Source organism: Capra hircus, chromosome 7 (assembly GCF_001704415.2).
Source record: "Capra hircus breed San Clemente chromosome 7, ASM170441v1, whole genome shotgun sequence".
Classification (NCBI taxonomy): domain Eukaryota; kingdom Metazoa; phylum Chordata; class Mammalia; order Artiodactyla; family Bovidae; genus Capra; species Capra hircus.
In genome coordinates this window covers 12,438,246-12,582,424 of record NC_030814.1, presented here as the reverse complement: position 1 = coordinate 12,582,424, position 144,179 = coordinate 12,438,246, and the positions used below count along the sequence as shown (strand labels likewise).

Below are 144,179 nucleotides of genomic sequence, written 5' to 3'. Positions count from 1 at the left end.
AGTTATGGAATGCATCATCTGCCAAGGAGAGAAAAGCCATTGTTTTGAGCAATGTTTCGTTTCAAGTTGCTGTAACCAACCATTAAAACTTTCAAATGCAGTAAATCATCATATCTATCTGGCAAGCAAGGTTATTCCCGTCTGCACTTTCCTAAGGGAAAGAAGGAAATGCCACATTTGGGGAAAGAATGCCACTCTAACGCTGAGTCGAGTACTAGTTCGGCTCTAACAGACACACCAGACACCCCCCACACCCCATGTAGCACAGAAACACGTGTTTAATATCCAGGGCAAGGTAATAAATCCAGACAGTCTTCAGTGATAATAGATCGAAACGCTTATCTATGAGTGTCATGTCCTTTCAGCTCTTCATCAATTCAAGCAGACAATCTAGTGAAATTATCTATATGATACTGTTAAGGGTTTTAGGCTGCGTAAAAGCTTATAACCCAGAAACCATGTCTTCCTGGAATTTACAACTTGTGCCAAAGGGCAGGAAAATATTGTCCCTTCTTCATGATTAGTCTCAGCAGCAGTTGGTGTGTCCTTTGTTATTGTGTGTTTTTCTCTTTTGGTTCTTTTCCCCCCACAAATGGCTACCAGAATAAATTGCACAAAATTCAGAATTCATTTTTCATCAGCTGCCTTTTAACCTACATTAATTAGAAATGATTTCAAGCATCTCTTATTTACCCATCAGTGGAGATTGTTGTAAAAGTCTCAGCATGATTCTGTAGCACTGCATGTGAAAGAGAAATATGAATAATTTCCACCAAAAAATTAACATAAATTCATTTTTTAAACTGTCAGCAACTCTTCATGTTTGAATATGGTCATTAGATAGACTTGGGAAACTCCAAAATATTCTCCCAATGCTTAAAAATGTCTGTGCCTCTGCGTGTTTAAGTCTTCTTAAAAAGACAGTTTACCTAAGTGGGGTCTCAGCAAATCCCAGATGGTAAATACACAGGTTCTGGCATGCCAGGAAGAGCAACAAAGGTACTCAGTTCAGTTCAGTTGCTCAGTCGTGTCCGACTCTTCATGACCCCATGGATGCAGCATGCCAGGCCTCCCTGTCCATCACCAACTCCCAGAACTTACTCAAACTCATGTCCATCAAGTCGGTGATGCCATCCAACCATCTCATTCTCTGTCATCCCCTTCTCCTCCCACCTTCAATCTTTCTCAGCATCAGGGTCTTTTCCAATGAGTCAGTTCTTCGCCTCAGGTGGCCAAAGCATTGGAGTTTCAGCTTCAGCATCAGTCCTTCCAATGAATATTCAGGACTGATCTCCTTTAAAAGGGACTAGTTGGATCTCCTTGCAGTCCAAGGGATTCTCAAGAGTCTTCTCCAACACCACAGATCAAAAGCATCAATTCTTTGGCGGTCACCTTTCTTCCTAGTCCAACTCTCAGATCCATACATGACTACTGGAAAAACCATAGCCTTGACTAGACGGACATTTGTTGGCAAAGTGATGTCTCTGCTTTTCCATATGCTGTCTAGGTTGATCATAACTTTTCTTCCAAGGAGTGTCTTTTAATTTCATGGCTGCAGTCACCATCTGCAGTGACAAAGGTATTAGAAAGCTGCAATTTTTCCTGACAAGATCTTCCTCCTGTCTCACTTTCTGGTTCAGTGGAGAGGCAGGTTTCCTTCATATCACATTCTCCATGAGCAAAGATACAGTCCTTTCCAGCTCCCAACCCCAGTGTGCACCTTGCTGGCACTCATCAATAGGGACAGTCCCGATGGTCCCCAGCTTCTCTGAATGATGAGGCTACAGAGTCACAGGAGGCTGGTTCACTGGAGAGCACTTTGACTTGACTGTGGACACGTGTTGTGAGGGTAGGTCAGTGAATTCTGCGAGTGGGCTCAGGTGGCTCAGTGAAGGTTTACTTCCCTGAGCTGCCTTTGACCTCAATTTAAGCAATTTATTTATAGTTGGAACCATGTCAGTTTAACCTGAACTTAAAGTGAATTGAACAAGCCAATTGACAATGCAGTGATCACCAACTATGAAACCCATTGTTTTACAGGAAAAAAGATGCATTAAGTCTTTGGGAAGAACTGGATAGGGACCAAGGTGGTGGTGGATGTGTGGGAAGAAATTTTCAGAAACAAAGATAAATGGTTTGTGTTTTAGAGGAATAAATAGGTCAATGTTCCAGACACTCCATTTCATTAATCAAGTTGGCAATAGTATCAACAAACTCAATTGCTAGTAAATGATTATCTGATTAAAATGGCAAGAAGAATATGCCCAAGTAGGTAGAATAAAGATTTAAAATACTCCCAAGGCATTCTTTTCTGATGGTATCAGTAGTATGTTGGGGAACATTTTGCCAGAAAAAAAAAAAAAAATCTCAAGGATGTGCTTATTCTTCACAGATTATACACTCCCTTGTTCTCTTGTAAATTATACTGATCTACTAAAAAAAATAAAAATAAACTATATGTTCAGGGGTCATTTCTATAGTTCATCACTGGAGAAGTTTCTCTGAACGTGTAGAGCACCAGAAACCACAAGAAGGATATGCAGCGTCCTCTCCCGAGTGTGATGCCGGCTCGGTGTTGCTTCTGCAGCTGCCGTCAGCCACCGATGATCATTCTTCTCTTCCTTTTGGAGAGTAAGAGGGAGAGAGTATAGTCTGAGTGGTTAAAAAAAAAATACTAAACAGACCTCCGATATCCTTGTTCATGCTACTAAAAATAGACTTCCTAAGATTGTATGGTTTTTCAGTAGTCACATATGTATGAGAGAATTGGACTATAAAGAAAGCTGAGTGCTGAAGAATTGATGGTTTTGAACTGTGGTGTTGGAGAAGACTTTTGAGAATCCCTTGGACTGCAAGGCAATCCAACCAGTCCATCCTGAAGGAAATCAGTCCTGAATATTCATTAGAATGACTGATGTTGAAGCTGAAACTCCAATACTTTGGCCACCTGATGAGAAGAACTGACTCATTGAAAAAGACCCTGATGATGGGAAAGATTGAGGGCAGGAGGAGAAGGGGACAACAGAGGATGAGATGGTTGGATGGCATCACCAACGCGATGGACATGGGTTTGGGTGGACTCTGGGAGCTGGTGATATACAGGGAGGCCTGGCCTGCTGCGGTTCATGGGATTGAAAAGAGTCGGACACGACTGAGTGACTGAAGATTGTATTGTGTTACATTATCGATGTATCTTGTTGTACCATTCCCAAATGTTTAGGGTAGATAATAAAATCACTAAATGAAAATTAGATGCAACTTGCTCAAATCTCGGATAAGAAAGAAGTGTTCTTTTACTCTACCCAGGGAGTAAGAAAGTGACCAAGAGAGGCATTGACTAAGCCCACCCTCTCGCTCCAGGGACAGGCACTTGAAGTTGCAGATGGACACAGATGAGAGTCTGGGACATGCAAGCTCCAAGCCCTGGGCCTTCAACACCTCTGTCTCCTGCACTTGACTGACTCACTGCTACAGTCTGGTTCGTCTGGTCTCTGTTCATCTGCTGCTCTTGCTTAACTAATCTATTATGTATCAGCAGATGGCTTTCCCAGCAACACTTCTGCAATCTCTTTCTCGTGAAGGTATTTGCAAGTCAGCTCTCCCTCTGACACCTTAGTCAGCGTAATATTGTTTCCTGTATAGATGAATGTTGCGTCTGTCCCAAGATCAGTGATCTGGCAAACTCAACTATCCTGAACACAGGCCAGAATAAATAGGAAGATAAAAAGTCAATGAGCCACTAAGGGAAACTTACAGAATATCTACACAAAATCTTGCTCATTTTGCTCAGAGAAGAATCTCCAACTCAGGGCTTAGTTACTTCCATTTTACATACAAGTCGGACATGCCATTCAACCAACTTCCTGTGTAGCATCACAAGAAAAGCAGCAAATATGCAGAGCAGAGAAAGATGGCTGGTGAAACAGGTACACTGGCAATAACCAAAAAAAAAAAAAAAAAACCTGACAACTGCTTTGGATGCAAAAGTGAGAACTTCAAAAATGTACAACAGAATGCAGGAGCCATCACTGTACATCAGAGTGTGAGACTCACAACATCCCCTGAGGCAGCACTGATGTGCTTCCCAGTGGAACTGAGTCATCTGGAAAAGGTTACACTATTATTTTGAATTCCAGATAAGAAGGCAGAATGTATATTGCCCATCACATAAAATTTTCCAATGAAAATGGCTGAAATAAAGGATTTCACTCATTCCTTTATGAAATAGACATCAACTGTTCACCATGTGCCAAGGAGGCTTTCATCCCCTGCTGCTGCTTCTTTTTTTTTCAATTTAGATAACTGCAGCCTGGAAGATAAGCAATCTGCTCAATCCTAATGACCTTCTCAAAGTTACTCCTGGACTAAGCCAGGCCATAAAGACAGGGAGTCACAGCCCAGTGCTCTTCCTCCTGCAGGCTTGCTGCAGCCTCAGACAGCTCTCAGGGGCTCTCTGTCTGAAACCTGTGGCTTCATTCACTGTCAGACACTTAGTGGAAACAACAGATATTCACACCTGGGGACGCATTGTCTCTGTTCTTAATATAAAGAATAAGGCTGTCTCTTGATAAGTTCTGGGCTTTGTGAGTCATAGAACTGACTGCCTTTGCCTTAGTACCAGAAGGCATGAGCTAAGACTGTGATCCACTTGTCATCATTGAAGGGACTTAAAGGGGGTTATTTTGCACACTGTGTTCTGATTCCATACCATTTGTTTTCCACTTGCCTCATCCATCTCACTTATTTTGAATGTATATCTTCTTGCTCTATAAGTGAAAGTGAAAGTTGCTCAGTCGTGTCTGACTCTTTGCGACCCCATAGACTATACAGTCCATGGAATTCTCCAGGCCAGAGTACTGGAGTGGGTAGCCTTTCCCTCTCCAGGGGAGCTTCCCAACCCATGGATTGAACCCAGGTCTCCCTCATTGCAGGCGGATTCTTCCCAGCTGAGCTTATAGTTTGCTTTATTTTTTATTTTTTTTTTAAGCTTGTACAGAAGTCAGTGTGTGCTGGATGCTATACTAAGCCCTCATTTTACAAATATTAGCTCATTTCTTTCTCATAATTATGCATGCACTATCCATTTACAGATCATTAAAAGCTGGCACTGAGAGATTCCCTATCATGCTGCTGCTGCTGCTAAGTCGCTTCCGTCGTGTCCGACTCTGTGCAACCCCATAGATGGCAGCCCACCAGGCTCCACCATCCCTGGGATTCTCCAGGCAAGAACACTGGAGTGGGTTGCCATTGCCTTCTCCAATGCATGAAAGTGAAAAGTGAAAGTGAAGTCGCTCAGTCGTGTCCAACTCTTAGTGACCCCACAGACTGCAGTCTACCAGGCTCCTCTGCCCATGGGATTTTCCAGCCAAGAGTACTGGAGTGGGGTGCCATCGCCTTCTCCAGATTGTTTATGGATTGCAATATATTTTCGTATTTTCCATAAAGACTTTCTGTAGATTAAGAGATAAGAAAATATATTGCAATCCATAAACAATTAGCTCGTAAAGTTAACTGGAACATTTACTTAAATGCTCATCTTTATTTCCCAGCAGGGTCAGATATACCAGACATAGAAATGTATATACTTACATTCAAGTAATTTGAAAGTTTTTATGGGATTATTCAGGTTCTTAAGACACACTGTGATCTAACCGGGCCACTGACAGCTAAACCTGGGTGGGAAATCGCTGGTGATCTGATGCTCCCTGGCACACCTTCCTCCTGGCCTTCTGAGGGGCGTGTTTCCCACCTCTTTATTTAGCAGGCTGCAGTTCATGCCAACCCTGGTGAATGGCCTCAGTCATACATCTTATTGGTTAACAGTGCTGTGCGCTGCCTGAGAATAAGTAACCCAAGTCTCCAAGGGTCCTGAGAACTGAGGAAGGGCTTTTCCATGATTGTTTCAGGGATTCTTTTTGAGGTGTTTAGTGCAGTGTGTTGTAAATTGTTTCTTGAATTATTAAAAATCATGGGCATCCGGGTTGACTAGCTGAATAAACCCGAGTGAGTCCTTTACTCCCCAAGGGCAGTGCTGGGTTGATACACACCCCTGCTTTGGCTCTGGACAGTGTAGAGGCTGAAAGAGGTTTTATCGTCTCAGACAAGATTAACCTCATTCCCAGGTACAAAATGGCAAAAAACAACAACAACAACAAAAAAAACCAGTTATCCACTTTAAAATCACTGTAAGATCCACTTTTTTTTTTTAATTTTTTTTAATTTTTTAAATTTTAAAATCTTTAATTCTTACATGCGTTCCCAAACATGAACCCACCTCCCTCCCCACAACATCTCTCTGGGTCATCCCCATGTACCAGCCCCAAGCATGCTGCACCCTACGTCAGACATGGACTGGCGATTCAATTCTTACATGACAGTATACATGTTAGAATTCCCATTCGCCCAAATCATCCCACCCTCTCCCTCTCCCTCTGAGTCCAAAAGAAAGCCCAAAAATGAGAACAGAACAGAAACAGAAGCTCAGTTCTTGATGATACTAAGATAAACGTATTTCTCCTAAACCTAGCAAACCCAGGTCTCCTGTCTCTTCTGCATTGCAGGCACATTCTTTACCGCTGAGCCATCTGGGAAGCCCAGGTCATCAGTGAATAGAGGCACTGTCACCTACCAGAGTGAAGAGACGCCCAGGGAAGATAAAGATAAAGGCGGATACCAGTGGGGAGCTCCTTGGTTAGACCAGCAGCACGTCTGAAAGGTTCAGGAATAGAGAAACCAGGTACCAAGAAAGGCCTGGGGGATCCTAAGCCATCCCTCTGAGCCAGTTTTTGAGTGGAGACCTGGGATCTTATTGGTATCTGGGTTCATTATCTTCAGATTGTTAAGGTTCCACTTCTCCAAAACACAGTCCAACTGTTTACATATATTTTATAAATTTGAAATGTAATATTATCATAATTGTTGCTAAAATCTCATTATGTTCTAATGATTTCTAAACTTTTAGAGGTTGTACGTATGCTATTTGAACTCTTTGATCAAAAACTCTTGCTTGACATTCAGAGAAACTGAAATGTTATCTCAGTGCTCACAGCGGTTTCAAGTCAATTAAGTAACACTACTTAAATTTGTTAAATTTGCATTTTTCATTGCTGTTACTCTAATTCAAAAAAAGTATATCCATAGCTTAAAAACAGATCATTAAAAAAGAGCGATAAAAATGTAGTGTGCACACTGCAACCAAGAATGAAAGTGGAAATATAGACAGGGAGCCGAACTCCAGGGTAAATATAGGATGTGAATCTGCATGGGTTAGAGTAAGGGAAATTAAACGTGTGATGATTCTGCACAAGCAGCCAATTAAGGAGAGTGTGATTAAGTATGATGATGAATATAAGATAAATGAACTTTATTGGAAAATTGATCCCCTGCCTCCAGCCCCAGTGCATTATCTGTTAAAACACTTGTCTATAGTGACATATAGCCCTAGAGGTTTTCTGGCACAGTGACTGTGCTTGTAAAATCAATCACTGTTTTACAGAGCTATGCAAAAGAATACTATTCATTACATAAACTGCTGGATTTTTTTTCCTAAGGGCAGATAAATGACCGATGTGATAGACCGATATTTGTTCATGTTTTACATCTCCTTCCCTTTATTGATACGAAGACTTTAAAACCAAAAAAGGTCAATGTTGTGTGCTTTATTGGAGAGAAAGCAGAATAATTTTGAAGAAAAATATGTTCAAACAGCCTGATCACTAGGTATCTGTAACTATATAATACTAAACAAAACAGTGTGAAACTGCCTCAGAATGAGAAAAATAAGCTAGGAAAGCAGAATAGAGGCCAGAAATTGACCCAAGCATAAACAGGAAGGTAAAATATAGTGGACTTAATCGTTCAAATCAGTGGGAAAGGAATGAACTATTTAATAAAGTGTGTTTGAACTACTGCTTAAAAAAAGAAAAGTCGCTCAGTCGTGTCTGACTGTGACCCCATGGACTGTAGCCTACCAGGGTCTTCCATCCATGGGATTCTCCAGGCAAAAATACTGGAGTGGGTTGTCATTTCCTTCTCCAGGGGATCTTCCCGACCCAGGGATCGAACCCAGGTCTCCCGAATTGTGGCCAGACACTTTACCATCTGAGCCACCAGGGAAGTCCAGAGAACTACTGCTTATTCATATGCAAAAGAAGACACTGTAATCTTACCTAATTCTTTGTTATTATTTACTGCTAAATCGTGTCTGACTCTCTTGTAGCTCCATGGACTGCAGCCCACCAGGCTCTTCTGCCCATGGAATTTCCCAGGCAAGAGCGCTGGGGTAGGTTGCCCTTGGCTTCCCTAGGGGATTGACCCATGTCTCCTGTGTTGGCAGGCAGATTCTTTACCACTGCCACCAGAAAAGCCCTCGTTCTGGAATTTATTTTCATCTACCTCATTCTAGATGAAAATAAATTCCAGATGATTTAAAGACATAAATGTCAAAAGAAAAACCTTTTTAAATTTGAGAAGAAAATATAGATAGATTGATTCATGACCTTAAGTTAAGAATTTCTTAAACCAAATACTAAAAGCACAAGAAACAAACTACACGAAAAAAAGATGGATACATCTGAAATATTTAATTTTGATAGAAAATTTTAGAACATATTTGTGTACAAAAATATTAAAAAATGAATCATTATTAACTTGGGAGAGGAATGAAGGGAAAGATTCTGGGAAAGTATTCAGGAGATTTTAATTATAGCTATAATATTTTATCTTTGAATATATATAACTTAAGCATGTATGGCAAAATGCTGTGGTCTGACAAAATTGACTTACTGGTGTAAGTTATATTGTTTTCTATAATTTCTCTATTTTATGCTTAAAATAGTTTATATTAAAAAAAAAATAGAGTAAAGAATGCTCAAGAGGCATGGCTGATAGACTGAGGGCCATCATATGTAAAACCCAGCTCCAGAGGAAATGTTTGATATATTCAAAGAGATAATGGCTGAAGATTTTCTAATACTGACGAAAGAAGTGAATCGACTTAAATCAAGACACACCCTCTCTTGAATTCTCACGAATACACACTTTTCTTAAAGAGCAGTTATGTTTGAGCTGAGATCTTTTTGGCTATAATTTGTTCCAAAAGAATAGAAGTGTGTGTGCTGAGGTAGAATAAATGTATCATGAAACCTGAATATGAACAACTGAATGTTTTTATGTGTCCGCCGGTGAACAAATGGTTACTGGTAAAATTCCTTACTCAGATGATGCTGGTAGATGTTCTGAAATATAAATGGCATATAATGCGGGAGAGCAATCATTTTCTTCTTGTGCTAGCTGATCATTTGCTTCATTGTTAATCGCCAGTTGTCAAAATATGGTTCAGATTTTGCATCTATGCAGAACTTATAAGGTAGAAGTATTTGATGGTTTACTGTTTATTTGCTTTTTACTGAAAACCCAGGCTACGGAAACCTGACTTTTTGTTTTGTTAATTGGTTTCTCTTTGAGCTGTGATATGGGCCAGGGGTTAGCATACTATCAGGCCAAGTCTGACTCATCTTCACCTGTTAGCCTCCAGCCAACAGTAGCTTTTATATTTTTACATGGGAAAATAAAAACTTAAGAGTAATTTCCTGATATGAAAATTATGTGAAATTAAATTTTCAATTTTCATAAATAGAACTTTTTTTTTTAACACGGGCACTTTCATCTTTATATTGTGAATGTTACTTTGATGCTATATTTAGGCCTGCAAAACCCAGAATATTTTCTCTCTGGACATTTATAGGAAAAGGTTGCCATACATTGACTATAAATGTATCTCAGAATACTCTAACTGATATGCAGGAGGGAAGACACATAAATCACAAATAATGTATACATTAATGCCAATTTACACACCACTCTATTTATAGAGGGCAGTTATGTAGAAAATACGACATGCAGTCATGATTCAGCACTAAATGAAGTTGTGAAAATTGTTAATGTAATTAAATTGTGATAATGAGTATAACCCAGAAAAGGCAATGGCACCCCACTCTAGTACTCTTGCCTGGAAAATCCCATGGATGGAGGAACCTGGTGGGCTGCAGTCCATGGGGTCGCTGAGAGTTGGACATGACTGAGTGACTTCACTTTCACTTTTCACTTTCCTGCATTGGAAAAGACAATGGCAACCCACTCCAGTGTTCTTGCCTGGAGAATCCCAGGGACGGGGAAGCCTGGTGGGCTGCTGTCTATGGGGTCGCACAGAGTCGGACACGACTGAAGCGACTTAGCAGCAGCAGCAATGAGTATAACTGCTTTCCTCGTGTTATGTGACGAAATAATAAGTAGATGACTCAGCTTTTACATATCACATTAAACTGGCTTTTGAAAGAAAAGTTGCTCTCATGAGTTTTTTTTAAAGAAGAGATGAAGTAAGACACTTCATCGTGACCATGAAAATACCAATAATGGTAGTATTTTTATTTTCATGTTGTATTTTTAATCTAGTGAATAGCCAGAATTTAATAAATCAAGACCAAAATTGCACAAGTTTTAAAGTCGAAATAAGCATTTGAATGAAAATAATGTTGAAGATAAATTTTCCTAAGACAAAATTTTTGTTGAAATCACTGCTTTGCTAAATTTGACTCTTTGCAAGCACTTGCTTTTTTTTTCATCCTTCAGAGAATGAAAATTAATGAGCTATTATAATGTAAACCTTGTCTCCACCTAAATGCCAAGACAGAGCTTGAAGAAATGTCCCAGAGCTAAATGAAACCTATGAGTTCACCTTCTTATGTTGAAGCAGTCAACTTTACAGGTTTCCATTGTTGCTGTTGTTGTTTTCTGTGTAATAACTCACTTACAGTGTCCAGCAAAGTGATGAAAGTCATTTTCAGTGAGCAATCTCTCTAACTTCAGTGTTATATACAAACACAAACATGGAAAACTGATTATTATCAAACAGTTTCTCCCATTCTTAATGATACATGAAGGTGGTTATCTAATTCAATTAAAATAGAGATCAAGAGAAGAAACACCATGGATATGGAGCCTCATTGTGCTACTTTGTGAAGACGGCACATACTGTCATTGTCCTCCATGGTTTGAAGCAACGATAATTAATGTTTTCAGTATTGTTCCCCTTTTATAAAGGGTGACAAATTCTTGTCTTTTGATCTGCCTGAAAATTAGTGGCTAAACTTTGCATATAAAGTGGCCCACCGCCACTGTTAGGTTGCATAAAATGTTCGAAATGGAATAAGTTTTTTTTTTAAGAAGTAAATGGTGAAAATGTCACAAAGAAAATCAGAAATAAAGTGAGAACTGAAGGACAAGTAAGGCTGCTAATAAATATATTTCAAGGCCCAGAAAATATACATGCAAAGGTATGGAAAATGATGTAAGTTCGGGGGGGGGTGAGTAGACCAGTTTCTGAGAGTGAAAAATTAGTATACGGGAGATGGAAAATGACTGCAAAGGTGATTCACAGCGAAATTCTTTGTCTTCTCAGTGATGACTTAGAAAATTCCATTTATTTTTGAAGTTTTTGAGCTTTTTCTCATTCCAAAGGTAGAAGCATATATGACCTTAAAGATTTTACAGGTCAGATTGTAAGTGTCTGGCACAAGAAGATGTTCCAGATATGGATAAGGATTGGAAAGCAACATGTTTTACTAAACCGCTGGTTTGAAAAAAGAAAAAATAAGTTGTAACCTAAATTTTGAAAGCCTTCTCTAGTATCAATTACATTGCAGATTTGGAAAAAGAATTAAAAAATTTTTAGAAATACATTCTCAAAAACTTAATTCTTCTTCTTATTATTTTTTCTCAGCATGCAACTGGAGAAAATGCTCCACCCGAATAAGGGGATTGATCCAGGAGGAACTCGGGGTTCCAGGAGCCAGGGGATCTATCGCAGGAAAGAAGCCAGCAGGATTCATAAATGAGGCCACGGCTGTGCAGCAGGCTAGAGGCAGCCCCACCCCAAACAGGAAAGGTGAGAAGGCTTTGGAAGAGACTTCTTCAAGATGATGAAATTGTTTCAAACCTAACACGTCTGAACATATTAACTGAGGATTTATATAATTCAGGGAGTTTGGAACTGAATTGAGTGGGTAGAAAGCTATTAAAAATTCTGAGGAAAATAAAATGTTGTGCAGGCCAGAGTCATCACAGCATACTGCTGATGTGACTCAGACTGTTCACGTGATTCTCATAACATGGGAACTGAACACGTTTCCCTTTAAAGCTATATCTACTCAGGAACGGTTGGGAACTCTGCGGGGCACAGATGGAAGCAAAATCGAACTGAATTCTCATTTTTCATAATGGAAAATTATGATAGTTAATGCCTACAACTGTAAGATTGAGCAGTAGCAATACCCATGGTGTATTTCAGTATATGTCAGTTTCAATCGTAAAATGGACCAAGAGTTTAAACAGGGAGCTAAACGATGCTGGAGGGAAGTGGGTAAGACCCAGACTGTTCTTCATAAAAGCTTTGTGGAGGTGTCTCTGTGTTTTTATTTTAATAAAAAACTATCTTTCAAGCAGTTAAAATACAGAATGCAAAGTCATATCTATGATGACAGGAACAAGAGTTAGAAGAAGGTATAGACTAATAAAACACTTTGATTTGGAGAAAAAAGTTTCTTCATTGGGCTTTAAAAGAATATGTTTATTTAGATAAAAATCAGATTTTGTGTGTGCTTCTCAGTTTTCATCATATTCTCTCAACTGATTGCAAATATCCAGAGGTGAGAAAAGTTCTGTTTTTATTTTGCCTTAAGTTAGTAAGGGCAATAATCTTCCAGCTAATGTATGTGCAGACTTTCTAAGACATACACACACATGATTTCCAGGCCCTCTTGTTTCATAGGTAATATTTCTTGGAACTGTTCTGGCTGAAACCCTCCCTTAAGCTGGAGATCATGTTGGTTTTTCCTGCCCACTGCCTCTTTGTAATCAGTCTTCTCCCAATTAACATGTGAAATGCATATCCCTCAACTATTCTCTGTCTTACCATGGAACAATGCCCTGATTTGAAAAACTCTGGAGCGTCAAGCTCGGGCATAATTCAAAATATTACTTAAGCAAGTGAATGACTCTAATGAATAGGTAACAGTGATTGATTTTGCAAATCAAACAGTTTATTTTTGTTATGGAACTTAGTTTAATATTTTAATCTGATTGGAGTATAGTTGATTTACAATGTTATATTAGTTCCAGGTATACAACAAAGTGATTCAGTTACACTTATACTCATTCTTTTTTTTTGATTCTTTTCGTGTATAGGTTACCGCAGAACATGGATAGATTACTGTGTGCTCTGCAGCGGGTCCTTGTTGGTCTCTGTCTTACATACGGAGTGTATGTGTGTTCATCCCACGCTCCTGATTTACTCCTCTCACCACCTTTCCCCTTTGGTAACCATGAGTTTTGTTTGGGGTATTTATAAGTCTGCTTCTGTTTTGTAAATAAGTTCATGTGTATCTTTTCATTCAAATTAGAGTCCACATATGAGTGTATACGCCATGCGTCTGACTTACTTTACCTAGTCTAATAATCTCTGGGTCCACCCATGTGGCTGCAAATGGCGTGATTTCATCCTTTTCTATGGCTAAGAATTAGTCCACTACACACATACCTACCTCATCTTCCTTGTCTATTGCTCTGTCGATGGACTGCTTCCCTGTCTTGGCCCTTGCAGTTAGTGCTGCTGCATTCACCATCAGGGTGCACGTATCCTTTTAGATTATGGTTTTCTCTAGGTATGGCCCAGGAGTGGGATCGCTGCATCATCTGGTAGTTATATTTTAAGGTTTTTAAGGAACTGCCATACTGTTCTTAACAGCGGCTATTCCAATTTACATCTCCACCAACAGTGTAGGAATGTTCTCTTTTCTCCACACCTTCTCTAATATTTATTCTGTGTAGACTTTTTGTAACAATTCTGACTGGTGTGAGGTAATACCGTATTGTAGTTTTGATTTGCATTTGAACTGTGGTGTTGGAGAAGACTCTTGAGAGTCCCTTGGACTGCAAGGAGGTCCACCCAGTCCATCCTAAAGATCAGTCCTGGGTGTTCATTGGAAGGACTGATGTTGAATTTGAAACTCCAATACTTTGACCACCTGATGCGAAGAGTTGACTCATTGGAAAAGACCCTGATGCTGGGAGGGATTGGGGACAGGAGAAGAAAGGGACGACAGAGGATGAGATGGCTGGATGGCATCACCAATTCGATGGACGTGAGTTTGAGTAAACTCCGGGAGTCAGTGATGGACAGGGAGGCCTGGCGTGCTGCAATTCATGGGGTCACAAAGAGTCAGACACAACTGAGCAACTGAACTGAACTGAATAATTAGGCTGAGAATCTTTTCATGTACTTTTTGGCCATCTGTATGTCTTCCGTGAAGAACTGTCTCTTTAGATCTTCTGTCCATCTGGTGATTGAGTTGTTTGCTTTTTTGACATAGAGCTGCACCAGCTATTTGTACATTTTGGAGATTAATCCCTTGTTAGTTGCATCATTTGCAAAAAGCAAATAAAATAATTTTCAATTCTTTCTTACCACAAATTAGGAAGATCTAAATCAGTCATCAACTATTAGATCATTAAAACATTTCTGATGATCAGTAACTATGTGACTTTCCTCACATTACCTGGGGGGATTCAAATAACTTTGTGACATTACCAAAGCAAAAATCCTTCCTTTTCCATCTACTACTTAATGATGTGATTGAGTTTGTCAGCATAATAAAAATAAAACTGATGCTGAATTCATTTTATTCTAAAATGGATATATCCTCATCCTTCTCATTAATATCTACATTTAAAATACATTTTTACTTTTTAGTTTTAATAGTTATCAACATTTATAATATATATACACTATTGTGATCAATTGTATGTTAGTAATAACTATAATTATGGTCACTTAAAATTTTTAAAAACTATATTTCAATCTATTTATGATTTTTGTTACAGAGGAGTGTGAGGATGATGAAAATCCTACAAGTATATATATATTCTGATGGAAGTGGAATTTATATACAAGTTAAGAAGAAAATAGAAAAATACATATTTTCTAATTGCTTAAGAAAGCATTTTCCATGTAAACTTTTTAGGGGTTAAAAAGAAATTGTTTAATTAATTAAATAAAAGAATAAGACCAGGTTGGGCAGGGGTACAGAAGAACCACCTGGAGTCTTCCCTCCCCTCCACTCACTATTTTTAAATGGATGATGATGTGTATCAAATTGCCATGGTATTTTATTGCCTTTGGATATATGCAAAAGGTGATATAAATTGTTCTTGATATTTCAAATATACCTGAAATTATATCCTGTATTATAACATACAAAAATTATGTCCTTATTTTGAAATTTATTAAATATAACTTAAACTTTTTGAAGAGACTCTTAATTAAAAAAATTTTTTTTAAAAATCTCCAAGCAAAATTTTTCAGAACGCTTGTCGAGTCTTTAGTTCCCTTTGGTTCCGTTTATTGGGTGGATTCATACTGCCCTCTGGTGGCTAATGGTTGGAACACATGAAGTACATATTTGGACATATGGCATTTTAGAAACAGAATTCCATTTACTTTTTACTGAACGAATAGCCATTCGTTGTAGAGATGACTACGTCTCACATATTCTCACAATTTTTTTTAATGAAATGTGGCTCTCGTGACAGGATTCTGAAAATTAGGATTTGACAACCCAGTGAATCAAAAAAAATCAGCTTACCCACCAAGCAAGATATTTTGCTTTCCAGAGACATCCAGATAATATTCAAGGGTCCCTAGATGTAATACAGACACTCTATCAGCTGAATGTAAAATCAGCCCGTAAGTTTGGGGTTAAAAAAGAAATATTGTTTAACTAATTCAATGCAAATGGGGAGTTTTACCTTTAAGTCTCCCTGCGGCTTCCTCTCTGCTTGACAGTCTGTGCCCCGGGGAGACTCCATACCCTGAGGCCGTCAGTAGATGACATGCACATTATCCAGAAAGTGTGGCATGGTGGAAAGAGCAGGGCACAGTGAAATAGGAAAGAACTGTATCTGGATTTTATCCCCCGCCATCCCTAGCCGTGATCTTGAGAGAATTAACTTCTCTCGGTCAGTTTCTACAACAAAAAAATGGCTAAACTACTGGCCTCATAGGTGCCATGAAAAACTAAAAGCATATATGTAAAGTGCTCAATAAGAGCGATCAACTGTTCTTATTCCTGTTTTATACATTTGAAAGGTAAGCAGGTCTGTCCATTTCAGGGATAAAAAATAAATCTTGGTCATTTAGTTAGTTAACAGCAGTGCCATTACATGTCTCTTCCTTACCTGTTTTCTTTCCCTTTAAGAGAAACATTTCACCATTTTTCATCGTTACTAAACTTCTCTCTTCTCCATTTCTTAGGTGACTGAACTTGGTTTGTAGTAGTGAGAAAATAAATGCAGCCTCCAGAATTACCAGCCTGTGAGCAACCCCAGCCACACATGGCTTCTTTTGCTGTGGAAAGTAACTCTTAGGGACCACCTCCTTCCCCTGTGCTATGAACTCTCACCTCTATAAAGCCATGATCTTTGCAGTTATCCCCTCTCCTCTGCGTCATATTTTGGGTCATTTCCATAAATGAAAAATATCCTTAAGTATCTGCCTCCCTTTTAAGCAACCTCTGCTCCTAGGAAAAAAATCTTGCTCACATTTCATATAACCCTGTAAGTAGTGGCCTATTTCTCTGTTCCCCTTCACCATTGAATTTCTTGAAAATATCTGTGCACCACAGTTTCTGTTTCCACACCTCACATGCTTTCTTCATTTGCATTAACATTCTTCTCCATCTGCATTAATATCCTTCCACTTGGCTGAGATTTGTCAACGTCATGAATTTAATTCTCTATTACCAAATCAAATAAAAACTTCTCTAAACTTAACAGCTATTGACAGTTGACCACAGAAATGAGAAAAAACATGGTATGTAAAAATGGTATCTTAGTTTTGGATGAAAGCTTCCCTGGTGGCTCAGAGGTTGAAGCATCTGCCTCCAATGCGGGAGACCCGGGTTTGATCCCTGGGTTGGGAAGACCCCCTGCAGAAGGAAATGGCACCCCACTCCAGTATTCTTGCCTGGAGAATCCCATGGACGGAGGAGCCTGGTAGGCTACAGTCCACGGGGTCGCAAAGAGTGGGACACGACTGAGCGACTTCATTTAGGGATGACTTTGTGGTAAAAAATGTAAACTCAGTCAAACTTAATAAAAATAGATTTGTTTGGAAAAAGACCTAACATTATCTTACAAAATAAGAGCAATAAATACAGCCGAAGCCCCATAAGATAATACACTAGGCTGCTCTAGTGTCCCGTCTTTGCTGCTCTCTGCATGTCTGTTTCATTCTTTAAAAAAAAAAATTTTTTTTTTTTTTTTTTTACTTTACAATACTGTATTGGTTTTGCCATACATTTACATGAATCTGCCACGGGTGTACATGAGTTCCCAATCCTGAACCCCGCTCCCACCTCCCACCCCATATCATGGCTCTGGGTCATCCCAGTGCACCAGCCCCAGGCATCCTGTATCCTGTATCGAACCTAGACTGGCAATTCGTTTCTTTTGCTCCTTTGAAGGCAACCAGTGTATACCTTTCTAGGTCAAGGGATCAACAAAGACCCACAAGAGTCCCTAAGTCCCTCATAAAGAATTCCCAAGAGAGAAACTTGATCAGTCCTGCTTAAAATGTCCTGCATCTTTTCTCAGTTAGCTATGGCCAAGGAGTGGCAGGATCATGGCCATGGTTAATTTTATGTGTCAGCTGTGCTAGGCTACCATACTCAGTTGTTTGGTCAAACACCAGTCTAGATGTTGCTGTGAAGGTATTTTTCAGATGTGGTGGTGATGGTGGTTTAGTCGCTAAGTCATGTATGACTTGTGCAATCCCATGGACTGTAGCCCGCCAGGCTCCTCTGTCCATGGGATTTTCCAGGCAAGAATACTGGAGTGGGGTTACCATTTCCTTCTCCAGGGGATCTTCCTGACCCAGGGATTAAACCTACATCTCCTGCATTACAGGCAGCTTCTTTACCAACTGAGCCATCAGGGAAGCCATACTTTTAGATGCGATTAACATTTGAATCAAGAGACTTTGAGGAGAGCCGATGATCCTCCCTCCACCAACCCCATAATGTGGGTGGGCCTCTTCAGTCTGCTGTAGGCCTTAAGAGCAAAGACTGAGGCTTCAGAAATCAGAAAGAATTTCACCTCCAGACTGCAACAGAGAAACCCAAACTCATTTCCGGGCTGTGGGCCTGCCATAGGGATTTTAGACTTGCCAGCCCCACAATCATGTAAAACAATGCCTTAAAATAAACCAATCTCTGAGAGAGAGGAAGAGAGACAGAGAAGATATATCTTTTTTTCCTCTGGAGAACCCTAACAATCACAAAGTACAAACTTGGTCTCTGCTATGGTTGGAGAGCAGGTTTAGAACACAAGATAAAGGCAGAGTAACCCAGCTGTATAATATTTAGGATTACCATATCATCTCAGATTTATTTGTAACCACTTATGTTTGCTCAAGTAGAAACGGACCAACAATAATGTTAAAATGGGGCTTCCTTGGTAGCTCATCTGGTAAAGAATCCACCTGCAATGTGGGAGACCTGGGCTTGATCCCTGGGTTGGGAAGATCCCTGGAGGAGGGCGTGGCAACCCACTCCAGTATTCTTGCCTGGAGAATTCCATGGACAGAGGAGCCTGGTGGCCTACAGTCCATGGGGTCAAGGAGTCAGACATGACTGAGCAACTAAGCAGCAACAGCAGCAATGTTAAATACTAGTATGTGTTCTTTTTTTTTTTTTTTTTTGAAAATTAATTTCCTTTATTTTCTTTTTTTTTTTTTATTAATTTATTTTTTTTTTTTTAATTTTAAAATCTTAAATTCTTACATGCGTTCCCAAACATGAACCCCCCTCCCACCTCCCTCCCCACAACATCTCTCTGGGTCATCCCCATGCACCTGCCCCAAGCAAGCTGCACCCTACGTCAGACATGGACTGGCGATTCAATTCTTACATGACAGTATACATGTTAGAATTCCCATTCTCCCAAATCGTCCCACCCTCTCCCTCTCCCTCTGAGTCCAAAAGTATGTGTTCTTTACTATTAATTGTGTCATCAACTCAAATAAATACAATTATTAGTTACATAATTTAATTTCAATCTCTAAAGAATTTGCCTATCAGTGTTGACATGTTGTCAGTTCAGTTCAGTTCAGTCGCTCAGTAGTGTCCAACTCTTTGTGAACCCATGACATGTTATAGCTAGAAATAAAATGGGAAAAATACTTCAGAACCCTCTGCATTCTTGGAGCAGGGAAGAAGGGACAGTTTCAAAAGATAGTCTATGTGTAAGAAAAGTTCATTTTAATGGAGCAAAGAGGTGAGAAGCTCAATGAAAGGAATAGGAAGGAATCCGACCTAACTTTCTGACAGCAACTAGTCACTAGTAAACCATTTCCTTGCTCTCTTCCTTCCAGAATGGGAAAAGACTATCTTGAATTCCATACTAAATGTAAAATACTTATATAGAAGCTAAAATGGCTGAAAAAATATAGGTGAGGTGGTGTTTTGTTTTTGTCTGTCTTATTTTCACATCATTTACAATTAGAGTAAAACTTTTGTTAACTAGAGTTCTACTGACCAGAAAATAAGTTAGGCAGGAGCTGAGGTATGGAGAAACAGTGTGAGGAAGGAACTCAGGTTGTTAAATTAAAGAGAGTCCAGGGTGCTAGACGACAACTGCTCAGTTCAGTCCAGTCGCTCAGTCGTGTCTTACTCTTTGCGACCCCATGGACTGCAGCACTCCAGGCCTCCCTGTCCTTCACTGACTCCCGGAGTTTACTCAAACTCATGTCCATTGAGTCGGTGATGCCATCCAGCCATCTCATCCTCTGTCATCCACTTCTCCTCCTGCCCTCAATCTTTCCCAGCATAAGGGTCTTTTCCAGTGAGTCAGTTCTTCCCATCAGGGGGCCAAAGTATTAGAGTTTCAGCTTCAACATTAGTCCTTTCAATGAACACTCAGAAGTGATCTCCTCTAGGATGGACTGGTTGGATCTCCTTGCAGTCCAAGGGACTTTCAAGAGTCTTATCCAATACCATAGTTCAAAAGCATCAATTCTTCAGCGCTCAGCTTTCTTTATCCAACTCTCACATCCATACCTGACTATTGGAAAAACCATAGCCTTGACCAGATGGACCCTTTGTTGACAAAGTAATGTCTCTGCTTTTTAATGTTGTCCAGGTTGGTCATAACTTTCCTTCCAAGGAGTAAGCGTCTTTTAATTTCATGGCTGCAGTCACCATCTGCAGTGATTTTGGAGCCCAGAAAATTAAAGTCAGCCACTGTTTCCACTGTTTCTCCATCTATTTGCCATGAAGTGATGGGACCAGATGCCATGATCTTCATTTTCTGAATGTTGAGCTTTAAGCCAACTTTTTCACTCTCCTCTTTCACTTTCATCAAGCGGCTTTTTAGTTCCTCTTCACTTTCTGCCATAAGGGTGGTGTCATCTGCATATCTGAGGTTATTGATATTTCTCCTGGCAATCTAGATTCCAGCTTGTGCTTCCTCCAGCCCAACGTGTCTCATGATGTGCTCTGCATATAAGTTAAATAAGCAGGGTGGCAATATACAGCCTTGACGGACTCCTTTTCCTATTTGGAACCAGTCTGTTCCATGTATTAGCCAAACACTGGAAACTCACTTGTGAGCTGATCAATACAGCCATACAGCAGAATTTTACAAAGCAGTAAGAAGGAACTGCAGATACATACAACATGAGTTAATCTCAAAAAAACTATGTGGAACAGACAAAAGAGACAAAAGTCAGACAAAAAAGAGTGGGTTAAATAAATAAAAATATAATCACCACTGCGTGATTTTATTCATTTTAAGCATTAAACTCTAGCTGTTTCTTAGTTTCTAACTTGTGTCCAGCTCTTTGTAACCCCATGGACTTCAGCATGCTAGGCTTCTCTCTCCTCCATCATCTCTCTGAGTTTGCTCAAATTCATGTCCATTGCATCAGTGCTGCCATCCCGCCATCTCATCCTCTGTCACCCACTTCTTCTGCCTTCAATCTTTCGCGGCATCAGCATCTTTTCCATTGAGTCAGCTCTTCACATCAGCTGGCCAAAGTATTGGAGTTTCAGCATCAGTCCTTCCAATGAATATCCACAGTCTATTTCCTTTAGGATGGACTGGTTGGATCTCCTTGCTGTCCAGGGGATTCTCAAGTCTTCTCCAGCACCACAGTTTGAAAGGATCAGTTCTTTGGCTCTCAGCCTTTATGGCCAACTCTCACAGCTGTACATGACCACTGGAAAAACCATATCTTTGACTATAGAGACCTTTGTCAGCAAAGTGATGTCTCTGCTTTCTGATATGCTGTCTAGTTTTGTCATAGCTTTCCTTCCAAGGAGCAAGCAACTTTTAATTTCACAGCTGCAGTCACCCTCCACAATGATTTTGGAGCTCAAGAAAATAAAATCTATCACCGCTCCCACTTTTTCCAATCTATTTTCAGTGAAGTGATGGGAGCAGATACCATGATCTTAGCTTTTTGCTTTTTTTGGTTAATCTTAGTTTTTTGAATGTAGAGTTTCAAGCTAGCTTTTTCAGTCTCCTCTTTCACCGCCATCAAGAGGTTCTTTAGTTCCTCTTCACTTTTTGCCACTAGAGTGGTATCATCTACATATCTAAGGTTGTAGATATTTCTCCTGGTAATCTTGATTCCAGCTTGTGATTAACCCAGCCCGGCATTTCATATGAGGTACTTTGCATACAGAGGGCTTCCCTGGTGGCTCAGAGGTTAAAGCATCTGCCTCCAATGCGGGAGACCTGGGTTTGATCCCTGGGTCGGGAAGATCCCCTGGAGAAGGAAATGGTAACCTACTCCAGTATTCTTGCCTGGAGAATCCCATGGACAGAGAAACCTGGTAGGCTACAGTCCATGGGGTCGCAAAGAGTCAGACACTACTGAGCGACTTCACTCACTCACTCATGCTGCATATAAGTTAAATAAGCAGTGTGACAATATACAACCTTGTTATATTCCTTTCCCAATTTTGAACCAGTCAGTTGTTCCATGTCGGGATCTGGCTGTTGCTTCTTGACCAACCTACAGGTTTCTCAGAGGGCAGGTAAGGTGGTCTGATAGTCCCATCTCTTTAAGAATTTTCCACAGTTTGCTGTGATCCCCACAGTCAAAGATGCAGAAGCAGATGCTTTTCTGGCATTCCCTTGCTTTCTCCATGATCCAGATAATGTTGGAAATTTGATCTCTAGTTCCTCTGCCTTTTCTAAACCCATCTTGCACATCTGGAGTTCTCAGTTCACATACTGTTGAAGTCTCGCTTAAAGGATTTTCAGCATAACCTTCCTAGCATGTGAAATGAGCACAATTGTACAGTAGTTTGAGCATTCTTTGGGCATTGTCCTTCTGTGGGATTGGAATGAAAACTGACCTTTTCCAATCCTTTGGCTGATGCTGAGTTTTCCAAATTTGTTGACATATTGAGTGCAGCATCGTCTTTTAGTATTTGAAATAGCTCAGCTGGAATTCCATCAGCTCCACTGGCTTTGTTCATAGTAATGCTTCCTAAGGTCCACTTGACCTCGCATTCTAGGATGTCTTGCTATAGGTGAGTGACTATATATCCTGGTTTTCTGGGTCATGAAGATTTTTTTTGTATAGTTCTGTGTATTCTTGCCATCTCTTCTTAATCTGCTTCTGTTAGATCCTTACCATTTCTCTCCTTTATCATGCCCATCATTGCATGAAATATTTCCTTGGTATCTCCAATTTTCTTGAAGTGATCTCGAGTCTTTCCCATTCTATTGTTTTCCTCTATTTATTTGTATTGTCCATTTAAGAAGGCCTTTTTAGCTCTCCTTGCTGTTCTCTGGAACTCTGCATCTGGGTGGGTATGCTTGCATGTGTGCTAAGCTCCTTTAGTCGTGTCCGACTCTGCAGCCCTATGGGCTGTAGTCCATCAGGCTCCTCTGTTCACGGAGTCCTTCAGACAAGAATACTGGAGTGAGTTGCCATTTCCTCCTCCAGGGGATCTTCCCGACCCAGGGATCAAACCACCATCTCTTAGGTCTCCTGAATAGGCAGGCAGATCTTTACCAGTAGCACCTCCTGGGAAGCCCTCAGTTGCATACATCTTTTCCTTTCCCCCTTGCCTTTCATTTCTCTTCTTTCCTTAGCTGTTTGTAAAGCCACCTCAGATAACCACTTTGCCTTCTTGCATTTCTTTTTCTTTGTGACGGTTTTGGTCCTTCCTCCTGTACAATGTTACACACCTCTGCTCATAATTCTTCAGGCACTCTATCTAATCCCTTGAATCTGTTTGTAACCTCCACTGTATAATCACAGGGATTTGATTAGGTCATACCTGAATGGCTTCATGGCTTTCCCTGCTTTCTTCAATTTAAGTCTGAATTTTGCAATATGGAGCTTATGATCTGAGCCACAGTTGGCTCCTGGTCATCATTTTGCTGACTGTATAGAACTTATCCATCTTAGACTGCAAAGAACATAATCAGTCTGATTTGGAATTGGCCATCAGGTGATGTCCATGTGTGGAGTCGTCTCATGGGTTGTTGGAAAACGGGTTTGCTCTGATTAGCATGTTCACTTGACTAAACTCTTAGCCTTTGCTCTGTTCTATTTGTATTCGTAGGCCAAACTTTCCTGTTATTCCAGGTATCTCCTGATTTCCTACTTCTGCATTCCAATCCTCTATGATGAAAAGGCCTTCTCTTTTTTGGTGTTAGTTCTAGGTGTTGTAGGTCTTCCTAGAACTAGTCAGCTTCAGCTTCTTCAGTGTCAGTGGCTGGAGCATAGACTTGGATTACTGTGATGTTGAATAATTTGCCCTGGAAATGAACCAAGATCATTCTGTTGTTTCCGAGGTTGCACCCAAGTACTGCATTTCAGACTTTCTTGTTGACTATGAAGGCTGTTGCTGCTGCTGCTAAGTCGCTTCAGTCGTGTCTGACTCTGTGCGACCCCAGAGATGGCAGCCCATGAGGCTCCCCCATCCCTGGGACAAGAACACTGGAGTGGGTTGCCATTTCCTTCTCCAATGCATGAAAGTGAAAAGTGAAAGCGAAGTCACTCAGTCATGTCCGACTCTTCGTGACCCCATGGACTGCAGCCTACCAGGCTCCTCCATCCATGGGATTTTCCAGGCAAGAGTACTGGAGTGGGGTGCCATCGCCTTCTCCGATGAAGGCTACTCCATTTCTTTTAAGAGATTATTGCCTATAGTAGTAGATACAATGGTCATCTGAATTAAATTCTCCTATTCCCATCCATTTTAGTTCACTGATTTCTCAAATGTCAGTGTTCAATCTTACTATCTCTTGCTTGACCACTTCCAATTTACCTTAATTCATGGACCCAACATTCCAGGTTCCTATGCAATATTGTTCTTTACAGCATCGGACTTTACTTTCACCACCAGACACATCACAACTGAGCATTGTTTCTGCTTTGGCTCAGCCACTTCATTTTTTCTGGAGCTATTAGTAATTGCCCCCTGCTCTTTCTCAGTAGCATGTGAAAGTGAAATTGAAGTTGCTCAGTTGGGTTCAACTCTTTGTGACCACCCCCCTGGACTGTAGCCCACCAGGCTCCTCTGTCCATGGGATTTTCCAGGCAAGAATACTAGAGTGGGCTGCCATTTCCTTCTCCAGGGAATCTTCCTGACCCAGAGATTGAACTCAGGTCTCACGCACTGCAGCCAGACTCTGTACTGTCTGAGCTACCAGGGAAGCCCCCTCAGTAGCATACTGGACATCTTCCAACCTCTGGGGCTCATCTTCCAGTGTCATATCTTTCTGCCTTTTCATGCTGTTCATGGGGTTGTTGTGGCAAGAATACTGGACTGCTTTGCTGTTCCCTCCTCCAGCGGACTACATTTTGTCCGAACTCTTCACTATGACTTGTCTGTCTTGGGTGGCCCTGCAAGGCATGGCTACATTGCTTCAGTAAGTTATGCAAACCCCTTCCCCGTGACTAGGCTGTGATTCATGGAGAGCAAGGTCACAGAGTAAAGGTTAAATCCCCCAAACAATGAACACTTAAAAACTGAAATTAAAATAAAACATAATTGCAGAAAAATGAGTTGCTAAGGGGTAAATTTAACTATATAATATTTCTCCACTGAAAAATCACAGCACCTGATGAAATTCAAACCTAACAAAGGAAATACATCAAGTGTAAATAAGTTAGAAGTCTCGATTATTGTTAAATGGTCAGTATTCTCCAAATTGATTATAGATTCAATATAATCTCAATAAAGACCCTAGCAGGCTTCCTGGTAGAAACTGACAAGTTAATCCTAAAATATACATAAAAAAGCAAAGGAATTTAGAATGTCAAAATGATTTTGAAACAGAACAAAATTTAAGTTCATACTACTTGATTTCATGATTTTGCTATAAAGTCATCAAGGTAGTATGTTGTTAGCATAGATATATGAACTAATAGACCAGTATAGGGAACCCAGAAACAGACCCACACATAGAGGGCAGTCTTTTTAACAGGTGGTATTAGAAAAATGGGATATACATATTACAAAAACAAAGAATGAGAAAACTTACCCCACACACAATTTTGATCCATACTCATAATACATATAAAAATCAACTTGAAATGAATCATAGACTTAAAAGTATAATCCTCCTAGAAGAAAACATAAAAAAATCTTTGTGACCTCGAGTTAGGCAAAGATTTCTATACACAATTAATGAACCATAAAAGAAAAAAAAGTGGATAGACTGGACTTTATGAGAATTTTTTTTAAAGTCTGCATTTCAAAAGAGATCATTAAGAAATGAAAACACGTCATACACTTGGAGAAAACCTTTGCAACTTATTCTATAGATGACTTGTATCAACAGTTGTTTTATAAAATTAGGACAAAAACATGAACAGATACTTTACCGAAGAGATAAGGATGGCAAATAAAGACACTAAAAGCTGTTACCACTCATCATTAGGGAAATGCAAATTATCACTGCACACTTGTCAGAATGGCTAAAATGAAAAAAAAAAAAACAAAACCTACACTACAAAATACTAACATGAATAGAGTAATAAGAACTCTCATCTGGTGGGAATATACAACGGTATATCCACTTTGAAAAATGATTCGGCTGTTTTTTATAAAGTAAAACATATGTTTTACCATACCACTGAGCAATCCCACTCCAAGGTATTTACCAAGGAAAGAAAAGAATATGTCTACCAGAAACCCTTACATGAAATGTTTATAGCACCGTAATTCATAATAACCCAAGGACTGAAAAACCAGTTGGTGAATGGATAGAAACAAACTGTGGTACATCCAAGAAATGTTACACAGTAATAAAAAGGGGATTTTTGTATTTCACTTTAAAAATACTGCAAATGCAACCTATTTCTCTTGCATTATAGTGTCTTTACAAGTTGTTCTTTACTTGTCAGTAGGAAAAGATAGTGGCATGCCATGTAAACACATTTCCTTTCAGAAGTATACATTAAAATGTCTTATAATTTCCTATTACATACCACATCTCTAAACATTTCTTCACAAAGTATCATTAGATTTCCTAAGGAGCCATAAGTTACAGAAACCAGTTTTTCATTTATTTGTAAGCATATGCATATTTATTAGTAACAGTGGGATTAACCTGTTATTCACATCAATAAAATAAATATTAAAATCCCTATAAATATTACTTGGGCCCTTCACTACCAACTTTAATTCATAGAAAATGAGACTTAGTTGTTTCTATATTTCTCAAGTGTCTCAGATGCTTTTTATTAGACTTAAAAACTGAAACATAGTAAACAGACTAGTAAGAGAGATGCTGGTAACACACAAGTTACCATTAATAGTAACCTATTGGGTAACAGTGGCAAGAAAGAAAAGTTTGATAAGGCTGGCATTTATGGAACAGCATTTCTGGGAGACATCAAAATAATGAAGAAAAAGTAGAACTGATATCTGAGGCACTGTTTCAGGTGCTGTGGATACAGCAGTGAACAAAATAAAGTAAAACTACATTTTAGTGAAGGGACAGCCAATAACCAAAAAAAAAAAAAAAAGTCAAATAATAGTTCAGCATTAGAAGAGAAAGCAAGATAAGGAATGTAAAAATAAGGGCAAGGAACTTATATTGAGACCTGAGATGATACTTAAGCTGAGACTTCAATTAGGTGAGGGAATATGTTTCTTGCAAATTAGGGAGGGATGAAAACACTCTTGATCCAAAGACCCAAGATTATTCTTGGGTGTATTCGGAAAAACAATGGGAGTAACATGAGTGAGGCAAAACAAACAGAAGTAGCTAGAGGGAAAGTGTCATAGATTAGAGAACTGTGAATGCTGAGTATATTCATCAAAAATTATAGAACATTTGGAAGTTTTTTAAACTGTCATTGGTATAGAATTGAATCAAGTTTTACTATTTTAAAATTAGGTATCTTTGGAATTCGCCTGCCAATGCAGGACACACAGGTTCTATCCTAGAGTTGGGAACATCCTCTTGAAGGGGAAATGGCAATCCACTCTAGTATTCTTGCCTGGAAAATTCCATCGACAGGGGCACCTGGTAGGTTTCAGTCCATAAGGTCGCAAAAAGTTGGATATGACGGAGTACACACACATTAGATATCTAAGTGGAGATGACTTCATGGGGAGTGGTTAAGTTGAAGATACTTAGCACAAAAATGGAAAGAGAAGGAAACACAGTAAAGCTGTTGAGACAGGGAACTGAAGTTCAAAAGTCACAGGCTAGAATACCATAGGAATTCCAGAAAGTAAAACTAACTGGGCAGAGGCCAAGACCTGAGCAAATAAATTTAAAGAAAACCACACCTAGACTTAGCAGTGAAACTACACCACCAGAGGCAAAGTTCAACTCCACAGCTCATTCTACAGACTGGAAATCACAAGGCAATGCACATTTTTGCATGTGAAGTGTTAATATGAATGTCATCAATGCAGGCAATGATCATTTAATAGAATCATTATAAGCTAGGGAATTCCTTGAGACTGTTTATACCTCTTCAATTTAATATTTAGATCAAAACTCAAATGTAGAGAACATGAAATTAAAATTAAACATTTCATTCATTTGGGAGTTTGACTTACCAATCCCATTTCAAGTAAAGGTTGGGTAAATATTTTTAACTGAAGGACAGGGTGGCTAATGGTCTTTAACAATAGAAAATCTGGCACATGAAGCCCCCCTGGAGACCTTGTATAGGGACTTGAAAACAATCTGAAAACTATTTTTTAAATTCTACTTTACCAAGTAATCTCATCTTTCATTATTTAACATAAGTACTATTTCCTAAATCTAGGTCTTTCTTTATAAGGAATCCAAAGATTATGTGTAATAAAATCAACCTATTGCTGCTAAGTCGCTTCAGTCGTGTCCAACACTGTGCGACCCCATAGACGGCAGCCCACCAGGCTCCCTCATCCTTGGGATTCTCCGGGCAAGAACACTGGAGTGGGTTGCCATTTCCTTCTCCAGTGCATGAAAGCGAAAAGTGAAAGTGAAGTCGCTTAGTTGTGTCCGACTCTTAGCGACCCCATGGACTGCAGCCTACCAGGCTCCTCCATCCATGGGATTCTCCAGGCAAGAGTACTGGAGTGGGGTGCCACTGCCCCATTAGGTAGGTGCTAAAATAAGTAAAAAATTAGCATAAAGCATCTCGCAAAATCACTATCAACATAGAGTCTTTTCCAGGATAAAATAGAATTTTAATTGAACTTTAAATATGTCTAAAAGTAAATGTCTTAAGAATTTTAACACAGAAGCTTTGCCATTTTCTCCAGATATTTTGTTGGTGAACTACTACCTAGCTGCTTCCTTTTAAATGTGTCCCATCCATCAGGCTTGCATAAAGTGCCACAATAATATGTAATAGTTTGCATTTTTAAATTGAGCCTTGAATGTAAATAATCTGTTTAATAGAAGTATCTATGTTAATATACTTAAGTCAGTTCAGAAACTTTTAACAGTACAGTCACATTTACCAATTCACACAGTTTCAGATGAGGCTGGGAAAGTCAGGGAAAAAAACCCTTTTTAGGATTAGTTTTTTTTTCAAATCCCATCTTAAAAACGCTCAAAGTTATTGATAGTCCAATGATCATTTTCTAGTCGGAAACAGTATGTGGTGCATAGCATTATGCCATCTACCTCTTGTGTATATTCTGGATAAAGCTCAAGGAAATGAAATCTGGGTAAACCAAGATATAATCTACACAAACCTTCCATTAGTTAACCTCAAAGACAGAGCTCAAGAGAAATTACATGTGTAGTCTACATTTATGCAACTTCAAGGTTCTCATTTTATTAACCCACTCACTCTGAAATTAACAAACGAATCATTCTCACTCGTTTTTCACAGCTTTCCAGTCTGAAAATTATTTTCTAACATACCCTAAACAAAGAATATTTTCTTTATACGCAAACAGACCATTGCTTTTAATAAGAATCATTTATTGTATATTTTTAAGGTGGAGGGTTAATTAGTACAGTACTATGCATAACCTCATTCTTAAAAAATTAAACACAAATGGATAAAAATGGCAAATCAGAATGAGCATGTAAAAAGACAAAAACTAGGCGTATTTTTATAGAGAATGTTTCCTGTCATACCTATGTACTGATGTTTTTCTCCATTTTGTCTTTGAAAATGTATGGCTTGTTCCTTTTCTACATAACTGCTGATTCTTACAAAAAATGAACATATTTGCCATCAACTAATAAATGTTACATACAGTTGTAGATTTTTCATTCAACTCAGCTGATTAGTTGCCTGAAATACTCAACTAAACATAGCACTGTTAAGAAAGTTAAGAGTCCATTCCATTTGTCTCAAAAATGTAGTACTGAGTTATTAAATTTTCACAATAGGATATAATGCGAATGTCCCAGCTACAAAGTGATGAATGGAAAATGTCAACCCTGATCTGTTAGCTGTATTATGATTTTAATAAGCATTACAAATTTTTTATTAAATGATATATTGTGGAATAAAGTAATCATTTATACTAATAGTGGAAAAAATAACTCTTACAAAAACGTATACCAGATTAAATTATCACTTTTATAAAAATTGAGTTATTCCACAAGTTATCTGACATACCAGGAAATGACATTCAAGATAACTATCTAAACAGAAACCACTGCTGTTAAAAAAGGGTTGGGGGGATATAGAAGCTCTGTTTAGTACACATAGTGTAAATTTTAGACCTAACTGGATAAAAGGAAAATATTAAAAATATATCTATAGACAAATATCTGTACATCACTCCCATAGCTAATCTATAGACACATTTAAGAATATTATAGGAATATATCAATATACTTATATTTGTCAAAGTTAAGGTTCAAATGTGTTATATCACAGCACACATCCAAGAGTGTATGCCACAAGATTAAAAAATTCCCACTGAATATAACAAAATAAAAAAAAATCTGTAAATAAATATAAGGCATTCTAAAATAATATCTGCAGAAAATCAAGAGTCCAGCAAAGATTTCTATTATCTAAATTTTACTTCATATATTCTTCAAAATAGATTTAATTGTAGTGCCACAAATTAACAATGTTCAACTGCTTACCAAAATACTCTTTTCTGGAAACTAAATGTTACTATTAAAAAAAAAAAAGTGAGGGAATAAGAATGCAGCAGAAAATTACAGGAGCCCACATATCCTTTTTCTTAAATTTAATTTGTCATATATAAGGTTTTTATATACAATCAGTGTGCATTTTAACAGTTTTTATTAAAAGTCAATCAAGTTTATCTAAAATGTTACCTGGCTGCATAGCACGTTTGACATTATTGCCCACATGAAAAGGAAAACAAATGGATTTACAATAACTTTTGGCCTTTTGGATCCTGGAAGTGTTCATAGACCTACCCTTTTAAACCCAATGCATCTGAAAAAAATGTTTCCAGAGCATGCAGTTCAGATTTTACAGATCATCTCACCATTCTGTTACACAATACTGACTAAAAAAGGGAAAAGGAAAGAAATAACATGTATCTAATAAAATAGTCAATATAAAAAGGACTATAATGGAATTAAGTGGCCCCTTTCCCCGTTTTTTTTACATTCTAAACAATGATTCCATCAAGACAAATCATTAAAAAGTGTTATTACACTGATATATATATATATATATATTTAAACAATAAGAAGGCCTGAGTTGGTAGGGAAAGGAACAGTCAAAAAAAGCCTGAGAAGGGGAAGGAAGTAAGGAAAGCTCATTTAATTCATTTACAATAATTTACAGCCATTGTTTGTGTGTGTGTAAAAAGGCATAATAATAGATCACAAACAGGAAATTCCTGGCTATTTTACAGATATAGGTACAGAATTTAAATATTCAAGCTTGTGATGAAAAGCGGCAAGGTGGTCGCAGTGTACAATGTAAACAAGTAGCTTTGGAAAGTGAATAAAGTCCTTGAGTGTGTTTTCTTTATTAAGAAAAGAACTCTCTTTCATTCCTTCCTGAAACATGATCACAGGTAAGAGTAAAGTTCATATACAAACATAATTTAAATGGACGTCAGTCTAAAATCACTGACTTAAAAACAGTTTTATCCAGCCTACATGGAAGGGCAGTGTTGAGGTCCCTGTAATAGTAAACATTTTCCATTTCTTTAAAAAAGAAAAAAAATAGTACTACAATATTTGTAGTACAGTGCAGCATAATCCTTAAATATAAAAATATTTTCTCTTCTGTTGGGATAATAGACCTTGCATCCTGGAAAGAAGTAACAATACTGCTACTGACAGAAGATCTGTTTATATCTTTCAAGTCATGTAAGGCAATTACTGTGTTGGTTTATGATATATGGCTAAAAGAAAAGTCCAGAAAGACAGTATCAGTTTTCGTTATGTTTTCCGACTACTCCAGGTATGCTCAGGTGTACTTTTGTTTTCAATTGAGTGTTCAAATGGAGATCTGGAGCCATAAGGAGACCTCTGGTCTAGTGGAGATCTGGGACCACTACTGGAAGCTCTATGGTCCATCTGCCAATCTGAGTGATACCTATAATCCCTGGAAGATTTATGGTGTGCATATTCAGAACTTGATCGATGGTCTGAATGTAACCGATGATCTGAATGAGAACGATGATCAGAATGAGTTCTGTCTTTTAAACTTCCTTCCAGATTTGATCTGTGGTCTCTACTCCTGTGATCATCGAGTTTTCTGTGTTTCTCTCTATCATTGTAATATCTAATAAAAGAGAAATTAGGAATTTTAAATTAGCAATGCCAATTAAATGTTTCCAAATAAATCTTATTAAAAATAAAACAAAAATAATGCATACTTCTAATTCTATACAAATTCAGTGTTTCAACACAAAATTTCATAAGTGAGTTCATTAAAAATCACTGAAAAATTATCTCTGCATGTCTCTGGAAAAACTATTCCATTCATAAAACTAAAGTGAAACCATACCAAGCACTTGAGATGGCATCTAACTTGACAAGGCCATTTAAGATTGGTTGCTACTTTCTCTTCCATGCACTATTTGTATTAATGCCTCTTTACTGGAATTAATTAATTAGAATTAAGACAACTATATCCATCTAAAATACCCTTGAAATCAGAGCCTTTTGAGTCTGCAGCAGGAAAAATAAATAAAAATCTCTAAAACAGTCTATGAAATGAGAACCTTTATTGGTTGGTGATACCTACTGAAAGCTTCCTTAATCTGATTATTTATATAGGAAGATTTGATATACAAATCACTGTGAAATTTAATCCACACATAAGTGTGTGGCAGTCTGCTAAAAATTTATGGGAGTTTAATGAAAAGTAATTTCTAAGATGTTTGCCTTTTCAAAAATACATCAAACATAATTTAATGTTTTTTTGTTCACAAAAGGTCCTTATTATAAGCAATCTAAACTGTTATGCAAGTCTGTGAAATTATAAACATTTATCACTACAAATATGGCTTTTCTTTCTCACTGTGTGCTTTCCTAACTTTATAATGTGGCTGTGCATCTCAGAAGAAATTTCAGTGAGCACAACTAAAATACAAACAAACCTATTAATTTCTTAATTTCTGATCTTTTACTCTTCTCGGTATTTTTATTTGGCTTATTAAATGAAAATATCCCCTTATCAACAGGAGTAAAATGTATTCTGTTATTATATTCCAGTTGTTACTACTTAGACTTAAAAAAACAATAAGTGGAGAAAACTTCGTGATTTCAAGACTATCTTCATATTGCTTTAAATTTAACCTCAATGAGTTGTTTTCACATAAATTAATTATTCAAACAAAAATCAGGTTTTTTTAATGCAGTGGAACGTAGAATTCACCATCACACCTCAGCCACAGTCCATCAATCTTTTATTTTACCTCACTATATTGTGATAAGTATTTTAGCCCATATTCTCCAAACCAACAACGAATCCCATGACTAATTATAGAACTCCCTACACTAAATATTTTTTTATTGTATATTCTGACCTTAAATTTATAATTAAAAACCCACTTTTATAGAGAAATTTATTTTTTCTTATTTAACCTTTATTTTACATAAGACGTGTTTTGATTACCTGAAAACTGAATTGGTCAATGAAGTCAAACACAACAAATAAAGACATCAATATGCAAAATTTTAAAATTGTCAAGTTTACCTGCTGTCTTGCTTGTAGTGATCCCAATCACGATGATCTTTACCATTACTAAAAGAAGAGTAAGGTCTCTTCCTAGAGTCACTCTTCTTGTACGAATCTCCCTGATGTCGGTCTTTATGATGATCATGATACTGAGATAAGTGTCTGTCAGATGAATAACTGTCCCTGCTGCTGTCATCATGATTTGTATTCTCTTTTAATCTTTCCACATCTGTTAAGATAAGTGTCCAACTTCTGTTAATGACTTTAAAAAACATGGTAAACAAAATAATTTAACTGCTAGATTATAAGAACTCCTGTTTCAGCTCCAACCAACATAAGTGAGAAAGTCGAAGTGTTAGTCACTCACTCCTATCCTCTTTGAGACCCCATGGACTGCAGCCAACCAGGATCCTCTATCCATGGGATTCTCCAGGCCAGAATACTGGAGTGGGTAGCCATTCCCTTCTCCAGGGGATTGTCCCAACACAGAGACTGAACCTGAGTCTCCTGTAATGCAGGTGGATTCTTGACTGTCCAGTTCCCAAATACAAGCAATTAAAGCATTTAGAAAATAGTTTATAAAAAGTCATACTAAGGCTTATGAATAGGTTTAATCTGAAATGTGGAGAATTACAACGAAAAATTTAAGGTCCATTTTCTTCTCAGACTATACTTTTATGACTCTTGCATAGAGCAATTAATCACTTAATTAATTAGATTAATATAATTAGTCTATTAATATTAACTAATCTGTTAATATTCCAAATAATTTTTTGAAAATATGTTCAACAATTCTATATTTTCTAGAAACTGGTAATAGTGATTTATGAAAAGTTAATAAGCTAAAAAGGATTATTAAGACACTAGATTTAACATGGGCATGTATCATCTAAAACACCTCACCCTCCCAGCAAAAAAAAAAAAAAAAAGCCAGTTTTTAAACTGACTTTCCAAAACAATTAACAAGACTGACTTACCTGGATTTCTAATCACTTGTGTATTCAAGCTGCTGTTCTGGTCATTATTTTGCTAAAATAAACACACATATGTAAGAATCTTTGAAGTGTCGTCAAACAACATTGTAAAACATGAAAAAGAAAATTCTGATGCTAAAAGAAGTTCTCCTCTATTAGAATGTATAAATGTAACACTGCTGCTGCTGCTGCTAAGTCGCTTCAGTCGTGTGGGACTCTGTGTGACCCAACAGACGGCAGCCCACCAGGCTCCCCTGTCCCTGGGATTCTCCAGGCAAGAACACTGGAGTGGGTTGCCACTGCCTTCTCCAATGCATGAAAGTGAAAAGTGAAAGTGAAGTCTCTCAGTCGTGTCCGACTCTTAGCAACCTCATGGACCGCAGTCTACCAGACTCCTCCATCCAGGGGATCTTATATTTTTTAAATGCAGAAACTATGGGTCTTATGACTTAAAAAAAAACAAAAACTGAAATAATTTTAGACTTAGAGAAAAGCCACAGAAATAATACTGAGAGTTCCCATATGCTTTTCACCAGTTTCTCCTAATTTTAATGTTTCTTATATAACCATAGTATAATAATCAAACCTAAAAAATTTATACTTTAGTACAATACTCTTAACTGAACTACAGACTTTATTCAGATTTCACATTTTTCCACTAAAGTTTTTTCTCCAGAACTCAATCTGGGACTCAGGTCCTCTGTTTCCTCCAATCTGAGACAGTTTTGTTGTCTTCTAAGATCTTGACACTTGATGAGTACTAGACAATTACAGAGTATTTCTCAACTGGGGTTTATTTGATATTTTCTTATGATTTGACTCATGAGATTCCTTTTTGCCAAGAATTCCACAAAGTGATGTACCTTTTTCATTACACAATACAGGGGGTTCATGATGTCAATATGTCTTATCACTGGTGACATTAATCTTAACTGCTTGTTTAAGGCAGCTAAGGCAGAGTTCTCCTCTACAAAGCTATGATTTTTCTCTTTGTAATCAATAAAGATCTTGGAGAAGATACTTTCAGACTATGCTAGTGTCTCGTTTTCTTGCCCACTAATTTTAGCTTTCTTTGGAAGCTCTCACCTGCAACAATTTTTACTGTGGTATTAATACTAATGGAGATTTTCTATTTCCCTTATTCCTTTTACATTTATTAGCTGAATTCTTGTATAAGGAAGAATATCTGTTTTAATTACATAAAGAAAAATGATGCATTTACTTACCTGGGATTCCTGCCGTTTTTTAATAGCATGCTTATATAATTTATGTAATTTTCTTGCATCGAACTCAGTAAACTTAGATACAAAAATCCACAGGTTTCTAGAAGAATAAAAGGCAAATTAGTCTGATCAAAAATACTTAGTTTTTAATGAAATCCCTTTAGTATACACAGAAACACACACATCTTAGCCCTCTCCGGAAAAAAGTCTCAGGATGTTTTTTCTAGCATTAAAAAAAAGAAACCAACAAAAAAACCTTCGTAAGTGGGTAAAATTCCCCAAAAAACCTAGACAGTGTTAACTTTTACTTCTCTTCCAAATTCCTTCATTTTATAGTCTTTGGATTTGAAGATTTAAAACTAAAGAGAAGTAAACTTACAAATCAGGAAAGGATTCATATTATGGTTCAGATTAGATATAAAAGGAATAAACTATGTTAGTAGTTCAAGTAAAATATCATCAGAAAACATGGATTAAGCTTGTGAAAGAGAAGTCCTAAATAATGCATTAAAAGGTACTGTCATTTTTAATTGTGATGTAATGGTCAGAAGAGTAACATGATCAGACACTGTAAGCCCAGGACAGTATTCCATGTTTATGCCTCTCTTCCCATCCCAATGCTGGGATTAGGATTAGTAATTGACCATGGTATTCCTTCACAAATTCAGATGCAGTCTTTGGATTAGTCTCAACACAGCTTCTTCAGAGCCACTACAAATCAGTGACATGTGAGTTGAAGTCTGTCTGCCATCAATAGTAATAATTTCATATATTTACAATTTTTCTCGACCCTCTAGCTTTCCAGTAGGTATGTTAAAGATTTTGAATCTTGCTTACATAAACAGAGTAAAGAAATTACTAAAGAGCCAATGATGGAGGTTTAGTGGACTAACATCAATATCTTTACTGAGCTCAAGCAACAGATTTTAAGTGATTTTTTTTTTTTTTTTTTTTTTTGGCCATGCTGGGTCTTCGTTGCTAAGTGGGCTATTCTCTAGTTACGGTGAATGGGACTAGTCTTTAGTTGTGACGTGTGGACTTCCCACTGCAGTGGGTTCTCTTGTTGCAGAGCCACGGGCCCTAGGTGTGCAGGCTTCAGCAGTTGTGGCACACGGGCTCGGCAGATGCGGTTCTCGGGCTCTAGAGCATGGGCTCAACAGCTGTGGTGCACGGGCTTAGTTGTGCCAAGGCATGTTGGATCTTCCTGGATCAGGGATTGAACTCATGTCTCCTGCACTGGCTGTGGATTCTTTACCACTGAGGCACAAGTCCACACTTATGTGATTTTTTAAAAAATAAAACCCTGTATGTATGAATAATGACTTCCCCAAAGAAAGTCATCTCTCAGTGATAGTAACAGAAGTAAGAAAGTCTAAACAAGCAAAAATCCTGAGCTAGAAAATAACTTTTCTCATTCCTTTCTATGGGAGAAATAAAATTATATAACAACAGCACTTAATTTGGGGATTTCTTAATACCCAAGACGTATTTCTCTCAACTACCAAGCATCAGTTGCCCAGGACTACAAAATACACACTGTCAGGAAGTCCTGAATGAGATAACTGTGTAAAGTACCTAACCTGTACCATCCTTCAGGTAGGCACAGTCAGATGTAGCAGAGAATTTTTAAAATAAACAAATGGGGTAATAAGACTAAGTGACTAGGTAAGGCCAGAAGACAGGGTTCCTAATTCTTTTTCCACTAAGATCAAACATTCCCAGCCTTTTGATTTTGAACACAGATATGTGTGAAGAGCTGCTTGCTTGTAAACTACTAAATCACTAAGCGTTAATAAATTCTAGAAATCAGAAATCTGTGTCATGCAATAACTACAAAATTATCCCAGCATATGTGCATACAGAGATGGATAACTGGTGATTTCTAAAAGAATTCTTAGCAGTGTTGTTAAGTCAGATGTGGCTTTCTCAAGTGTTTCCTTTTCTTTTTTTAATTTAGTTTGGGACAGCTGTTTGCTTAACTGCACTAAAAGATGATACCACTTCATCAATATTTGGGTCTATAATTTTACAAAAACTATAAAATATATTGCAATTTAAAGAGCAGTCATTCAAACCCTGTATTTAATGTGCATATATATGTGTAATATTCTCAAAATTTGTTTCTCTAGTAATACTTCATATAGCCTGTAAATTTTGGCTACTTAAGTAAAATATGCAGCATATTAACAAGGCTTATCAAGACTAATATTAGCAGGCTAATTTAAACTAATGGAACATTTTCATAATACACATGCATAACTATTTTGTTAATTTTTCAACATGAAAATTTTCATACATCAAAGATACAAAAGAACTTTACAATGATCACCCATATACTTAACACCTAGATTCTCTTATTAGCATTTTACTGTGCCTGCTTCATCACATATCATTCCATATAGCCATCCCTCTCAATCGCTCTAATTTCTGTTTGCATTTCAAAGAAAAGGTATAGGTATCAGTGTATCTCCCCCTAAACACTTCATGCATATTATTAAGTAGAGTCAATATTACTTAGCTTTTTTATTTGAAACATTCTTTAGACAATACTATTCTCTGTAATCACTTATCAATGAAATGAAAGAAAGAAAAAAGAGCTAATATCAAGTCATGAAAAATTTCAGATAGCGGCTGGGGAAATCAAATCATTCAACAACTTCAATATTAAATATATTAAAATTTTTCTAATTTACATACTAATTAGCCAAATCCTATTATTATCCATTGTTTGACATTAAACTAAAACAGCTTATTTTGAAATTAAAATTTTAAAAAAAGCAACTGAGAAAAAAATGGGTGAAGAACCTGAGTATTTTTCTAAAGAAGACATACAGATGGCTGACAGGTACATGAAAAGATGCTCAATATCACTAATCTTCAGGGAAAAGCAAATCAGAGCCAAAATGAGATATATCACTTCACACCTAACAGCTATTGTAAAAAAGGAAAAACAAGTGTTGGCAAAAATGTGGAGGAAATGGGCTCCTCATGCACTGTTGCTGGGAATATAAATTGGTATGGTCACTATGGAAAACAGCATGTAGGTTCCTCAAAAAATTAAAAATAAAACTACTATATGATCCAACAATTCCACTCCTCTGTACTTCTTTGAAGGAAATGAAAACACTAATTCAGAAAGATATATGCACCCCCAAGTTCACTGTGGCATTATTTTACAAAAGCCAAGACAAAGAAGCAACCTAAGTGTCCATCCATAGATGGATGACTAGATGAAGTAGAATTCTCTTGCTCTCTCTCTCACACACACACACACACACACACACACACACACACACACGCGCAAACAAAGAAATATTACGCAGACATAAAAAGGAATACAACCTTGACATTCGGGACAACATGGATGGACTCCAGCTGGGGAGAACATGTAACAGAGACAGACTCACAGAGGGCGGCTGCCAGAGGGCACATGTGCGAGCGCGTGAGTGAGACGGGTGAAGGGCATTAAGAGCACAAACTGCCAGTTACGAAATAAATGCGTCTCGGGGAGGTGACATGCAGCACAAGCAAGAGAGTCAACAGCATGAAACTGTATGGTACTTAATCTATAAAACTATCGAATCGTGATGTTGTATACCTGAAACTAACAGTGGAAATTAACTACACTTTAATAAAGTAAAATGCAAGTTTTGTCTTGTTTAAAAATAAATGAAATTAAAATTGTGACTAATGTTATTGGGTTCTATTAATGTATAATGTACTTGAGTTATTCGTTAAAGATAATATGCACATTCTAGTTTTCATTTTGTTGTTTATTACAACAAAAGGCTAAAAAGAATCAGCATGTCTTTATGTCCCCCCTCCCCACAGCATGTCTTTAAATTTTTAAGAATATTGTGTTAGGGAAATGGTCATCAGAAAATGTTAAAATGTTCACTATAGGTATGACATTAACCTTGAAATAAAATTTATAAGCAAACTTCAGTTCAGTTCAGTTTGGTCGCTCAGTAGTTTCTGACTCTTTGCAACCCCACAGACTGCAGCACACCAGCCTTCCCTGTCCACCACAGGGACAAACTTGAAGTGAAGTGAAATCCACAGCAGCTGAGAAAATTCAACTAGCCCTGAAATGAATTTATCAACTATCGCCATTCTAGAGTTAAAAGAGTAAAGAGATAGGGAATTAATAAACTGTGTTTTTGTTAGTAATTTCTCTTTAAAAATTGGTTTTGTAGAAAACAATCTAGTTGAAATTAGATTCCGATCCTAATTATATCACCTGCTAAATTGTGTGATCTTGGGCAAAACTCCAGACCTGGAACTAGTGCAAGAGTGAGTGCCTTGCTAAAGCTCATGTGCTACACGCCTCCTTTGCCATACCCCAGGTCCTAGCCCTTCAAGGTTTACCTGAGTCCATTTTTTTTCCTTGTGTAAAATTGAACTAGTAACGGTTAAGACTTCCTAAACAGAGGATTTTTAAAGGGATCTTAGAACAAAGCATAGGAAAGTACAAGTGAAACACAAATATGCATTATGGTTATCACAAGATTACAAGTGATTTTTAAATAAAAAACTAGTGTCGCATTTCCTCATCAACTATTCATGTTTATATACAAGCCAAAATATTTGTATATAAACATCCATAAGAAATAAAGCAGGTTATAAAATTATGGTTATTACAAAAATTTGCTTAAAGTATAATCATGGATCAAGTCTCTATCTTTACAATTGCAGGTAAGGTCTTGATAGTTCTTCCTTTTGTAGAATCAGTAACTGTAGCTGTGTTCTGTGGGGTGGAGTCAGGGCAGGGTCAGGTGATCAGAAGTTCAACCTTTAATACAAGGGACTCTTTCCCTTGCTTCTACATTTTCCCCCCATTTTTCTCCAAGACAGCAGAATAAAAACTAATTTGCTCTTGAAAGATTTCTCAGTTAGGGTCTTTCTGTTCTCCTTTACCATTTAAGGGAATCTGGTATAATCAGACACAGTGGCAGCAGGAATAAGTACCAAGGAATATGAAATCAAGGTAGATGAGAGTGGGAGGAAAAACAAAAGGTAAGTTGCCCAGCGGTGCAGAAAGAGGAATAAAGCCTTGGAAGTTAAGGGTGAACACAATAGTCTCTTGGCTACTTGGTCTCTCCTTCTTTTAGAGGTTTTTTCCTCCCCCTTTAAATCTGAAGTAGATGAGAGTGGGAGGAAAAATAAAAGGTAAGTTGCCCAGCTGTGCAGAAAGAGGAATACAGCCTTGGAAGTTAAGGGCGAACACAAAAGTCTCTTGGCTGTTTGGTCTCTCTTCTTTTAGAGGTTTTTTCCTCCCCCTTTCCTACTAACTAAATCTGAAGTAACTATTTTTATTAGTCAACATGTAATTTCAACAAGATGCTGCTCATTTCTAATCTAAAAAGCCAGTAAGATTGATACTCTGCCTTCTTCATAAACTCAAAAATCTAAAGTCTAATTACACGAAAGTTTAAAAACTGGTATGTAGTACACAAGTATTTTCAGAGAGAAACTAAACTCCTGTTACACTAAAGGCAGGAAATAATTTAATATAATCCTTTAATTAAATTCAGCTTTAAAGATAACTCACTGCATTTCTTTTATTTTCCAATTTTATCTCAGACAAACAACAATCAAGATATCAATATGTTCAGGAGTCAATGACACAGAAAATTTAACTTTGGCTCAAATATGAAAAGACAGAGAATGTGGCTATATTCTCACTTAATCCTGGTATATATAGTTGAACTCCTACTGTATTCCTATCCTGTAGTTCTGTACTTTAGAGGTTACTGTATGAGTAGATAAGAGTTTGAGAAAAATGGAATAATCTCTTTTATGGTATTTAGGAAAGTATTAAGCTCCAGTATATATACTTCAACCATAAATAAAATATTACACTAGACACTATAAATATAGTACTTGAGAATTACTGCCTCTCATTCCTCATAAAAGGGCTTCCCTGGTAGCTCACGTGGTAAAGAATCTGCCTGAAATGCAGAAGACCTGGGTTCGATACCTCGGTTGGGAAGACCTGTAGGCAGAGGAGCCTGGAAGGACACAGTCCATGGGGTCGCCAAGAGTCAGACATGACTGAGTGACTAACAACACACACACACTTCATAAAAATCTTTCATTATTCTTCAGTAACTGAAAAATATGCAGTCTTAGCATTTTACAGGTGATAATACTGGGGGGCTCATACATAGTGGTAACTGTTCAAGGTCATAAAGTCAAAAATTAGGCAAGTTGCAACTAAGTATGCATGTCTTGTGATCCAACCTCAGTGACCACTCCACGTCATTACAGGCACATGACTTTAGACTCTTCTTACGTCCACGCAAGGCTTCAGTTTTTTAGACATAAGCTCAGCTTCACTTGTTTACAAAAGCCTAGTGATCACAATCAACTTCCTATCTCCTCTTTCTAAAATGAGTCCTGGTTGAGTTTAAGAAGGGGATAAGGATAGTTTTCTTTTTTTGTAAATTTAGTGAAATCATGTCTCCTGCAGAAATGTGTCATGAAAATGGTTTTTTTTTTTGATATGCAAATGCACTGCATATAGCAAAAAAAATCAGTAGGTTAATAAATAGTTGTCAATAACTAGTTTATGCTCATTTTATTGTTTTCCTAGCCTGTCTAGTAGTCTGGCTTAACAGTGACCTGGATTTGGTAATCATTAAGTGATTAATACCACTTATCACATTATAATATCACTTATCACATCATATCATAGTTCAGGTTTACAATTTTAAGATCAAATGTGTTGCTGCTAGTTCTAAAATGAAGGGGAAAATACAGTCTGCATTTTACACTGCTTGAAGACATTTATTTTTACAAGGCTTTACAGTTTGAGGTATTACTGAGAATAATTTGGTAAATTGCGAAAATTTTTAAGAATAAAGTGCAATCTGAATGTTAACGAAACACCTTTCACTATTTATTTAAAGGCAGAGATGCCACCTGTGGTTTTTTCATTATGCATAATTAAGGAATCACTTATTTATAAAACATTTTAAAGGAAAAAAATGAAAACAACCAGCCTCACTCTGTAAACATTCTGTGACCTAAACTTCAGGAGGTGAAAAAGAAACTGAAATACAAGAGACAAACAGTGAAGTGAAGCTGCTCAGTCATGTCTGACTCTGGAATTCTCCAGTCCAAAATACTGGAGTGGGCAGCCTTTCCCTTCTCTAGGGTGTCTTCCTGACCCAGGGATCGAACCCAGGCCTCCCACATTACAGGAGGACTCTTAACCAGCTGAGTCACAAGGGAAGCCCAAGAATACTGAAGTGGGTAGCCTATCCTAGCAGATCTTCCTGACCCAGGAATTGAACCAGGGTCTCCTGCACTGCAGGCAGATTCCTTACCAGCTGAGCAATCAGGGAAGCCCTAGACACAAGAAAGAGACAAACAGACAGTTACACAATTACAAATTTAACACGTCCTCAAAAATACGTCACTTACTTTCTCCACTGCTTGATTTGTTCAGGATTTGTATACTCTTTCAGACATTCTGTGATATGGTCTCCGATTTTTATCAAGCACTGTCTAGTATGTTCCAGTTGTTCTCTTTCCGAAAGGCCTCTCTCAGGCCTATCAAGCTGCTTCAATGCTGCTTTGACAGGCCTCATCCTCTCTTTACACTTAAATAGGAAAAGAAGACCAGAACTACATATTAAAGGCATGAATTCAACACAGAGCTACTTCTTCCAGTGATACTTACATGAGTAAATGTAACATGAAATGAGCATTAAACCTCACCTCACAGCTCTTAAATGTCAAGAGTTTTCCCCTCAGACTTTATTCAAAAAGCAAGGTTTTCCATTGTCATTTAAAAATCAATCTTTGTGTAAGTAAAAGCCTTGGATTTTACTTACTTTTTACAAAAACAGTTACTTTCTACACTGTAGCACACCATTCTAAACAGTTTTAATGTTAAAAGATAAAATATTTCAGAGTATAACTTAATATTCTATATTGGCTCTAATACAGAATAAAATGTAAAAGAAACTTTATATAATAAACTGGCAAAGCTATAACTTCAACCTAGCTACAAGTATAAACTGTTCTTCTAATTCCTTAGGACAAAACAAAGTAGCTAATGATGATTTTGCTGCTATCCTACTGCAGGCAGTCAGGGAGTAAGGGTGTTTGATAGAAGCCCATCTTTTCCTTGGCCTACATATCACTAGAATGCTAGTAAAAGGACAACATACCCAAAACTGTACCATTCAATGAAGTCCAATTGATGTAATAAAAACCATCAACCTTATACCAACACCAGACTAAAAATATTGCTAGAAAATCAAACTACAGATAAATTTTATTATATATAAATGCAAAACCAACTTTAAATTTTACAGTAATTATATCCATGAGTAGCAAGTAGGGTTACTTCTGGGTATGCAAGGATGGGTCAACTACAGACGGTATATTTGGTTGACTTAATGCCACCATTTATTTGAAAACCAGAAATCCTCACATCCCTGCTGTGAAGGGCCTTTCTTATAATCAGGTGTCCACCTTATATGTGAAAATCTGTTTCTGAGTACTTTATTGTTTTATTGACCTATTTCTTCACATCAGTTGGGAAACTTTCCATCTTTTGTCAGGCATAATTTAAATAACACTGGAAACACTGGGAATTGTGTATTCTTCAGTTAAAATTAGAACTCAGCCAAGCCTGACTTTTTTAAAAAGGGAAAACACTTGTTTTCTAATTTTTATGTTATTCATATTTGTTCTCTACATTTTCTATTTCTTGTTCAATTTTGGTAGTTTATATTCTGCTGTTCAGACTCAGTTGGATGCATGCTCAGTTGCATCCAATTCTGCAATGCTGCAGACTGTAGCCAGCCAGGCTCCTCTGTCCCTGGGATCCAGGTAAGAATACTGGAGTGGGTTGCCATTTCCTTCTTCAGGGGATCTTCCCAACTCAGGGATTGAACCTGCATCTTTTGTGTCTCCTGCATTGGCAGGCAGATTCTTTACCACTGCACCATCTGGGAAGCCCCTTGTAGGTTGAACACATACTATATTCTAGGCATTGTTCTAGACCCAGAAAATAGAGCAGTAAATAAAATGAAGACCCTGCTTTTATGGAGCTTGTACTCCAGTAGGAGAATAGAGCCAACAAATAAACAAGACAGTGTTTAAAATGGTGACAACTATGATTAAAAAAAAAAGTAAGACACAGCAGGGAGCTTTCTACCTTATATAAGATTTCAGACAATGGTAATGCTTGAGCAGATATTTGAAGAAAACGAAGGAGTAAGCCATTTCAAGCAAAGGGAAGAGCAAGTAAAATCGTCCTGTAACTTGTCTGACATGTTCAAGGGAACAGTAAGAACTCCCAGTACTATGAACTGCAGTACTATCAAATTCAAATGCATCTCTAAATTTAAAGTTTTAAAAGATGAATATAAATTCAAATGTTATAGGTATTTTTCCAATAACCAGAAACTTTACTACTTACAATACTGAATGTCTTCTGATCCAGCTCTTCAGATTCTTCCGCTATGGGCACTGGTTCACCACTTGCGGTGATGTGAACTGGAGCATCCAACACTGAAGATTTCTTAGGTCTTTCCTTGCTTTCAGACTTGGATTCACTCAGCTAGTGAAAGGAGAAAACAAAAACACAACAACAAAGGCAAAAATGATTAACATCTCCAGAAGACAATTTAATCTCATTGTAGTCTATAAGGTTGATTCACATTTAACATTCTTAGGTATTTTATCTTTTCCCCACTTGGGAAAACCAAAAGTAAAGCTATCCTATGATGTCACTTATTCGGTAAGGCATCTAAAAAAGGATTTAAACCTGTTTTCTACTCTACTAGATATGCATGTGTATTTTTAAAGAACTCAGTTATTGAGATTAACTGGGCTAAAAGGCAGTTTATTCTCCTAAAATGTAAATATGCTGATTGTGTCACTTTCTAAATTTTATATTATGATTTGCATACCTTTTCTTCTTTTATGTCTTTTTCTTTCTGTATAGCTTCTTTTACTTTGTTTTCTCTTTTCTCTTTAAAATCTTTTTCCTTTATATCTTTCTTATCCTCTTTTTCTTTTATCTCCCTTTTAAGTTCTCTTTTATTTTCCTTTTCTTTTGCTTCCCTCTTTTCTTCTGGTTCCTTCTTTATACAAACATCTGGCTCAGTTTTTTCTTCACTGTCTCTTTCTGTTTTAATTTTTTTGTTTGGATGTTTCACAGAAGTGATTTCATCCTGAAAAGTGCAAGTATGGCCAATGTATTACTAACCAAATCTTGACAAAGACTAATTTCTTTTCTTTGCATGACTACTGATTGCATGTATGTGGATTCTGAGAGAAATAATCCAGAATCCCGTTAGTAATGATACATGCAAGAAAAACTAAGATAAGCCAATCCCATTCAAAATTCGTAACAAAATGAGACAATGTCTTTAAATGGCAAATGTTTGAAAAGGAAGGACCTTTGCTCTCTCCCTTTAGTGACATATGATATTCTACTGGATGGCAGAATTCTATTCTATAAATGAGACTACACAACAAACTATAAAAAAGGACTTCAGTATTTAAAAGTAAAATTTTAAGCCTAAGTTCAAATTTCAAATGTAAAGCACACTGAAAACATGCCATGTGCCCTTTTCTATATATAATACGTTGCTTTTCTAAAACACATTCTTACCTTATCATCATCTTCATCAGACTTCTCTGAGGGCAAGGGAGAAGAATCACTCTTTATTTCCTCTTTCACTTTTATAGACTTCATTGCTTTATTCTTCTTAGCTCTTGCTTTTCGCCTTTTTGAACCTCCCTAAAAATAATTATTTTTATTCTCACCAATCCCACAGATTCCATTAAAAAATCTTAAATACTAAATCTATGAAGCTAAAAGAATAGACACTCCTACCCAATCCTTAGTCTGTTGGTACAACAATCTTAGAAATTATCAACAAAAGTGATATAGCTTAATCAAATGCAAATTAATCTGAATAAATGCTAACCAACTGTAACTATTCCTTAAAAAAAAAAAAGAATAGAGAGAAGTAGGAGGGCTGTTCACAATCCTAAATTATTATCTTCAGAAACAATGCCACCAGAGATAGCATTAGAAATTATTTTATATAGTACAGAGGTAGTTATTAACACTGTGGTCACAGGTAAACTTTCAAAGGTTGCTTTAGTTTCCAATCACCTCTCTTTTACTGCCTTTTTCCTTCTTTTGTGGAGCACAATCAGTAAGCTTGGTGTTCTTCAATACTTCCTATTCCTTAAGCTGCCCAATGTCTCCAAATCCAATTACTGCCCTGTCTCCAGTAATGGAGGCTAGACCTCTCAAAAAACACCCCATTTTACTCCAAAAGTTGCTCCCATACTAAATACTAGGAAAAGAGCTTCTTCTTCTGAAAGACATGACTTACTAGAGTTTGAACATGAATGCTGAGATCAGTTAAGGCAAAATACCACCATATTCAAACAAAGCTACTAAATTATAGATAAACACACTGATGAGTCCATGTTAACCACAGGGTGATGGGGTAAACTAGGTTTATCTTATCCAAAAGTAAAGTGCTCTTAAGCATCATATTTTAACTTACTGCACCAGAAAGCCTCTGAGCTTCTTTTTTTGCAAGATCTCTACTAAGTAATTTGATGAGGTAGTCCGCACGTGTCTGTAATTGTTTTGCTTGTGGTTTTTTATCAGGATCATCTGGAAGAATCTGAAAAGCAATTAATTTTTTCATCCTGTCTTTAATAAATAACATGAGAAATAATAATCACTTAAAAATGCCTTCTCAAAACAAACAAACAAAAAAACACGTATAATGTCCTGGCAAGTCACAAATCTTCTTAAAAGAATAAACAAAATTGAATGCAAAATACATTTTTTATACCTATGCCACAAAGATTTCTTTCTCTGGAAATGAATTCCAAATACACAAGAAAACTATCCCTCTATTCATAAAGAGACTACACAGTATGAGGTTAGAAATTTCTTTCAAATACATACTGGTATGTTAGCAGTCAGTGTCATTAAAATCATAGTATTTAGATTTCCTTCCTTCTAGACAGTGTATTTAACTATGAAGTATACAAAAATCCCTAGAATATAAAGTATTGTCCATCTAGAAGAGGATCCAAAGCAGGCACTGTGAGAAACCTTTTACAATGAAAATATAAACTAATTTTGCTTCAAAGTAGCAAATGACAAATAGCTGAAGGTTCCCACTTGTCCATGAAGAAGTAAAATATAAAAAGATAAACTATAAGAATTGGGCAAGCCTTCAGTGTTTCCAGGCAAAGAAAGGATTCTAATGAGTGTGTGCTGTGCTGTGCTGAGTCATGTCCGACTCTTTGTGACCCCATGGACTGTAGCCCGCTAGGCTCCTCTGTCCATGGGGATTCTCCAGGCGAGAATACTGGAGTAGGTTACCACGCCCTCCTCCAGGGATCTTCCCAACCCAGGGATTGAACCCAGGCCTCCCGTATTGCAGGCAGATTCTTTACCATCTGAGCCACCAAGGAAGCCCAAGAATATTGGAGTTTGTAGACTATCTCTTCTAGGGGAACTTCCCAACTGAAGAATTGAACTGGAATCTCCTCCGGTTGGATTCTTTACTAGCTGAGCTACCAGGGAAGCCCATAACAAGTGTGGTAGCATCAAATCACCAAAAATCCTAAACACTGGTATTTAAATACACACACACACACTCACAAAACAATCCTTTTCTGCTCTTGATTAATATAGATGGCTAATGATTAAATGAAAGGCTTACTTTTTAACCTGATACTGTGAAGATAGCAGAAAAGAAATTTCAGAGGTAAAGCAGAATCTAGACATCATTTAAATTTAATCCTTTCATGAAAACCAGATTTCAAAGAAGCCAAGATCACAAAGCTAACTTTCCTGACCCTGAGTTGACTTTATTTCTAACATAATTTAAAAGCAAAAATTCAATTTAACAAGAATGGTCAACAGAATCAAGTACTGCAGTACCTTGTGTGTCAGACTGAGGTCAGGATCCATTTTAATCATTTCCCAGCTTCCATATCCATATTCGTAGATACCAATTAACAAATTGGAATCATCTTCTTTGCCCCAGTCTATATCAAAATGAGCTGCCTTCGTGTGGCATGGGATGATATACCTATCATTAAAGTTAACAAACACTGTCAAGTTTATAATTGCCTCATTAAAAATTTTGAAAACCATGTTTGATCATTAGAACTTCAAAATACTGTGCTTTATTTTTAAAAACATTTCATTCAAACTGGCCATAGAATAAAAACCACTTCTAACATACACTCATGTCCAAATTATTGAGTAACAAGTATTTTACAACAGAAAAAAATAACTCACTGCTTTCTTTCTTCTGGATCTGAAGGAATGGATTTGTGCAGCGGTATTAATTCTTCTTCATGGGAGATGACCAGCTTGGCATTCACCTGTACACCTGATATTCGGAATGTTGGGCCCTTTACTTTTCCAAGTCTACCACCTATATTTGAAAAGAATATTAAAAAGTATAAAACATATAATTCTACAAAATACAAAGCAATGTATGTTATTACTTATATAAAAAAGTAGTAGTATTCATTTACCTATATTTTTAAGTATTACTTATTTGCATTAAGGGGAGAGGCTTGCTGGCAAACCTTAAATTTCCCTCCAAGTCGTTTCACTACATACTAGTGATTATAATATAGCACAAGAGGATTCACAAAAAGCATTTCATGTACTACAGCAAACACATGTACTGTGCTGTGCTCAGTTGATCAGTCATGCCCAACTCTTGGACTGTAGCCCCCCATGGACTGTAGCCTGCCAGGCTCCTTTGTGCATGAGATTTTTCAGGCAAGAACACTGGAGTGGGTTGCCACTTCCTCTTCCAGGGGATCTTTCTGACCCAGGAATCTAACCTGCACCTCCTCAGTCTCCTGCATTGGCAGGCGGGTTCTTTACCACTGCACCACCTGGGATTAATATGTCAGTCATTCTAAATAAGAGTTCCAGTATGATTTTTTTTCAGTACATCTAATTATTGAATCTTATCTAATTATTTTCATTTACAAAGATGAATTACAAAGTATAATGAAGTAACTATGTTAAAACCAATATCACATGTGTATACTTATAATATCTCATCTATACTATAGTAAAAATACAGTAAAGAATCCACCTGCCAATGCAGGAGACATAAGAGACATCAGTTTGACTTCTGGGTCAAGAAGATCCCCTGAGGAGGGCATGGCAACCCACTCCAGTATTGCCTACAGAATCCCATGGACAGAGAAACCTGGCGGGCTACAGTCCACAGCATTGCAAAGAGTCGGACACAACTGAAGTGACTTTGCATATATACTGAAAATATAGTAGAACTAACGATTTCTGATGTTACCTCCCAGCAAGAAAATATACCAGGCAGGTAAGTTTCTATTGCCTTCAATAATATAATTCTGTTCCCCATTTTCTATTAACTGGAAATGGCCTTACTTTGTTTTATAAAGCATCTTTTAAGACTAATATATAGGTAACTTAAGACATACTATCAACCAAGCTCAATAAAAGCAGATTTCAACAATTCCATTTCTCTTTCTCTAAATCACTTTCATTTTAATATCACCTGTTCGTTCTGTTCCTGAAGAGTTGTCCTTTAAAGCTTTAATGCAACCATTATGTACCAATTCTCCTAGTCGTCTGAGGTCTGTCTCTGACTTATCAACTAATTCAGCATCTCGAGCAATTGCATCTAATCTGTAATAAAATAATACAATTTTCAGGTAAATGCAGAAAAAAATGAAGCCATTTAACATACATAAAAGTAAAGTTCTATAATTTTTTTATTACTAGACACTAAGCAGATAATACAAATAATGGTAAATGTTCAAAACATTTTTTTCATCTAAAATAGTTATGTAAGTATTCCATTATAACCTCATACAGGTCCTCTCAAAATAAAATAGAAAATATCCCTATTTTAAGGTGGAGTTTGGGAAAGAAAAATAGAATTCAACCAATTTGAGTCTCTTCCACTCTATACTTGAGATAGTAGTTACAGCAGTTATTGAGAATAACTGATAAATCTGGTCTCTGAAGTCAGAGGCTACAACTTAGCCTCTCTATGGATGAATCTGCTATTTTTATAAGATTGTAAGGAAAAGGTAAGAAAAAGCATTTGAAAAGTACAATTATAAAAATGCAAATGTTTTATAATCCATGTATTTTATAGAAAACATTTGTAGATAAAATTTTAGATACTAGAAAGAATCAAGGATAGTACTAAAACACTTTTAAAAAATCTATTTGAAATTTGCTTTCTACAGGCTAATTTTGTAAAAACCTGTTGCAGGAAATTTAAGAATAGTATAAATAAAACTGACAGCAAGTGACACATTCTGTAATTCTATTTAGAATGACAAATGTACTTACCTTTCCAGAGGGCCACCAAATTTCTTGTAACTCTTGATAAACCTAACAGAAAATAATTGGTTTAAATGTGGGCTTCACTATTTGTTACAAAATAGATATACAGAAATAATACTTGTTAGTGTAAATATTATCAATAATTCAAGGCACTATTACTAACAAAAATGAATAAGCTATGCTAGAATAAAAATGTTAAAAGGTTAGATATCAATAAACATAAGACATATTTTAACACCCAGGATGATATTTAGAAACCAATATAAATAAAACAATAGAAGCTAAATTTTATTTTAGAAATTACTTTATTATTTTCACAAGACAAAAAAGGTTCAAGGCTATTAGAGGAAGTGTCTCCAGAATTCTCAATCATATTACACCACCTCACATTTCAAGTGTTGATAAAAATTTACTGAATATAGTTTTAAATCAGATATATGGCATTGTACCAACAATGGAAAAATAAGTATTACTTAGGAACAAAGCTACCCAAGTGGTTGATGGATGAGGGAAAATATCCAGGAAAAGTAGAAGTTGCATTGTCTCTTCAACTAAAGACAGAAAGTCCAGCAAATCAGGTGGCCATAAAAGTACCCTAAATAAAATCTAACAATATATTTAGTTTTCTGGTAGAAAAAAAATGAGGAAGAACTTTATCAGACAGGTCTATGATTTAAAAGAAATGAGTTAACAATAGTTTGAAAGAAACAACAAACTCTGAAAATACAATAATGAACAACCTTTCACAAATTTCATACATAAAAATATTACATAGTCAACAAAATAAGCTGTTATCCCATCCTCCATAAATAAAGCTGTGTGTATATATATATATGTATATATATATATAAATAAATATATTTTGAAAGAAAACTACAATTTATCTGTAAGGCCAATCTTACCTCAGTTCCTATTTGGACATATCACTTTTAACATGGTTATTTTCAAAAAACCAATCACCCCACCGTAAAAAAATTAGAAAAATATGGAACTAAATTATTCCCACATAAAGAGTAATGTTGGGAGTCATATACAGTGAGAATTTTTAATAAATAATGTATTGAAGTACACATTCATCACTCAAAAGGACCACTATTCTGAACCACATTAATAAAACCAAAATAATTTAGCAGTCCAAACAGAGTAACAATAAATAACACAGCGTAGATGCCAAACTCATCTTTTACTCATAAAGACCAACCAAAATCAGAACCACCTAATCCCCACACAATTATATTTGCCTCTTCTAAAACTTTGTATTTTGTGGAATTTCTGTTTTAATTTCACCCCCTACTAAAACCAAGCTGAAGTAAAAATGGTCTTATGTCATCTTACCGCCGAATTTCTGCATCACTAAATCCTTTAATATTTTCCCGAGGGATAGTTCGTGGTCTTCCACGTTTCTTTGGCCTTTTTCTTTCTGATATTGAATCACTATCAGATCCAGAGTATCTCCTACTTCTACTGCGCCTCCCTTCACTTCCATTGAAACTAATCTGGAATTTGAAAACAAAATTTTGCCCACGTTTAGGTAAAGCTTCTGTTTTAAGAGCGACGAAAGCATTATGATTGACAAAATTAACATGTACATATAAAAAATAGTCCATAAACAAAATTAAAAAGCAAAAAAACTCCAAAAAATACAGCAGGTTAACATCAAAGAGTTATATTAATAGTCTTAATGCTTAAAATATTCTCGTAAACCAGCAGGAAAATATCCATCGTCCTTTTGTAAAAATATGTGAAAGGTTATTAACAGTGATTAATCATATAACAAACAGAATTATACAACTTCCTGGTATATTTTTAAAAACTTGAATTAAAGTAACAATGCAGTGTAATTAAAGTTACTCCATCAACTTGACCAATACTAACTAACTAATACTAGCCAATACTGGTACTGGTAACGAAAACCAGATAGTCAAACACCTCTGACGGGTATTTATACAACAGAGAGCAATTTGATATTGCACCAAAGTCTTAAAAATGATCATTCTGCTAACCCAGCAATATCATTCCTAGATATTTTTCCTGACAGCAGAAATGAAAAGGAACACTTGCCAATAAAGTCATTTTTATCATAAAAGTAAAAAAATCTAATCTACAAAACATTAACTTCTATTACACACATCAAATCACAAGGCAATCTAATAGGATAAAAGTACGGAAATACAGATTATAAGAGGTGGAACTCGAACACTGGCTTACTTGTGAAGAGGATGAATGTTAGACATCAAGTACCATACAAGAAGATAAGAGAAAAGTTAGCTAACATTTGCTAACGACTGAGCTGCCATGAGAAGAGAGGATTCCTGGGGACAAAAGACACAGGGAGAACCTGCACCCACCCACTCGCAGGCACTTCACAAACCTCCACCAACTTACACCAGGTGCTCGAGAGAAAGACTGGAAATGGGGCTGGAGATTACAGAAAACTTTCCTTCACGGTGAAGGCCTGGAGAAAGAGAGTCACCTTTGAGGGGACAGTCAGGAAGCCTGGCCAGATCTTTCTCACCTACAGACCTGAGGACACAGAAGACCTAATATGCTTGTAGGAAAAGAAAAACCAAACCTGGCAGGGCACAGTCTGGGGTGTGTTCATTTGCCTCAGACTCAAAATTTAAGGAGATAACAAAAAATTCAACAATCAAGACATAATCTTGAAATACAACAGTATTCTAAAAAATCGGAAGCTAATGCAAAGACTCTAAAGACAGGACCCAATATAGCTTGGCATGGCACTGCTACCATTATTTAAAAATCTAACATTCTGTTCATTTGAGCCATAAAACAAACACCAACAAATTTCTAAAAATTCATATCATACAGGGTATGTTCTCTGACCATAACAGAATTAAACTAGAAATCAACAATGAAGATACCTGGAAAAATCCCCCAAATATCTAAACAACACACTTCTTAAAAAACCTATGGGTCACAGAGGAAGTCACAAAAGATATTAGAAAGTACTTTGAAATAAATGAAAATGAGATCACAACAAATTAAAAATTTAGGAAATTCAGAAAAGGCAGTGGTCAACGGAAGTTTGCAGCATCAAATGCTAATGTCGGGACTTTTGGTGGTCCAGAGTTTATGTCTACCAATGCAGGGGGCACAGGTTCAATTCCTGGTCCATGAAGAGTTCACATGCAATGGGCCAAGTGGCACAACTCCTGAAGCCCAAGCACCCTAGAGCCTGTGGTCCACAACAAGAGAAGCCACCACAATGAGAAGCCCATGCACTGCAACAAAGGGGGAAAAAAAGCCCGAGCAGCAACAAAGACCCAGCAGAGCCATAAATAAATACATAAACTCACGAGGTACAGAAAAAGCAGGACCTTAAAAAAAAAAGCTATTAGAAAAGGAAAGTCTTAATGATCTAAGCTTTTATCTTTAGACACTTAAAAGGAGAGCAAAAGAAGGAAGAAAGGAAAGAAAAACACACACAGAAATCAATGAACTTAAAACAGAAAAATACAAAATAAAACCAAAAGGTGGCTCTTTGGAAAGATGAATAAAATTAACCTCTAGCTAGAATGATCAAGAAAAAAAATGCCAATCAGTTCAGTTCATTTGCTCAGTTGTGTCCGACTCTTTGCGACACATGGACCACAGCACACCAGGCCTCCCTGTCCATCACCAACTCCCGGAGTTCACTCAAACTCATGCCCATCGAGTCGGTGATGCCAACCAGCCATCTCATCCTCTGTCATCCCCTTCTCCTCCCGCCTTCAATCTTTCCCAGCACTGGGGTCTTTTCAAATGCGTTAGCTCTTTGCATCAGGTGGCCAAAGTACTGGAGTTTCAGCTTTAACGTCAGTCCTTCCAATGAACACTCAGAACTAATCTTCTTTAGGATGGACTGGTTGGATCTCCTTGCAGTCCAAGGGACTTTCAAGAGTCTTCTCCAACACTACAGTTCAAAACCATCAATTCTTCAGCACTCAGGTTTCTTCACAGCCCAACTCTCACATCCATACATGATTACTGGAAAAACCATAGCCTTGACTAGACAGACCTTTGTTGGCAAAGTAATGTCTCTGCTTTTTAATATGCTGTCTAGGTTGCTCATAACTTTTCTTCCGAGGAGTAAGTGTCTTTTAATTTCGTTAACAGAATGAAAAAAAGGGAAATCACTAAATACCCTATAAACACTAAAAGGATAGTAAGGGGGTATTATTATGAATAACTTTATGCTCATGAACTCAACAATTTGGATAAAATGAACACATTTCTAGAAACAACCAACCACATTCATTCAAAAAATATATTGATAGTTGTATATTTATAAAATTTAGGTTATAGTTAAGATCGAATACTTTCCAACTAATTTTATGAGACAAGCATTATTAAATCCGATGAAGTCATTACAATAAAAGCACCAATATTTCTCATTAAAAAGATAGTCCTAGAGTAAATACTCTTTATAATACAGAAACAGCTTTTAAATTAAAAAGTCACCTGTTTTGCACAGTTTCTCATTCTGGGGAGCATATAAATTTCTTCAAGTTCCTTTTGTCTTTCCTCTTCTTCTAATCGTCGTCTTTGATCTTCAGGAATGATTTCTTCCCAGTTCTTTGAATTTCTTTCAGGCTCCAACTCAATATCATCCTCATCCATATTTGAAAAGTTGGCAACCTGATAAATTCCAGAATTTTAGCAGAATAAAATTAAAGAACTATTCATCCTTACATTTTTTCTTTCTTAGCAGGGAGGACAAAACATATCAGAATAAGATAACAAATAGCCCTAGGATAATGAATATGACTATGGGTTAAACCAAATATGATTGCTAAGCTAAGTTTATTTCTTTATGAGGTCAAAGTAGATCAAACCATATGACTTCTAAGAATTATCTTCCAGGAATGATTCTCTTTTGCTCTGCTGATGAACAAAATTATTACTATAAGTGAACCAGAGGAAGTTAACAGAGTAACAACAAATTTATAGAGTATCACACTAAATCACCTTCTGTAGTAATTACCACACCCGTCCATTAAACACGAAGTGTTGTAAAACAACCCAATATTCTTATTTTTATGATTAATAAAGTACTTGAAGAGTTGATGACAAGACACAAGGAGCTCAGAGACCATAGATAAATTTATTTAGGTTCCCTAAGCGCTAGTTTCTTCATTTCTAAAAAAGAAAAGCTAGTAACAGCATACTAACTTTTGTGAGGATTAAATAACAATACATTTAAAGAAGTGTGCAGAGTTTGATATACAGAGAGCACTCTTTAAGGTTAACTGCCAATACTGGGACATTAAAGCTTACAGGTAATTGGAAAGACAAGAAAACTATGCTGTGTGTGTGTGGCACATTGCAGGTACTCAGTAAGTATTTGCTGAATGAAGGAATGACATTAATTGATCCTTAAAAACCTCAGCTCGTGGAAAATGGCTAGGATGCAGAGAAATCTGCTTTTTTACGCTAAACAACTGGCACACACCTTACTCTGGGGCTGGTTGACTTATGTTGCTTTAGGACTCCCTGCAATCTTTTAGGCTGCACCTAACCTGGTGTGGGCTTCACTGGTGACTCAGTTGGTAAAGAAGCTGCCTGCAATGCAGGAGACCCACATTCAATCCTGGGGTTGGGAAGATCTCCTGAAGAACGGAATGGAATGAATACCCACTCTAGTCGTCTTGCCAGTATAATCCATAGACAGAGGAGCCTGCTGGGCTATAGTCCATGCGGTTGCAACAGTCAGATATGAGTTAGCAACTAAACCACCTAACCCAGGGGTATCTATCAGTACTACTGCTTACTCTGTCTGATTTACTTGCGTTTTCTTAGTTGGGATAATGCTTAAATTAATCTAATGTCAAAAACTGCTGCAATAAAAATCAGCTAAAACTCTTCAGTTATGAAAATGATTTGGTACCTTTCAAATCATGTCACTCACTGCTGGTTTGTCAGAAGAAGAAAGAAAAACTTTTATACATCATTGCAAATTTTAAGACAAAGATGTTTTTAGCATTTTTTAAGATTACCCTGCTGATCCTGCCTAAAAAAAGATGAATAAAATACTAAATGACAAAAGACAAATCCCACCTTCTCCAATTTATATAATTATGAAGAAAAATTCAAAAAGAAAATCTACCTTGAACTGAGAAAGTAATTCATCTCCTACAGTTAAAGGTCCTGCTTCGTTTTCATGAGTTTCAGCCCTCTTCAAGATTTCATCTATATCCATTTCCTAGAAAAAGAAACCTTTACTTTAAATATGCTTTATTATGTTTTAAGATATATACATTTTATATTTATAGTTTTAAAAATGACACATTTTGAGACAAGCTTTTTTTTTTTTTTTAACCTGGGGCTCTTGTTCTTCTCCTTCAGGCTCCTTAAAAAGTTCCTCAGCACCAAACTTTAAAATGGCTGATAACTCTTCTTTATTGAAAGGAGTAGAACTAAAATTAGAAAAAGCAAAGATTACTTAATACTAACAGTCACAAATTTAACATTTACATAGCACTTTAATGAATTATTGGCATAGTCACCTTTATAACAGTTAATATGACACAGTTAGAAAAGTGAAGGATTACTAGTATACATACTAAAGAACTCGAAGCCTAGGGCTTTCCCCCAAGATTACTAAATTAGAATGGCAAAACCATGCACTCACTGAATGTATGCCACTGACCAGGAATTAGCTCAGTACTTTGAAACGTAAAACAACAACACTAAATACAGTGCTTCAGTGGCCTGCTTACATTAGGTAACATTTTGGAAAAATGAACATAGTATGATTATGTAACAACTTTTTTTTTTTAGAGAAAAGTAACTACCTTGAAGGGGCAGAACCTGTGTGTAGTACTGTCTTCCCAGTTGTGTCCATTCTTTGAATCACAAGATGATCTAAAACCATCTTCTTTTTGGCCCTTTCAAGAATATCCTCTTCAACTGATCCCTTTGTAACCAGACGATAAATATTCACCTGTAAAGATACACACAATGGAATTTGAAGCACAGTAATGATTCATTCTGCTAATGTTAAATGCCCAAATACTGGTTACAGCCTGGAATTCATCCAACGTGAAATTTTCACTGGTCAAAAGCAAAAAAGCTTCCTCAATTTAAAGATTATTTGAGACTTCCTTCCTTATACTTTGGTCAGTTTGCTTTTTCTTTTTTTAAAGAAATGACAGTAATTTTTAAAATTATATTTCAGCTGGGAAAGGGGGTGGTGGTAAACTTATGACAAGCTTATACCCGTTCCTTTAATTTTGATTGTTTCATCATTCCATACAATCTAAAACCCCACAAATTATTTAAGTTAATGATGAAGCTCTGCCATTAACAACAACAAAAAAAGCTTTGCAAAAGACAAAACTCAATGTGTAGTGATTTTGCCCCACTTCTCAAAGTCAGTGGTTCTATATCACACAATACCCCCATTCAGGGACCACTGTTAGTTTTCACAGTGATTGGGCTCACCAGCATGTAGAGCACTGGGACCTGGAATATCAGGCATTCTTCATTAAAATGGACATTTTGGCACAATGACAAATTATCCTGTGCCCTTTAAGCCTTCCAAATGATTTTTTAAAACTGTTTTAAATTATCCTGAGTCTAAATAGTTCCAAATAGGAAGAGGTATTGCCACCCTGCTTATTTAACTTCTATGCAGAGTACATCCTGAGAAACGCTGGGCTGGAGTAAGCACAAGCTGGAATCAAGATTGCCGGGAGAAATATCAATAACCTCAGATATGCAGATGACACCACCCTTATGGCAGAAAGTGAAGAGGAACTAAAAAGCCTCCTGATGAAAGTAAAAGAGGAGAGTGAAAAAGTTGGCTTAAAGTTCAACACTCAGAAAACTAAGATCATGGCATCTGGTCCCATCACTTCATGGGAAATAGATGGGCAAACAGTGGAAACAGTGTCAGACTTTATTTTCTTGGGCTCCAAAATCAACTGCCAATGGTGACTGCAGCCATGAAAAGACACTTATTCCTTGGAAGGAAAGTTATGACCGACCTAGACAGCATATTGAAAAGCAGAGACACTACTTTGCCAACAAAGGTCCGTCTAGTCAAGTCTATGGTTTTTCTAGTGGTCATGTATGGATGTGAGGGTTGGACTGTGAAGAAAGCTGAGCGCCAAAGAATTGATGCTTTTGAAAACTGTGGTGTTGGAGAAGACTCTTGAGAGTCCCTTGGACTGCAAGGAGATCCAACTAGTCCAAGGGAGATCAGCCCTGGGTGTTCATTGGAAGGACTGATGCTGAAGCTGAAACTCCAGGACTTTGGCCACCTCATGCGAAGAGTTGACTCACTGGAAGACTCTGATGCTGGGAGGGATTGGGGGCAGGAGGAAAAGGAAAAGGGGATGACCGAGGATGAGATGGCTGGATGGCATCACCGACTTCATGGACATGAATCTGAGTGAACTCCGGGAGTTGGTGATAGACAGGGAGGCCTGGCGCGCTGCAATTCATGGGGTCGCAAAGAGTCAAACATGACTGAGTGACTGAACTGACTGACTATTAAAATAGCAAGTACATGAGCCACAGGAATCTTATACGTCATCAATAATGAAATAATCTATCTCATTAATAATGAAACATACTTCACACATATACTTACATTAAAAAAAGAATTTTAACACAATGAAAAGAAAGTTGATTTCATTATTTTGTGATTGTATTCAGGTATTCATCCCAGAGGTCTACCACACAGCTTTCTATAGTATTTTGTCTTAGTGGTTTTTTTCCTAATATTTCCTCTTTCTTCTACCCTGTATTAGAGGATGTGGTGGCCAAAGTCTTTAAGTAGCATAAGTGGAATGTTTTGTCTAGCCATGTGTTGAGAATTTCAACGTAGGAGATATCTATCAGTGCAATTAATCACTTTTCCCCATTTCATTCATAACACAGAAATGTTGTCTCTTCACAAATACATTAGGCCCAGTTCACCTGTAAGAATATCCTGTCTCTTCACTTTCTCGTTTTTAACAGTCTATAATTTGTCTTGGCTTGTTGTCATCCCTGTTTCAAGTTTCCCTCTCTTTTATGAGAATTATTTGTGTAAAACATTTTTTTCGTTTTATATTATGGATTTATTTCTCAGTAGAAAATATGAATGTTTACAAAGTAAATAAAATGTACTAAGCCTTTCTGTGCTACTTGTTCATCACCTCCTGCTTTGAAGAAGTTTCAGGCACTATCCCAGATGGAGGTAAATGCAATTAAAACACAAGGATCAAGATATCAAAAAGATGTCAGATGGTTTTTTTCAAGGGCTATTACAACTGTTTCAGAGAGTTATACAAAAATTATGAGAATGGCTATTTTGCAAGGAGAGTCCTATGGGTACACGGCTAACAAAAAAGGAACAATGTACGAAGCAAAATCCCTTTCAATAGTTAAGTATATGAAGATATTTTTAAATATATATATTTATATACTGATTGAAACACATTATATTCTACAGCTGTGAACAGAATTATGATCTAAAAAAGAGTACATGATCCTATTCAGGCATAGTTTTCTCAGTTCTGTCAATTTCCAGGTGATTCTGATAAATTAAAGCTCCTCGGCACTCTGTTCAATAACAATATGCATGTTTCAACAAGAAGGATAAACCAAAATAAATTCTAAACACTGATGATAAAAAAGACTCTGAAACAGTAAAATAAGAAGGATAAAAAATACCTGTTTCTTTTGCCCAATTCGATGAGCTCTAGCCTGTGCCTGAAGATCATTTTGTGGATTCCAATCAGAATCAAATATAACAACAGTGTCAGCTGAGGCTAAGTTAATTCCTAAACCTCCAGCTCTTGTGGAAAGCAAAAAGCAGAAATCCTATAAGGAAATATAAAAGGCACAATTTTAAATTCTTAACTGTGACTGTGAATAATCAATGTGAGAATTTTATAACTGAATTTCTGAATTTAAAAGTATTTTACCAGGCTCCCCTGTTGACTCAGTAGTAAAAAAAAAAATCCACCTGCCAATGCAGGAGAGATGGGTTTGATCCCTGGAGAGGGAAGATCCCTCATGCTGTGGGACCACTAATCCTGTGTGCTGCAACCACTGAGCCAGCTCGAGAGCCTGTGAGCCACAACCCCTGAGCTCTTGTGCTGCGGCTACTGAACCCTGCGCACCTAGAGCCCCAGTTCCACAAAGAGAAACCACTGCAAGGAGAAGCCTGCGGGCTGCTCAGAGCAGCCCGTGCTTCCTGCAATTGAAGAAAGCCCGTGTGGAACAAGGAAGGCCCAGCACTGCAGTAGATTAACACAGTTCTTTAAAAGGTATTTTACCAATAAAAGTGAAACATAGTTTTAAAATTACTAACAAAATGTATCTAGCAAAGCCAGTAAACAAGACTCCCCAATATAAATATATATGGGAATAATAAACAACAATTCATAAAGAATTCTAAATCAAAATGGGCTAGTTTATTTAGAAGCAAATTAACTGTCCTATATTGAAACAGTGTTGATACAAAAGGGTAAAATTCCTCATATTTAACAGATAATATGGATTTTAAAACCTCACTTGTAAATCAAAACTGGCTACCACCAATAACACTTTTCTTAAAAAACTGTAACTAACGACTGAAACAATTTATTTACAATTTTGAAAGCATTCATACCTCTGATCCTTCAGCATTAAAATGATCTAGAGCTTGTTTCCTCAGCTCCCCTTTGATTGATCCATCTAATCTCTGGAATAGAACATTAAAATACTACATTGTAACAGAATCAAAACTTTAAAAAGCAATTAAAACCAAGTAGGAAAAAGCAGTCCTGCTTTTGATAAGACCAGAAGGTACTTATAGGTAGGAAAGCAATGCCTAAGCAATCTGTCTCCAAAGTCTATGTTCTTAACCACAGGAACTACTTTTGCTAATAGTAAATAATAGCACTGGCCGTCATTTTACCTGAGACCCACTATAAGAGTATGTTTTACATGTGAATGAGTACACAGTATACACTCAAAGCAAGTTTCATGACACAGTGTACTGTGAAATACCCTCATTATTTTATTATCTGTTTCATTAAAAAAAAGTTAGTACAATATTTGAACAACCCATTAAACTGATCCTCAGATCCATTAATGGGTTAGAGCCCATAGTTTAAAAAAAAAAAAAAAAGCGCTGATTGATTCAAGTCCAGTGTGGTTATGGACCCACACATCACTGCCACCTAAGAACTTAGAAATGCAAATTACTGAGACCCATTTCAGACTTACTGAGTCAGAAACTGCAAGAGGAATTCAGCAAAAGCCCTCTGTTTTAATGAGAATCACTGACTCAGGGCCCCACAGGCTCTAGCTGAACAGCCCACGTCTGAGCATCTCTACTGCTCACCAGTGCCTTGAGCAAGTGATTTGCCTTTTTCCCTTGTCAGTTTCCTCCTCAGTAAATGAACACAGGAAGTACTACTTCCTTCAGACAGCAACAGAACAGAGTAAAACACTTTGCACAGTGTCTGACATATTCTATGTTGAGTGTTTACTAAACATTAGCTAAGCAAGAGACGTCCAAAATCAAAAGCTTTTTTAAAGTACCAAGCTTGTTTTTCATGAAAAATTACAACTAGTAAAACCTTTCATTCTTTTTACTTTTCCCCCTAAATGACTAGATGTATCTCAATCATGTTGATATCACCCAACATCTGTTCTTCATAGCACTTACCAGAGTCATAACATTACATTTATTTCTCATTACCTGCTTAATGTCTGTCTCCCACATGGGACTGTAAGCTCCAACAGAGCAGGGATTATGTGTGATGAGGTTCATCATTGTAATACTACTTCTACTTTACTGTCTGCACTAAATACACATCATTTATTAGCTGCATATGCTAGTTGCTATGTTTCAGGTATTATTCATAAAATTGCTCTAAGGATTAAATAAATTAGATGTAAACTACTAAGACTGACTCTAATAAACATTCATCATATTTGCTGTTGTTTAGTCAGTCATGTGCAAGTCTTTGCGACCCCATGGACTGCAGCCTGCCAGGTTCCTCTGTCCATGGATTTCCCTGGCAAGAATACTGAAGTGACTTGCCATCTCCTTCTCTAGGGGATCTTCCCAACCCAGGGATTGAATCAGCATCTCCTGCACTGACAGGAGGATTCTTTACCACTGAGCCACCAAGGAAGCTCAAACATTCTTATTAGCTGTAATTATATTGAATGAATTTCAAAATATTGAATAGATGGAATATAAGCCTTTTTTGCTCTTTGGTATATCCTCTAAAGTCATGTATTTTTATTCAGCAAACTATGCACTAGAATAACTATGAGCATACAATCTTCAGAATCTGCAACAGTTCAGGTAACACCAGAAGTACTGCTCTCTCCTATCCTTCCTCAGACTAAAGCCTAATACATAAGGCTGCCCCTTTAATTTGAACATAGAAGAGAAACACAAAGAAAAACTGTTTTGCTGTTAAATGTAAAGTCAAGAAGAAAAAGAAAAGGAATAATGACAAAACTTTTTGAACAGATCTATTTTCTTAAAAAGAGTATAGGTTATATAAAATCTACTCTTCATGTACAAAAGAATTTCAAACATGCCCAGGGATTAGACAAAATTTAAATCAACAAAAAAGACAAAATGAAATGCTTACTTGAAAGGGGAACTGACGATACTTCAAATATTCTGCAAGTATATCTAACATCCGCACCATTTGAGAAAAAATAAGAACTCTATTGCCTCGCTCTCTTAGGCGAATTAACAGTTTGTCAAGAAGAATTAGTTTTCCGCTACTACGGATTAAGTGCTATAAGGAAACAATAAATTTTAATTGTTATAACATGTTAAAAGAACTGTATCGAATGAAACAAATGTCTCACAACACTTCAGTTTTTTCATTTTAAATTAAAATTTTTAATTTTCATATTGATGAAATAGTTTATGTTTTCAAAATTTTCAGAACCTTGATCAATTAGTTCGACAACTTAAGCTAAATTTTCCTTGCCATTTAGGACCTAGGTTTTGCTGCATTTTCTGGAGACCAAAAAAAAAAAAAGCACCGTTTCACTCTATTTGTTAGATATCACACCATTTCTCCAAAAAATCTTAGCTGAAACAACTAAGTAACAACTAATACACTGAAAGAAGAAACAACTAGTAATCAAAGGTTTTGAAAGACTGAGAAATGTCTTCTAATTTATATGTCACTGGCAGCACTTCAAAGCAATACTACAGCTGGATGACAACTGCGCCTTCTTCACACTCTTCACTTGTCTTCCAGAAGTGATAGGAAGAGGAAGATCTAAGGTCCAGATGCCCTTAAGACTACCATTTGCCATGTCACAAATTCAGCACAATCACTATTAGTGAAATTTTTTTCACCACAAAAATACACTAAGGGGTTTTTGCTGGATAAAAGTGTAACAGACCATGGTTAGATCAGCTTTTTAAAAGAATTATCAAAATGACTAAACGGATAAATTATAACTTTAAAATAAAAAACACTAAAAAATAAGCAGCACCATTATTTAAATACACCTTTAACCAAAAGGAACATCTAAGCAATATATTAAAGCACTGTGGCATTTTCACTTAAAGCTGAAATAAACATTTTTAGAATTCTGCTTTACCATTAAGTAATAAAATTTTAAAATTCTTACTTGTAAGGCCTCCTGTTTATTATAGAATTCATTATTATCTGGTGGTTTAATGAGGTAGCAATGGTTACAACATTTCTTTAGCTCCATCATAATATTCAAAAAGCCTGAGGTACTGCCCTTGGAACCTTTGCTGAGGGCTTTGTAATTCCTAGTTAATATCCACCTGTTTAAAAAAAAAGATTATGAAAATGATGTAGCAGAATTACCAGGATGAATTCTAAAATCACTAAAAAAATTAAGTACCGAAGTAAAACTGCACCATTATGAAGTTCAACTCCAAAGACAAAGGACTAAACTTTGTTCACAAAATTAAATGAACCTCATTCATAAGACCATGACAACACATAGTTATTTGAACCATTAACTATACACAGTAAAGGCTTAGCATAACATAGTGAATTAACAGTGCACAGTGCATTAATCCTTTACCCCAAAATTTATTTTTAAAATGGTCAACTTTATAATCTATGTTAACTTTCCAACAAATTTTGCTATGCTGGACAACTAATGCAGATACTTCACATCTCATGAGGATACCTGGTTTAGCCAAACTGCCTTCTCTAAAATAGTTACACAATACACATGCAACTTAAGAGATAAATCGTAAGTGGCTATTACTGCAAATTATGCATAACATTTCCTCTCACCATGATTTACCTTGTCTAACATCTTTTATTTCCTTCCTTTTTACAAGGTTAGTTTTCCAAGGAACTTGAAACAATTTTATCTGATTTGTCTCAAAACGACAGGATAGGGGAAGTGAAGGCAGCTGGCTATGAGCTGAAGACCAAGCTTGAGTGATGGAGTTTATTATACTATCCTATTTTGTATATGGTCTGAAGTTTTCCATAAGAAAAATGTAAAATTTATGTAGTAAATGTATTTTTTAAGTGAATGGCACTTATGCATTTATCATAAAATATGTTTCTGAGAGTTCAAATGCATGAAGCAGAGCTTTATGCAACTAAATGTCTAAACAGAAACTAGGCTGGATACTTCTTTTTGATTCTAAGTGTTACCATACAGATCCAACATACATAAATTATACAAAATATGATTTACTAACATTTTTCAAAAAGCAGAGGGGCCTAAAATTTTGTTCTAAGTTTGTTTCTCTGGTTTCCACTTCCACCTGTCAATAACATAATTATCAGAATTACATAATACCTTGGTATCATGGCAATCCTAAAACTTAAAAAGAAACCTTCTATAATGTAACATAGTACAAAATAAAGAAACACAATTAATGATGTGCTATAAGATGAATTAGTCTTATATCACCTGTGATCTTAGACATGCCATTAAATCTCTCTCTGCCTCACTATGCCATACAATAAACCTATTTTAAAATTCAAGAATTGTAACTGCTCTCTAAGACTCAATCGGGGCTAGGGGGCACCTCAGAACATGTGCTCTGTTTACAGCTTACTTGTAATATTGTTTCTGTAAAGCACTCATTTCCATTCTTAAAATCTGTTCAACCTTGGCAGGAAGAGATTTTTCCACATCTTTCTTAACCCTCCGCAACAGAAATGGCTCAAGCTCTTTGTGGAGGCTTGCATAACCATATTCTCTGCCTTTGCCATGTTCTTCTTCAAAATCTTCCCAGGAAGAAAACCTTAAAAATGTAAGCAAATGGAATAATCAGTAAAAGAAGTCAAATTGCATTTGATATTTTACAGGATAGTCAGATATAAACAAAATACAGATTTTTAGGGGGGAAAAATTAGTTAAAATTAATCACTTCTAATAACTATCCTTCCAAGAAATCTATTGTATATCTACAGATGTAAAATAAAAGCTATTTTATGAAAAATTGTTTACTTTCCTTGAGTTAAATAAAGATGAAATATTTTCAAGTATGGGAGTAATTATCACTAAACTATTTCTCAAAGTTATACATCTATTGAAAGAAAATATGTATATGACCTTGGACAACTTATTTATCTTAGTCTGCTTTTCCTAAAATTATTAGAAAATGGAATTTTCTAACAATACCTTGTTATTGTTATTACTACTGCTTAAGAATGATACTATTTCCATTTTTAAGAAATGGATATTCTGAACAACATGCAAAATCAACTGTTATAATTTATTCTCCATGGCTCAAGCTTATTTATTTACAAAATTAAATAAAAATATTATTTCAAATTCTATTCCATCCCATTTCTTTTTCTTAATAATCTCTGATCTAATGTTTGAGACAATAAAACCTCCTTCTGACCTTATTATCTAATTACTTTTCCTGCTAAACTTAGCAAATGAAACCAACATTAAAATTGTATTTTAATTTATCTTACTTTTCTGGCATAATGAAATGTAGCAAAGACCAGAGCTCTTTGAGGGAGTTTTGCAGAGGAGTTCCAGTGATAAGGAGACGGTGATTGGACTTAAAATCTATTAAAGTTTTATACAGAAGAGAGTCATCATTCTTTAATCGATGTGCTTCGTCCACACCTATAAATGCCCAATTCAGACCTCCAAGGAATGCCTTAAAATGAACAGAAGAATGTAGTTAATATTTCAAGAGAAAAATGGAATTCAAATCATTAAAATAAGGCAAATTTAAAAATAAACCTATGTCCAATATTTCAAATAAAAATTACGTACTATTCTAAAATTTATTGGAATCTTCATATCAAGTAACTCAGAATGAAAAACAAAGTTCCTTCCATGACTAACTCAGCCATTAGAAAAACAGTATAATCATCAAGTGAAAGTTTTTACTAGCTTACATACTGAAAATAAAAACTACAGTGTCATTAAAATATTTCACAAACAATGTTTACAGACTAAGTCCAGTAGAAACCTCATTAATGTTAATTTGGAGAAAATAAATTTGGAATAGTGTCTAACTCCAAGTGTAGTTACAATTTACTGCTATGATTTTTATGAATTATTTATTTACAATATATACACAAAGGTCTCTGCCTTATGGAGACGGGCCTGATTCTGCTACTTAAAAGTTGCATGACTTGAGGCAAGTTCATCAACTTCTTTGAGACCTGACTTTTCTTCACAAAAGGGACAGAAGTGTATTTTAAAGTAATTATGAAGAATTAAAGAAGATAATAGCTATAAAGCATTTCCCAGTGGTAGTGTGATCCGTCCTCCTCTTTAGAGACCTTACACATCAACAGACACTATACCAAGCTGGTTTCATATCCTTTGGTTTATATTTACAACACTGAAAAATGTAAAAATCAACCTTACTTCAAGGATCATAAAAAAACAAACAGAGAAGCCAGACTTGACCCACAGACTTTGAATCTGGTGGCCACTGATTTATGTTTATCTTTTCATCCTATCCACAATATAAAGGAAAAACTGATATACACCAAACAGAAAAACAGATTAATACATACCTTATCCTTCAGCAAGATTTCATAAGTTGTTAACAGTATATTAAATTTTAACCGTTTGGTCTGGGGATGCATCCATTCATGAGTTCTTATCTATCAAGAAATTTCAAAACAAACATTTTTTCAGAAGTATAATTTTACTTGAGTATCTGAAGTAAAATCCATTCAAAATACAAAAAATGTGTCTATATGTTTATGCATAAAAACTTTAACAATTCTTTATACAGTATAAGCTACACTGATCTTATAAGCAAAACGTAAATACTCCAGCTATCAAAATCTTCTGTAAAAAAAATAGCCACATTTTTTTAACAGGCAAATTTTTAATATATGCTTTTCACTGAAGGAACTTCTCATTTGACCAAACAAAAGTGATTTCTTTTTTGTAGATAAAATATGTCTGGGGTTTGCTTGACAATAATAATTGGGAGGAAAGTATCATGTAGAGGGACAGATGAAACAAAACAGGTTAAGAGTTAAAACTGTGCAGCTGGACATAGGACATAGAGATTTTATTACATTCTTCTGTAGGCTTTCATGTATATTAATTTTTATTAAGCCAATCAAACATGTGATGAATCTTACTGTGTAACAAGTTTAATGCTGGAAACTAAGACTTTATAAAGACCAATCAAAGACTTGTCCTCAAAGATGAGTTTGTCTAAATTTCTAAATTTGTGGTGAAACAACTTACCATGTTTCTGCTGTTGATGTCACCTAAATAAACCACAGCATTCATTTGAGAAGCCCACGTCTGAATCTCCCTTTGCCAGGAAGTGAGAGTGGAGAGTGGTACTACTAACAGAAAAGGTCCATATAATTGGTGTTCATGAAACAAATAGTTCAGAAATGAGATCGTCTGTATTGTTTTTCCAAGGCCCATTTCATCAGCAAGTATGCAACTATTACCTCTGCAAAATGAAAAACAAAAATCATGTATGCAATAAAGACTCAAATTTATAAGTAACCTTTATATATAATTCATGTAAAAATTTATATGAAGTTAAATCAGATTAATCTGATAGGTATTATTTACAATATGCATTTTTATTAACTATAATAGTATAAGAGAGTTTATGATTTTAGAACATAAAAGCAGCTTAAAAATTATCAGAATTATTTACAGTCAGTTATGGAGATAAGGATACAATCCATCTACAAGTGGTAGAGTCCAGATAAAACTACAGCTATGTTAAAGTTTAAAAAACAAAAAAACTGCACCCTAGTCACCAACACTGCCAAAAAGAGAGTAGGAGACACAGGAGAGAGGAAGAGAAAAACAGAAGCCAAACTGGCTATTAGAAATAACTGGAAGAGAGACAGTCCAGGACACTGTGAAACAATGTATACATATTCTGATTTCAATTAAAACATATTTAAATATTGCAACAATCAAAAAGTTCTTTTTCTTCTTAATATAAGAAGTACTGTCTATATAGGGCTTCCCTGGTGGCTCAATGCTAAAGAACCCGCTTGCCAAGACAGTAATAGAGACAGGTTTGATCCCTGGGCAGAGACGATCCCCTGGAGAAGCAAATGGCAACCCATCCCAGTATTCCTGCCTGGGATATCTCATGGACAGAGGAGCCTGGCAGGCTATATAGTCCATGGGGTCAAAGAATTAGACACGACTGAGCAACTAAACAACTGTTTATATAATAGGAAATTCAAAGACCTATATATAAATACCAGAGGGTCTTGTCTTATCCTTTATGCTGGTGGAAATCTTTTCCAAACCCCACATTTGTAAAAATTTTATCATTTTAAATAAACAATTCAAAATATACATACTTGCACCAAGAGTGAGCAAGCCAATTTAAACCATTCAGTTGATAATCTCTTAATTCTAATCCTTCATGTCCTCCAATATAGGATGGCTGTTTCTTTAGGGCTACAAATCTTGGCCTTTGTTTTAATACCTTTTGTAGAAAAAAATATTAACATGAATTATTAAACATAAGAAATCATATTAAAAGATGAAGATATCAGCTTTTACCATAAATTTTAAAATTTCATCTCAAATCATCATGCTCAGAAATTCCATGACAAAATATACATGAGGACTGAAAGAAGTCTGTTTTCTATAACAATGTACAGTGAAATATTCTGGTCTCTTTTCAGAACAAAAAATGACAGAGGTCACTGCTGAAATGAAAGTGAGTTCTTGCTGAAATACTTGGATCTCACATGTTTCACAAGTAAAAGCTATGTTAAATTCATTCATTTAACCACAGTTCCAGCCCTGACCTAGAAATGAAACATAAAACTGGTTTAACTTTCCATTTGATTTCTCATTTCTAAATTACCCTTATGAATTTAATTAAATCTTGTAATAAGAAAACAAATTCTAATAGTACACAGACCCCAAACTATCACCAGTAGTAACTTTTAAGTATTAGGCAAGGCAGTCCTTGACACTTTCTTATGGGGACATCCCTCTCTTCCTTTCCTATCATCAATGATAATATTCACTACCTTTTAAATCAAGCATATACATCTAGTTTCCAAGAAATTTTCCCCTTTTGACCTCCCTGACCCAGTCCCCACAACTGCCACCAACCAATTTATTATCTTTCTGACACAAGTTTCAGTCACCAAGGCTAGAAGACAGTGCCACATCTAAAATGGCACAGCAATTACAGGAATATCATTTCCTGTAGGACCTACCATCCAAATAGTTCTCTCCTGTAGCCTGTATGAAATCAGGCTCCAACTCTCTATGTGGGCTTGTAATATTTATGATGCATAAATACAGTTTCAATAATTTAAAATGGCAAACAATACTCACTTTGCAGTCTTTAAAAGGAGTGGTTTTTGATTGATTCCTGCTGAAATACTCATCTATGCATGCTTGAAACTTTTTGGAAATAAGAGCGCCATCTTCCCAGCTGCACTCTGAGTATGGAAGACCCTGCCATTTGCAATAATAATCAGGATAGCCAGCAGCTGACTTCTGATTGGAATGAGCTGTGAGATAAATCAGATATATTTTACACTGAATTTTATCCAAGGAATAATTCTTGGTAAAAACTATACAAGTAAAAATAAGCCATCTGGTTTCACTATTATAAGAGCAAGCTACTGTATTTGATATGCAAGCAAAACTTTTAACTTTTCAGATGACTTCAAGCATGGAAAAATAAATGTTTAATTAGAATCATTTATTACTAACCAATTATTCGTTCCACTATTTGATACTGCTTATGGAGATCATCTGTAAGTTCTTGCTGGCAATTATAATATTCCACATCTTCTGGAGAAGCATTTTTCAACCTGAAAGATTATTAACCCAAGAACAAAGTTAAAAATCTCCACTAAATGCCATCTGTAGCACAAAATCTCCCATCTTGTCACTCAAATGTGAATCAGTTTGAATAATGAAGAAGCTGAAACAAATGAATTTAAGCATCACTAATTTTTAACTCCAACATAAAACATACCATCTTTTTGTTTCCTGATCTTTTTTCTTATAATTATCTAATTTTTTCATTCCTCTAACATTTTGCTGCTTAAGGGTTTCCTCTGTCTCCCAAGTATTGTGGATATGTGACCATCCTTTCCATTTAATTAAATACTGGATCTCTCCTGGTTCCTTGTTTTTTTCAAATCCTGCATTCGGGTCACCATCTGCTTCAACTGCATAGATGGTTGTAGTAGCACCAGTAGCTGAAAAAAAAAAGTACAATACTTCCATGTGATTCTGTTATTGAAGTATTTCAATTCAAAATTTCAAGAATATAAACAGAAAAATATATGCTCTTTTATTAAGTAACAAACAGGTATGAGTTTATAGGAAACTATATTACACATTCATAGAAGAAACTGAATTCTAGAATAGAAAGGTTAACTAAAAATCATCTTTAAAAACTACATGCTTGAAATCACTATGTAGAAGTGATTTCACACTCCCATGTTCACCGGTACATCACTTATAACAGATAATACATGGAAAGACCCTAAGCGTCCACCAACAAATGACTGGATTAAAAAAACACTGTATGTACATATACAATGGAATACTATTTGGCCATAAAAAGGAGGAAATCTGCTATCTGTAACAACATGGATGGACCTCAGTAGCATCATGTTAAGTAAAATAAGTCAAGAGAAAGATAAACTGTATGTTCACACATATATGGAAAAAGGAAGGAGGGAGGGGGGAATTCACTGACTGAGAGATCAGATTCAAACTTACCAGAGGTAGGACAAGTATGATGAAGTGTTCAAAATAGATTCTTTACCACTGAGCCACCAGGGAAACCCCAAGCAGGGAGTGTGTGTGTGTATGTGTGTGTCTATGTGTTGGTCACTCAGTCGTGTGCGACTGTGCAACCCCATGAACTGTAGCCTGCTAGGGACCTCTGCCCATGGGATTCTCCAGGCAAGAATACTGGAATGGGTTGCCATTCCCTTCTCCAGAAGCAAGGTCTATTTTACAGCAAATAAGTATAAAAGTAAAAACTCTACCCTCAGCTTTCAAAGTTGAAAAGTGTCTTCAGGAAAAAAGTCACTCTAGTAAAATTACTGAAAAACAAAACCAAAAACGAAGGTTTCTTTTTCTTTAAATACCTCCTTTTCTTCCAATCCGACAATCCATAAACCGTTCTATTGTTTCAAATTCCTCTTCCTCAGGTTGAGGAACATCCTCTCCACAGACTTCCAGGAGGTCATCAGAATCTGTTTTCATTTCTTCATCTTCCTTATAGCTAACATTGACAGTTGCTTGGCGACGAGAGCTTCTTTTATCATTATCATATTCTTCTTCATCCTCCTCCTCCTCCTCAGATGAATCAATCTGTCTCTTTTTTTGTCCAATAATCTTTTTTCCATTTTTCGACTTAGATCTAGGGAAAAGTAAAGGAAAGAGGTATTTTACAGAAATACTGGCATAAAACAAGCCTTGAGAAACTCTAAGAAAAAGAACGAATACCTTCTATAACCAACAATTTTCAGAATCAAACCAAGAACATACTATACATACCGATTTTGAGGTTTTCTACTTTTAACTTTATTTTTTGGCTCATAATCTGATTCTGTTTCATCACAACTGCTTTTATCTCTTTCTTCTTCAGATTCCGAATCCGAACCAGACTGAGAGGGTGACCCCGATCCAGACATCTGCCAATCTTCACTGTATATAAAATATATATTTACTTATAGATATATAGCAAATTTTGTCTGACAAAATATAAAAATAATCAAGCTAAATTACATTTCAGCTAATATAAAAAATATCATTTTCACTCATAAAAATACTCAAATATCTGTAGAATAAGAAAATGCTGGAAAATATTCTTCATAGATTTCTCCAGCTCCAGAAGTTTTTTGTTAATCATTTAATCATACCTCAAAATGTAACGTAAGTGGAGTTTAGGTGAAAACACAGTATGCTAATTTAGAGTCACAGTGCTTAATTTTGAAAATTCTGTCTAATTATACTTGCCATTTCAAAATAGATTCTATAATAATTCCTTTCATTGTAATTTTGTGGAGATTGTGATTTTTAAAAACATACCCTTTAAAAAATGATTTTTAAAATATTATACATCAAGAAACTTAAAATAAGGTATCAAAAAATTGAAGAAAAAATAATAACATTCCATCTTAACCAACATTCAATAACTACCTTAACTCTTATTACTATTTTTAGTCTAATTAATTTCAAATAACATGGAAAGAAAAAAATGTTGGATTCACTGTTAATATTCTACTATAGTATTAACTTTAAATGAAAGATATACATTAAGTTATTACATATACACTACATTCTGTATCAAAGGCACTATTTCTACTCCAGTGCTCTGCACAGCTTATACCAATTACTACTATGTCATGTTAAGCGCTGCATAAGCAAGCCACATGATAAAATCTGGTTTATGATATTAAAAGAAAAAACATAATGGGAGAAGCTAATTTTTTATCTTGAGATTTTTTTTCCAGAGTTTGCACATTAGACATAGCAATAGGCAGGATCTATGAAAAAAATCTCCATTTTATATTTTTATAGCAAGTATTATAATGATTTTTATATCCAACAAAATCTATCCATCATCCTAAATTACTCATATTTTAAAAATATTCTTTGCTTAAGTTTAGAAATTACTATTTCAGAGGAAAAGTTGAACAGCTGATAAGACACAGTAGCTGAAAACACACTTAGTAAAACAAAAGACAGATCTAAAGAAATCAACCAGAATATAGCACAGCAATAAAAGGCTAAAACACATGGTAAAGTAAGACTCATGGAGGACCGGAAGGATGATCCAACAGATATATAATAGGTATGATCCAAGACAGATAAAATATATATCTGTTAACTATAGTAACAGAAACTGATAGAATGAAAAAGAGAAAATGCCAAGAGATGCAGTGATTGAATTTTTAGAAATTAGTAAAACTCATGAATCTTCACATTAAAGATGCATAAAATAAAGTGCATAAAGTGGGATAAATAAATAACAAATCCAAAGCTGGATGTACCAGTGTGAAAGTGCAGAATATCCAAGACAGAGAGACCAGACAATGGAACAATGTTTTTGAAGAAATGAGAGAAAAAACAACTCAGACTATCTAAAATATCAGAACTGAGACTTGAAGTATTTTTTAACACTTCCTGGGTCAAGATCTTTGGGAAATTACAGTGAATTGCTAAATGAGTTCTAAAGAGGAAGTAAATTTCATGTGCAGACAAATTAAGGATAGCTATTAACATCAGAACTATCTGAAATCCATCATCTTTGGTCCCAACATTCCTATATAAGTTTTTCAAGTTATTAAGATCTTCTGATATTGTGACTAAGAAGATCTCTGAAGTTTAAAAAATATACGGGAGAGGTGTTATAGGAGATAAGTGGCACAAAAAAAAACCCCCATGTTGTCACAGAAACATGAAAGAATTCACGGTTTAAATTAACCTAATAAAATGCCATGAACCAGGAAGTTCACTTCTGGCAACAATTGGTCATAAAGGAAGAAATATAAATCATTAGGATTTTCTTGATATAAAAGTAATCAGTTGAACAAAATGGCACATACTCTTTATGCTTTTTCCTTTTGACCTCACTGGATGAGTCATCGGAATCTTCACTGCTAGAGGAATCCTGTACAGAAAAATATAAAAAGTTAAGGCTGTTAATGATTAGAATTCAACTACAGTAACATTTTTCCTTGTCATACTATTAAACATTCACTTTACTAATAAAACTGTAAAGTTTTTCCATGTTATATTTATACCATACATTAGCATATAAAGTAACTACATTTTTACTGCAAATATGTAACAGCCAGTGCAATTAAGTAAACATTACAATGTCAGCATTTTGTATAAAATCTTATAATCTACCATTTCTGGATACTACTACTGTTGCCTAGTAAGACCCCAAAAAGGAATCTTAACTGTTGGTATGTCAAATTCTCATTTAGTATTTTTCTTCAATAGGCAGTTTTTGATATACAGATACCCCCCCAATCTTTGAAAGTTCAATTTATATCACTAAACTTTTACAAAAGAACCTACACTAGTAACTTTTTTCACTAACTAAAACAAATCTGAAGAGAATTTTCACTTTTACAAAACCCAGCTCTGAGCACTCAGCATTTGTTTCGCAGCAAGCTGTTACTGAGGCGGCAAGCATGCGGAGCGGCACCTTCAAGCTCCTCCCCTGGGACCATCCTCAGCACTGAGCTGCCAGGATTCTGAACTGTGCCTGTGAGCATCTGTGCTTTCCTCACTTTTCCCATGACAATTACACCAAGATGTGGCCTAAGGGAATAGCCTCTTTGCTTTTTTATACCACTTGGCTCAGGAAAAAGGATACTCCATTTTCGGATAGGTGGGGAAACCTATAGTTCTTCCTGAATGTTTTTGTGCAAACATACACACATGCGTGCTCATGTGTACACACAGGAACTACACTGCTTACAATAAAAGTATGTCTACATTTCAAGACTACTGATGCACATTTAAATGTAGCTATTTTCCTATCCTTCTAATACCCTTACTGGTTCTCATAATTTCATAAATAGCCCCCAGTTAAATAATTAGGCATCAAGTCTACTTTTCAAATAATAGCTTTCACAACAAAGAGTCACCTCCTCTGATCCACTATTAGATGAAGCTTGACGTTGCTGCTGCTGCTGCTGCTGCTTCTTAAGCATTGCAGATCTCTGAACGGCCAAAATACTAGGGCTAGATTTCCAGAACTGTAATAGAGAGATACACAAGTGAAGAACAAAGTTTTGAGAAAACTAGAAAAAAGATAATCTATTGAAAACCAATATCAACATTTTCACTGCCTCCAAATAATAAATAATAGTAAGACTATTTTCCTTACTCACATAGATGTAAAACAATATTGCTGCAATATAATTAAAATAAATGCTGAGCCTTAGATGTATATAAATAATTTATGGTGTGTTGAGTTTCACAGATAAGACAGCCTTAATCAATATATTCTTTGGTGTTAGGACTATTGTCAAAAACAACAGGATAATATATGCCACCAGTGCTATTCCAAGTGTGGCTACCTATCTTTTTAACTGGTGTGAGGTGAAGACGAGGAGCTTGAGTCAGAATGCAAATTAACTAAGCACAGTTTTAGTTCAACAGACTTTTTTGTTTCTGGTAGCAAAACTTCCCGCATGAAGGAAACTACGTGTATATTCTGGCCCAAGCATCTTATCTTGACTGGTACTCTAAGTGACACTCTATACACCATTCTGATGTATAGACAAGTTTTACTAAATTTTATAATTGCTTTTTTAAAACAGAATGGCCCTTGGCATATTCTACCACGTATCTTCAAGGAAGCAGAATTCTATTAAATACTCCTATTGGCAATACATTATATCCTTTGAAGATCTTGAAAGTAGAGATAACACTAAAATTAACAAAAAGACCTCAAAAGCCTCAAATTTTTATCCACGAGACACTGATTATTTATGCAACAATTTCTGCTTTTTTCAAAAAGAGAAAGTTTCATGTGTGTTCATTTTATACTTATCTTATACATCAATAGTTATAGACTTAGTACACAGATGACACCAAGTTCGAGAACAATTTAAAGTGCATTTTAATACTTAAAAACAACGTTTCCTAAAAGCTAGATCAAGAATGCTCTAAACCAATGCTATACATTTTCCCAAAGTAATACAGGAAATCTACCTGTCATTGAATACGTTATTCATTACCTCAGCTCCATCAACTTTCGGTGGTTTTGCTTGAACTTTATTTTCTCGGGAATTGTCTGACTCAGACTCCGACTGACTGCCCGATTCGGATCCAGAGTCTGAGTCGCTGCTACCTGACTGGCTACTGCTTCCGTCACTACTGCTTCCAGAACTCGAACCAGATCCAGAGCCGGAAGCTGACCCAGAATCATCATCCGACTGGCTACAATTTAAAAATAAATAGATTTCAAACAAAATTAATTCAAAATTTAGCTTTTCTTAACTCAGCAAAAAGCTCCACATCATTAAGCCTTGTTTGTTTAGTATGTCAACCTTGTATAGCCAAACAAACAGAAAAAGGAATTAATGTTAACCTACAACAATAACTGACTTGATAAATTTAGTAGCCTGGGCTAAAACATAAGCAATTATATCGCAATCTTCCTCCAAGGGTAATGAACAAAACCTGCCAAGTACAGAATCCTGGGCTAGAAACTTAGAACAACAAAATGTTTAAGACACAGTCCCTACTCTTAAAAGGCTATCTGATATAGTAAACATAAAGAAGCAATTGTGTGAAGAAAAATGTGATAAAAATTCTCATTTAGTAAAAGGCAGAAAATGAATTAAATTGAGTTTCAACTTGTTTTCAAGTCCACATCTATGTTCTAACATCTCAGAGGAATGTAACTTATTACAACTAAGCTATGATAAAGTACAATTTACTAAAAAATAAGATTACTAATTTCTTTTCTGAGAAAATTATTCAATTTTTTATGGTTCACTCATAATATGTCTGAAATAGTAAATTCTCACAATCTTTCCTAGCCTCTGTATACATACACACACACACATACTTTCCAGTACTTATTTCCAGTCCAAAGGAGTCTAGAAATAGTCTATATGTAATTGATTGTGTCAATCAATATTATCCGAAAGGCCATTTGTTAACTGGTTTTACATCTGAATTGCTGAAAACCAGGGCATTAAATTTCTTAAATACGTGGCAGACTCAGCTTTTGATGTAATTTTAACTGACTTTATGATAAACAACAGGTAATGTCACACACACAGAGCAAAACTCAAGCTTCTTATTCTCTTGCTGCAGTTTTCAGAAACACCACTAGATGGAGGTATTACTCTACAAAAACTACAAGATCGAACAGAACCCTTCCTAAAAGTAATTTTTGAGAGCAAGGCGTTAATAGTTTCTACATGGAAACATAGACATAAAATTTTCAAGAAGACATTTGATTCTAAAAGTTTTGCTTACAATGTGAACAAACAAACACCTACTTTTAAAATTTGGGAATCTATTGGAATATGTCTTTCTTCATAGTGTAAATAAAAAGTTACATCTTAAAGGCTATATCAAAACAGTTTCTGCCAGTTTCTAACCTCCAGACACATGGTTCAAGAATAGCATAGTGCCTCTTAATTAAAAAACAAAAGTGACCATTCTGCATTCTATTTGGGCCCTTGAAATTTCAGTAAGAATATCAGAGAAGTTATTTTTCCTGACACACAATTTCATTTTTCCTTTAACCCACTAGTTAAGCAACACTTTTCATGTATTACTTTAGCAAAAACTATCATTTGTTAGGCACTGGGAAGACTGAGATAAGACAAAACGCCCTTACCATTATAAGAACTTCTAAGCTAGTATGGAGAGACAGTCATGTCAACCGATAAATATCTCTCTGGGCTATATTTAAAATAATTCAACCAGGGGGTATGAAGAACACAAACAAGTCAGGGGCATAGTAGTTGGAGAACATTTAGAAGAAAGTGAAGATGAACTAATCCTTTAGAAAGAAGAATTAAGTAGAAGGGGTATCATTTTAATTGCTTATAAGCTTCTTGAAGGTACTGTTTTTTTCCCCCAGAATATATTACACAGGTGGACGCTCAGTAAATACCTGAAAAGTAAATGGATAGATAATTGAATCTGGGAGCTATCATGGGCCTATATTCTTAGGTATATTTTGAGAAAATAGCTGGTCAAAATTCCTTCTAAATGTATCAAGATCCCTTGTTAATATACCAATATTCTTAAGCGAATGCAGGAATCTTCCTTTCATACTCTTTAGATGAAAGTAGTTCTGGCTGATGAAAAAAGCAAACAGCCTAAGCCTAGACTACTCTACAGGCATAGAGGCTTATTATCAGAATGTCTTCATCTTAGATATTAAAAGCATGAAGTATTTATTTCACTTAAATTGTTCATAGCAGGACTAAGAATACACACAGAATTAGTAAGGAATGCCTTATGTACTTCCGTAGAATGAGATACAGTTATGTAAAAAAAAAAAAGGCAAGATACAAAACTGCATTTTTAGTATGCTTCCTTTGGGTATGAAGGGAGAAATGTTTACACATATTTGCTTATGCTTTTTTCAAAAGCAATAATGGTGTATAAGGCAATTAAGTCAAAAATGGTTACCTACAAAGAGAGGGGAAAGAACAAAGCAGAAGGAACAAGGATTGAAATGAACTGTCAATTTCTGAACCATGCAAATGTTTTACACATTTTAAAAGGAAATTCTAATACTTGAGAGATAAATAGATATAGGTTTGGGGGAGGGGGGAACAGTGGGACATAAAATTCTGAGGAAAAACAGGCAAAAAGCCTCTCCGTAATGAAGTAGTTCTATTTCAAGCCACTGTTGCACATGCTCTTTCCAAGATAAAAATCAAGCCTGGCTAACTGGGTAGGTCTTCAGTGGTTCTGTAACAAAAGTCAAACATCTATGAGGTGCAGGAATCTGTCTCCACCAACCTATCTCCAGCCAGTTTCCCATCTAAACTCTTAGTTTTAGTGATGGCATACTATTTGTAATTCTCAGAACGTGAGTTTCTCTTTCCACTTTCTGCTTTTGCACAATTACTTCCTTTTTAAAAATTTTTTCACTGTATAATTTCTACTTGAGCCTCACTTCATGGATACTTCTCTGACAAATCTCTCCTGACTCCCAAGATTAAATCAACCCAACATTACAGCTTCCCTAGAAGGCTTCCCAAGTAGCTCAGATGGTAAAGCATCTGCCTGCAATGCAGGAGACCGGGGTTCGATCCCTGAGTCAGGAAGATGCCGTGGAGAAGGAAATGGCAACCCCCTCCAGTATTCTTGGCCTGGAGAATCCCATGGACAGAGGAGCCTGGTGGGCTACAGTCCGTGGGGTCACAAAGTTGAACATGACTGAGCAACTAGCGCGCGCGCGCGCACACACGCACACACACACACACACAAAACATTAAAGCAGGAATACTTACCTCAGTATTCCCACAATATCCTGTACCTATTACTATGTTAGCTATAAGCACATAATGTAATATTCGCTGTAGTTTCTATTTTATTTCTTGGTATTCTACCATATGTTCCTAGAGTGCTGGAAGTTTTACTTGTTCTTTGTATGCTGAGCACTAAATGAAGGACTCAATATATGCTTGGTGAGTGGATGGATATATATATATAAGAAAACAAATCAAAGATGCTTATGGATATAGTATCTTATATAAAATTCACAAATAGAGTTGGACTATAAAAATATTTCTCAGCTCCAATTTATTTAGGTAGTAACCTATACCAGTGATTTTTAAATACAATATAAGTATCTGTATACCACTTACAAGTTATCCTTATGAATTATATTAAATCTTAATAGCCCAATAGTATAAGGCATATTATTAAAAATACTTAATTCTTTCCCTTATTGTTCTCAATTTACAAAAGAAAACTCATTATATGAGTACTTAGATAAAAGAGTTTTCTTAGGGTAAATTCAATTTAAAAAATACATTTAAAAGATAAAACAGCAATTCAAATTAAAGTTTCTTTTCAAGATTGTTTTTATGCTCAATTTCAAATATAAACAAGAACAATCAAATAACTATTTATCTATCAACCAGCTTCACAATTATCAACTTATAACAATTTTGTTTCAAATAATCCAGCTTTCCACAATCTCAAACATATTGAAATTTCATCCATAAATACTTTAACTTATATGTAAAAACAAACACTCCACTATTTTTAAACCTCTACAAAACTAGTACCGTATTTTTTTAAAAATCACTTATTTTCTTAATGTTAAGTATGAAATTATTATTTTTTCCCCTGCAGTTTATTTTGTGGAATAAATTAGGCAGTTTTTCCTGCAGACACTTCCTGCTTTCCAGATTTTACTAACTGCACTTCTGTGGTATTATGTGATATATTTTTCTGTCCCTTGTGTTTCTTATAAATTGTCAGACCTAGAGGCTCAGACTTAATTCAGTTTTCCTTGGCAAGAACATGTTTGAAAAGTTGCTGTGGACCTCTAGTAGAAAAAAACAATGTTTGGTTGTCTCTTTTTGTGTGAGGTTGTTTGATGTGTGTGCTCATGTTCAGCCTTATCCCTTCATTACATAGTTCTCACAAGCCCTACACAAACTCATCCACTATTTATTTAAAGGCAGTAAAATGGTGATACTGTCATTCTTTACTTACCCATTATATCATTTCTCCACTAACAGGTGGAACACTTCTATAATGAGAAATTTTCCCTCATTATATTTGTTAACTTTCAGGTACAGTTCATACAGGAAAAGCATTTTCATTTATTTTCCTTCTTTTTCAGCTTTCAAAATAAGCTAAATTGCTAGCATCCTTTCAAGATAAGACCAGTAATGTTCTAAATCTCACTGTGAACTCAAGGATTGAAATTATTTGATGAGTTTTAACAATCCACTATCATCATTAATACCCAAACTGTCCCCTCTTTAGCAAACAGGAAACCCTTTATTACTTCCTGAATCCTTTTCTCAAGACCTCAAGTTGTCTTTGACAGCTTCCTCTCTTTCTGGTCTGACAAGATGAACCAGGCTCATCTTGTGTATATCTTGCCTCAAATTGTAACTCAGGCATTTCATCAAAAAGCCTTGCTTCTGTTTATGTTGGAAATTAAATTCCAACCTGAGTGGATTGGTTATTGCTTTTAAGATTTTTTTAAATAAGATGAGTTAAGGTAAGGTGAAGTCGCTCAGTCATATCCGACTCTTTGCGACCCCGTGGACTGTAACCTACTAGGCTTCTCCATCCATGGGATTCTCCAGGCAAGAATACTGGAGTGGATTGCCATTTCCTTCTCCAGGGGATCTTCCCGACCCAGGGATCGAACCCAGGTCTCCCGCATTGGAGGCAGACGCTTTAACCTCTGAGCCACCAGGGAAATCTTCTTTAGAGACAATGTATTAAGGATTAATACCAATATTTTCCATTTAAATTTGTAGGTTTTTTCTTTGATTTTTCTATTTATACCATCACTTGGGTTGAGTTTCTTCATTCCAAATAACACTAGTAAGATCATTTATTTGCTTTATCTTAGAATACACATAACAGTTTCAAAACAGTAATAATCTTATATGATTACTAAAAGTTAAGATTTCTTCACAATTCTTGGCCTTCAAGAATACTCACCCTTACTATCAAACTATTGCTTTGAAGACAACTAAAATTGTTTTTTTCTGTATGGTTACTAATTTTGTTTAATTAGGGTTATTTGCTTTTACTTCATTTTTAGGAACTACTTTTACTCACTTTTATTTACTTACATTCTTTATTTATTGCTTTATTTACTTACATTCTTTATTAATTGCTTTATTTATTTACTTACATTCAGCTTGAAAGGTACAAAAGTTAAAATCCAAAATCTAGCTTTTATCTTTTGTCTTCTCTACATCATGACCTTCCTCCCACTACAGTAATTATTTTTTGTTTATTTTTCCTTTCTCAATATAAATAAATTATAAATATGAGTATTTTTATATTCCCCTTTCATAAATGATTATGAACATATTTATAATCTTAAACAATTGATGTCATATTGTATATACATTGTATCCTAGAGATCACTGCACAACAGTGTACAGTAGATATAGTCCCTTCTCCTTTATGCAACTGCATATTCTCCATTTTGTAGATAACAGCATAGTTTCAACCTGTCCCTCAAAGATGAACCAATCTTTGATACCACAATATTAAAAAAACGCCTATGTATCCTTTTGCCTTTATGAGTGTACCTTATTCGCTACTTATCACCCAATGTAAACATACCACTTTGAAGTTTTAAAATGTATAATCAGCTAGCACCCAGATCTTGATTCCAAAATACAAATCCACACTTTAGTAAACTAGGTGCCCTTTAGGAAATGGCAGACTCTAAGGCTGGGACAGGGAAGGTACCAGATGAAACTAAATAAGATTGCTGTGCCAAAAAGCGAAATACTAAATACACACAGAACAAAAAAAACAGGATATAGGAGCCAACCTGAAGGGCTTCCACTGGCTAAATCTGATTTGGGCATCAAAACAAATAGTAAAAGATAATTACCTAGTAAATAAAAAAAGAATCCTCAAGTCCGTGCTGAGGACAGGTAGTCAGGGAGAAAGACAGATGGCAGGGGAGGGCTGATAGAATTCTGAATGCCAGCTGGTAATGTGGACAGGGCAGTAGTGCTGGAAAGTTACGATGTTGCAATTATCATAGCAAACACTGATTGGGCAAAAACCACAGAAGATGCTAAATGTTGGGGGAGGAGAGGAGGAGGCTTTGATGAGATATTTACACAGTTTCAAAGTATCTTCTTACAAATTGCTTATTAGATATATTAATGGATAAATCAGAAACTACAGAGGGGGGAAAAAAAGATACTACCCTGTCCTGGTGATCAACACTAGTATTATCAATAGCGACAGACAGACATCATGAGCCTCCAGATTTGATACCTTGTGAAAGATGCATTGCCACTCACACAGCCCTCCAGCCAGGGGATGCAAGTGTAGGGAGGCTCAGGGTAGGGGATCCAAGTGTAGGGAATGCGTAACTTAGATCAAATCATAAGTAAACAAGTAAAATCTAAATTGTGAAATATATTCTAGAAAATAACTAGCCTTATATGTAGCCTTCAAATTGCTTATGTCAAGAAAGACAAAGAACTGTTTCAGATTAAAGGAGATTAAAGAGACATAACAACCAAATCCAATTTTAGACAGAACCCTGTACTGAAAGATGATTGGGATGATTGACAAAACTGGAATACAGATTAATCATTAAAGTATATTAACATAAGTTTTCCTGGATTTAATTACTATATGGGGTTTATATAAGGGAATTCCTTGGCTCTTTTATATATATAAAAGAGCTGCAAAAGTCAAATGCATATGAAACAGGCAAGCAAGTAAACATTCAGTGGCATGGAAAATAAAAGTATCAAAAATTCAGTCAATAAAGTGGCTAAGCTGTACAGGTAAAAATATAAAAACTACCTAAAGCTTTTCCTTAACAGATATAAAAAGGTAAAAATACCAAGGAGGGGAGATTAAAAACCAACTGCCTACAACAGCTGCCTCAGAAACTGCTAACTGCCTAACTCAGCATATCTTCTTTTCCTTAGTAACAGAAATCTCAAGGTTAAGGTCCACCCAGTATAAAAAGTGTATAGCACAAGCTCCTTGCAGCAAAGTATGGCTATTAGCTAAAAGTTTCAACAAATGAGATATAAGCAGAAATGTTGGGTTGTACTTCCCAGAAGGCTACTCAAGCAGGCTGACTCAGCTAGAAGATGGTCCCTTTCCTTGGCCCTTTTTGGCCTCCAACATTTCCAGCTGTCTGACAGGAGGGAAAGTGCTCAAAATTCACATCTGCACAGATTCTTTTAGTATAAAAGCCAACATTCTTTTCCAATATTCCCAAGGTTGTGGAAAATCAGTGTTTTTAATGACTTGAGTGACCACAAAAAATTAGTACTCTGTTCAGTAAGACATTAAATCCATTTTTAAATTGTTTTTTCAAGTTAAATTTTTAGAAGCTTTATAGCACTATCATCTACGGTGTACTTACTCATGAGTTCCACATAACTCAAATGTTATGATTCTGTATCTATAGATTAGCTTTGAGAAATGTTTTTCAAACTAACAAACATCAAAATGAACATCCCTCTCTGACTTTACAATTAGGCATGCTTTGGTCCCATCTCAGAGGCTTTGGTCACACCTTAAGGGGTTTTAATGGCTCACCTTTGTTCTTGGGATAAAATGATTAAAATCTGACCTCTGCCTACCTTTCCAATTTATCTTAAACATCTCTCTGGTGGCTCAGAGGTTAAAGTGTCTGCCTGGAATGTGGGAGACCTGGGTTTGATCCCTGGGTTGGGAAGATCCCCTGGAGAAGGAAATGGCAACCCACTCCAGTACTCTTGCCTGGAGAATCCCATGGATGGAGGAGCCTAGTAGGCTACAGTCCATGGGGTCGTAAAGAGTCAGACAGGACTGAGCGATTTCACTTCACTTCACTTCATTCTGCAACCTAGGCTCACTAATTTCCTTCAGTCTTTGACTGTGCCACGCCTTCTCACCTCATAGGCCTGGTATAAAGCAGTTCTCCCTACCTGGGAAACTTGTTAATCCCCATCCCACCTTCGCCCCTAGTTCGAGACCTCTCCCCGCAGGACTGCATTAGACACCCAGCATGGTACCTGGCACTGAGAGCACGCTGAACATAAGCTAGTATGAGCACCGCGATTTATACTAACAACTGTATCCCTACCTTCTGGCACTCTACCTGACATGTACTCTGAAAATATATTCGTGAATTAATAAATGGTTGATACCACCTTCTCATTATTTCTTCTTCAAAAATAGCGTAAGTCTAAGTCTTCCATAGAAACTTTCTTGTTCTTACTTCTGATTTCTCTGTCTCTACTTTTCTCTTTTGGGTTTTTTCTTCCTCCAAATCATCTAATTAGAAGTGTTTGGGGGAAAATAATTTTAAGAAGCAGCTTTTTTTTAAGAATCAGATAATCTGAAAACACTCGGTCCACTTCCCACATGGTCACAATCGTCTATATCTAAGTAGCACTGGTTCCTTTTGATGAAGGATTTCACCTCCAATTCGGCCAGCTGCCTGCCCTAAACGAATGTCTTATACCTAGACAGCTTCACACATTTATGTTATCTGTTGGCCCTTTGGCTGTTTCTCATTTATGCTCCAATTAAGACAAAATTTTTAATACCTTTTTATAGCTTTCAAAATATTTTGGTACTGAAATCCATTTTATCCTCACAACAAGAACAAAATGTCCTTGAAGGCACACAGTGTTTATAGACCATCTTTAGAGGAGACAACCCTTCTAAGGACCCAGCAATAAGGAGACTTAATTCTGTAGTCAAATACTAAGTTCTGATCCCAACCCCAGCATTCTGTCTGGAGAGTCTGTATCCTTCCAAATATCCTGTGTTGCCACATTTGCTCAGAATTCACTGCTCTGAGTCCCCTTCTGTGCCTGGCACATCAAAGCTTTCTCTAAAGTTCAGCAGCACATATACTTTTCCCCTCTTTGCCCTGTATTATTTAGCATTTTCATGTGTCTGTGGGTAGAAGTGCTTTGAAGTGCAAGTCCATGTTAGCTCAGCCCCGCCTGTGCAGAATAGCAATACCTCCTTTTCTTTATATTCAACTTTATACTCTTATTAATCAGTCCTGTGAACTAAAGAAAACACTAACACCTATACTGGGTGCTTAAGAACGATGTATTCTCAAGTGAATAAACAAAGATTCTTTTGTGTTACGAAGAAAAATAAGCTTTTTTATCACAGATATTGGAAACTGGCCTGTAATGGAACATAACGGAAGAATGAGTAAAATAATGACCTAAGAAAGGGGCAGCAGTAGACAGCTGCTTTCCTATCACCAGATCACCAACAGAAGAAATAGCCCCGTTAAATCCTGGAAAAGATAGAAAAATCAAAAGTAAAGCTGGAACTTCCCTGGTGGTCCAGTGGTTAAGACTCAATGCCGTCAACGCAGGGGGCACGGGATCAACCCCTGGTCAGGGAACGAAGACCCCACGTGCTGCAGAATGACTAAGCCCACACCCCACTATCACTGGGCCTGCGTGCTCCAGAGCCCACGCGCCATGGTAAGAGGCCCTGTACCGCAAGGAAAGATCAAACAAATAAACGTTCATAACAAACAAAAACAGTAGCACTAAAGAAGAAGAAAAAAGACTGTATTTAAACATCCTATGTAAGTTAGACTACCTGTATCAAAGTCTTAGGATCAACGGTTTCAGTTTAAGAATGCATCCATTTATTTACGTCTTGTAATAGAGGATTGTGTGCCTGACATTTACAGTAATAATTTATGTATTAAATTACAATAAACAGAACTGTACTTACAATCAAAAAACTGTATTTACTATTCTAAAGAACAAGCATCCTGCACTAAATTTTCACTTTATGCCTTTCTGCCGCCCGCCCTAACTACTGCTTAACATCAAAAACATTCAAAAGGACATCTTTGAGAGAGTTTTTGAAAGAATTTTTTGACAGACATTTGTGAGGAAATTCAAGACTAACTTGACAGTATTCTGAAATTCGACTTATTTTCTTCTGGCCTCCTAGCCCTTCTGTCTCATTATATTTACATATGTACACCCGTATTTTTCTGCTGGGAAAAACAGGGCAGGAGGAGAAGGGGGCGACAGAGGATGAGATGGTTGGATGGCATCACTGACTCAATGGACATGAGTTTGAGCAAACTCAGGGAGATAGTGAAGGATACGGAGGCCTGGCGTGCCGCAGTTCATGGGGTAGCAAAGAATGAGACACTACTTAGCGACTGAACACTACCACCCATTAGATAAGCCTTAAGTTTCTACCACACAGAAATAATAAACATACTTAAGGATTACTGTGAAGATCTTTAAAAAATGTAAAGCATAATATCTGACCTATACTAGGAGCTCAATGCTGCTGCTGCTGCTAAGTCGCTTCAGTCGTGTGGGACTCTGTGCGACCCCACAGACGGCAGCCCACCAGGCTCCCTCGTCACTGGGATTCTCCAGGCAAGAACACTGGAGTGGGTTGCCATTTACTTCTCCAATGCATGAAAGTGAAACATGAAAGTGAAGTCATTCAGTCGTGTCTGACTCTTACTGATCCCATGGACTGCAGCCTACCAGGCTCCTCCGTCCATGGGATTTCCCAGGGAAGAGTACCTGAGTGGGCTGCCATTGCCTTCTCTAGGAGCTCAATATTAATAGCTATTTTAGAATTAAAAAAATGATTTTTTTTTTGGAGTTTAAGGTCAGAATCATTACTTCAAAATTTGTTTCAAGTATTTTCTAGATTGTCATAATTATAGGCATAAATATATAAACTGTCTATGAATGAAGCCTGTAGAAATATTAACATTTTCAAAACAAATAGTTTTTTTTTAACAACAACAAAAAAGGGGGAGACATGGTCATTACTAACTGGTGCTATGTACCAAACACTGGGTTCTTGTCTCATCCTTTCCTTTTCAAATAACAAAGCTGAGGTTCAGAGAAGGCTAACTGAAGAAACAAATACTAATATTATGAAGAATTGAAAGAAAATTCAGAAAAATGAGAGCCACTAAATTCTTAGGATGATACAAATTGTTTTAAAATAAAAATCCTTTGTGTGCCATATGTATGCTGTCTGCTTGCCCCTCTCACTTACCTAGCATCCACTGTGCTTGCCTTTTGGTATTACATAACTGGCACTGCAGTGTAAAACAGCACATGTCCACCCAGCGAAAGATTTCCCATTATGTCTTTCAGCTAGGTGTGGCCATGTGAACAGGTTCTGGCCAAGGGATTACAGCTCGAAGTGATGTGAAATTTCTACACCTTAGCCTTAAGCATTAACTGGCTTGCTTTATATCCTCCCCACTCCCATCTATCTTCTTGCTGGCAATCATTGGGTCAAGATAAGCTGTATGTTACATATTAACGAAGCTGTCCCACTAGCCAGAGCACCTGAATAATGTCAAGGGGTAGAGCTTAGTCACTTGATAATAGTTTAATTATTGAAAAAAAAAGTAACTCTTTTTGAGACCCTGGGCTCTGAAGATTCTAGTAGATATCAGTTTAATTGGTTCTGATTTGCTATAATGATGTTTTTGCAAAAAACTTTTTTGAAATAAGATCTGTACACAGATAATTTGAATTCATTTGTTCATCTCTTCAACTAACAAGTATTGAGCAAGAGTTTCTAGTAAGGACGAAATGCCATGGGAAAAGTAAAACTTGAGAATCAGAGATATAAGGACAAAGTTAGAGTAGGGGCGCAAGAGAAGGATGTTATCAGTTCCTGATTGGGGAACTGGAGGTAGGGCAAATGAGACTAGGGGCAAGGCTTCAGGGAGGGAGCAACTTTAGAGCTGGCTATTGATGTAGTCTCACCCTTTCCCCTTAGAAAACACTTCCTCTCTGAAGCAACCGATAAAATTTCTCACTCTTTAAGATTACTCAAAAATATCCTATCCTTCATGTAACCCTCTCCAATATCTCCAGGGATAGGTCATTGCTCCAGCCCATGTGTTCACAATATTTTGCTCATATGTTACTAATAATTCCTTCACAATATCACAATTATGCTTATACGTGTATCTCTCTTCTAACTACATCCTGGAATTCATTAAGTTGGGGCCTGTAGTTTTTTTATAGACCACTATCCACTTCAACAGGCCTAGAGAAACAATATGGAAATTAGCAGATACTGAGTACTTAAAAAATTCTTTTTTAAAAAAATTAGAGGTCAAAGGCTTTCAAACTTTTGGGGGCATGACTTACATAATATATTTTATATAATGATGCAGTGCACACATGTAGCATAACAAATGTTTGATGAAATAATATCCTAAAAAAGAACACTATTAGCTTACATTATTCTTTCATTTAAAAATCCAATTATGATACTCTAATGTGTTTCAACTCACTATTTATAATATATTAGCCTAGAATAAGTCACTTAAAAATGAGAAGGGTTCACCTAGATGCTAAGATCAGACCACCTTTAAATACTATAAAATTACATTGTATTAAAATGTTATCCTCCATATCCTTTATGACAGGCCATAAAATAATTATCAAAATTTGAGAAAATCTATGACGCATTCATCCCCATGGGTCTGAAAACCAGTTAACGCCTTTATTAGGGACTAAAGGACAAACACAACAGCTCCTTTTAGCATTCTACATTACCAACCCCCAAAAAATTCTATCAGAAAGTAAACTCAAAGTACAGTATTATTCTTAAAGTCTCTAACTGAATAAATGAGGATAAAACTGCCAGAAATAGATGCTAAGAAAGATAACATTTAGCAAGACTAATTTCAAAGATGACCAAGTTTAGTTATGCTAAATCTGAGATAAAGACAGTAAACTCAAAAAGTTTCTCTAGTAAGCATTCAGAAATCAGAGAAATAAGACTATGTATACACAGATGTCAAGGTTACTAAACAATAGTTTCACAAAACACATATGAAATGTGTTATAATATTAATGATATGATAAAACCCTATTATTTATAATTATAACCAGTAGACAAAACTTAATGATATTTATTGGAGAAGGAAATGGCAACACATTCCAGTATTCTTTCTTGGGAAATCCCAGCAACAGAGGAGCCTGGTGGGCTACAGTCCATGGGAGTCACAAAGAGTCAAAGAACGACTGAGCACACACAGAGCACAGAAACAAGAACCATCTTCTCTGCGGGAATTTAGACTAATCCCACTGTTTTTCATCAGCCCCATTTCTTTACATAAAAGTTCTTCAGCATAATGTATTGCCTTGTAACACTGTATTTCCTGGGTATAAAAAATTACTCTTTGCTTTCTGCCAGAGTGTCAAAACATCTTTACCACCATAAAAGTCACATTACAAAGACTTTTAACATGCATAAAATTTAAGTCTACCAGGGTTTTAAATGAGAACTCAAAAACAAACAAAACCCACAAAACTTCATTCTGATATTGGGCTTGATGATATACAAATTAACCATTTGTTTTATGATCAAACTTCCCTGTCTCCTACCTTTGAAGAGCTGCAAACTCTCCTTGTATTTACCATACCCAACTCAAACGTTCTGTCTCTTTCTCAACTTTAAGCTTTGGGAAAAAAATCTCAAATTTTAGCATCTTTTGGTATCCATCACATAGTTGCTCAATAATCCAAACTAAATAACTATCTGAGTAGAGAAATGTATTTCTAAAAGCAGTAACAGGAGAGATGTGAAATAGCTAATGAGAATGGTTTTCATTAAGGAAAGAGCTCTCCACCGCATTTGTGCTTTATGCCACAGCTCTGGCACTGTCAACAGTGGATCCCATAAACCAGTACTGCTTAGCCAGAACTATGTGTCTCTGCATTTTAACCTCAATCACCGAGATCTCAACCTATCCAAAGCAAAAAAACTTTCAAATTCAGTTAAACATTTATTTAAAGTTGGCTTCCAAGCAGTCACCTCATATCACAATGATAGATAATGTATTCGTAATTATAAACAGCTATTTTCTAAGTCATTAAAACGTAAGAACTTAACTCTGCTACAAGAGATATCTAGAGTCTCTCTGAAACCAGTAGGTCTAACCAGTTCATCCACCTGGAAAATATAGTCCCTCCTCGTGAATGTCTCTTAATACATGTAGTGTTTATTCAACTAGGCTTCCTTTTATCCTCCTTCCACTCGGGACTAAACTATACAAAAAATTCAGTGTGGCAATAAACAAACCTCAGGGTAAAGAACTGAAAGCTAAGATATCCAACACATTCTCTATTCTAGGGAACTTGCACTTCTTTATTGGGGGGACCCTGATCCTTGTGAAAACCTTCCTCTTCACCTTACTTAATAGACACCATTTGTTCTTCTTTCCTTTTCAAATCACAGTATTTCTTGTCACTGTTAAGATTACAGAAGTTTCAAAACTCCATAAAAACTTCCCATACAGCCCATCTCCTCACTCCAGTAATTTGCCCAATTTCTTTTTCTTTTACCTCACTTGCATGCCTATACCACACCATGAGTCTGAGTCTTGATTGTGTATTTAAACGTGGCTACTGGGCTTCCCTGGTGGCTCAGCTGGTAAAGAATCCACCTGCAATGCAGGAGACCTGGGTTCGATCCCTGGGTTGAGGAAATCCCCTGGAGAAGAGAAAGGCTGCCCACTCCAGTATTCTGGCCTGGAGAATTCCATGGACTGCACAGTCCATGCATAGGGTCACCAAGAGTGGCCACGACTGAGTGACTTTCACTTCACTTCACTTCATTCCATTGTTACTTAATGGAATAAAATAATCTTTCAACTTAATTTATAATTTCAAAACATGGCAAGATACTAAATGACTCTAGACAGTTTCATATCTTTGCGCATAAATTTGATATGCCCATACATCTCCTTGGGAATTTAATCGAAATTTCTGATTCAGTAGACCTCAGACACACAGGGCAACTTTTAGGGTGAAGGTATCATTCTGTACAGTACTGGGGTGGAGGATAAATGATTCTGTGCATTTGTCAAAACCCATAAAACTATACATCAGAGAGTAAATATAACACATACAAGTTTAAAACAGAAACCCATGTAATTGAGAATGAAATGTAAACTGATAACTCTAACTTTATTACAAATTTATGACATAACCACACTGAAGGGGATGAAAGTGAAGGTTGCACAGTTGTGTCGGACTCTGTGACCCCATGGACTATACAGTCCACAGAATTCTTCAGGCCAGAATCCTGGAGTGAGTAGCCTTTCCCTTCTCCAGGGGATCTTCCCAACCCAGGGATCGAATCCAGGTCTCCTGCATTGCAACTGAATTCTTTACCAGCTGAGCCACATGGAAAGCCCACTGAAGGGGATAAACAAGAACAAAGCTAACTTGAATAATAAGTTTGGAAAACAGTGCTCTGACTTGAAACCGTAAGGCTACATACAATAGGAACCGTACACAAGATATTGCATTTTGCCTGATAAATTTGCTTCTTCTGGGGTATGGCCTAAAAACACTATTCAGTACTTCATTCGTATACTAAGATTGGAGTGTATGCATAGTGGATGGTAGACAGTGGGAGCAAGGTTTTGACTACAGATGGAAGTTACAAAGGTACAAGGAAAGGAGGGTTAGGATGACTCCTGTGTAAAGGATCAGAGTTGGAGACAACAGTCCTAATTCATGTTTATCTTACTATGCACACAGATGGACAGATATAGAAGCAACTATAAACACACATGGTTTAACATACATAAACATACATGGATTGATATAACCTAGCTCTGTCTGCTCTGTCTACTGAGAGGGCCTAAAAGCAGTGACACCTGAGAAGCAACTCAGCACCCAAATCGTGGTTTCTAAGATCCTCTTCTCCAATAAAAAGGAATCAGGGCTCTTTGGGGAAATGGCTGATTCTAGGATAAAAGAATGGGAGGGTATAAAATGAATACAGAAGACAACTTGAAAGCATATCCAAAAGGCAAGGCTAAAATAATTTGAGCAGTAAGATACTTACTGGATTATAATTCAAAGTATAAAATATACATGTCCATGGTTAGATAAGTGGATAACGGAATTAATGAGAGAGAAATTACTTCTTTATAGAAGAATTCCATTTAATATTAGGCAGATAGTAGATACTCCCTCCTTGGTGGCTTAAAGAATCTGCCTGCAACGTCGGAGACCTGGGTTAGATCCCTGGGTTGGGAAGATCCCATGATGAGGGCATGGCAACCCACCGCAGTATTCCTGCCAGGAGAATCCCAGGGACACAGGAGCCTGGTAAGCTACTCCTATGGGGTCACACAGAGTCAGACGCAACTAAGCACAGCAGACACTCCCTTCCAGGAGGAGGCAGAACTTCATTCTTACCCACCCAACCAATCACCACATCCCTTGAGAGTGGGCTAGACATAGTGACTTACTTCCAGAGAATATAGAATGGAAAGGGAAAAACAGTAACTTTATAGTGAAGAAACCTGGCAAACACTATCTTGGCCAAGTGATATCATCAGTAATAATAAGTGGATATTATGCTCCCCATGTAATGTGACAAGCAGAGCATCTCATCTCCACTGACACTCTCTCTAAAAGCTGGTAACTGATAACCCTATTTTAACCTTTTAACCTAACAACAAAATCAGAGAAATTCAAATTGGGGGACATTCTACAGGATACCTGGCCAGTAGTTCTCAAGACTGATAGAAAAAATTAAGGACAGACTTAGAAACCTTCACAGATGAGAGAACATTGGGGAAAGTTAACAACTAAATGCAACATGGTATCCTGGACTGAATCCTGGAATAAAAAGAAGGCATTAATCGAAAAACCAATAAAATCCAACTAAAGTCCGGAATTCAGTTAATAGTTGCTGGGTTTTGTTTTGTTTTTAAGACTTTAAAGTGAAGGATGAGGCAGGATAGACTCATGTGACACACTGTGTACATGCACCATGGCTCAGTCAGAGTACAGCTCAACAGTTATCAGCTGCCATTATTGTTGCTTCTAGAGAAATGAAATGTACCCTGCTTCTTGCTTGCATGGCTTATAACACAGCTATCTGGGGGTTCTGAGAAAACAAGAAGCATGTGTAATAACATCAACACTAACAAGTAACAAGGTGGTAAATGACTCCATGCAAACAGCTTCATATATAATACATACCAACTTAATATAAATACAAATCACCAGGGAATCTTGTTAAAAAGAAATTCTGATTCAGTAGGTCTGGGATGGGGCCCAAGGTTGAACATTAAAAACAAGCTCCCAGGTGATGTCAATGCTGCTAGACCAAGAACCACAACTGGAACTGGAACTTTTCTACTTCTGTAATGTTTTAAAATTTTTCATAAAAAATGTAAAAAAAGTTTTCTCCAACAATTATTTATATCGTCACCACAAATACTCATATTTTTCAACAGAGAACTGTACCAACTATAACCCACAAGTCACCAATATCTTAAACAAGCAATGACTTAAGGAGCATAAAAAAGGGACAACTACACATCAGTATTTGCTCCTACATTATCTCACACCAATGAGAATAAAAGTAACATCACTGAAAATCAAATCACATACAATTCTCTTATCTTTGCCAATTAAAAATTAGTCTAAATACATTAAAGAAATATAGATTAACCACAACCTTAGAAGTTCTGTCAATTCTGTTTGAGGAGAGAGAAACACGTTACCAAAGCTCCTAACAGTTTGAATTTTCAAAGCCTACGAAATGACCTGAGGTGATCTGAGATTCAACAGCATGTATTAACAACTAATGCTACATGGTACCCTAGATTTCCCTCATACCAGACACATGAGGGGGAAAAAAAACTAATAGGAAAAGATGGAGAAAAAAATATACATACCGAATCAAGAAATAGGGATTAGCAAAAAAAGAGAGAGAGAGACATAAAACAGTCATACTTTCCTATAATTAATGTTGTTGTTTAGTGCTAAGTCATGTCCAATTCTTTTGTGACTCAATGGACTGCAGCCCGGCCAGGCTCCTCTGTCCATGCGATTTCCCAGGCAAGAGATCTGGAGTGGGTTGCCACTTCCTTCTCCAGGGGATCTTCCTGACCCAAGGACTGAACCAGTGTCTCCTGCATTGGCAGGTGGATTCTTTACCACCGAGCCACTAGAGAAGCCCGATTAATGACATCATAGTTAATGTCAAAAACCAGTTTAACGCAACGATTGAAAACCATTCTGAGTTTGTGATTGCACGTTTTCCTGTCTTCCTTAAAATGCTTCTTTGCACAAACTTTTGAAATTTAAGAATAAACTGATCCTTTTAAAACACACTGAGATAACTTCAAAGTAAGCTTAGGAAACACCATTTTATTGCCTTTAAAAATTATTCAAATTCATTTACGAAAACTTATTTTAATGGCAAGAAATCTTTCTGTGTATACATAAAAGCAATGCTTACAAAAATGGCATCCCATAGGTGTCTTTATTAAGACACTAACAGATACTTGGTGAGATAGGTGGCCTTGTGTTCAAATTAACTTTGACTTGGTGTTCTTTAAATTTAACAGGTCATTTAGACTAACCTGTCTTTTTTCTCAAAGCCTCTAAAAAGTCTTTGAGAGACTCTGAATTTCTAAAACTGAGATTTTCACTTAAAATATTTCCATTGATCATATTTCCTACTGAGGAAACACTTTTAAAAGTTGAGATCCAAAGATTCTTGAAGCATAAAACAATGAAAATATTTTGAATAAGCCAAGGAAATTTAACTGTAACAGAGTTCCTCTAATGTAAAGTGTACACACATATACATTTAAAACATATTTATTAAGTTTATTAAGTCAAACACTGTGAATGCTATAAAAAGGTATACTATATCAAGGAAAAGAATTCTTGGAGTTCCCTGATGGTCCAATGGTTAAGAATCCACCTGCAAATACAGGGCACGCGGGTTCCATCCCTGGTCAGGGAAGATTCCAAGTGCTGAGGGGCAACTAAACCTGTGCACCACAGCTACCGAGCCCACGCGCCACAGCTGCTGAAGCCTGCACGTCCTGGAGCCCATACTCCACAACAAGAGATGCCAACACAACGAGAAGCCTGCACACAGCATGAGAGTAGCCTCCACTCACCACAACTAGAGAAGGCCTGCACACAGCAGCAAAGACCCAGTGCAGCCGAAAATAACAAATACAATTAAAAAAAAAAAAGAATTATTTTAGAATCAGGTCATCAGCTCTGGATCAATTCTAAGTAGTTAAGACCATTATAACATATCACCAATTTTACATGAGCATACTATATAAAGTAATTAAAATGAATCCTCAAATTTACATGAACAGCTTTACATTATTGAAAACCTAATCTGTAGGCAAGCAGAGAAATTCTTCTGAGTATTAAACATTTATCAATCATCCAAAAATCAGCAAAATGTAACTATATATTTCTAGTCTTTACCCACAAATCTACCTGTGGAGCAAATCACCATTATAGATAACCTTAAGATAAAAATGTCTAACAAGGATTTGAAAAATTTCATTCCAAATAACAACAAATCCACACAGCTGAGAACTGATGCTTTGAAATCTTTCAATAGTTATCTTCAGAAAGCTTAACTTCAGTTATACAACAAACTTTGCCCTAACTTGAAACTGAGGTGCAGGTGCATCCTGACCCACATTTCTTCGTAAATAAGTTTCAAAACTGTCAGTTATAACATAGCCAAACAGACATTCTCCTGTGTATTCTTCCTTTCTGTCAATGGTTACAGAAAGGTTTTCACATGAAAAGAGGCAAACACTTCTGAGTAGAAAGTTAATTATACCAACTAAAAATGCCAAACAACTTCTTGCTTAATTCTACTTCATTTCATAAATTTCCACAAAGGAAAAGAGGAACTCTGAAGCAAAAATACATGTGAAAACTTCCAGCCAATAACAATCAAATTGTATAACATATATTGACTTTAAAAGCAAAAATATTTTTCCCTTCATCACTTTATATTAATATTCACAGTTACGGTACTTTTGTTTTTTGCAAGAAACTCCCTGTATCTATAAAGTTCACCTCATCACTCTTAACTAGGCACAATCTCCCTCCTCTGTACTGCCTTGTTATGAAAACTTTTGGTGTGGGGGCGCTGAGGCTTAGTAGCAACAGTAAAGCAAAGCAAAGTGACATTAACAGCACTAAGGAGGAAAATGAAAGGAAAACAGGCAGGCCTCCCTTCTGCTGAGAAACACCAAGGCAGTTAGCTGCAACAACTAGATAACTTGACAGCCACAATTCTCAGAAGCACATAAAACTTATATGGTAGAAATAATGACTCGGGATAATTAGAGAATATACTTTGCGATTATTTAAAATGAGTATGCACTGCAAAAATTCCTTAAAGTAAATTTGACTTTACAGGGTTTAACTTTTTTCATCTCTACAACATCAAATTTTATTTACTACTCCCCCTTTGCTTTACATGCAGCAGCAAAATACACAGAAGAGGCAAGCGTTCAGTATGCGTTAAGTATGTGATCTCTCTACATACTCAACTAGAAAATTTACTCTCAAGAGTCTTATTTCCTAGTTCATGGGTAGTTAGGCTCCTGTGTTTCCTCTAGATACTTCTACCTATTAACCATTTCATTGTTCACTAATGAATAAGAGAATGTGGACAATGTGACTCTCCTATTCACTTACTACAGTGAATTCACCTGTAGAGATTTGAATCAAAGCTGAAATTCAAAGGTTTTCTGCTTTAACCCCTCAACTCTGGTGCTTCCAGTTACACTACATTGTTAAATACTTTGTATATTAAGTAGCAGAATGATACTTCAAAATGTTGAAGTATTCCATTCAACTCTCCTTATTTTGCAGTTCAGAAATCATTCAGAGAACTTAAGTTAGCACAGAGACTGTCAACTCAGGGTGTGTTAACTCCTAAGACCAATACTTGTCCTACTAAATAATTCTGCTTTCCATAACTGCTTTTTTTTTTTTCTATGATGTTCCTGTTATTCAAACAATCTGCCTGTTCAGATTGTGATAAAGTACACCCAGCATAACCAGAAAACCCCAAGCCTCAGGTCAAATACATATACCACTGCTTTATTTTCTATCCAACATTTTTCTGAAGCCCTCTTAACTGCCAAGGCTTTCCTGTTCCTTGTCCTTCACATTTCTCCATTAATTAATGTTTCAGTTATGCACTATTCTATGTTATAAAAAAGTTATGCTAATACAGAGTGCTCTTTATATCAGGAAGTATTTTTAAGACCTTTGAATACAGCATCTCACTTAATCGTCAACTTTAAATAAGATAAATAATACTATAATGCCTATTAAGTACAAAACCCAAAGCTTCAGAGAGGTTAAAAAATCTGTCGTAATTCACAAAGCTAATAAGTACAACTGGGTAAATAATCAGGCAGTCTGACCCCAATGTCCATATTCTTGATCTCCCTATATGATAAGTCTATATAACTACATGGATTGCATTATAAACATAGCCAGTAACTTAAAATTTGGGCACTACAGAAGAATTTTAAAGACTTTTGCATTTGAAGAGGTTTCTTACACATTAAAATAGCTTAAGGTAGCTTACTCTGATAAATCCTCTCTTCTTTGCAAAGACATGGCCCAAATAAGAATTCTTAACTCATTCATTCATAATCAAAACTCAAGTTTGAAAAAATAATGGGGGGGGGGGGAGGGCTCCAGCAACACTTGAACAAATATACAGGTCAGAAATGTTCAAAACAACCTTTGCAGTGATAGGAATGTCTTCTATTCTGATCTCTCCATCTCAGTAGCCACTAGCCACGTGTGACTATTTGGCACTTGAAGTGTGTTTAATGTGACTGAGTACTGAATTTTGAAACATTTTGTAATTTTTAAATTTAAATAGCCACATATGGGTACTGACTATTACATTGGACAGCACACATATAGAAGACAAAAAGCCAGAAAAAAATAAGTAAAGAAATTCTTATTGCTTTTATTTGGAAAGCGCAGATAATAGTCAAATCAATTTAAATGTCTTCTTTTACTTGCTCTAGTTTCAGTTATTAAACCAAATAATATAAACCTTCAAAGAAATTTAAGTATCCCAGTCTTTCTACACCTAAATTTTCCTTTGTGTATCTCAATGGAAAAAAGTTAAAATCTGTATTTTCAACAAAGCATCATTTATTAGAAACTTTTTTACTGTGTGGAAAGTTAAGAGTGAATCTGATCTGAAAACTCTGCCACCTATTAGAAAAGCTAAAAATTACAGTCACATAAATTTTAAATTGTTGTCATAATAAATACTTGGTAATAACATGCTTACCTTGATTCTCCACTACTGTTTCTAACACTTTCTTCATCACTGTGTCCATTCATTGTAAATATCAAGAAGTTTTAAAATAAAATATAAATCTTCCCAGTTTAAAAGATGAGTATAAATACTGACTCCTCTTTGAATATTAAAAATTCACAGATGAATTTTCTTCAACATTCACAGGTTTCCTTAGGACCCTTTTTGACTCACCTAAGGAAAAAAAAAAAAATCAGTGAGAAGAAAATTGCCTGTAGAGAAAAACACTGAAGAAGTCTATTTAGAATTTATACTAATATACTGAGGCCAATTAGATTGGATGTGACAAGGAAGGGGTAGGGATCTTTTTCTCAAACTACCTAGGCTTCTGTTAACTACATTCTTGACTACTTAATAGAATTGAGCACACCACTGCTTGTTTTTGACAGAAGAAATGAAAATGCTTGGGGAGTGACAGAACTTTCAGCCCAACTGCAACTGTGTGTGTACAGTATACACCACACATTATGGCCAAACTAAAGCAGAGTGGTAGTAGGTAACATCTACCCAAGTTCCAAAAACAGAAAAACGGAGTCTTGATAGATACTTGGTCAAACAAAAAAAGGAGTGGCGGGGGGGGGGGGGGGGGGGGGCGGTTACTGTATCCAGTTCGGACGTGCAGAGATTCTACTGGAGGGGAAAAAATGGTATAGGATAAACACTATGATTTTTTTTTTTTTTTTAAAGTAAAAGGGTACGGGGCAGAAATCGCAGACTAAAGAGCCAACATTTCCACCTTTCAAAATACCAGCACAACACTGGAGAGTCACCTACAAGCCAACCACGAATAAACAAAGGAGATCTCCGGCAGGGGAGGGAGAGGAAGAAGCGGGGGGGAAGGAGACGTCAGATCCTTCCCCAGCCAGAAAGTACCGACCGAGACGGGCGACTGCGAGCAGAGCTGTCCCTCCGACATCAGCACACAGAACTGACTCCTACGATTATTTCCATTCCGCAAGAAAAAAAAAAAAAAAGAAGGGGAAATAGGCTGCTGCCAACTCGATCACCGCAAACTCTGCATTGAGATCTCGGTTTTTTTTCATTCCCCAGGGACTACAGTCCCGTCGACTTGGCAGCAAACTGTTAACCACCCCTCCCAAAAAAAAAATTATTTCACGCAACACTCGTTCCTCACGTTAAAGATGAAGGCCACCGGGCCAGAGAGCTTCCCTATTAAAACGATCAGGTCTTTAAAAAAAAAAAAAAAAAATCTGGGCACTCTAGCAAACTGCCTCTCTTTCCCAAAAGTCTCTCTTCGCTGAGGAAAAACAAAAGTTCACTTTTCCTTTTTTCCTTTTCACCTTTCACGTTTGCCCCCCTCAAAATGGCTTTTCTCTAGTACTTTCTAACTTCCTTTTTCCTCCTCGTCTTCCTTTTTGCGCGGTCGAGTCCTCACGCCGAGACCCTGCACGCTCCCTGAGGCTCCCGGGCGCCCGCGGCCCCCGCCGGCCCTCCACACCGCGCGACGCCGCCGCTTCCCCTCAGCCCGTCGCCCTCGCCGCGGCGCCCGTCCTCCGCCCCGGCCTCTCCACGGCCGCTTTCCTCCGGCTAAGTTTTCCAAGCGGCACTCGAGCGGAGCCTGGAAACCTCCCTCCCTGCGCTGTCCGCCGCCGCTCGGCTCCCTTCAGCCTGCGCCACCCCCGACCCCGGGGCGCACCCCCCAAACCCCTCACCCCTCATGCTGGTCCCGGGGTCTCCCCCTTCCCGCCTCAAACTTCCCACACGCCCGGCCCGCGTCCTGCCGGGCGCGCTCGGGCCGGGTCCCCTCCCCCCGCCGGGCCCGCTCCCCACGTGCCGGGAAGGAGCCCCGGGGGTGGCGGCCGGACCCACGCCCCGGCCGGCCGCGCCACTCACGCCTCGCGGCCCGGCCGGCCCCGCGCCGACGGAGGCCGGGGCTCGACCGCCAGCCGCACGTCCGCCCGCCCGGCCGGCCCGGAGGATGCGCGCTCGGCGGCGCCGGCCTGCGCTCGCCGCTCACACGCCCCCCTCCGCGCCCGGCCCGCTCCGCCGGCCCTCGCGGGCGCCCCCCGGGCCTGTGCCCACGGCGTCCCGGCCCGCTGGGCCGCCGCCGCCCGGGCACCCTCCCCCCCGCCTCGGCCCTCGGCCGGGCCAGCTCCCGTCCCTCCCTCCCTGCCACATCCCGACCCGCCCGCCGCCCCTTTCTTACCGGCAGGGCGTGCAGGCTTGGCGCGGCGGAAGGAGCCGACTGGAGAGGCGGCCTCCCCGGCGCCCGGGCCCCGCGGTCGGCGTCCTCGGGGCTCCGGGGCGTGTGTGGGCTGTTGGGGGGGTGGTGCGGCGGTAAAGCAGCAGTCCGCGAGGAGGGAAGAGGGGGAAGGGGAAGGACGCGGAGGGGAAGGGAAAGCCCCGGCGGCCGGCTCCGACGTGCCGCGATCCCCCTGCAGAGCGGCTCCAACAATCAATTCATTATCGAAGCACCAAACAACTGCGAGGGCCAGCGAAAGCGACAAGTAAGCAGCGACCGTCTTCCCCGCGGCCACGCGCGCGCGCCCACTCTTGCCGCTTATCGGCTCCCGGCCGCCGCCATGACGCCGAGAGAGCGAGCGCAACCGTCTCCGTCGTAGCCGCCGCCGCCGCCGCCACCGAGGTCGCCGTCGCCTCCGCCTCCCCGCGACGTAAGCGATTCTGCTCACTCCCCTTCCCCACCGGGCGCGAGGCGGGAGGGCGGGCGGGCACGCGCACGCCGAACTCAACCGGCTGGCTGGCTGGCGCGTGCGCGCGCGCGGAGGTAGGCGGGGCTACGTCCTGGAGCCGTGGTTGGGGAGCGGGGAGGGGAGCTTAAGCAGAAGCCGATTGGTTCTGTAACTGGGGCGGAGAGCGGAGGGCGCGCGCGCGCGCCGTGCTGGGAGCGCGCACGCCGGCCGCGCAGAGGCTGCCGGACTCTGGCGACCGCGATGGGCTGCTGATCTCGGGCTTGGGGCTGCCTACCTCAGCGGTCCCGGAGTTGAAGTCCGGGAAGTGGGAGCTGCAGGCTCGCTCCCCGCGGGTATGGACACTCCGGTCACTCCGGACGGTTGCGTGAGGACGTCTGGAAACAAGAGGCCGAGAAAGAACTAGGGAAGCGTGGTGGGGATGAGGGGGGAAGGTGGGCAGATGCTGAAGACGGAGCAGGCTGGCGGACTCGCGGGGACGGGGGCAGGAGTGGGGTCCGGTCGCCCGGGCCTCAGCCGGCCGCCGGTTCTGAGCGCCCGCCCTAAGGGGCGGAGGTGGGGGCGCTGCGTCACACGAGGCAGCCTGGGAACCCAACTGTTGGGCAACTGTGGTCTCCTCCCGCCGCTCCCTAGGCTTAGTTGCCCTGAGACAAAGGCTCCCTCGGGGGCGGGGGTGGAGGGGAAACCAGGCACCTGAGGAGGCTGAGGGAAACAGACCTAGTTGTCCACCCCCTGTGATCCTTCCGGAATCATTCGTAGTATAACCTACGTGCCTTATTCAGGAAAAAAACTTCCAGGTCGGCTCCCTGGAGGGCGGGGTACTGGAGGGTGCGCCGCCGAATCGCTACATTAAAAAAAAAAAAAAAAAAAAGTGCAACGAGAGACGTTGGCAACTGTCTCAGGTTAATGTAACTGCAATTTAGTTGGCGGTTTCTTTCGTAACTGTAACTGCGGGCCTCCGTTACCCTGCCCCCACCCCTTTATAAATCTGCCCAGAGAAACACTTGAAGCCCAGTAGTAGTGTTCCGCTCCAGCTCTTTTAAAGTTGGACTTCTTTTACGCTGCATTATTTTTCTCGCCCACAGATCAGTCTTGACTCATTCCAGGTTAATGATAATTTTTGAAACTTTCTAATATCCCATTCTTCAGTTACTTGATTTGATGTAAAGACCTGCCCTCCAAGTCAGATGAGTGAACTGGCGGTATCTGCTTCCTAAAATAATTGTTTTCATACATGGGAAGTACTGCAGTTTTCGTCTGCTATTTAAACAGTTTGGTTCACAACCTTCAAGAAGATATTCAAACATAACACCAAATGCATATTTATTATGTGGAAAGGTATATTTACTCTTGCAGAGTATTGGAAGGCAAACAGGTACATAGAGTCTACTCGGGGGAAAAAAATGTGTGGTCAGTGAATAATGTGAAAAAATGAAACACCACTATAGATTGCAAAATGATCTGGTTTTTTTTTGCTTGATAGTTGTTAAATTGCTGTAATGTTATGAGGAATAAGATCGTGCAAATCTCCACCTCCAAATTCCCTGGAAATAGGAACTAAGTCCTAATTTTTAATATCATGCTTTAAAAATTTGATAAAGGGGCCTTAATAGGAACTTTCAGTTTCTCAAACTAATTTCTTTATTGGATTACTAGAGTGGTAAGTAAAAAATAAAAGCCTGAGAAAACATCGCAGAATTTTGTAATGAGTGTGGTTCAGATAATAAAGTTTTCAAGTTTAACCATACTGCATTTTATTGTTGTCTTACAAAAAGTGATTACTGTATGGAGTTTTATATGTTTGTTGAAAGTACATGTCAAACCTTTTTAAACTACTGAGTTGCTATTTGAATATGATACGCTTCATATAATTTCGAGGCACCTTTTTTGCAGGAAAAAAAAAAACCTTGCCAAATTTGTAATAAAATACTGAACCTTGGAGATTTATGTTTGTGGTAAAATCATAATATACTTTATGACTCCACAGAATTTTAAATGATTGTTGAGACTGTGGAGAAATACAAGGTAAGTGGAAAACTGAAACAGTTTTTTTAAAAGCCAGTTGATAAATAAGACAAAAGTACATTTTTTCTATACAGTAAGTTCTCAGTTTCACTTTGTTTAAGCAAATCGTGTGTCTCCCTTTTGGTACTAAAAACAATAGACAACAGTAAATAATCTGAGCACCTGACTATCAAAAATCCGAAAACAGTATCAACCAGAAGGTCTTTGGCTTCCCTGGTGGCTCAGACGGTAAAGAATCTGTCTACAATGCAGGAGACCCAGGTTCATTCCCTGGGTTGAGAAGATTCCCTGGAGAAGAGAATCGCTACCCAGCATTCTTGCCTGGAGAATTCCATAGACAGAGGAGCCTGGTGGGCTACAGTCTGTGGGGTTGCAAGGAGTCCACAACACAATTGAGGAACCAACACTAACAGAAGGTCATTGTTATTGTCTGATCTTCCATTTGGGAAATTGCATATTCTTTGGAAAGAATATTACACAATCTAGGACAGCACTTTGTAGGTTCTTAATTCTGTTATGCTCTGCTAGGACTAGTTAACAGTGGGTATCCTTAGATGGGAATAGATTGAAAGCCACTTACCAGAGTTATGATACGCACAGCATAAGGAGGCCATTCTTGCTTTTCAGTTAATGTTTTGCATGCCAGATTTGTTCTTGTTGCTTAGAAGATTGTGTACAAGAAGCTGCTAAAACAATCAGGACAGTATTAAAACACCCTAGAATCTCAGTCTATGACATTGTCCCTCAGGTTCTTGCCAAACAGAAAGAGCCCTCCAAATGTGATACTTAAATTTACAAAGTCCTCCATAAACAGAACCCATGAAATCCTAAACCACCTCATAATGAAAATTTATTGGACATTTTCTGTTTGCTTGATCATAAAAATCAGAGGAGAGGAGCCATGGTTCCCAGTGTTGGGCACAGACAGGAGTCAGTCACCTTTCGAGGTTTTTCTTAATTACACATGTCAAGCTGTCCTTTCTGAAATGCACAATTTCTAGGTTCCAAGTAGTAAGAAAAACTAGATTGTTCTGATAATCACGAACAGCTCGCCCACCTTGTTGATGGCCACTGTATTTGGAAATTTTACCAATAAATTTTTAAAATCATAGTTAAATTTCAGATGTGAAATTCTTGGAGATGACACTAAGAAGCAACTGTGTATAAAATAGGTATTGAAGTGGATACAATGATTCTACTTAAAAATTTAAGTGTGCAGAGGTGCTGGTGGGAGGGAGTTAAGTAGCTAGCTTCGGAATATCAGATTAGTGCCTCGATAATAGGCAGGTCAGGAAGCAACAGAACTGGACATGGAACAACAGACTGGTTCCAAATAGGAAAAGGAGTACGTCAAGGCTGTATATTGTCACCCTCCTTACTTATAGCAGAGTACATCATGAGAAACGCTGGGCTAGAAGCGCAAGCTGGACTCAAGATTGCCGGGAGAAATATCAATAACCTCAGATATGCAGATGATACCACCCTTATGGCAGAAAGTGAAGAGGAACTAAAAAGCCTCTTGATGAAAGTGAAAGAGGAGAGTGAAAAAGTTGGCTTAAAGCTCAACATTCAGAAAATGAAGATCATGGCATCTGGTCCCATCACTTCATGGGAAATAGATGGGGAAGCAGTGTCAGACTTTGTTTGGGCTCCAAAATCACTGCAGATGGTGACTGCAGCCATGAAAAGATGCTTATTCCTTGGAAGGAAAGTTATGACCGACCTAGATAGCATATTGAAAAGCAGAGACTACTTTGCCAACAAAGCCGTCTAGTCAAGTCTGTGGTTTTACCTGTGGTCATGTATGGATGTGAGAGTTGGACTGTGAAGAAAGCTGAGCGCCAAAGAATTGATGCTTTTGAACTGTGGTGTTGGAGAAGACTCCTGAGAGCCCCTTGAACTGCAAAGAGATCCAACCAGTCCATTCTGAAGGAGATCAGCCCTGGGATTTCTTTGGAAGGAATGATGCTAAGGCTGAAACTCCAGTACTCTGGCCACCTCATGCGAAGAGTTGACTCATTGGAAAAGACTCTGATGCTGGGAGGGATTGGAGGCAGGAGGAGAAGGGGACAACAGAGGATGAGATAGCTGGATGGCATCACTGACTTGATGGACATGAGTCTGAGTGAACTCCGGGAGTTGGTGATGGACAGGGAGGCCTGGCATGCTGTGATTCATGGGGTCTCAAAGAGTTGGACACGACTGAGCAACTGAACTGAACTGAAGGTATCATTCCTTCCTCTCTGCCAAATCCTTTGTATACTGTCCATTTAACCTCCTGTATGTTGTTGTTCAGCTTTTCTGCCTAATCCCCACTACTTAATAGCACATGTATTTGCATACATAATATTTTAATTACTTCCTTCACAGTCTGATTCCAGCATTGCATCCCATTATACCTGGGAGACACTAATATTCTAGCCACACATTTCTTCAGGTTATTGGGAAGGTATTAGTCTCATAAATGAATGTAGTTCCTCTATCTTATGAATCAGTTTATTTTAGGTGTAAATAAAACAGTAGCTGTTGAGTACCCTGTCCAATTGTGCCAGTACCCTATGAGAAATGTAATGCAGCTCTCTCACCTCCCTTTTAGGACATTAAAATTTTGTATTCTGTAGGTATACCGTATCATTATGTTGAAATAAACAGTTGCTTCCATACTACAGTGTGAGCTCCTGTCCCCATCACATTATGTTGACATTCATTCACTGTGTTGCATACCAGGCATTCTGCAGGAACAGGGAAGGAGGGTTATAACAGAGCAGAAACAGACATTCAAGAGTTAAAGTCTAGTGTAAGAAACAATCAGGCTTGGAGATCATAACTCAGAAAAATGGTATGAAGAAACATATAGGGCCGTGAGAATTCATAATGCAGAAACCTAGTCTGAAAAGGAAGTGACATGGTTTGAGAACTTATGTATTTAATGTGAATTAGATAAAAGGGAAGAGAAGAGCTTCATAACAGGTAAAAGTAACATGGCAAAAAATTCTGGGGCCAGAGGGATGGTTTCTACATACTATCCCAGTCTGCAAAGTATCAGTTCAGCCGCCCAGTCGGGTCCAACTTTTTGTGACCCCATGGACTGTAGCACACCAGGCTTCCCTGTGCATAACCAACTCCCAAAGCTTACTCAAACTCAATGTCCATTGAGTCAGTGATGCCATCCAACCAGCTCACCCTCTGTCATCCCCTTCTGCCTTCAGTCTTTGCCAGCATCAGGGTCTTTTCCAATTAGTTCTTTGCATCAGGTAGTGAAAGTACTGGAGCTTCAGCATCAATCCTTCCAATGAATATTTAGGACTGATTTCCCCTAGGATCGACTGGTTGGATATCCATGCAGTCCAAGGAGCACAGTTCAAAAGCATCAATTCTTTGGCACTCAGCTTTCCTTATAGTCCAACACTCACATCCATGACTCCTGGAAAAAAATGTAGCTTTGATGAGACAGACCTTTGTTGGCAAAGTAATGTCTCTGCTTTTTAGTATGCTGTCTAGCTTGGTCGTAGATTTTCTTCCAAGGAGCAAGCATCTTTTAATTTCATGGCTGCGGCCACCATCTGCAGTGATTTTGGAGCCCAAGAAAATAAAGTCTCTCACTGTTTCCATTGTTTCCCCATCTATTTGCCATGAAGTGGTGGGACCAGATGCCATGGTCTTAGCTTTCTGAGTTTTAAGACAACTTTTTCACTCTTCTTTCTTCAAGAGGCTCTTCAGTTCTTCATTTTCTACCATAAGGGTGGTGTCATCTGCATATCTGAGGTTATTGATGTTTCTCCCGGCAATCTTGATTCCAGCTTGTGCTTTATCCAGGTTGGCATTTCATGTGATGTACTCTGCATTTAGGTTAAATAAGGAGAGTGACACTATACAGCCTTGATGTACTCCTTTACCAGTGTGGAGCCAATCTGTTGTTCCATGTCCAGTTCTAACTCTTGCTTCTTGACCTGCATACAGATTTCTCAGGAGACAGGTAAGGTGGTCTGGTATTCCTGTCTCTCAGAATTTTCCACAGTTTGTTGTGCTCCACACAGTCAAAGGCTTTGGCATAGTCAATAAAGCAGAAATAGACATTTTTTTGGAACTCTCTTGCTTTTTCAATGATCTAACGGATGTTGGCAATTTGATCTCTGGTTCCTCTTCCTTTTCTAAATCCAGCTTGAACTTCCTTCACTGTTCAAGTACTGTTGAAGCCTAGATTGGAGAATTTTGAGCATTACTTGCATGTGAGATGAGTGCAATTGTGCGATTGTTTGAACGTTCTTTGGCATTGCCTTTATTTGGGATTAAAACTGACCTTTTCCAGTCCTGTGGCCACTGCTGAGTTTTCTAAATTTGCTGGCGAATGCAGCACTTTCACAGCATCATCTTTTGGGATTTGTAATAGCTCAACTGGAATTCCATCACTTCCACTAGCTTTGTTTGTAATGATGCTTCCTAAGACCCATTTGACTTTTCATTCCAGGATTTCCGGCTCTATGTGAGTGATCACACCATCGTGGTTATCTGGGTCATGAAGATCTGTTTTGTACAATTCTTTGTATTCTTGCCACTTAGTATCTTTTGCTTCTGTTAGGTCCACGTCATTTCTGTCCTTTATTGTGTCCATCTTTACATGAAATGTTCCCTTGGTATCTCTAGTTTTCTTGAAGAGATCTCTAGTCTTTCCCATTCTGTTCTTTTCCTCTATTTCTTTGTATTGATTACTGAGGAAGGCTTTCTTATCCTTGCTATTATTTGGAACTCTGCATTCAGATGGGTATATCTTTCCTTTTCTCCTTTGCCTTTTGCTTCTCTTCTCAGCTATTTGTAAGTCCTCCTCAGATAACCATTTTGCCTTTTTGAGTTTCTTTTCTTTGGGGATGATCTTGATCACTGCCTCCTGTACGATGTCATGAACCTCCGCCCGTAGTTCTTTAGGCACTCTATCAGATATAATTCTTTAAATGTTTGTCATTTCCACTGTATAATTGTAAGGGATTTGATTTAGGTCATACCTGAATGGTCTCGTCATTTTCCCTACTTTCTTCAATTTAAGTCTGAATTTGGCAATAAGGAGTTCATAATCTGAGCCACAGTCAGCTCCCAGTCTCGTTTTTGCTGACTGTACAGAGCTCCATCTTTGGCTGCAAAGAATACAATCACTCTGATTTTGGTACTGACCATCTGGTGATGTCCATGTGTAGAGTCTTCTCTTGTGTTGTCGGAAGAGGGTGTTTGCTATGACCAGTGCATCCTTTTGGCAAAACTCTATTAGCCTTTGCCATGCTTCATTTTGCACTCCAAGGCCAAATTTGGCTGTTACTCCAGGTATCTATCTTTTGATTTCCTGCTTTTCATTCCAGTCCCCAATAATGAAAAGAACATCTCTTTTCGGTGTTAGTTCTAGAAGGTCTTTGTAGGTCTTCATTGAACCATTCAACTTTTAGCTTCTTCAGCATTACTAGTTGGGGCATAGACTTGGATTACTGTGTTGTTGAATGGTTTGCCTTGGAAACAAACAAGAGACCTCTCTGTCATTTTTGAGACTGCATCCAAGTACTGCATTTCGGACTCTCTTGTTGACTATGATGGCTACTCCATTTCTTTTAAGGGATTCTTGCCCACAGTAGTAGATATAATAGTCATCTGAGTTAAATTGACACATTCCATTCCAGTTTAGTTCACTTTTTCCTAAAATGTCGATGTTCACTCTTGCCCTCTCCTGTTTGACCACTTCCAATTTACCTTGATTCATGAACCTAACATTCCAGGTTCCTATGCAATGTTGCTGTTGTTTACAGAATTAGGCTTTACTTCCATCACCAGTCACATCCACAACTGGGTGTTTTTGCTTTGGTTCTGTCACTTCATTCTTTCTGGAGTTATTTCTCCACTGATCTCCAGTAGCTTATTGGGCACCTACCAAGCTGGTAGGTTCATCTTTCAGTGTCCTATCTTTTTGCCTTTTCATACTGTTCATGGAGTTGTTAAGGCAAGAATACTGAAGTGTTTCGCCATTCCCTTCTCCAGTTAACTACATTTTGTCAGAACTCTCCACCATGACCCATCCGTCTTGGGTGGCCCCACATGGCATGGCACATAGTTTCATTGAGTTAGACAAGGCTGTGGTCCATGTGATCAGTTTGATTAGTTTTCTGTGATTGTGGTTTTCATTCTGTCTTCCCTCTGATGGATAAGGATAAGAGGCTTGTGGAAGCTTCCTGATGGGAGAGACTGATTTGAGGGGGAAACTGGGTCTTGCTCTGATTCCTTATCGCCAAGGATAGACCTTTTTTTTTAATTTCAGAAGTATTCTGATTTGGATGACACCTTGTTGCTCTAGGGGTCTACAAGAAATACGGTACTGCTGGAGCAATAACTGAGGAAGATGAAGCTCATGGGGACCAGGGCATTTAAGTGCCCAAAGGCTGGGGAAAGAAGTGAATTCTTTCCCTGGAATAAACATTTGAAGGATTGTAAACTGGGTGGTAATGATGGGATTTGCAAATTGAAAATTTTAACTGTAAATTCCAAAAAAAAACATTAAAGACAGATCAAAGCAGACACAATATTCTTGAATTAGGAGTCTAAAAGGTTAGAAATAACTTTAATGAACCAGAGTAATAGTGTGGAAGAAGAGAGAGTAGATTTGGGAGAAAGTGTCCATAGGATTTGTTGATGCATTTAGGATTCTGTGTTGGGGAAGGAGAGAAGCTGTACATACAGTAGAATGGAGTTGAATAGCAGGATGTTTAGAAATGGGTATGTGTGGAGATGATTTGGTTTAGAATTGAGTTTCTCCTGTCTTTTTAAGTCATCCAAGAAGCTTTTCAATAGAAGTCTGGACCTGAGGAGGAGATCTGGACTGAAAACAAACTGCTAAGTATGTAGAGGGTAGATAAAATCTTTAATGTACGTGAACTCGGCTTGGAAGTCAGCCTTGGAGTGTATAATGAAGAACTTCAGTTAATTTTTGGCTAGGTAGAGGAATATTAGCTGCATAAAGAGTTGCAGGTGTCAGAAGGGTGTGCAGTGGAGGACAAAGGCCTAAATGCTTCAGGAAGGAGTGGTGAATAGTGTCCAGTGCTGTTGAGATGTGATGTGAAATAAGACCAGAACAGTATCCACTGGATTTGTTACCATGGCAGTCATCAGTTACCTTAGCAAGAACTATTAACATTTTATTGGTATAATAAGCCTAGAAGCCAGATTGGAGTAGAATGTGATAAATGCAAAAGTGAACCTCAATTTCTCTTTCAGATGATTTGACTTTGGCTTGCAAGGGAATATGATTTTTTTTTCCCTTGTTTTCATGATTTTTTTTTTTTCTTCCTCGTTTTCATGATTTTTTTTTTTTTTTTTTTTTTTTTTTAGGTAAGAGATTTAGAGTGTTTCAGACACGACGGAAAATGTCCTCATCAGAGAAAGATTGAATGTATGAGTTAGCTACAAGAATTAGCTGGAGGGATTACCACATAATCATTCAGAAAGAAATTACATTATTTTAAAAGTGATTCAGGAAAAGGATTTTATTTTTTCAATCAGAAACAACATTAGATACCACTGTTTATGGTTATGGGCTGTCGGTAGTCACCTAATTGCTAGGATTTGAGAGTTTCTGTGAGCCTTCTACTCCTCAAATACATGCCTCATGCTCTACTAGTGTTTGAAAAGTTGATGGAAATCTATTTTAAAGCATATATTCATGGGGAAAGTAATCTGTTAAGAAAGTGGTTCTCAACTGCTAAAATTTAGAATCACCATAGGAGATTCATGACAAAATTACTCAAGTACTACTTCAAGGGATTCCATTCCATTGTTCTGAGGAGGGGGCTAGGCATATGCATTCTTTAAAAGTTTACTTTTTAAAATGTTAATCTGGTGTGTCATTGGCATTTAAAAAACATCATCTTGTTGATATTGCATTGACTCAACATTTATTTTAGATGAAGTGCAGAGAGGTCAGTCGCTTATTTTCAAAACAGTGATCATTAATAGGGAGGGAGATTTTGCGTCTCTGGGGACATTTGGCAAAATATGGAAACATTTTTGGTAGTTGCACGGAATGGGGAAGGGATTTGGTGCTGCTGCTATACGCTGGGTAGAGGCCAGCAATACTGCTGAAGATACTGCAACGCAGTGGACAACCCCCCACATCAAAAATTAATTGGCCCAAAATGACTATAGCGTCACTGTTGAGAAACCCTGCTATAAAATAGGATAGCAAGCCACGTAGTTATTTCTTTAGTGCCATTAAATCCTTTACATATGAACCTTCCAAGTTGCAAACCTTCAAAGATGCGAAGGTGTGCTCCATCAACATCAGGCGTGGGTGAAGTTGCAGCTCGCCCTCCGTCTGTTGGTGCTGACGATCCTTCAGCTCTGGTGTCTCCCACCTCATTTCTCCCTCCTGCAGTAACTCTACTTGCCTCTTCACTTGACACCTGTCCCTGCATGCCAGCTGGTGTTCTGTACTACTTTTCAAGGTACTGTGCTGTAAGGTTCAAAATGTTTTATTTTTTGCTTGTTTTTTTTAATGTGTGTGTGTGTGTGTGAAAGCTATTATAAACCTATTAGTACAGTACTCTATAGCCAGTTGTGTTAGTTGGGTACCTCAGCTAACTTTGTTGAATTTAACAAATTGGACTTAAAATATACACTCTCAAAACTTTGTTCCTGTGTAGAAGACTTACTGTAAAATCTTAACAGGTGGGGCCTGTGGTTTAGTAAGAATGGTAATGAAGAAGGATCTACCTGACAACTTAGCTATACCTAACAGCTTAGCCTTGCTTATAATCAGCAACAAAAGAGCCTCAAATAAAATACATTTGTAGAACTAAGCAGTGTGACTGGCACAATAGACTGATAGCATTATTTTGCTTTTTAAAAAAAGTCCAGCTGAAACTCTTACTGCTGTTGGGTGTATAAATTGATTGTAGTCACTTTGGGAAATTGATATATTTTATGAATACTGTAACTTTGTTACAGTTGAATTTAGGACTATAATTCAGCAATTTCTCTTCTGAGTGTATATCCAAGAAAATGAGTGCAGATTTCTACATATATAGGGATGTTCATAGTAGTTTGATTCATTATGGCCTCAAACAGGAATAAAGTGAAGTATATTTGTACAATGGAATACTACCCAGCAATAAAACAGAATAAACTGCTACACACCATAACATGGATGGATCTCATAGGTATTTGTTAAAAGAAATAGACAAAAACCAATTCATATTGTATAATTCCATTTATATGAAACTCAAGGGCAAAGAAAACTAATTCATGATGATAGAAGTCAAGATAGTAGTTATTTCTCTAGGCATAGGTATTGACTTAGAAGGGGCTCAAGAGAGCCGTATAAAATGATGGAAATGTTCTGGATCTTGATCTTACTGGTTGTTAAATGATAGCATACATATAAAGTTGATCAAGCTGAATACTTAAATTTTGTGAGCTTTACATGTGATGTACCCCAATTTTAAAAAATTAGTTAATTATGAAAAAAAATAAGGAAACCTAATTTTGAACTACTTGAAGTGTTATGTCTTAAACACTTGGTTAAACACAGGGTTGGCTACCTAACAAGTTCTCAAAAGGTAAAAACAACTCTAGTGCACTGTTAGTGAAAATAAGTTTTGGATTTGAAATTAGACCTAGTTTTGTAGCACAGCTTCATTATTACTATGTGACTTAAGGCAAGGCCCTTACATTGGGAATTTTTGTAACTGGAAGAACAGAGGATGAGTTGGGAGAAGTATAAAAAAAATTCTTAAAAAGTTTAGGCTTGGTTCATGATCCCCCACTACTGAGAAATAGCCACAGACATTCAGGGTGGGCCTCAGCAGCTATATATATATGTACAGGAATCCCCTGCTTTCCGAAAGTTCACTTGATGCCATTTCACTTTTATGAAAAACGTACCTTGGTACCTGTTTTCATTAAGGAAAATAAATCCAAGGAGGATTCTTGTTTTTACAAAAGAACACAAAAAGTGAAAATAGCATTCAGCATTTGTTTTGCACTGAGCTGTTACAGCAGGTGGCATGTACCCTGAGCAGCAAGAGTGGCACTTCTAAACTCCTTCCTTGAAAAGACACAGCCTCTCAGCATCAAGTCATCATACTTTGAACTGTGTCTCTGAGCATCTGTGCTCTATCTCCACTAACTTTGTGCATCTTTTAGCAAGTTGTGTCCTAAGGTAATTGCTTCTTCCCTTTATATCCTTTAGGTTTCAAAATGTTTCATAGTAACACTATCCTAGCTTTAGCTCGGGTGAACAGCTGAACCCTATCTGAACCAATCAGATTGTTCTGAGAATTTAAAATTGGGATTGAGAAAGTATCAGACAGCTGATCTTTTCCTGAGAAACATAAAATTAGGCCAGGGCTACTTTGGGAGCAGCATGTGGAGAATCAGAGTTATGTTCTCTACAGGTAAAGAAACTGAGAAGTAAATGAAATATTTTTATTTCCTTTTCTCTCTCTCTTTTTTGAAGCTAAAATAAAACCCAGGCAGTTTGATTCCAGTCTGTGTTCTCATGAAGCAGTGCTGACATGTCAGACCTAATAGCTGCTTTGATTCCTGATAATTTTCCAGTTCCTGATCGTAGTCCCTTGTGAAGAGGAATCTGCTCCTTATCTTTGAAATATTTGTCATACTTTATTCTTATAATAAAATTTCATGTTTGCTCAAGTGGATCAGCCAGTTGCAACTGAAAGAATCCCGCTCTAATTTGACCGTGAATGGGAATGCAAAGAGCAAAGTTCAGAGAAACTGAAACTGAGAGAATCAAGATAGGGCTGCAGGCAATAGAGACTTTCCTGCCTTAAGATGCTGTTACACAGCAGTGAATCTTTTAGCCAGGCTTTCTCTGGTATTGTCTTAGAACTCAGACTAATACAGTCACTGTTGTAGGGCACAGAGATCTTGGTAGCCAAATATAAAACACATTGGTGCATTGCTTTCTATGTGTGGAGTTTTGAAAAGTATATTTGAAAAGAATTCCAGAAAAAAGTTCCTAGATGAAAGTAGATTGGAGTTGACTTGTGCCAAATTTAGCAATTATTAGAAGTCAATTTGCCTTTGGTCTGAGAATATACAACCAGATCAAGAAATGACTGAAGGGGCTCATTGAATTACAACATAAAATTTTCCCACCTGTTTCTAACACTAGAATACCAGAAAATGAAGTTTTAGGAATAGGACTGTCATGGAAGAATAAGTGATATTAAGGACTCCAGTTCCTCAGCTTCCTCCAAAACATTTTCCAGTTCCAATCCCCTGTTAGGCCTCACAAAAGTGTGGTGATCCTTTGCATTGCCTATCATTAGCTGCTAGGGTTGGATTGCAGTATGTGTCTGGATATATTACTGAATAGCAGAGTGCAAACTGCCTTGCCTATTTTCTTGTTTGCTTTGAGGCTAAAGCAGAAAACAGTGGGGTGGACAGTCTCTCAAATGTTGCTAAGAAACAGAAGTCCAGAAGAATTGACAAGGAGAAACCGGACCCACTAAAGTCTTCCACACTAGCTAAATACGAAAGGAATCTCCATAAAAGAAAATTAGCAGGCACTCCTCCGCAGTAGAGCAGTTGCATGCCATAAAATCCCAAAGGAGACTCAGACCGCAGACTGTGTAGTGCTTGGTCACTCAGTCATGTCCCACTCTTTGCAGCCTTAGGGACTATAGCCCACGAGGCTCCTCTGTCCATGGGGACTCTCCAGGCAAGAATGCTGGAATGGGCTGCCATACCCTCCTCCAGGGGATCTTCCCAACTCAGGAATTGAACCCAGGTCTCCCACATTGCAGGCGGATTCTTTATTATGTGAGCCACCAGGGAACCACAAGACTACTACCCTCAAACGCCTGTTTTCCAGTGCAAAAGATTCTGCACCGGCTAGAAGTGGGTATCCTTACACCAAATGAAGAATCATAGTGTCCCTTGTCAAGAGTGGCCCTGGAGGACTCAGTACAAGAGAATTCAAATTGGGTACAGACAGATTTTCAAATGACTGACTTGGCGGTGGGTTACTTAGCTCATGCCTTATAAGATTTCAAGGGGCTCTTGTTTACAAGGACTTCTGTTGATGGTGTTCAGCCACTGAATTGTGTTCAGCTCTTTGCAACCCCATGGACTGCAGCACACTAGCCTTCCCTGTCCTTCACCATCTCCTGGACTTTGAGTGAGGTCCATTGAGTGAGTGATGCCATCCAACCATCTCCTCTGTCATCCCCTTTTCCTCCTGCCTTCAATCTTTCCCAGCATCAGGATCTTTTCCTATGAGTCAGCTCTTCACATCAGGGGGCCAAAGTAAGGAGCTTCAGCTTTAGCATTAGACCTTCCAGTGAGCATGTAGGGTTGATTTCCTTTAGTGTTGACTGATTTGATATCCTTGCTGTCCAAGGGACCCTCAAAGTCTTCTGCAGCTCCGCAGTTCAAAAGCATCATTTCTTCAGCACTCAGCCTTCTTTAGATGTTCCAGCTCTCACATCTTTACATGACTCAGCAGAAAAGAACCCATCTGTCAATGCAGGAGACGCGGGTTAGATCCCTGGGCCAGGAAGATCCTCTGGAGAAGGAAATGGCAACCCACTCCAGTATCCTTGCTTGTGAAACCCCATGGGCAGGGAAGCTGGAGGACTACAGTCCATGGGGTCACAAAGAGGCAGACACAGCTTAGTGACTAAACAACAGTTCTCTGTCTCATTCCTACTGGGGACAATATATACTTTAGCTAGCTAGTTAAATTTATATTTAGTCTACAGACTCCAGAATTAATTGATGTATTTCTTGTATGATCTTTATATATCTATCCTAGGCCTAGTTATATGGAAAATAGTGTCAAGGTGAACAAGGGGTTTCTTACTTGGAATTGACATTCTAGTTTGGGAAAGGGGGAGAAGAGAGAGAGATGAGTGAGGAAACAAGCTCACAAATCGGGACGGATTTTATTAAGGAGAAATAGTGTAATATCAGAGTAAAGAAAGACGTACTTAGATGGAAAGAGCAATGGGTGGTCAGAGAAGGCTCTTCAAGCTATAACTGAAAGTAAGGTGGGGTGTACTGTGGCAAGAACTATGGGAAGAGTAGGAAGGAGAACAAGTGTGAAGACCCTAAGGTAAGGAAGAGTTTGTTACACGTGAAGAACTGAAGGAGGTGAATATAACTGAAGCATAGTTGAAGCTGGGTTGACCCTGAAATTAAAGAGACAATCAAGGAACTTCCATTGATCTAGAGCTTTGTAGGCATGGAAAGCATTTGACTTTGAATCCCAAACATGACCGAATGCCATTGAAAGTTTTTCACACCAGAGAATAGCATGATCTGATTTGCTTTCAACAAGATTGTTCTAGTTGCTGTGTAGAAAATGCATAGTAGTAGTAGCAAGAGTGACTCTCCACACTCTCGCTGTCCACTTAGAAGCCTACTCTAAGTATAATGGCTGTTAAAATTAGAGGACTAGCTTTGGAGATGTAGACATGATGGAAACAAGATAAACTGGGAGTGTTGAAAAAAAAAACATTTGAGATCCTCATTTACCATTCATTGATAGATAGCAATACAAGCATGTCATTTGGAAATGAGACATATAAAACTTCTATAAATATTGAAGATAGTTGGGCATAGAGAAGTGGAAGAGAGGAATGCTATTTTTTGTTGTAAAAATTGTGTAAATGTGTGTATGTGTAACCTTTGTTGTGAAAAGGTCAGAGAGGTGTGATGGATGGAGGAAATCAGAAGGATTTTTTTTTTTTTTAAGTAGGACATACTAATATACATTGGCAGACTGGCATGAATAATAAGCAGAGAAGGAAAATTTGATTTAATGGATCTTTTCATCTTTGAACTTTTTTTTTTTTTTTTTCAAAAATGTACCATACAGTGTGTTGGTTTTAAGTAAAAGCTCATCAGCTCTTTCGGAGAAGGCAATGGCAAGCCACTCTTTCCTCAAGTACTCTTGCCTGGAGAATCCCATGGATGAGGAGCCTGGTGGGCTGCCATCTATGGGGTCGCACAGAGTCAGACACGACAAGCGACTTAGCAGGAGCAGCAGCAGTAGCAGTAGTCAAATGGAATAACTGAAGAAGCAAAATATTGAGAAGAAAAGAAACTATAGGTATTAAGAGGTAGAATTGCCCATAATAGGAGAAATGACACTCTTTCAATTTTGAATGGAAAAAAAGGCTAAGAAACTGAGTGCAGATACAGAGAAGTGAGAGTATTTGTTGGAATGAATATGAAGTAAATCTTCTCATGGTTTCTGTATTCATAATAAATTATGAAGTAGGATCATCAACTGCAAATAGGCAGGGTAAAGGAGTTTGACATAAGAGGGGGAAAATGAGATTTTTACCTTAGAAAATGTGAACATGAACTTCCTAAGGAAGCACAGTAGGATTGCCAGCTTGTCTTGAGTGCTAATTTGCAGTCTGTGTTTATGAATTTAAAGAGAAGTCATTCAGCTAATTGTACTGTTTCTGTAAGTTGCTTGGTTTTCTGCACAAAGAACCAAATTGAGTTCAAGAAGGTTTGGGGTTTTGTTAAGTGAATTCAACAGACAGAGACATGGGAGCCAAGGCAGTTATTGTGCTTGAAAAAGAATGAATATAATGATGAGCCTTGAAATCCAAGCTGGGCAAACATGGGAGTAAACACAGATAATTAAAAAGGAGTGGGGGTGGGAGGTGGGGCATCAGTGGACTGGACATCTCTCAGAGGCCAAAGGCTTATTGCCAGTATAAAGTGAGGCGGTGGACTGAATAAGATGCCCCAAACTGACATTTCACGGGTAGTGCAGTTATCAGGGCTTACATGGTCTAGGGTTAGTCTGATATGAATTGAAGCTATGTAATAGTCTTTGGAGGCGAGGAAGTTAAAGAATTATGTTTTTTTCTGGTTCTGCATGTAAAGAGCTTACAAGTTTTCACTTTGTCTTAATGGAGTTAAAAATCAACAACTTTTCTTGGATCTGTAAGTGTAGGGAGGACTCAGGACAGATCTCTGTCCCCAGATTGGAGAATTTTGGTAGTTACAGTTTACCTAAGTAGAGATGAGCACAAACCACTGTGGGAACCATCCAGGAGACGAAAATCTGAACTATAATTGTGAATTGCTGGAAGCTCAGTGCAGACAACTCTTAAAGAGTTAAAAAACTTCAGGGAACTCAGTCATGGAGGGTACGGAAGACAAAATGGTAAAATTTACCTCCAGGAGTCCCCGCAGTCAATATCTGACAAAAAATCTTCCTGAGCTTCCAGCAGGAGGAAAAGGGCCCATTCTGAAATATCTCAGAGCACTCTGGTCTAAAGAATGCCTGTCCTTGGGGAAACTAGTTAACTAGAGCCCAGTCTCCTAGGATATTATCAGAGCCTAACTGACATAGGGTGAGGAAAATACCCAACTCCAGCGCACTCTAGCCATCCTGTCCCACCTAAGAAGGCAGAAAAAGAAGAACCTGAGAAACACTAGGAAGTACAGTCTGAAGGCATAGACTCACTGAAAGACTGATACCTAAGCATAGGACTGTAGAATGCTTCCCCTCGCCTCCCCCACATCACTGCCGCATTGCTAAAGATCTACTTACTGCAGTTTCTTTTACCTAATACAACATATCCAGCTATCAATGGAAAATTACCAGTTATGTCAAGAGGCAAAAAATATAATTTGAAGAGAAAGAGCATCAAACCCAGACATGGCAAAGATGTTGGAATTATCAGAATGGGAATTTAAAACAACTGGGTTTAGTATACTAACGGCTCTGACTAGTAAAATAGACACCGTGGAAGAACACACGGGTAATCGAAGCAGAGAGTGGAAATCATAAAGAATCAAAAAGAAGTGCTAGAGATAAACCAAAAACAAAACCAAAAAAACCCACTGACACAAAATTGAGTATGCTTTTGGATGGATCATCTACATGTTTTTTTTAAAGTCAATGAAAATGACCGAATGTTGTCTTAAAAAGGGAAAACATGATAGTAAATAGGAACTAAAGTTGATAATAAATAAGAGAGCAACTGACATGAAGAGCTAGAGAGGACTGACCTGTGGCAGAGCTGATAACATTGGCTTCTAAGGAGCATATATTTTGGAGACAAGGAGGACAGGGCTGGGACCTGGTGCCCCAGCCCTGAAATTCATCATACAGGAGCAAAGAAAGTCTTCACTTTAAAATGATACAGCTGAATCATTATGAGTTTAAGACAACCTAGATTCAATTAATGTTAAGAATGCAGGGCTTAGTTTGAAAAGGACACACTATTATTCAACAACTATGCGTTGAACATCTGTGTTTTTTGCCTTCTGTTTTAAGTGTTTTGAGATATGGCAATCCACAACAACCAAAAATAGTCCTCACATTGTTTGGAGCTTATATTCCTGTGAGGGGAGCCAGAAAATAAACATATGGTATACCTAATAGTGGTACAAGCTATGAAGAAAATATATATATATACAATATATATATAGAGAGAGAGGGGAATAGAGGGTGATGGAAATGGTACTTTATTTTTTTTTTAATTCTTTTTTTTTTTTTTTTGGAAATGGTACTTTAAGCAGAGTCACAGAGCACTTCTCTGATATGGTAATAGATGTGAGCCACCATCTGAAGTAAAGAGAGACTTGCAGATAGGTTTCAGGGGCAGAGATATTCCACCTTGTAGAAGAATGAGGAAAAAAATCACAAGGCTAGAGTATACTTATTCTGTTTGTTGAACAGCAAGGAATCTGATGTAATTTCAGGAGTACAAGTGAGCACTCACCAACTTTTAAAAAGTGTTTATTTTCATTTATGCTAATTTTTGTAATAAATTATAAATTTGAGAAAGTGCTTTATTTAGCTAGAAGCGTCTCTCTTTTCATATTTTAAATTTTCGGTAGATTTTAATTTTTCAACCTGAAATTTGAAGTGTTTGGAGACTTGGTGTAACAGTTATAATAAAGGTTTTTTTCAAAAAAAATTAGAAATCAATTTGATTCTGTGATTTCTTGGTATCACTTGTTACTGTGGTTCACCTATTTTTTTCCTCTGAGCAGTTAATATCCCTTTAATTAAACAAATGTAGATAAAAATTGCATGAAACTATCAATTCATATGTATCACTAGCAAAACTTTCAGAAAAAGTGAGCCTACATGATTTGTCTGAAATCATTAGCAAAGACTAACAGATATATTTGAATGGAAGGAAGAGTAAGTGTGAGTACTTCAAGTTTGATGTCCTACAGGTTTTCATAGTTCAATAAACATTTAATTTTAGATGATAGTACATTAATACTTAAAGCTGAATAGAAATTTTCAAAACTGTTCAAACTTCTTTTTTAAAAACTGTCTTTATAGAACAAAAAGTACACTCCAGTAGAATCACTATGAGAAAGAAAGTGGCCACAGTATATTGCTTGTTTTCCCTACTTTCACTGCTGCCTTACCCTGCCACCATCCTTCCATCCTCTCTCAGTATAGCAACCAGAGGGTTCTTTAAGAACATAAAACATTCTGACTGGTGTGAAATGGTACCTCATTGTGGTCTTAATTTGCATTTCTCTGATAATGAGTGATGTTGAGCATCTTTTCACGTGTTTGTTAGCCATCCACGTGTCTTCTTTGGAGAAATGTCTATTTAGTTCTTTGGCCCATTTTTTGATTGGGTCATTTATTTTTCTGGAATTGAGCTGCATAAGTTGCTTGTATATTTTTGAGATTAGTTGTTTGTCAGTTGCTTCATTAGCTATTATTTTCTCCCATTCCAAAGGCTGTCTTTTCACCTCGCTTATAGTTTCCTTTGTTGTGCAGAAGCTTTTAGTTTTAATTAGATCCCATTTGTTTATTTTTGCTTTTATTTCCAGTATTCTGGGAGGTGGATCATAGAGGATCCTGCTGTGATTTGTGTCGGAGAGTGTTTTGCCTACGTTCTCCTCTAGGAGTTTTATAGTTTCTGGTCTTACATTTAGATCTTTAATCCATTTTGAGTTTATTTTTGTGTATGGTGTTAGAAAGCGATCTAGTTTCATTCTTTTACAAGTGGCTGACCAGTTTTCCCAGCACCACTTGTTAAAGAGATTGTCTTTAATCCATTGTATATCCTTGCCTCCTTTGTCAAAGATAAGGTGTCCATACTGCGATCCAAAAGTCTACAAGCAATAAATGCTGGAGAGAGTGTAGAGAAAAGGGAACCCTCTTACACTGTTGGTGGGAATGCAAACTAGTACAGCCACTATGGAGAACAGTGTGGAGATTCCTTAAAAAACTACAAATAGAACTGCCTTATGACCCAGCAATCCCACTTCTGGGCATACACACCGAGGAAACCAGAATTGAAAGAGACACATGTACTCCAATGTTCATTGCAGCACTGTTTATAATAGCCAGGACATGGAAGCAACCTAGATGTCCATTGGCAGATGAATGGATAAGAAAGCTGTGGTACATATACACCATGGAGTATTACTCAGCTATTAAAAAGAATACGTTTGAATCTGTTCTAATGAGGTGGATGAAACTGGAGCCAATTATACAGAGTGAAGTAAGCCAGAAAGAAAAACACCAATACAGTATACTAACACATATATATGGAATTTAGAAAGATGATAATGATAACCCTATATGTGAGACAGAAAAAGAGACACAGATGTAAAGAACAGTCTTTTGGACTCTGAGGGAGAGGGAGAGGGTGGGATGATTTGGGAGAATGGCATTGAAACATGTATACTATATATAAGAAATGAATCACTAGTCTAGGTTTGATACAGGATGCAGGATGCTTGGGGCTGCTGCACTGGGATGACCCAGAGAGTTGATATGGGGAGGGTGGTGGGAGGGGGGTTCAGGGTTGGGAACTCATGTACGCTTGTGGTGGATTCATGTCAATGTATGGCAAAACCAATACGGTATTGTCAAGTAAAAAAATAAAATTTAAAAAAAATTAAAAAAATTTAAAAAAAAGAACATAAAACAAACCATATCACTCTACTGTTTAACACCCTTTCAGAAAAGGCCAGCCTCCTTTCCATGGTCTTCCAAGAGCTTGCATGATCTCACTTCAGTCTAGCTCTCCAGAGTCTCCAGACCCCCCATTTTTCTCCCCCGTACTCATTACGTTCCAGTCACTTGGCCTCCTTTCTGTCCTCAACGCCTGCCAAATTCTTTTCCCACTCACAGGCTTTTGGTCTGGTTGTTTCTAGGCCTGTTCTCCTTTCAGCTATCCTCATGCAGGCTAAGCATTATCCTTCAGGTCTCTCACTTCCTTAAGAGCGGTTTTCTAAACAACATACTCTAAAGGAGACTTCCTCAGTGACTTTTCTAGTTATCTTGTTTGTTTTCTTCATAGCAATGATCATGATTTACAATTTCTTCATTTTACTTGTCTTACTTGCCTTTTCCTTTCTCCCCTACTAGAAGGTAAAGTTCCCTATTACTCTGCTACAGTGAAACATTTGGAAAAGTAAAGGATATGTGGACAGTAAGTTTTGTACAATTTTTTAAAGCAAGTAAAATGTTACAGTTAAAGTCTAAAAGTTCTACAGAAAGGATGTAAAATCCTAGGACTCTTATTGCCATCTTTTCCAGAATCATCATAAAGTTAACACTGTTTTAAATAAATACGATGCTGTAATTCAGTGTCTTTGGGGTAGGCGTGGCATGTGGATACTAAATGCCTACAGCCAAAGTCAGCGTTGTCCTTCAACGTCCATTCCACCTTTCCCCCATTGCCTAGTGGTCATGTAATTCAACTTTAAAAGTGGATCCGGTTAATCCTAATTGACTCATGTGACCTAATTCCCCTTGCCACTCTAATAAATTTATAGATGGGCAGGTGTTAGCCAATACATTCATGACATTCCCTAGGCCATAGGGGATGATTCAGGAATGAGCTGTGACCCAGTTTGTAGTACTAATGTAAAACTGTCTTATCTGCACTTAGTCCCTCAGTCTTGTCCCACTCTTTGCGACTTCATGGACTGTAGCCTGCCACGCTCCTCTGTCCATGGGATTCTCCAGACAAGAATACTGGAGTGGGTTGCCATGCCCTTCTTCAGGGGATCTTCCCAACCCAGGGATCCAACCCAGATCTCCCACATTGTGGTTGGATTCTTTACCATCTGAGCCACCAGGGAAGCCCAGAACTATCTAGGAATTCAGAAAAAAAAAAAGAGATTTCCTTGTTCCAATGTGAAAGATCAGAGAATGAACCTCTTTCTCTGGATTTTGGGTGTGTCAGTGTGAAACCAGAAACTGTTAACAGGGGTTTTGCCACCACCAGAGAAGCAGTCTAAGGATGGAGACATCACCCAGAGGAGAATGGAACTGAGGGAATCACACAGCACTGGAGCTGGAGCCACTGAATGAAAGCTGACTCAGGTTGACTACAAACTCTGGACTTCTAACTGTGGGAATCTGCCAGGGTCTAGCCCAGGTGGATCCAGGGAATTTGAAGCGGGGATGGCATTGGCGAGGGAAAAACTTATTTATTTATTAACATAAGATTATAAGATTAGATTAGGGAGAAATATTGTAGAAGGAAAATTAAGTGGAAAAAGAAGGCTAAATAACTTGGCTTACGGGGAAGGCCAATAAAGTTCCAGACAAGAAGCTTGCACCATCTATGTTGGGCCACTGGCGCCCACTTGAATATCGAAGGGTGCCCCGCCTTAGGCTCCCTTTCTCACAGGTTTTAAAAGCCAGGGCAAGTAAGTATATGTGGTGAGCCGCCCCGCTCCAGATGGGAATTCAGCCTGAAATTAGCGTAAAGAGGAGAAGGAAAGAGAGCGAGAAAAAGAGAGAGAGAGAGACACGGGGGGAGCCAGATTCCCAAGAAACTAGGCCGAGAGACTAGTCTGAGAAACTGGTCCATCCTTTATTGTTTAGAAGGCTTTTTATACTTTTGATAATACATGGAGATCAATGGGTGGCACAAAGTTATGCAGCGTTAGCAGCCCAGATTTTTATCAAAACCAGGCTTTTCTCTCTATATACCTAGCTGTATACACAAATCTTAGGTAATTTACATCATCTTCCAGCCAACAGGGCCAATTAACATTTTACAGTCCTTTTCTGATAAGGTTTGTCAACCAAAAGGTTTGTTTGTGTTGATCTTCTGAAAGTCTGGTGCTACTCTCAGAAAAACACTAAATAAAGTTACATTTTTACACAGCAAAGATACAGCAATTTATAACAAGTGAAAGGAGTACAGTGATTCACAACAAAAAAAAAGTTAACTCAAAAATCTAGCATTGCTAACATCAAAACTACTATACATCTTTTTTCATATCCCGTTTATATTGATCAACATCCTCCCAGGTGCCTAAAAGATAAAGAATATGGAGGTCTGGCAGCAATCATTGACTCAATAGTGAAAACCCATCACCAATGTGATTTTTAACTCTCTAGAAAAGGCTCTGTATCCTTAAGATGCTTTTAAGCTTTGTGCCTCTCGTGGTTGGGGGGCTGTAAGCAATTCACAAGCTGTAAGAGGTCCAGGGAACCTGTTAGGCAAACTAGAGAGCTATCAGAGGGATTTAACTGAAACATCCCTTTCAAATGCAGAAGACTAAAGCCCTGATTTGACTTTTTCCAGAAAATATCAAAAGAGCAGAATACAAAAGCTGGCAGATTTTTGTTTTTTTGGGGTACATGCTCAGGAAATTCCAGGGAGAACCCCTAAAGCCTGATCATGTCCTTGCGTTTTGTCAGGCTTCCTTCCTCGTGACCTTGTCACAGGTGGAATTCCTTACGCTGGCTTCTGGCAGGAATCTGTGTACTTCTTAATTCTTAAACCAAGTGGGATTGGCATTACTAGAAGTTGAGGCATCCTAACTGACAAAATCGAACTCTCTCTTAACAACAAGTCAAGAGATATTTAAAATATGTAAATGATATATCTACACATTAATATGTATTATTTAGAAAAGTGGACATTGCTACTGGAAGAAATAGCTTTACATAGTTGAAGTGTTTGCTTCTTGGAAACAGGGATGAGAGATGGAGAGAAGGGAGATGAGGCCCAGGCTATTCTTTTCCATTGTTAGCCTTTCAAAACTATTTGATTTCTTAAACATGTATTTTGATTATTTAGATTTTTTTTTAAGAAAGAACCTAATGAAGTTTAGAATTTTTAATTGAATTCATTTATAAAATTATTTCTTTAAATTACTTTTTTGAGGGGACATGCCACGTATCTTTTGGGATTTTAGTTCCCTGGCCAGTGATTGAACCTGGGCCCTTGGCCTTGAAAGCACAGCGTCCTAACCACTGGACTGCCAGAGAATTCCCTTTAATTGTTATTTTAATATAGGCAATTTAAAGATTAAAATATTTGACATTCTAAATGTAAGAAGGATAAAAGTTTGAAGATATCTTTAAGTGACTAATGACTAATAACTTTAAATATATATACAGTGCTGCAAAAGTGTTGAATAACTGAACAAGGACTGAATGGTTGTTTGTTACGATAGATTTCTTAGAATGAAATGAATATTTCATATATATGGTTATCCTAGTCTATTTCTAATCAGTAAGAATATCAGCTTTTCCTTTTCTTTGTTGTTGTTCAGTCGCTAAGTCCTGTCCGATTCTTTGCAACCCCATGAACTGCAGCACCCCAGGCTTCTCTTGTCACTCTCTCTCTGAATTTGCTCAAAGTCAGGTTCATTGAGTCAGTGATGCCATCCAACCACCTCATGCTCTGTCATCCCCTTCTCTTCCCACCTTCAATCTTTCCCAGCATCATGGTCTTTCCAATCAGTCAGCTCTTCACATCAGGTGGCCAGCATATTGGAGTTTCAGCTTCAGCATCAGTCATTCCAATGAATATTCAGGGTTGATTTCCTTTAGGATTGACTGGTTTGGTCTCCTTGCTGTCAAGGTACTCAAGAGTCTTCTCCAGCACCAAAGTTCAAAAGTGTCAATTCTTTGGCACTCAGTCTTCTTTATGGTCCAACTCTCACATCCATCCATGACTACTGGACAAACCATAATTTTGACTATACAGACCTTTGTTGGGAAAGTGATGTCTCTGCTTTTTAATACGCTGTCTAGGTTTGTCGTAACTATTCTTCTAGGGAGCAAGTGTCTTTTCATTTCATGGCTGCAGTCACTGTCTACATTGATTTTGGAGCCCAGGAAAATGAAATCTGATACTGTTTCTGCTTTTCCCCAATCTATTTGCCATGAAGTGATAGGACCAGATGCCATGATTTTAGTTTTCTGAATGTTGAGTTTTAAGCCAGCTTTTTCACTCTCCTCTTTCACCTTCATCAAGAGGCTCTTTAGTTCCTCTTCACTTTCTGCCATCAAAGTGGTATCATCTGCATATCTGAGGTTGTTGATATTTCTCCTGGCAATCTTGATTCCAGCATGTGATTCATCCAGCCCAGCATTTCTCATGATGTACTCTGTGTATAAGTTAAGTAAGCTGGGTGGCAAAATACAGCCTTGATGACTCCTGTGCCAATTTGAACCAGTCAGTTGTTCTATGTCTGGTTCTAACTGTTGCTTCTTGTCCTGTTTACCGGACAGAAAGCAGGTAAGGTGATCTGGTATTCCCATCTCTTTAAGAATATTCCACAGTTTGTTGTGATCCACACAGTCGAAGGCTTTAGCATAGTCAATGAAGCAGAACTAGATGTTTTTCTAGAGTTCCTTTGCTTTTTCTATGATCCAGTGTATGTTGGCAATTTGATCTCTGGTTCCTCTGCCTTTTATAAATCCAGCTTATACAACTGGAAGTTCTCAGTTCATGTACTGCTGAAGCATGTACTAGCTTGAAGGATTTTAAGCATAATCTTGCTGGCATGTGAAATGAGTGCAGTTGTATGGTAATTTGAACATTCTTTGGGCTTAGAATGAAAATTGACCTTTTCTAGTCCCGTGGCCACTGCTGTTTTCCAAATTTGCTAGCACAATAAGTGCAGCACCTTAACAGCATCATCTTTTAAAATTTGAAATAGCTGAGCTGGAATTCCATCACCTCCACTAGGTTTGTTGGTAGTCATACTTCCTAGGCCCACTTGACTTGACATTCCAGGATGTCTGGTGGACAGCAGCTCCCCGATGGTGGATCCACTCCACGGTGGATAGAGACTCCTGGGGAGTAGATCGGCTCCAGGGTGACCAACAGCAGCCATGAGACTGGGGTGCTGTCCATTCTTGGGTGTCATCAGCTTCAGCCTTCCCCAAACCCCCTTCCCAGCCACTCCAGCAGGGTCTTTGCCTTGACCCCTGGCCACACATTGACCGACACCCGACGGTCAGCGAAGATTTAAACACTCAACGAGGACCAGCAATGGGATAGCTAGGGCACCAGGCATGTCATCCACCTACACTGAGTGGCTGAAGACCATGTCCCTACTAGTTAGAGCCTGACAAAACATGGTCCACTGGAGAAGGGAATGGCAAAAAGCTTCAGGAGTCTTCCCCTGAGAATCCCATGAACAGTATGAAAAGGCAAAAAGATATGACACTGAAGATGAACCCCTCAGGTCAGTAGGTGCCCAATATTCTACTGGGGTGGAGCAGAGAAATGACTACAGAAAGAATGAGGAGGCTGAGTCAAAGCAGAAATGATCCCCAGTTGTGGTTGTATTTGGTAGTGAAAGTAAATTCCGCTGATGTAAAGAACAATACTGCATAGGAACCTGAAATGTTAGGTCAATGAATCAAGGTAAACTGGGTGTGGTCAAACAGGAGATGGCAAGAGTGAACACAGACATTTTAGGAATCAGTGAACTAAAATAGATGGGAATAGGAGAATTTAATTCGGATGATCATTTTATCTACAACTGTGGGCAAGGATCCTTTAGAAGGAATGGAGCAGCACTCTTAGTCAGCAGAAGAGTTCAAAATGCAGTACTAGGATGCAATCTCAAAAATGAGAGAAAGATCTCTGTTCATTTCCAAGGAAAACCATGCAACAACAGAGTAATCCAAATCTATGCCCCAACCACTATTGCTGAAGAAGTCAAAGTTGAATGAGTCTGTGAAGACCTACAAGACCTCCAGAAAGTGAAGTCGCTCAGTCGTGTCCAACTCTTTGCGACACGGTGGAGTGTAGCCCACCAGGCTCCTCTGTCCATGGGATTCGCCAGGCAAGAATACTGGAGTGGGTTGCCATTTCCTTCTCCAGGGGATCTTCTCAACCCAGGGATCGAACCCAGGTCTCCCACATTGCAGGCAGACGCTTTAACCTCTGAGCCACCAGGGAAGCCCTAAGACCTGCAGAAATAACACCAAAAACAGATGTCCTTTTCGTCATAGGGGACTGCAGTGCAAAAGTAGGAAGTCAAGAGATACCTAGTATAACAGGCATGTATGGCCTTGGAATACAAAATGAAGCAGGGCAAAGGCTAACAGTTTTGCCAAGAGAATGCACCAGTCATAGCAAACACCCTCTTCCAAAAACACAGAGATGACTCTACCCAAGGACATCATCAGGTGGTCAGTACTGAAATCAGATTGATTATATTCTTTGCAGCCAAAGATGGAGAGACTCTATCAGTTCAGTTCAGTCACTCAGCTGTGTCCGACTCTTTGTGACCCCATGGTTGCAGCATGCCAGGCTTCCCTGCCCATCACCAGGTCCAGGTGCTTGCTGAAACTGATATCCATCGATTTGATGATGCCATCCAATCATCTCATTCTCTGTCATCCCCTTCTCCTCCTGCCTTCAATCTTTCCCAACATCAGGGTCTTTCCCAATGAGTCAATTCTTTGCATCAGGTGGTCAAAGAATTGGAGCTTCAGCTTCAGCATCAGTCCCACCAATGAATATTCAGGACTGATTTCCTTCAGGATTGACTGGTTTGATCTCCTTGCAGCCCAAGGGACTCTCTATGCAAGGGAGAGGTTATAATATATATAGTCAGCAAAAACAAGACTGGGAGCTGACTCAGATCCTTGCAAAATTCAGGCTCGAAATGAAGAAATTAGGGAAAACCACTAAGTCATTCAGTGGTTTTAGTCATCTACTAAGTCATGACCTTAATCAAATCCCTTACAAATATATGGTGGAGGTGATGAATAGATTCAAGGCGCTAGATCTGGGAGACAGGGTTCCAAAAGAACTATGGATGGAGTATGTTGATAATACACTTTCTCATAACGGCCCACGTTCCCCTTGTAAAATACTTTTCTTTTTCTATTTGAAGCCAATTTTTTACTCCCCAGTAGATGTTTACAGTGCTTTCGTGTTTGCTCTACATAAAATTTCAGATAATGTTTGATACTTTCCTCCTCTTACTACAAATTCACTGTGCCTTTTCTCATCCAGATTTCAAATGTCATCTGACATATATATTGGAGGAGTGTTTCAGTACCTTCCACAACCACTTAATTTTTATATATTCTAGATACACATTGACTAATTTTTTCACTACAGAGAAGTGTCCACATGAGGGGAAAATGGTGGCTGAAATCCAGCCTGTGTCCACTCTCTGTGTAGTCTGGATTTTGCTTCCAAGAAGAAAGGGCGCATTTTGTCATTCACACAAGTTTTCCATATGTATTCATGGTGGACAAGGTTGGAGAGGGAAATAAAAATAGCAGTAGAAGAAGGTTATAGAGTATTAATATATAATCAATTTCAAATAAGCTTTTTGGAGCACACACTGAGGGTCAGGCACTGAGATCACAGGAATGAAGTAATCGGTGCACCCGTAATGAGTAGAACTACAGACCTGTGTGCACAGGGCTGCCGCAGTTCATATCTGTTTTCTCATTGTCCCATCTAATTAGTGTCTGCTTTCACTCCCAAGTGTATAATAATTCGGACAGTAAATTATGTAGTCACCTAAAAAGAAGGAAAAAAGGAATTCTAGACTAAGTGGCAAAGTCATGAGTAAGTGAGAAAGTGTGATCTTCTCTGGTTTGGCATGACAGGGAAGTTGGTGGGGCGTAAATGGCATGAGGTAGAAATATGACTGAAACGATAGGGAGTCTGAGCCAGTGATGGGCCTGATTCACTACTTTTAAGGAGTTTATGTGTCTTAAAGGCAGTGGAGACTCATGGTGCCTTCAGTCAGTTCAGTTGCTCAGTCGTGTCCAATTCTTTGCAATCCCAAGCACACCAGGCCTCCCTGTCCATCACCAACTCCCGGAGCTTACTCAAACTCATGTCCATCGAGTCAGTGATGCCATCCAACCATCTCATCCTCTGTCGTCCACTTCTCCTCCCGCCTTCAATCTTTCCCAGCATCAGGGTCTTTTCCAGTGAGTCAGTTCTTCACATCAGGTAGCCAAAGTACTGGAGTTTCAGCTTCAACATCAGTCCTTCCAATGAACACTGAGGATTAATCTCCTTTAGGATGCACTGGTTGGATCTCCTTGCAGTCCAAGGGACTCTCAAGAGTCTTCTCCAACACCACAGTTCAAAAGCATCCATTCTTCTGTGTTCAGCTTTCTTTATAGTCCAACTTTCACAACCATACTTGACTACTGGAAAAACTATAGCTTTGACTGTGGCGGTTTGGAAGCAGACAAATGATAAGATCAGATCTGTTTGTTGTTGAAAGAGCAAAAGTACATTTCCCAACCAACTATTCTCCATGTTCCGCCCCCACATGCAGGGTGAGAGAGAAGGAGATGAGAATCATGTCCTTTCTGAATGTAAACACACTCATAACTGAGCTCCACTTAATCTTTAAAGCCACTCTAACTCCTTGAAATGAATAACAGACCCTCTCCTTTCCATCTGTAAGAAGGCTGCTCTCACTGGCAGGTTGAATCGCTAAATGCTCACAGGTGGTAAAGCTACTCTAATACAACATACATTTCTGCTCCTATAAGTGGAACTGTGTGTTTTAGAGATTACGTGTTTGTTCTTAAGCTTGTTGATGCCACTTGTACTAGTTATCACAATTATGTAATTGAAAAAAATTGTGTAAACTGATGAACTAAGAAGGCAAACCGTTCTTTCCAGGAAATTTTTGTGGAATGCTTTTTGAAAACTGAAGGCTGCTGACTAAAAATATTCAGATAAGTGAGGCATAGATGAAACAACTGTTTAAAAAAAAAAACACGACGGAAATAGCATAAGCATTCAGAAGGCTGTGTGCTCAGTTAGCCTTTTCACATACTGTGTACCTGAAGCCGTGTTAGTATACTCTAGTAAAGAGACAGTTTGAGGCTGGTACCTGTAGTTAGGGCTGGCTACTTGGCTGGGCTTGCTGGTCATTCTCCAGGATTCATCCAGTTTTTGCAGGAGACAGACAGGTGGATTAAGTAGAGTTATGACAGGAACCACTTCCCAGGTGGATCTGAGTCAAGACTCTGCCTGCCAATGCAGGAGACACGGGTTCCATCCCTGGGTTGAGAAGATCCTGTGGAGAAGGAAATGGGCAACCCACTCCAGTATTCTTGTCTAGAGAATCCCATGGACAGGGGAGCATGGCGGGTTACAGTGTGTAAGGTCGCGAAAGAGTCAGACATGACTGAGCACGCACGCCTGATAGAGACCATGTATATTAGTCAGGATTCTCCAGAGAAACACAACCAGTAGCGTATCTACACAGAGATTTATTATAAGGAATTGGGTTGCACAGTTGTGAAGACTGAGGTGTGCCAAGACCTGCAGTGGGCAAGCTGGAGACCCAGGGTGGCCCTTGGTATAGCTCCAGTTCATGACCCAAGACCTGAGAACCAGGAATGCTGATGGTGTAAGTTCCAATTCGAGTCTGAGTCTGAAGGCAGGAGAAGACTGATGTCCCAGCTCAAAGACAGTCTGGCCAAGAGAGCAAATTCTCCCTTACTCAGCCTACATGCTCTACATGCTACAGGCTTTGTGCTCATCAAACTTCAACAGATTGGATGAGGCTCACCCACATTATGCGGGCTTCCCTGGAGGCTCAGATGGTAAACAGGTCGCCTGTGATGCAGGAGATTCGGGTTCATCCCCTGGATCAGGAATACCACCTGGAGAAGGGAATGGCAACCCACTCTAATATTCTTGCCTGGAGAATTCCATGGGCAGAGGAGTTTCACGGGCTACAGTCCATGGCGTCACATAGAGTTGGACACGACTAAGCAACACGCACACACACATTGGGAATGCATTTTGCTCAGTCAACCAATTCAAGTGTTAATCTCGTTCAGAAACACTCTCATAGACACACCCAGAACATTTAACTGAATATTTGGGCATCCTGTGACCCAGTCAAGTTGACACATAAAATGAAGCATCACAGACAACCCTTGTGATTTTTAAGAGTAGAACTCATCTCAGCCATCCCCACCTAAAATATGATATGTTGTTTTCAGTTTATTTTGTCTCAAGTGGGCTGGGTATCAGATTCCCAGACTTCTGCTTGGCCTTCTCCCACTATAATAGCTCTTACTTCAGGAGCTAAAACCCAATGTGGGGATTCTGCCAACTGCCAAGGGTGTCAATCACAATTGTAACCTTCAGGGACTGAGGAAATGACCATTAGCTGTTTCTATGGACCCAGATATGCACTGTGAGCCAGGATTTGACCAGGACTACATTTACTACCTGGCCTCTAAGTGTTTCTTGACGAGGAGGCCAAGGCCAAAGATACTCTGGATCTCTTAAGTATACGTGTCAACTCAGACCCTGTGTCTGATTTTCCCTAAACTGTCTGGATATGCCCTTTTCCTCGGGATACAATCACCAAAAAAAAAAAAGGGCGGGGGGGCCTGGATGCCTTTAGGGAAGGACCAGAAGAATCGTTATAGCACACACTTGCCATCATGTGTGTAGGGTGCTTTCCTCCGGTACCTGCCACCTCCACAATCAACAGGTTCTGGGTCTAAAAGTTGGCTCAGATCTGGGAGCTGGGCAAGAGATTGTGACGTTTTTTATTGTCGTGACCTCCCTCGCTCTCCTCATCCACTCTTGTTGTCTTTGATTATGTATGGCAGACATAATCTTGCTCCCTGCCCATCTGTTTTTCTCTTAATAACACTGGGTTCTATAAAACACCTCAACCAGTTCCAGGTCAAGCTCCCTTAGCTGTCACTCCAGTTTTGCTAGTCACTAGAAGGGCTTCCCAGGTGGCGCTAATGGTCAAGAATCTTTTTCTTGCAGGGAGAATCTCATGGCCAGGGCGGGCGATGATCCATGGGGTCGCAAAGAGTTGGACACCACTGAAGCTACTTAGCGTGCATGAACACATGATGATTGTGACTATACTGATTCTTGGCATTATGTTCTGCATCCTGGTCTACTATGCTTCTAGGCTCCCTTATTCCCATTGCAACTGAATACACCAAGCCTGTGATAGCATCTCCTACTATGAGCCTTGGCCCTCAGAGGTGAGCTGTTGCTGAGCTTCCTAGGAAGGGAGTAACGCTCTTAGGAGGGCACTCCTGATGACCTTGGTGAATGGTGTACCCTCCGGCCCCTTTCCTGTGGGCTCCTGGCCTCTCATGATATATGCACTCCAACCTGCCCACTTCCCTAAGCTCTTTAATCCTACCTTCTGTTGTCTGCAATTCAGGTATTTCAGCATCGCAGCCCAGTTACTTTCTCCAGACTTCTAGAAACCATCTTAATAGGAAGTTGACACTATCTTTTGGTGCCAGGGTATTAAATCCTGTATCCCCAAAATGCCTCCAAGTCAATATATTCACCCTTATCCAGTCTCACCTAGCTCTCTTGATCAAGGACCCTAAATATCCAGTTCCCAATGCTCCCCTGTTTCCTGCTAGTACAAGCTGACAAATTCTTGCTGCTGCTTCAGAGTGTAGATCAGACCTAGCACATTGCTATGTATCTTATGCTGTGACTTGCCACTGGTTGTCAGCACCCCTGAGAGGAGGTGAGATAGGTTTCTGAGGAGTCTTGTGTTGTCTTGCTCAGAAGCACTGTAACGGCTTAGGGGGAGTGCTAGCTTTTAATAAGGACTGTGGGTGACCTTTGCAGACTCCACTCTTCCGAGGAGTCTCAGGAGCAGAATCTTTGAGGACGTCTGCACAGCTGTCCCCGTTGCATGTGTCAGGATCTCAAGTTTTCAGACGAGTTATCTGTCCTTGGCTTTAGTGACCTTTAAAGCATCTTGACGATTAAATTCTAAGTTTGGCGTTCAAGCTGTTTCTGTTTTCCCAGAGATAAGGAAACGAGCTTCTTTGGAAGCGACTAAAGAAGCCATTTGACAATGAATTTTCACTTGTTTATTAAGCACTTTCAGAGTTTTCATTAACTTTCTGTAGGCTTCAGTGCAACTTAGTAATGGCCAGCCAATAATAGCGTCTATCCATTGTTCCATACACATACACAAACTTTTGAATTGCCTGCGTTTTTCCCCACCCAAGGCATTCCTCTGTATCAGAGTGGTCTCCCGTGTCATAAATGGTGAGAGTTTTAGTAATCAGGCCTCCACATTCTGCCAGGGACTATCTCTGCCCCAAATACCATGTGGGATGAGGTTCATTGATAGCGGGGTGGTTCTGGTCCAGCCCAACCCCTATCTTACTCCTTGATTTTCTTGGACGACTCCTTTTACCCACAATGTCACTTTGGGTGTTCCAAGAAACAGAAGATGACATGAAGTTAGGAGTACAAGAATTCTCTTGAGACAAAAAGAAAAAGAGGGAGAGAGCAGGAATGGGGAAAAGCTTCAGACTGTGAAACATAAATGACAAAAGCTCAGTCAACAGGATATTGGGCTCTGGAGCAAATATTCCCTGTCATGGAAATCCTACATTGGGCAGAAATGGCTCAGCCCCAGGACCACTGCCATGCTCAGTCATCGGCTGAGAGCCTGCTAGGCAAGAGATCACCTCAGCTGGAAGGCTCTGGCAGATGTTAAAAGTGCTGCAGGTGGAGGCAGTTAGCTTATTAGCATTCATTGCAGCAGAATGGCGAAGTTACGTCTTGAAGGGAGATCTGGGTAGTGCATGCCCGTGGTGCCCTAGCCTGAGAAGGCTCAGGGGGTACCAGTAACTGTAGCAGGAGAACTTGAGCGGGGAAATGGGCCTTCAGGAAGGCTGCTTAAAAGCTGCTAAGGAAGCAATGAACTAATGCTAGATCTCCTCCTCTCCTTATCAGCTGGCAAAGGCCAGCAGCAGACTGAAGTTTCCTTGGAACATAGCCGTGCCCATCTGTGTGCGCATTGGTTATGGCTGCTTTCTTGCTATGGCAGAGTTGAACAAATTGAAAATATATACCACCTGGCCACACACAGAAGTTTGCTGACTCCTGACCTCTGTTCTTAAGTTTATTTACATCTGTGTATTCCTGTGGTAGAAATACTATAAAAAGTTGGGTTGCTGCCTATCTCTTCCCAACTCTCCACTCATAGGGATCACACTGGCAGCTTGACCTTGGCTGAGAGAGGAGACTTTTAAGCCAAAGAAATAAATATATGCTACATTTCAGGGCGTTTTCTTTTTTTGTGCGTGAGCTGCTTGTTAAACATTTACCAGCAGCGTTTATTGCTGCATGGTGAGTACTGTGGACTTGATTATGTCCTCTCAAAATTCATATCCAGGACCTCAGAATGTGGCTGCTTTTGGAGATAAGATCTTTAAAGACATAATTCAGTTAAAGTGAGATTATTAGTGTAGGCCCTACTCCAAAATAACTGGTATCCTTATAAGAAGACACTTGGAAACAGACAGGTACAGAGGCAAGACAGTATGAAGACACCTAGGAGAGAGGCTTCAGAAGAAATCAAACCTGCTGACACCTAGATCTTGAGCTCCTAGCATCAGAGGACTCAGAAAATAAATTTCTTTTGTCTAAGCCACCCAGTCTGTGGCACATTTATTACCTGGCCTCTAAATGTGTCTACTCTTTCTTGCGAGAGTAAGATGATACTCTGGATCTCCAAGTGTTGATGTCAACTCAGCCGTAAAATATGGTAAGTGACCCAAGAAAGCATCAAAGTACCTACAGAAGTAAATTTATTGAAATGACTTTCAAAGAGCTTTGATCTAGTGAGTGTCTACACCCTACTCTTTTTACTCCCAACACATTTTGGTGACACTTAAATATGTTGATACTCTAGTGCCAAGGCAGCCTTTCATACTCCTTGAAGGTCAGTTACCTTAGGGAATAAGACAAAATATTTGCTATACTAGTAGTAGTATAGTATATAGTACTAGAATACGTATTTGAATAGCCTCTTTAGCAAAGCATCTTTATTACTTCTTTAGGTATAATTTGACATCAAATGTTTTATAAGTACTTTATTTTTAAGAATGAAGTACTCAAGGGAAAGTGCTATTCTATTTTCAATTCAGATCAATATTACAGAAACTATAGTCAGAAATACATTTCTGAATGTAGACAGATTTGCATTCAGTTAATAAATAGTCATCTACCCATACGCGGGGGTTTTTCTTTTTCCTGTCAGTTCAGTACCTGAACTTGAGGTCAGTAAATAGAAAGTACTTTCTTTGGGGGACTTCAAGCATGTTCTATATATTTTAAAAATTCTACTTGCATGAAAAAGGAGCAGTTCCTAAAACGTAATACCATGTGTTAAGCCTTCCCTGCTGGCTCAGATGGTAAAGAATCTGCCTGCAATGCAGGAGACCCAAGTACAATCCATGAGTCAGGATGATCCCCTGGAGAAGGGAATGGCAACCCACTCCAGTATTTTAACCTGGGAAATCCCATGGACTTAGGAGTTTCGTGGGCTATAGTTCATGGAGTCACAAAGAGTCAGACATGACTGAGAGACTAAAACTAAGAAACCAGTGAACTGTTTAGGTGTTGATGAGCAGTTTTCAAGGCAGGATGTGTAAACTGTGTTTGAAGTGTTAAGTACATACCTTCTCTGGACACTGGAGTAGTTTAGCAAATTCCAAAAATTTTATTAATAAATTTATTCATTTTTTTTAGCAGTGAAACTGCTTTAAAACAAAAACTTGGTTAAAATCTTTAAAAGTCAAAGACATTAGAGTAAGTTAGGGAGAGATACCAGAGAAGGCAATGGCACCCCACTCCAGTACTCTTGCCTGGAAAATCCCATGGACAGGGGAGACTGGTAGGCTGTAGTCCATGGGGTTGCTAAGAGTCAGACATGACTGAATGACTTCACTTTCACTTTTCACTTTCATGCATTGGAGAAGGAAATGGCAACCCACTCCAGTGTTCTTGCCTGGAGAATCCCAGCCTGGTGGGCTGCCATCTATGGGGTCGCACAGAGTCGGACATGACTGAAGCAACTTAGCAGCAGCAGGGAGAGATACAGAGGCTCTTCTCAACTACCCCTCCATCATCCTAGAAGCCTTGTACATTTCTCCAAAAATCCTGGAGAAATACAGTTTGCAAATTATTGTAGAGGAAGAAGCAGTAACTAAGAATCTGAAAGCTTTGCTCTGAGTTTGTGACTTTAAGCTGAACACTAACTCTCTTATGGTCTTTGTTCTCCTGATTTGTACAATGGAGATTTAAGATATAAATAATCTCTAAGGCATCACCCTATTCTAAAATTCTATGATCTGTTCTCCCTAGTAACAAATCATTTCTTATCTGTCCAGCCAATACCAGAGGTTCAATCAATGTTTATAAGCTGGTGAAGCTATGCAAAGGCGAAACAATTTTTGACTCTGTACATTGTATTGTTTTTAATTTTGGAAGCATATTCCATTCTGGTCAGGAACCAATGATTATTAAACCATTGCTTGGTTTATCTGGCTTGGCCTTGAAATGAAATAATTTGAAAATTCTGACTTCTAGTACATGAATCGGAGAAGGCAATAGCAACCCACTCCAGTGTTCTTGCCTGGAGAATCCCAGGGATGGGGGAGCCTGGTGGGCTGCTATCTATGGGGTCGCACAGAGTCGGACAGGACTGAAGCAATTTAGCAGCAGCAGCAGCAGTACATGAATATCAAATTAAACAGGAACTTGATACATAGTAGGCTTTCAGCTTGATACACAACTACTGTCCCTTGGAGCTAAAAACCACTGAATTGTATACACTTTTAAAGAGTGAATTTTATGGTATGTGAGTTATACCTCATTTTTTTTAAAGTAATTGAATGAATAAAATAGTTGTATTTTGAATTTATATGTAAGAGAATTCATTGCAATTTTAAAATGCTGTTTTCTGATTCTTGAAATAAAACAACAGCAATGACCAAAACAAACACAAATAAAACAAATAAAAGCAAAGAAAATTTAAGTCTGATTTCTAAATAGCACAATAAGTTGTCAGGAGACAGTAAAGATACTTGGTATATATCCTTGAATTTTGAGATTTTGGCAAGCATATATATAATAGAAATTTCTTTGCTGCTTTTTCAGAGGCAAAATTGTGACTAGATCAATTCTGCTCCTCTTTTGGCATAAAAATATTTTTATGCCTTGTAAGTATTACACTTACATTTACTGGCATGAATTTCTGATGCCTAACATGTTGCATATTGTTTTCTTGGGTAAATTTAGTATAATAATAACCATGGAGTTTCTCATTACCTATAAAATTTTACAATCAAGCTCACCTGAATGTTGTATTTTAATATATTTGTTTTCTGAGTAAATGAGTATTTGTCATAAGGGGTGGTAGGAATCTTTTGAGTTAGTTCTAAAGTAAAACACTGTGTGTTTGGTTTATCTCTTATCTTCACCATGTAATTAACAGAAGAGGGCAGTCATAGACTGCTTTCAAGAATTCCACAGCTTACATATATTTCAGAGGCAAAATCCTGTATTTCTGCTTTAAAAACACTTCCTTCAGCTAGGAAGGACCTTCAGGTCCTACTTGCTATCTAAACTCATTGCTGCCAACCATTTATACCTTGAATGTATTTCTTAGACATGAAGTTCAGTTCAGTTCAGTCACTCAGTTGTGTCCGACATGAAGGGTCTTTAGTAATTTTCCAATTCTCATTTTTTTAAGATTGAAGTATAGTTGGTCTACAGTAATGTGAGTTTCAGGTATACAGCAAAGCGATTCAATTACACACACACACACACACACACATTTTCAGATTCTTTTCCATCATAAGCTATTACAAGAAATTGACTATAGTTCTCTGTGCTATACAGGAGATTCTTGTTGGTTATCTATTTTATATTATATAGTGGTGTGTATCTGTTTACCTTATACTCCTAACTTATCCCTCCCTCCACCACCTACCCTCCACCACTTCCGCCTTTGGTCACCACTTCCGCCTTTGGTAACCACAAGTTTGCTTTCTATGTCTGTGAGTTTGTTTGGTAAAGAAATCAATTTGCATTATTTTTTAGATTATACATATAAGTGATATCATATAAAATTTGTCTTTGTCTGGCTTACTTCACTTGGTTGATAGTCTCTAGGTCTGTCCATGTTGCTGCTAATGGCAAAATTTCATTTTTTATGGCTATAATATTCTATTACATATGTGTACATACATATCATGCCTTCTTTATCCATTCATCTGCTGATGGGCACTTAGGTTGCTTTCATGTCTTCCTATTGTAAATAGTTCTGCTACGAACATTGAGATGCACGTATCTTTTCAAATTAGAGATTTTGTCTTTTCTAGATATATGCCTAGGAATAGGATTGCTGGGTCATATGATAATTCTATTTTTAGTTTTCTAAGGAACCTTCCTACTATTCTTCATAGTGGCTGCACCAATTTACATTTTTACCAACACTGCAGGAGGGTTCCCTTTTCTCCACATCCTCTTCAGCATTTATTGTTTGTAGACTTTTTGATGATGGTTATTCTGACTGCTGGGAGGTATGGGTTTGATTTGCATTTCTCTGATCATTAGCAGTGTTGAGCATCTTTTCATATGCCTATTGGCCATCTGTGTATCTTCTTCAGAAAAATGTCTATTCAAGTCTTTTGCCCATTTTTAAATTTTTTTATATTGAGTTGGATGAGCTATTAATATATTTTGGATATTGACCCCTTATGGGCCAGATCATTTGCAAATGTTTTATCCCATATCTACTTCAGTAGGTTGACTTTTCATTTTGTCAGTGGTTTTCTTTGCAATGCAAAAGCTTTTAAGTTTAATTAGATGCCATTTGTTTATTTTTACTTTTGTTTCCTTTCCCTTAGAAGACAGACATCAAAAAATATTACTATGATTTATGTCAAAGTGTATTCTACGTATATTCTCTTCTAGGAGTTTTATAGTTTCTGGTCTTACATTTAGGTCTTTAATCCATTTTCAGTTTATTTTTATATATGGTGTGAGAAAATGTTCTAATTTCACTCTTTTACATGTAGCTATCCAATTTTCTCAGCATCTCTATTGAAGAGACTGTCTTTTCCCCCATTGTATATTCTTGCCTCCTTTATTATAGATTAATTGACCATAAGTATGTGGGTTTACTTCTGGTCTCTTTAATCTGTTCCATTGATTTATGTGTCTATTTTTGTGCCAATACTGTTTTAACTATTGTAGCCTTGTAGTGTAGTCTGAAGTCAGGGAACCTGATACCCCCAGCTCTGTTCTTCTTTCTCAAGATTGTTTTGGTCAACTCTAACCTTTTCTCTGAGATCTATATGAAAATTTTCAAAGGATTTTTTTGACGTCTCAAATTTTGAATTTTCTGGAGACACTTCAAATTCATTTTGTTCAAAATGAAGCTCATAAAGTACTGAATTTATGGCAGAACAAACTCCCTCATAGAGTCTCTGTCTCCTTGTATACAGTCACTATCTTTCCAGTTCCCTAAATAAATTACTTTAATCATTATTATTCTTCCTTCATATCATACTAACAATTAGTCATAAAGTCTTTTTTTAATTAAAGTATAGTTGCTATACAATATGTAAGTTACAGGTATATAATATAGTGATTCACAATTTTTAAAGATTATACTCCATATAGTTATTATAATATATTGGCTGTATTTCTTGTGTTGTACAGGGCACCAAGTCTTGAAAATTCTAATCAGAAGAATATCTAAAATCTAACTTTTCCTGTTTATTCAGGTCCTCACTTTTTTTCTTTCATGGCCCAAACAACACCTACATATCCAATCTTATTTCTTTAATCATCCTCTATTTTCTCATTCAAACTTGCATCTCTTATAAAGAAACTACCCACTGGTATTTGCAGAAGCCATTGTGGCCCCCACTCCCTGGTTCTGGTCCATTTCTCGTATGTACTGTAATTCCTCATTCCATCTCTTCTGCTTCCTAACCTTGGCATTTATGTGTAAGTCCCAGCCCTTAAGGTTTGAATCTGGGACTCCGAGTTGACTTCCTCTATTCTGGCCCTTGCAGGTAATCTAGTGACCATAGTCATGCTCATGCCCAGTGGTCTGCACCCCGGGCAAGCCTAATTCCCAGTCCCTGTGTGGAGACACTGGATATTTTGCTGGTGTTGATTCTAGAAACATAGTTTTGTGTGTGTGTGTGTTTACTGCTACTGCTGCTAAGTTGCTTCAGTTGTGTCCGACTCTGTGCGACCCCATAGACGGCAGCCCACCAGGCTCTCCCATCCCTGGGATTCTCTAAGCAAGAACACTGGAGTGGTTTGCCATTTCCTTCTCCAATGCATGAAAGTGAAAAAGTCAAAGTGAAGTTGCTCAGTCTTGTCTGGCTCTTGGCAACCCCATGGACTGCAGCCTACCAGGCTCCTCTATCCATGGGATTTTCCAGGCAAGAGTACTGGAGTGGGTTGCCATTAAGATAGGTGCAAAAATACACTTTAAACCAGCAACTTTTTCTGCAAATATTTTTGAGTACACTCTGTATGCTAGCTGCTATTCTGGTTACTAATGATATAGCAGTCAACAAAAATCCTTACATTCTAGTGGGATAAGTGCATCTGTGGAAGTTCAGATATGAGGGAGGGGGATGCTGACCACATAGTTATACAAACCCCCCTGGCTTAAAAAGAGAAACTGCTTGTCCTACAGGTGTCAGCATCTCCTCCCACAGTTGTCTAAGGGGTCTGCAAGCCATCACTGCTTTATTTATTCAAATATGTCTTGGAGTCGCTAAGGAAAACTGTCTTCCTTTTTTTTTTTTTTTTGGCTGCAGAGCACAGCTGGCAGGATCTTAGTTCCCCCAACAGCTTGAAGTCCTAGTCAATGGGCCACAGGGGAATTCCCAAAACTGTCTTTCTTACTTGTGTATGCATTCTAAGTCACTTCAGTCATATCCAGCTTTGTGACCTGCAGGGACCTGCAGGGTTCCTCTGTCCATGGGATTCTTACTTAAGCAATTGCAAATCTATTTGGAAACCCGACTTATAATTGGCATGTTTAATAGGGTGATATTGATATTTTATAATACTATACTAATACAATGCAGTGCTCATTGCCGCCTTCCTCCAGCCTGAGTTTGAGTCTTATTAGACAAAAGGAGCCCAAGGCCATTACACAAGGAAGGCTATACTGAAAAGTACATGCTGCTGCTGCTGCTAAGTTGCTTGAGTCGTGTCCGACTCTGTGCGACCTCACAGACGGCAGTCCACCATAAACTCAAAAGCTGGCTTTCCTGACCTCTCTAGGAAGATAATTGTCTTGCAAACCTGAAGAGTGAAAAGGTTTCCCCAGACTCCTTTTACTTGCATTTAGCATATCAAACGGAGA

At 38.0% G+C, this 144,179-nt stretch overlaps 1 protein-coding gene across 2 annotated transcripts; it reads right to left on the bottom strand.

Annotated features, from left to right (window-relative positions):
* CHD1 (chromodomain helicase DNA binding protein 1) lies at positions 29,503-102,616 on the bottom strand. 2 transcript variants are annotated; one of them, XM_018050009.1, is made up of 37 exons: positions 102,218-102,616; positions 100,024-100,224; positions 77,409-77,610; positions 76,311-76,421; positions 75,255-75,319; positions 73,201-73,350; positions 72,789-73,063; positions 71,660-71,885; positions 71,392-71,492; positions 71,008-71,186; positions 70,011-70,138; positions 68,914-69,130; positions 68,223-68,312; positions 67,158-67,348; positions 66,287-66,475; positions 64,858-65,020; positions 63,852-64,004; positions 61,865-61,936; positions 60,922-61,071; positions 58,053-58,201; positions 57,578-57,674; positions 57,365-57,460; positions 55,720-55,896; positions 52,594-52,754; positions 51,265-51,306; positions 50,459-50,589; positions 49,195-49,333; positions 48,832-48,982; positions 47,432-47,554; positions 46,519-46,647; positions 45,812-46,075; positions 45,319-45,459; positions 43,308-43,486; positions 35,883-35,979; positions 34,660-34,711; positions 33,701-33,911; positions 29,503-32,281 (listed from the first exon to the last, which is right to left on the bottom strand). In XM_018050009.1, exons 2-37 carry the CDS (start codon positions 100,074-100,076, stop codon positions 31,936-31,938), a joined length of 5,400 nt encoding a protein of 1,799 aa, XP_017905498.1. In that variant the 5' UTR covers positions 100,077-100,224; positions 102,218-102,616; the 3' UTR covers positions 29,503-31,935. The 2 variants fall into 2 exon arrangements, with proteins under 2 accessions (XP_017905498.1, XP_017905499.1); XM_018050010.1 differs by lacking the exon at positions 45,812-46,075.

Bases quoted from the DNA above. Each gene is read 5' to 3' on its own strand.
- CHD1 (XM_018050009.1), bottom strand. From the start codon at position 100,076: ATGAATGGACACAGTGATGAAGAAAGTGTTAGAAACAGTAGTGGAGAA. The intron at 76,422-77,408 runs GTAATGAATAAC...TCTCTATTACAG, and splicing joins CGAAAGTTGATGGAGCTGAG to TTCTGGAAATCTAGCCCTAG. The intron at 55,897-57,364 runs GTAGATTTTCTT...GGAATTTATCAG, and splicing joins AATTACTTTCTCAGTTCAAG to GTTGCCAACTTTTCAAATAT.